Source organism: Sorex fumeus, unplaced genomic scaffold (genome assembly GCF_029834395.1).
Source record: "Sorex fumeus unplaced genomic scaffold, SorFum_2.1 ptg000044l, whole genome shotgun sequence".
Lineage (NCBI taxonomy): Eukaryota > Metazoa > Chordata > Mammalia > Eulipotyphla > Soricidae > Sorex > Sorex fumeus.
Genome location: NW_026606101.1, coordinates 58,070,016 through 58,214,194, shown reverse-complemented (window position 1 = coordinate 58,214,194; position 144,179 = coordinate 58,070,016). Strand labels below are relative to the sequence as shown.

General features: G+C 39.9%; 1 protein-coding gene and 1 non-coding gene across 3 annotated transcripts; both read right to left on the bottom strand.

Annotated features, from left to right (window-relative positions):
• Positions 1–45,195: 45,195 nt before the first annotated feature.
• CCDC50 (coiled-coil domain containing 50) lies at positions 45,196–120,920 on the bottom strand. 2 transcript variants are annotated; one of them, XM_056121533.1, is made up of 12 exons: positions 120,701–120,920; positions 84,474–84,536; positions 83,621–83,747; positions 79,312–79,402; positions 69,534–69,651; positions 63,992–64,519; positions 57,034–57,149; positions 56,472–56,516; positions 56,273–56,377; positions 55,087–55,166; positions 48,105–48,211; positions 45,196–45,625 (listed from the first exon to the last, which is right to left on the bottom strand). In XM_056121533.1, the coding sequence occupies exons 1-12, from the start codon at positions 120,747–120,749 to the stop codon at positions 45,609–45,611; spliced, it is 1,446 nt and encodes a 481-aa protein (XP_055977508.1). In that variant the 5' UTR covers positions 120,750–120,920; the 3' UTR covers positions 45,196–45,608. The 2 variants fall into 2 exon arrangements, with proteins under 2 accessions (XP_055977508.1, XP_055977509.1); XM_056121534.1 differs by lacking the exon at positions 63,992–64,519.
• Positions 120,921–135,233: 14,313 nt separating this feature from the next.
• LOC130030806 (U6 spliceosomal RNA) lies at positions 135,234–135,340 on the bottom strand. The gene has a single exon (XR_008793489.1). It is a non-coding gene; the product is annotated as a U6 spliceosomal RNA (small nuclear RNA).
• Positions 135,341–144,179: the final 8,839 nt, after the last annotated feature.

Sequence of the window (144,179 nt, the reverse complement as noted above, 5' to 3'; positions counted from 1 at the left end):
GTGTGGCCATGTTTACAGTGCACAGAAATCGCCATGCCATTCCCAGTCATACTCACCACAGCAGTGCTGCTTTGTGAGGCCTTCCAGGGCCACACTAGCAGTGCTCAAGACAGGACTTGGAGCATGCAAGGTAGATGCTCCGGACCTGTGGCCTATTCCCCCAACACTTTATTTTTCTTATTCTTACTGCTTCTGCCAAATAAAGGAGTGTTGATAATACTGACAGCCATGTATTAAGTGATAAGAGCTCCTATATACGAATGGGATTAAAGGGCAGAAATAATGCAATGGAAAAGAGGTCGGAGATGCCATTACTTTGCTATAATAGTTTCTTTGCGCCTTGAAATGGCTTAGAGGGATCAAGTCGATGCCTTGCATGTGCTAGGCACTGAATCAAATCCCTAACAATCTCTCACTCCCCCAAACTATGCTAAGGGTTCCTGGAAGCTCCCATCATAACTGGGATCTCTCAAAACTAAGAATACCCTATTAAATTGGAATTTGCCCAATACATAACTCAAAAATGTTCACTGTAAATTATAAATTACTTTAAAAGCTGAAAGGTAACTGCTAACAATAGAGAAAAGTACATAACGAATATGTTAAGATTTTAATGAGCGAGACTTTAAGAGTATAGTTCATAAAAAAGTGACTTTAAATATATTAGTAACTGAAAACATCTAACATTAAAGAGGAAAAATTACCAATATAAATAAATGATGAAGTGTACCATAAATTTCATGAAAATTAAAAGTTAGAAACACACCGTGAGACCAGGAAAAATGGGCCAGGAGTACTGGTCAGTGGCTGGAAATTAGCACAAGGTTGTAGGAGATGGAGAGTAGTTAAAATAGAGGAGGGTCCATTATGACAGTGCTTGTTGGACATGATCACTCTGGACAAGAAACGAATGTTGAATGCAGGTAAAGGAATGTATATGATAAACTTTCAGCACTCGTATTGCAAACCATAATGCTGAAAATGAGAGAGAGAGAGAGAACCTGAGATAGAAGAAAGGTGCCTTTGTGGGGTAGTTGGGGTGGGTGGAAGGAAATTGGACTTTGGTGCTGGGAAATTAGACTACTGGAAGGATGGCTGTTGGAACTTTGTATGACTGAAACACAATCATGGACTGGTGTGTAGTGCTCTATCATGGGGACTAAGTAAAATGAGAATTTTTAAAAAACATATTGCTAATAGGATATTAAGTTGATACAAACTTAATTCAATCAAATATATACTAAGATATAATTTTACCCTTCCAATTCTTTTGATGTTTTTAATACCGAAGAATATAGACTTTACTTATATATCCTCTGGAACTATTTTAAAGCAGTTGAACTTATAAAGTTCTTACTATTTTCACTTCTTTTTTCCTTTAGCCATTATACTTTTACAAGTTATTTACCACCATTCAAATAGAAAAGTAGTCTAAGTTTTAAAGGATTGAAATATCCAAATACTTGGATGGTTGTAATTTTATGATTTTCTGTAATGAATTAGCATCCTTGTTATTATTTGAGGCATTTCTTCAAGATTTCTTATAAGTATAGCCTAGCAGTGATAGATTGCTTGAAACTTTGTTATCTAAAATTCCCCACTGCTCCTCAATTCCGAAGGACACCGTTGATGAGTAAAATATCCATTATTGATTAGAAGTTCTCCCTGACACCTGATCTTGAAATAATTTCTCCTGTTTCTCCTGCTTTGACCTGAAATTTCTAATGAAAATATACTGCCAGTCTTACAGGGAACACTTAATTCATAATGATTTTTGCTACTTTTCAGATTTTCTCCTTTTTCTTTTTGATAGTATAATCATGTCTTTTAATTTGGTACTATATGGATTCCTTTTATTTAGAATTTTTTTGGCTTACTTGATATAGCTATCTATTTAGTATTGCAAACTGGGGAACCTTACAACCATTGATGCTTTGAGAAACAAAGAGACAAGTGTCTCCATGTTCTCCTACTTTCTAGGAATCTATAAGACAAAAGTTTGCCTGCCTGAATACTTCTGAGAAAACTTTTAAGCATCTTTCACTTTATCCCCCCTTCATTTTATTTTCCAATGGTTTCTAGTGCCCTGTTTCAAGTCCATTACGTCTTTTCTATGAGCTTATCTGATGTTAAATTTCTCACAGGAACATTTTAGTTTCCGAGTCATTCTTTATTAACTCCTAAATTGTCCTAGTATATTAATATTGTTGGATGCATCAAGAGAGTACCCAGCACTTTAGGGTTGTCCAGAAAGTCCTGCATTTCTGTACAGCACTTTGGGCCCTTGCAGTGAACTTCTGGTCAACTGCCCTGGCAAAGGCATGATTTGGAGGCTTCTTAAGTAAACACTGATTTGGAGGGTAAATAAAAGACACCGTAATCTAGATTTCTTTTTAAAGAAAGAACAAAAAAGGAGAAGCGCAATAAAAACTCAGTGAGATATCATCTCACACCACAGAGACTGGCACACATCATCGAATCAAACAAGAACAACTGAGGTGGCTCAGGGTGGGGGCGGGGAAGTGAGGATAAAAGGAGTCTCATTCATTGCTGGTGAGAATAACAACTAGTCCAGTTTTATCAAAAACAATATGGAGAGTCCTCAGGAAACAGGAAATTGACTTTCTGTATGATCCAGCAATACCACCTCTGGGAAAATGCTCAAGGGGTCCAAAAGCAAACAGTAAAAACACGGCCCTGCACTTCCATGTTCATTACAGCACTGTTCACAAGAGTCAGAACCTGGAAACAACCTGAGTGCCTGAGAACAGACAACTGGATAAGGAACTCTGGTATATCTACAAATTGGAACATTACACAGCTGTTAGAAAAAATGGAGTCACAAAATCTTCCTATAATGCATTTGGAGAGGATCATGCTGAGTAAAATAAATCCGAAAGACAGGGACAGATATCCAACATACTGTTGTACTCTGAGATTTGCTGAGTTTCCTAGTGACTGAAAGGAGAGAATTCCACAGGCTCACTCTTTTTTTCCCTCACTTTGTTTTCTAGCTTCCGAGAGAGTTAGAAAACAAAGGTGGTGCAGTAAGAGGAAAGGTAAGGACCTCTCAAAAGAGAGACCTTTCTCCCAAAAGCAGGCACCTCTGAGTTGGGCCTTGAGTGGTGCGGGCAGATCTTTGTGACTCTCGGGACAGAGCTGCCCGGTACCTCTCTGAACTCTGGATGGGTAGCTCAGCTGCTGCTTCCCTGATCTCGAGCCCCTCTTGCTTCTCTAGTGGTCACGCCCAGATATGATACCAGAGGGGGGAAGAAATCTCACAGATCTTCATGATGATGAGGTGATTCCTCTTTCCATCTTCCCCGATCCAATTCCAGAGTCCTAGTGATAGCGCCCAGGGACAGGGGTGGGGGAGCCCTGGTAATGGGGTGATAATACGGCCTGGGAGGAAGGCTGGAGGCACCATGTCTACTGTGATAGGGTGAGAAGCCTAGGAAGGAGCAGACTGCACAGGGGCCACCTTACCCTGCCAGCCAGAAGGGCGGCTAGGGTTTCTCCTGGATTGATCCCTGTGCTCTGTGCCCTCTGCAGATGCCAGAATGCCATGTGCTGGCAGGAGACATCAGATATGAAAACCATCAGTGCAGCCCACTGAGGAGGAGATGATGCAAGACGTCAACGTCTCAACCTCCCCAGGGCTGATCGCTTTCCCTTTCAAGACCATTGGTCTACTGTCATGTACATGACTACAGTGTAGTGTCACCTTGGCTCCAGAAAACTGCCTTCTCTGCACTTTCTCTCCCACCACCCTCTCCACCCCTCTTCCCTGTCACCTGCTCCCAAACTCTACAGCCTTTACTTGGCCTCTCTCAGCACCTCCCATAGTTCTGCTCACTTCCCACCCATTTCCCTCAAGGCCTCTTTGTCCCTCTAAGCCCCGCTCGCCCCTCACTCCCATTCCATTTTCCAACACTGGCTCAAACATCTGGTGCCTATTTCTTATTGGACGTTTCTCCAAAGGCTCACCTTGGCACTGAGTGCCCTGAGCCTGGCACTTATGTCAGCGGACAGGTTGGGCACAGAGGGCCCTGATGGGCATGGACAAGAGGTCGCAACACTGGCTCCTATTAATCACGCTTGCCTGACCCTCAGAGTATATTATGGGAAGAGTGCAGTTGCTTTCTATCATCTTCAATTAGGACTAATTGCTGGGAGATAGTTTTGAAATCCTTTTGCCATGCACTCCACTGGAGCAGCCTTCCTTAGCCATATGGTTCTGAGCTGCTCACTGGTGACCTAAACTTTGGGGGCCCGACACCAGGTGAACACGCTATTTTCATTCTGCAGAACGATCTGCCCTGCTCGGGGTCCACTCGTAGCCAGGTTTTAGTTTGCCACAGAGCAACCGTTATAGACACCTCAGGCGAATTTCCCCTCAGTCTTTACTAGTACCACAATTCTCTGGCAGTCACCTTCCTGTCCCAGACCATGTCCCCTCTCATGCTTCCTCTTGCCCTGCCTCTGTCTTTCCCTGGGACCCCCTTCACCCTCACCCATGTGCCCGCCACCTTCTCTGCCTGAGCCACAGCCGTCTTGGCCCCTCTGCCCGCCACGGAGATGAGACCAGCACCACGGCCACAATCCAGGACACCCCGGCTGGGCCTGGGCCCCTGGACTCTGTTAAGCAAAGGACTCCCCGGCACAGAAGCTCGCTGAAGATCAGCAGCCTCTATTTGAGGAGCGTGAGTGGGACCCTCTGACGAGAATTGCCTGTGCTGGGAATTCAGCAGAGAGCCCAGACTCCTCCTGGGAGGGGACTAGCGAGAGAGCTCAAAGTGTCAGGGGGCGCTGGGACCAACAACTCATGAGGCTGCACAGAAGAGTTAGATTCACCCTAGCCCCAATCTCTGCTGAAGGAAAGCCATATCAGAAAGACCCTGCAACAAATTTTCTTTTGCATTTCACCAAGCAGAGATAGTGAATAAATGTGTTTATGCTTCTGATGACTATGGCGGCTTACTGGGACATTCTGTTGTGGGAAACGCCACGAGGGGCCCATTGTCTCGGAGCTTGTGCCAAGGGAGAGACAGGGGATGACGCAGTTCCTAGAGAAGGCCCTTCCAACACTTGCAGTTACTTTGGAAAGAAGTATGTGCCTCCCCCACTACTCTGGGGAAGTTTGGAGCAATCTCAGACTTTCTGAAAATGGACTGTGGCCAACCCTCCCTCTCATTCACGTTCTAGGGCCATTGCAGAAAGAGAATCAACGGTAAGATGCTTACCTCAAGAAGTGTGACCTGACCTCGGTGAAGTTCAGTATTAGAAATAGACTGACCACCTGCATATGGGGTGGGGATCAGCCTGACAGGTGGTGGGGAGGCCTTCTCCATGGAAACACAGGGTCCCGCTGCAAAAGGATCCCTTCAGAAGTGACCTCAACCCACGAGACTCGCCATAGCTTCAGTGCTGAGACACTCAGAAGCACTGTGGGAGAGGGACACTGACCCGGAGTCCACGTTGACCCAAGGGCACCTAAAGCTGAGAGAAGGGAAGTGATGCCTCCTGGCAGAGCAGGGAAATGGGGATGTGAGCAACAATTGTGTAAGAGTTTCTCCTCCTCCTGACTCACCCTGCTCCTTTCCCAACAGTGGGTCCAGGTACTGCACCAGGATGCTGTGGTGAGTGTTTCACATAGCATCCTGTTGCCCATGCAGGGACAGTCCATGATGATGGGTCTGTAGGAATGCTGCCAGGCACGTCTCCCCATCTGGGGATGTTTTCCAGGTTGCTCTTTATCACATATGGGACAATATACAAGACCCTTAGCTCCCTATACATTGGCTTCTGTGAAGGAGGTGCCCCCTATGGTCTTTATGTTTTTGCTTGTGCCAGGGATAATCCCTGGAATTCTCCCAACCGAGGAAGCATTCAGAATTTGGGGTACTTAAGGTATTCATTGCCCGTCCAATAAAAATGTGACTTAATGTAAGATGGTACCAACTCGTGTATTTTGTAATCAGATCTGCAGGGAGGCATCTACAGAGAAATTATATACAGGGTGAAATTCCCTTGCGGGCACCTGATGCCCTGTTGTAGAAATTCCCAGGAAAAAACAGAAAACCAAGTAGCACTGGTTTTCATTAGTACTTTTATCTTAGCAGACTCTTTGGCTTTGTGATTCACAATGGTCCCAAACAAAATGCGAGAACTCAGTTTGATAGGTGCTCTGATTAGGATGGGGAGTTTGAATGCAACTGATTAGGATGGGGATTTTGAATGCAGGAAATAATCAGAGACTCCCAAACACATTTTTTTGCAAAGTAGGGTTGGACCAACTCAAGGACAGGAGTACAGTAGGAGCACATTTTCAGGTTACCAAGGTCACAAAAGCACAACTATGACCACCTCAAAGACATCTCAATTGCACCCCATAGTTTTGTCATTCTACCACTGAACCACCCATGCATCTGGAGAGATAGCACAGTGGGTAGGGCGTTTGCCTTGCACACAGCCAACATGGCCAGCCTGAGTTCGATTCCTTCGCCCCTCTTGGAGAGCCTGGCAAACTACTGAGAGTATCTCGCCTGCACGGAAAAGCCTGGCAAGCTCCCCGTGATGTACTTGATATGCCAACAAAATCTCACAATGGAGACATTACTGGGCCCGCTTGAGCAAAATCGATGAACAATGGGAGGACAGTGACAGTGACAGTTTCGTCATGTCAGACTCAGCCTCCCTCCTGTTCTCTGGTGTAACCTGCTTGAAGTTGGCCTATTTGAAATATGGCATGGGTTGATATTCCTTATTAGTATAAAAATTTATAGCAATCATGGTGGGTGAGAATATGTAGTTGGAAATCTATAGCTGGGAATATATGCTTGCACATATATTTCCTGACTATTAGTTTTTTCATTGTTTTCCCACCTTGTAATGGATAAGATGGTCAGTGCAAGCAACTGAGTGCCTCAGAACAGACGGCTAGATAAATTCTCATATATCTAAACAATGGAACACTATATAGCTGTTAGGAAAAATGGGGTCATGAAATCTGCCTATAAATGGATGTACTTGAAGACAAGCATTCTGAGTGTCATGAATCTGAAGGAGAGAGACAGATATAGAATGTCTGCATTCTATTGGGATTTTAAAAATCAATAAGTATGAAACTTATATCCAAGACCAGGGAAAATGGTCCAGGAATATTGGTCAATAGTTACAAATTACTTAAAGGTTGTGAAGGGTGGAGGGTAGTTAAGATAGTGGATCATCCATTATGACAACTTAAGTTGGAAATGATCACTTTGGACAAGAACAGTGTGGTACTGTTTTAGACTTTTAGACAAATGCTATAGTATTGACAAATGACTTGACACCTGAGTTGTGCAGGAGGAAGAGAGCGGCTTGGAACGCCTTCAAGAGCGTTGAAGAAATAGCTAAGAGGATGAAGATCCTCCAGTTCTGGGTACATCTCTTTGATTCCACTGTTCTGCTTGCATTAACATATGCGTCAGAGACATGGGCCCTACGAAAACAAGATGAGAACGCTATTCAGATCTCCCAAAGAGGAATCGAAAGAGGTATGCTTGGAGTATTACGCTTCACTCCAATGAGATAAAGAATTCGGAGTTTCGACCTCTATCGATGGTCAAGAATCAAGAGCACTGTCTCGCTTGTCAAGGCATAGAAAATCAGATGGGCTGGACATGTAATGAGATGTGGAGACGACCGCTGGACTAGAGCCATTACCAACTGGATTCCGTAGGATGTCAAAAGATTGCGTGGCCGCCCACCTATGAGATGGTCAGACTTCTTTGTCTGGTCAGGCTTTGATGTCAGACTTCTTCTTCTTTGATGGTTTGAGGCTTTTCTTGTTCCTAGAACGAGCAGACGCCATTGGGCTACACTAGCATGTGACAGGGACGAATGGAGACGTTACTGGCACCCATTCAAGTAAATCGAGTAACGGGATGTCATGTTATCAAGTGATATATTTCAAGCTGGATTCCTCCTTTAATTTTGGTTATTATTGGAAATTTGCAAAGCAATAGCACAGCAGTAGGGTGTTTGCCTTGCACACAGCCAACATGGCCGACCCGAGTTCGATTCCGCTGCCCCTCTTGGAGAGCCTGGCAAGCTACCCGTGATGTATTCAATATGCCAAACACAGTAACAACAACGTCTCCAATGGAGACGTTACTAGGCCTGCTCGAGCAAATCGATGAACAACGGGAGGACAGTGACAGTGACAGTGACATCATGCTTAGAGTCTCCTGCCCCCGTGCCTGGCTGTCCTCACCGGGGCCCTTTGGAGGGGAGCGGGTTGAGTTTTCCTCCCCGCCCTGACCAGGGCTCCAGCAGCCGAAGACCTCCAGAACCAGTCACCACCATGCTGCGACCACTCTCCACACGCATGAAGGTACCAGCAGAGGAACAAAGGCATGCAGGTCCCAGGGCTGAGATCTCCAAGCCTGCTCGGATTGGGGCTGAGCATCCTCCACCCAGATCCTCCTCATTCCAGTAGGCAGGGGTCACACCCACCAACTGGCCCCCTGGCGCCATGTAATCCCATCAACGACCAAGACTCAGAGACTATAAAACCCAGCTCCTGGAGAACCTGGCAGGCTACCAACAGTATCCTGTCCACACGGCAGAGTCTGGCAAACTCCCTGTGGCGTAACCAATATGCCAAATACTAGTAACAATGATGGGTCTCATTCTCCTAACCCTGAATGAGCTTTGATATGGCACTTAAAAAAAAAATCTCAGGGCTAGGACGAAGGAGATATTACTGGGGCCTGTTCGAGGCAATCGACGAACAACAGGATGGTCGCTATAGTATTGAGGACCCAGAAGTAAAACCACAGACATATGGACAGTTAATGACAAAGGAGCAAGGAGCATTAAGTGAAGCAAAGGAAAAAAAATTAAGTGGTAGTAAAATATTAGGCACATGCAATAACAAGTTTTCAGTGAGAAACAAATGGAAAAAAATTAAAAAATGAAAACCCCTATCACACTATATACAAAATTTGAAACACTTTAAAGACCTTGCCATTAGACCAAATCCATGCCACCCAATGAGGAAAACTTTAACAGACCTCTCCATGATATTGATCTTAGAAGTAACTTGAATGACTGAATTTTCTTGCTAAAAAATAAACAAATGAGACTACATCAAACTAAATTAGTTTCTGCATTGAGAAATAAATGACAGCTAAAATAAAAACTTATCTTACCAAATAGGAGAAAATACATGTACATTGTAATCTTATCAATGTCTAATACTCAAAATATACTCAAAATTTGTGACAAAAATCTAATATTCCCATCAAAAACTGGGAAGAGAAGGGCTGGAGATGTAGTATAGCAGGTAGGGTGTGTGAGATACCACCTCACACCAAAATGTCCAATATCAAAGGGCCAACACATAACCTTTACTTGTTAGAATGTGTGGAAAGACATCCCTGCCTCACACACCATTGGTATTGTCTTCTGGTTCAGTCTCTATGCTCAACAGTATGGAGATCTCAAAGAAAATGAAAGATAGAGGCATTGTAGCACTGTAGCACTGTCGTGTCTTTGTTTGTCGATTTGCTGGAGCAGGCACCAGCAACGTCTCTATTGTGAGACTTGTTCTTACTGTTTTTGGCATAATGAATACAACACAGGTAGTTCGCCAGGCTTTGCCATGTGGGTGGGATACTCTCTGTAGCTTGCTGGACTCTCCGGCAAGGAGAGGAATTGAACCCTGGTCCGCCACGTGCAAGACAAACACCCTACCCACTGTGCTATCGCTCCAGCCCAGCAGCACTGTATTCCCCAGAAATTCAACAAATTGGTATCTAATCCCTCACCCAAATTGATTTGGAAAGATAGGGCACAGCTATTTTGACTGCATTGCTAGTTACAGTAGCAAAGATTTGAGAACAGTCCAAATGTCCAACAACAGATGAATGGATAAACTATGTTATATATGCACAATGAAATTCTACTCAACTACCAGAAAGATGGAAATCTATGTCTGTTACAACTTGGATGGAACTAGAGGGTATCATCTTAAGGGAAATAAGTCAGAGGCAGAACAATTGCTCTGTGTGTGATAGTCTCTGTGTGTGACATACAAGGAGACCAAAAGATGCGGAATGGCCAATAGGCAACAGAAAAAAAAAACCCTTAGGCTCATTATCAGAAGAAGCAAAGAGAATAATCAAGTTGGAGGGATGGTGCATGGGCAAAGTAATACTCCCGTAAAAAACAGTTTTTAACAGAAAAGTGAGGGAAATAAGTAATTTTATTTTTGTTTCAATTTAATTTTTTAAATGGTTTGGTTTTAAGCCACACCTGAACATGTTCAAGACTTATTACTGCCTCTGTGCTCAGGGAACACTCCTGGCAGGACTTGGGGGATCATGTGTGGTATCATGGATTGAAACTAGTAGTCACATGCAAGGCAAGCACCTTATTCATTATACTATCTCTCCGGTTTGGAAAATAAGTAATTTTAATGCCATCTGGTGAAAAGTTACATATTTAATTATATTCATTTGCTAATACCTCTAAACTCAGTTTATATTCAGATACTGATATTTAACATATAGCAAACCATACTTCCAGATCCCAACAATCACCTATTGACGTGGAGCTCTGCCAATAGCACTCTGAGTGGTACTGGAAAGTGAGAGGAGCAGAGAAAGAACTTTCCTTTCTCTCTTTAGCTTCTACCATATTAATATTTGCCCTACAGCTTCTTTCCACCTTCCCCAAATCTGTCATATTTCTTATTCTTCACTTTTTATTGCTTATACCTGGCTCTTCCAGGAGCTATCGTTATAAATCATCAATGACCCTTTTTGTTCTTTCAAATCTTCAACAACTTTGTAATATCCTGAATAATCCCCAGTGTTCCCTATGACTAATGTGATTTCTCTTTTCCCATCAACGTTCTTCCTGAGCAATAAAGGATTTCCTACTGAAGACCATTAGGAGCTTTACCGCCACCTGAAATCACCATAGAATAAGTATGAGAACATTTTTCAAAACTGAAAAACTGTTTGCAGTGTCCTGACCTTTGGAATCAGAAAACAGTTCAGATACATGCCTTTCCAGAATCGCTGTACAAAAGATATATTCTCCGAAGTTGCCTACAAACAAAACAAAATTCCCTTCACATCAATCACTCAGAAAAGAGGAAATGAAAGGAGAGCAATTCCCTATGCTTTCTTTATAAGAAGAAAAGAATGGAACAATAGTGTTATCTTTGCTTTAAGAAGTTCAACATTACTTTATACTTCAGCTTTAAAAGTTACCTTTATCATGAAAGTTTTATGAGTGATTTAGATGCACTATTTTTGTGAAAAAATAATACAAGGGGGTAAACAATGATTTTTGCATTTGGGGATTTTCTCCATTAGCAACAAATTTCTGATTCCTCTGAAAAAGACAAGCCAGAAATGTTAATCTCTTCTCCCACTTATATTCTCATTTAGCAAAGAATTAAAAACTGAGCACTATCATTTTAATGTAGACGTTGGATAAAGGGAGTACTATTTTAGGTGTTAAATATTTTAGTTCCTGAAAACACCATGACACTTAAATGCCTTAAAAAAAAAAAGGAGGGCCCCATTTTAACTCGCAAGAACATGAAATGAAAATTTTAAATGTCTTTTGGGATGAAGAAAATGAATTTAGCAATCATAGACAATGTATTAAGTATACTTGAGATATCATTTTATGGCTACATACAAATGAAGAGTTTGATATTTGACCATAATAGAACTGTTCTAAGAATTCTAATAAGAATAATTTTATAGAAAACTCACTGAGTTCTGCCAGCAGAAGCAACATATAATATATTAAATCAACCTAAGACCTTTAAGACCTCTAAATAGGAAGACATGAATAGCCAAAGGTGGTAAGAATGAGCTAAGTTTTCCTATTCCTCTGTGAATGTTCAGAAAGAACTGTTATATTGCCATTTCTAGAACAGACTATCCTAGAAAATTGTAGCACCCAGCTTCAGTTTTTTACAAAAAGTGTCATTTCATATGTTTAGAAGAATGCACAAATTATTTTCATGTATCTAATATGATTTACACAGAAGCTTCTTTTTGACTTTGAGAAATAGGGCCCTCACAGTTAATATACACATAAGCTAGGGATCTGGGGCTAAGCAAAGATATGCTCTAAATAAAATTTGATATGATTTTATAAAGGCCCTCCCGTTGATCGTCGATTTGCTCGAGCGGGCCCAGTAACATCTCCATTGGAGACTTTGTTGTTACTGTGTTTGGCATATCAAATACTCTCGGTAGCTTGCCAGGCTCTCCGAGAGGGGTGGAGGAATCGAACTCGGGTCGGTCATGTTGGCCGCTTGTAAGGCAAATGCCCTACCACTGTGCTATCGTTCCAGCCACTATATGATTTTATGATTTTATAAAAGAAAATAATTACTATGTAAGAAATTTGCTAATGAAAAGATTTCATAGGTACCTGCTTGAGCAATTGTTGAGCCATAAAAGTTTAAAAACCTCTGAGTTTACCAAAAGATTCCATGTAGAGAAAACCATTCTGCGAGCAAGTTGGGCATGGATTATGCATGGAGCAAGATCTCAGGCATTATCTATATGGCATCACATCTTTGAAAAGAGTATGTTCAAGATTTTAGGCTATAAATAACATAACTAAATATCACCAGTCTTCTATTAGGGCTAAGATTTTAAATAGTGAAAAAAAAAATCTATGAAGATTTGTTAAAGAAAGACAAGCCCTGTAGCAAAAGCTTTTCTTTAAGGAGAGCCAGGAACACAAGTCAAATGGTAGACATTCTATTGCTAATCTTATCCATGGAAAATAGGGATTATCCTGTTGTCTTTCCCTTGAGTCTGGGATTATCCCATGGCTTTCCTAGGGCCTTGAAATGTCACATGGTACTCCCCATCACTTTCAGATGAGACATTGTCTAGCTTAAAAATCTAAGTCTTCAGAGCTTCTTGTACACAATTCCACTTGACTCCCTCATTCCACAGTCTTGACTTCAACTGGTTCTTCTTAACACTTTGAAAGGGTAAAACATAGATAATCTTCCAGGATTGGGAAACTCTTGGTTTGGGACTCTCAGAAGGTACAACAGCTGAGAGGAGGAGTCTAATTTTTCATTGATTGATTGATTTTCCTTATTATTTAGGTTTTAGGAATGTTTTCTTTTTTAAAAACTTCTTCAAAAAAGTTGTCATACCTCATTCTATCACCAGAGTGATGAAATCTCTCTGCTTTCATCTGCTGAACCCCTTCTAATACACATAAACATCCTCTTTTTATCTTCTATGCCATCCCCTCTGGCAGTTTAGGGATCATTTCTTTGTTTTCTTGTATCTCACATAATAGCCCTATCATCTGATATTTCTCTCTCTCTTTCTGAAATGTTCTGCTTAGCATTTCACCCCCACCCCAATTCCGTTCTTTTTGTCACAAGATTTCATCTTGTCTTAAAGATGGTAAGAGTTTCATGTCGTCTTATTTATCTACTTATTTGTCCTTGAGTACCTGAATTGTTTCTATATCCATTGTAAATAACCCTGCAATGAATATATGAATACTTAGAGCATTTTGAATTAGTGTTTTTATATTCTTCAAAATAAAAGTTATAGAAGTTGAACAGCTGAGGTGGTTGGTAGTGATCTCTTTATTTTCTAGGAAGACAAGAGTGGGTTTCTCATTGATAAACATATTCCATTCATTTGGAACCTCAACCCCTAAAAGTATCCCTTCCTGGCCTTATAAGGACTTAGGGCTGTATATGGATTAAAACCATTGTCTCCCCAAGACGCCAAAATACAGACATATGCTGTCACTCCCAACCCCTGCTTTTGCACGGCTCCCTCTCCTCCCCATCCCCACCCCCCCCCCCCACACACACACACACACACACACACACACACACACACACACACAAACACACACACATTGTCCACTGCCTAAAACAACAGGACTATGAAGACTACTGGGAACATTAGAACTCAATGTCCAAGGACTCCTCTATCTTCTGGGATGAGCAAGAGCTTTCATTTAGCTTCTTGATTTATAGTGAAAGCCACCAACCATTAGGTGGTGTCCCTGATAAATGTTTAGATGAGCCTGCTGAAAACTTAATACAGCTGACTCCAAAGATCTCAAAATTTACACAAGGAGCCAACGGTAAGCTGGTAAGCTTTACTGCCATCCAGAATCCGGCTTATACCTGCAATTACACATCCTGGCCTGCTCTGGCCACATTCACTTGATCACAGTTCTGAGAACTCTTATAATTTTACTCTAAAGTTGGATGATGTATATAACTGGACCAGAGAAATTTGGGACCATCTTCCTGGGGAATGACAACTTGATGTGAAAACCCATGATATGGCTGAGTATCTGTCTCAGTTTCAGGAGCCTGGTGTTCAAGGTTTTTACTATTTCTTTAAAAAGTAAATCAAGTTATAGAGGTTCGACTTCTAGAAAAATTACTGAAAACTTATATTCTCCTTTCAGTAGAATATTCACAGACATTGCTGTGCAGAGTGCCATGGGTTTTAATTTAGCAAGATCATTTACAACATGCCTTCCAAGAACCTGAGAATCACCTGAGGCATCCTGGAGTCAATGGTCATCCCCAGAGGTTATTACTTTTAAATCAGATTTAGCATTAGTTGACTTTGTTATTTCCTTAATAAATTCTCTAAAACCACATATTTTTAACAATACTCGAAACAGTGTATGATTACTAAAACAATACAAAAAATATGTTTTAAAGCTTCTTCCTTGCACTTTATCTGAAATGATCTGGTATATCATAATCTTTTGTATGAAATATAATGGTTTCCCAACAATCGGACAGTGTAGCAGTAACCAAAGAGGACAAAGTGAAAGCTAGATGTCAGAAAGATAGTGAAGGGATTAAGACTATTACCTTGCATGAATATAACCACATAGGATCCTGTGAGCATTGCCAGGAGTGAGCCCCTCAGCATCCCAATACACACACACACACACACACACACACACACACACACACACACACGAAAAAGCAACTACCATTGATTTATATGAAAAAATGTATTGTTCTCCCCAGATGGATAGTAAAAGTTACCAAATCCAATTAAATAGCTTATGAAATCTAAAATACCATGAATAAATAGGAAAAGCAGGAATTTGTGATAACTTCAATAAGTATCCCATGTAGTTGAGTTAGCACTGTGAGTGTGTGTGTGTGTGTGTGTGTGTGCGTGTGCACGTGTGTGTATGAGATGTGTGTATCTTGTGGGGAATGTTTCTAGTCATATTTCCTGTAATGCAGGACCATAAAATAGAAGTCATCACATTTCACATACATAAATGTCAAATAATTCATCTCTAAAATAAGAATGCTGAGCCAAATTTTGTTCCTTCATGTGTGTTTTGTAGAGCAATAACATGGGCCTCCCTTGGAAGATTGTTAGAAATTCCTAACCTAAGCCCTTCCTTCAGAAATGGAATTTAACCAGACTCTCAGGGGATTTATTTGCAGACACCAGTTTGAGAAGTACTGAACTAAGTTCTTGCCTTTAATGGACTGCAAATCTAACATTATAGTATCCAGTATTATTTTAATCCTGCTTTGCTTGATTTTTTTTTAAGATGTCACACGGTATTAAACCTGGGAACACTGGTCAAGGTCGAAGGTCTGTCTAAGGAGTTTAGGAAGGTGGAAGAAAACTGAAGTTGGCAGATTCTTTTAAAAAAACATTTTTTACTCAATGACAAATACAAAAACACAAATTCTTTGTCTCTGCTCACTTAGATAATTACATGTATTTTACTCATTCTTATGATTAGTGTTGTCTCTATGATTTTTGCAACTTTATGTTTTGTTTTTTTTTTTGCTTTTTGAGTCACACCCAGCAATGCACAGGGGTTACTCCTGGCTCTGCACTCAGTAATTACCCCTGGCGGTGCTCAGGGGACCATATGGGAAGCTGGGAATCGAACCTGGGTCGGCTGCAGGCAAGGCAAACGCCCTATCCACTGTGCTATTGTTCCTCCAGCCCCGCAACTTTGTTTGTCTTCATCTGATTTTTATTCTTTTGTCCCCATCAACCTACTCATGAACTCATACAGCTACACTTTATCAGACATATGGTTCTATTATTTTCTTTTATTAAAGTGGTTTAATAGTTCAATTTTTAAAAATGCCAAAGTGTATTCATCCGTGCTATCCCCAAATTTTGTATTTTACTTTTAGAACATATACCTAAGAAAGCTATACACAATAAACATAGAAAATATTTACTCTCTCTAGTAATCAAGGAAAAATGACATAGAGTAAACTGTTTTTTAAGCTATCAACTTGATTGGAATTGAAGACAACATCCAGGGTCATGAATGATAAAGGAGCCTTTCAACATAAGACTATACAACATTGCCTTCTTATAAAAACGAGAATATTCAACATAATTATTTTTTAGTGCACAGCAATCACATTTCCAGGAGTTTGTCTTCTGAAAATATTTAAAGGTCAGAAAAGTGACTTTAACAGGTTGGAGAGCATGTTTTGCGTACAGAAACTCAAGATTCAGTCCCTGGTACCACCTGGTCCATGATAACCACTGGGAATGAACCCTAAAGACTGTAATAGGAGCAGCCTCCCCTTCCAAAAAAAATCTGTCTGACTCTGTCCTCCCGTTGTTCATCGATTTGCTAGAGCGGGTCCAGTAACATCTCCATTGTGAGACTTCTTGTTGCTGTGTTTGGCATATTGAATACTCTCGGTAGCTTGCCAGGCTCTCCGAGAGAGGTGGAGGAACCGAACCCGGCTCAGCCTGGCTGGCTGTGTGCAAGGCAAACGCCCTACCGCTGTGCTATCACTCAAGCTCCAGTGGCGCAATCGGTTAGCATGCGGCCAAAAAAAAAAAATACCCCAAACAAACTGCTGAATATAGTCCCTAGAAGAAAAAGATAAAACGCAGATAACATGGATTAAGTACAGTCATTAAAATGTTTTCTCTACTATAGAAAAAGGGAAAAAATGCCCACCTTGAAATGGAGACTGAAACAGACTGTGGGGTTGGGAGGGCCCTGGCAGTGAGTTCTGGGGAATATAATAAAGTCAAGAAGGCATTTGATGAAGTTAGTCTATCACTAGTCCTGCTGCTAAAAAACATTATGGCCAGATCCACTGAGTGAATACAGGAACTGAGGCCTAATAAGAGTCTAATTGGCACCAGTACAGACCCAGAGAGGGCTGGACCCCTGACCACTCTATCGAGAAGTCCAGCAGGAAGAATACATTGTGATCAGGACATGAAAATGGACCAGAGAGAGTTTCAAGCTCTTGCCCTTGCCGATGCCGATAGAAATGGACTCTTACCTAGGTAGAAAAGGCCCGCGAGGGGGAAGCTTGGGAGAAAATGTGTACAAACCAACACTGAAAAGGCAAATGGGGCTCCTCCACATTATGCTAGGACTCTGCATCTCCTGAGATGAGCACTCTAAGCTCTCAGCTTGCTCTCACATTTCCTTCCTTATAATTTCTAAATAAAAGTGTTTTTCTGCATTTTTGTCACCTCCTGAAATTCTTTACTGCGAGGGAATGGTGATAGACCTGGAAAACCTGGGTAAGATTTGGGACTGACTGACTTTCCTGCAAAGAGCCATTCCTTGCTCCATCCTGTGTCCATGGCTTTTGGAAAAATAGGGCAGAAGGGACAGTCTCCTGCATAGTGTAGAGTAAGTGGAGTTTAGGCATTGGATGAAGGCTACCTCATGGGGACATTAGTGTGTCTGCTCAGCACAGACTTGCATCAGTCCTAGATTCCATCAGGTCCTTTCTCGGGGTAACTGCTGACTGGGATGGAAGTGTTAAGAGTCTCTTAAGAATAGCCGAGATAAGTACCAGGAGGATTACTCCATGGCTTTGAGGACAGCCGCACACGCTAGGGGAAAAGGCAGCTCAGATAGAGAAGGGAGCACCAAATAAAGGGTGTTGGAAGGTTCCTCTCAGGATGGGAAATGCATGATGAGAGTAGACTATAGTCCGAACAAGATTTCCACTCAATGTCTCTTTTGCAAACCACTGCATTCAAAAGGAGAGAGATAACGGAGGGGAATGCCCTGTCACAGTGGTGGTGGTGGCGGGGGGGAATACTGGGACTGGTGGTGGTGGAGAATGGGCACTGGTGGAAGGATGGGTATTCGATCATTGTATAACTGAAACCCAAGCACAAAAATTTGTAAGTCTACAACTGAACCACATGGTGTTTCACTAATAAAAATAAATATATATATATACATATATATATGGTTTATAACATTTGAGGGTAGGGTTGAATAAAATATAAAAATCAAAAAAAAAGTCTCTCCTGGAGACCATCTCTCTTCCCTACACTCTGACTTCACAAAAGTTACCTGCAACAAGACTATCTATCTATCTATCGATCTATGTGACTCAGTTTTAGTTGTTTATAATGGAGCCTGGCAAGCTACATGTGGCATATTCGATATGCCAAAAACAGTAACAATAACGGGTCTCACTCCCCTGACCCTGAAAGAGCCTCCAATACAAGTCATTGGGAAAGATGAGTTAGGAGACGTTGCTACATTCTCAGGGCTGGGATGAATGGAGATGTTACTGGCACCTGCTCAAGTAAATTGATGAACAACAAGATGACAGTGATACAGTGATAACAGAATCACTCTATAGAATATTTGCACAGAAATACACTTAATGGTGCTAGAGCAACAGTGGAGCAAGTAAGAAGCTTGTCTTAGACACAGTGACCAGGTTTGATACCTGGAATCCCATATGGTCCCCCGGTTTCCCAGGAGCATTTCCTGAGCAGAGAACCAGGCAGGAGTAAACCCTGAGTACCAGCAAGGGACGGCAAACAACCAAAAGAAAAAAAATACACTCACAAAATGCAATTTTGAAGGATGTTACAAAATTCTATGAGCCTATTTTAGTAAAATAAATATATGCATGTGCGTGTTTGGCCTGACAACTCATATAAATGAGTTTTCATCTTTTGCTCCAAAATTACAAGGTATTTCCCATTCAGTTTTGTTTTCTAACTTAGCCTTAATATTTATAATAAATTATATATACATCATACATTATATATTATATAGTATATGATTTACATTTTATATATTACATAAGAAGCAATCTATATTCTATAATGGATACTTTATATATCATGTATATTAGAAGTATATATAATGTATAATATGTATTAGGAAGTGTTTATATACTTCTAATTAGAAAGTTATAATGAAAAAACTGTTGATAACGAAGTATTGCCTTCCTTACCTAGATAGACCATCAAGCATAAGGAAAATTCTACTTCCTTTCCCAACTCTCTGCTTTTCATTGCTTTCAGATGAAACATAAAATAGCAAATGTGAATCAGTTTTCTTGCACAATGACTGTCCTACTGTGACTTTATTATCCATTAAATAAATATGTAGCTACCCTTAAATTGAGACAGTACAAAATATGTTTATTTCTTTAGATGTTCTCTCTTTTCTAAAAGACTTTTGTTCTTTCAGTTAGTACCTTCACTGGTGGTATACTTATTAAAACCACTCCATTTGTCCATTTTAGCAGCTACAGTTAAGATGTAAGTTTTACAGAGTAATTACAAAGTCTAAGAATGAGAAGTATTCTTTTCCTAGATTTTTTCCATGTCACCAACTAGGAAACACCAAATACAAGGGAAATGACAGAAATGTTGATTTCAGCGAGGTTAAAATAGATAATAGCACTTTGCAAATGAGGATGCCAAATAATCATGTTATTGGCTTTCTTAATTTTCAAAACATCATGATATCAAATCTAACAAAGAATTTACAGGAAATAATTTTTTTTAAATTTTAACCAATAGCCATTTGGACACATTAAGGTAAAATGCTCAGAAAAAAAGGAAAGCATCTTAAATTTTTCCATAAAAATATAATAATTTCACTGACAGATTGATTATCCTGAACATGTATAAACTTCTAGCTTCAGGGTATTTTTGTTTTCTTTATTTTTCTTTTTACGTAGCTCATTGCTGTAGGCGTGGCCGCTGGGTAGCAGAGCCTGGTGCATGCAGAGCTGCTAACAGCCAGTGTTGTGGGGGGCAATGGGAACCACACCTAAAAATGTTCGGGAATCCTTTGTTTCTGGAATCAAACTCAGGGCTTCATGCATGCAATAAGTGTTCCATCAGCCTACTGTTTAACATTAAATTAGGTGTGTACACATAGCTTATTCAGCTCAAAGCAGAGTGTCCCTATTTTTCTACTAGTCTCCACACAAAAATAAGCCTTCAAGATGGATGCTTTAAAGACTACTGTCTGCCGGGCACCGCTCCTCCCCTGCAGCCGCGCGCCTCTTCCGGCCGATCGCAGGCGCGGAGACCCCCGCGGCCCGTCCAGCTCCGTGGGACCGCCCATCGGCTCATCGGCCCCTCCTCTCCAGGTGGGTAGGGGGAGCCGGCCGGGAGCCGCTCCTCCCCCGCAGCCACGCGCCTCTTCCCGCCCAACCCCAGCGCGGAGACCCCCGGCCCGTCCAGCTCCGTGGTACTGTCCACTACCCTTCCTCCATTCCAGGTTCCTGGGTGGGAGTGGCCTGGGACTTGCTAGGGGCGTGGCTACTAAGAAGGGGGTGTGGCCTCCCAAAGTGGGCGTGGCCGTGCCCACTCGGAGCACTCAGGACTTTCTTCCCACAACTTGTCACCTATTACTGACTAAAAATTTCTCACCATTTCTACTACAACTCAACAACATCCCACTCGCCTACTCCATTTCTAACAAAAGACCTTTTTGAAATGAGCTGTACAAGCTCAGTACTAAATAGCACCTCCTCCAAAGTTTCACTCAATGTCGGTTATAAAACGCCTGATTGAGAAGAAGGTCAGACTCAGAAAGGTAGAAGGGTGGCTACCATCGACCAACCTTATCCAAAATCCTTTCCCACATTCAGAGGGAACAGTATGATCTGCACTGGACGAGAACTGAGGCCCATCTCGCGGCAACACAGCTGAACGGCTTCGGGCACTCTCTCCTCATTCAACCAGAATAGTAACAGTGAAGTGAAGGACTAAACCACACTGATCACAATGGTAAAGCAACGCAAAAGTCCACCGAACTTTCCTATTGAAGAGGCTAGTCCAGAAGACACCAACAGTACTGTAGTGTTAGACAACCTCTCTGACAAGGAATTCAGAAGGGAGCTACTTAGGATGCTTAGGGAACTAAAAGAAACAGTGGAAAGCAATGCCAATAAAAGACAAGAGGATTTGAAGGCAGAAATGAGGAAAATGCAATCAGAAATGTCAGACCTGAAAAACTTGGTAGGCGAATTGAAAAACTCAGTGGAAGGCCTCAGCAGCAGAGTAACACCTGCTGAGAACAGAATCAGTGTGCTCGAAGATGAAGTTCAGAGACTCTCCAGAAAAGAGCAGAAAATGGAAAAGAGACTCACAATTCGGGAACAGATGGCAAGAGAAGATCGTGATGACGTCAAGAGGGGTAACATAAGAATTATAGGAGTCCAAGAGGGACAGGAAGAAAACCCTGATGAAGAAGAAATTGTCAAATACATGATTGCTACAACGTTTCCAGAGCTGAAGAAAACTTGTGACCACATTCAGGAGGCCCGAAGGGTACCAGCTAGAAGAAATCCGAATAAAAATACCCCAAGACACATCCTGATCAAAATGACCAAAACCTTAGACAGAGACAAAATTCTGAAAGCAGCAAGATCGAAGAAAAATCTCTTACAAAGGAGCATCCTTAAAATTCACAGCTGATTTTTCTGATGAAACCCTCAGGGCCCGAAAACAGTGGTGGGACATAGTGAAAAAACTCAATGAAATAAATGCCTCCCCAAAAATACTTTACCCAGCGAGACTCTCATTCATAATAGAAGGAACAACACACAGTTTCACAGACAAACAACAGCTCAGGAACTTCATAGACTCAAAACCATGGTTACAAGAACAACTAAATGGGCGACTTTAAGGCAAGACAGTCCCCTCAAATACACCAAATTTCAACAGAACAATGGGACAAAATCCCATAACAATAATCTCTCTCAATGTCAACGGGCTAAATGCACCAATTAAAAGACATAGAGTGGCAGGATGGATTAGAAAAATTGAACCCAATATTTTGCTGCCTGCAAGAAACACATCTAAATAGTCAAAGCAAACACAGATTCAGAGTCAAAGGCTGGAAAACAATCCTACAGGCAAACAGCTCCCATAAAAAAGCTGGGGTAGCCATCCTAATATCAGACCACATCGATTTCAGAGTGAGGAAGGTCATAAGAGACAGTGAAGGCGATATCTTATTGATCAAAGGATCTGTACAACAGGAAGAAATTACAATAATAAACGTATCTGCACCTAATGAGAGACCAGCAAAGTACTTAAAACAACTACTCATAGATTTGGAAAAAGACTTCAATAGCAACACAATACTAGTGGGAGACTTCAACACCGCTTTGTCACCTCTTGATAGATCAACCAGACTCAAGCTTAACAAGGACATACTTCACCTGAGGGAAACAATAGAAGAAAGGGACTTAGTAGATATATACAGGACACTTCATCCTCAAAAAGCTGAATACACATTCTTCTCAAGCGTACATGGAACATTCTCCAAGATAGACCACATGCTGAGTCACAAAACATACCTCCATAAAATTAAGAAGATAGAGATAGTATCAACAATCTTCTCAGACCACAATGCGCTGAAATTAGAAATAAATCACACACAAAAACAGAAAACTAAATCAAACACCTGGAAATTAAACAGTGCACTATTGAACAACGAGTGGCTTAGAAAGGAAGTCAAAGAGGAAATCAAAAGAGTCCTAGAAACGAATGAAAATGAGGACACAAGTTACCAAAACTTATGGGACACAGCAAAAGCTGTGCTAAGAGGAAAGTTTATAGCTCTACAAGCATTCCTCAGGAAGGAGGAGGGAGCACACATAAATAACCTAACCTCACAGCTTAAGAGCTTGAAGAAGGACCAACAAAAGGAGCACAACCCGAAAAGGAGAAAGGAAATAATAAAACTCAGAGCAGAGATTAACGAGATGGAAACCCAAAAAACAATCCGAAAGATCAATCAAACCAAGAGCTGGTTCTTTGAGAAAATTAACAAGATTGATAAGCCTCTAGCAAAACTCACAAATAAAGGGAGAGAGAAAACCCTGATAAACAGAATCAGAAATGAAAAGGGGGTCATTACAACAGAAACTACAGAAATTCAAAGGATCCTCAGGGAGTACTTTGAAAAGTTTTGTGCCACAGAACATCAAAACCTCGAGGAAATGGATAAATTCCTAGACTCCTACAGACTCCCAAAGCTGAACCAAGAAGACCTGGAATACCTGAACAGACCTATCACCATCAAGGAAATTGAAATGGTAATAAAAAGTCTCCCCAAGCACAAAAGTCCTGGCCCGGATGGATTCACTAGTGAATTCTTCCAAATCTTTAAACAGGACTTACTCCCAATACTCTTTAAGCTTTTTCATGAAATTGAAATATCAAAAACATTTCCGAACAGTTTCTTCGAAGCAAATATCACACTGATACTAAAGGCAGACAGAGATACCACAAAGAAAGAGAATTATAGGCCAATATGCCTGATGAACACAGATGCAAAGATCCTCAACAAACTACTAGCAAATAGAATCCAACTACTCATCAAAAAGATCATACACCATGACCAAGTAGGATTCATCCCAGGGATGCAAGGATGGTTTAACATTCGGAAATCAATCAAGATAATCCATCATATCAACAAAAGAAAAGATAAAAAGCAGATGATCATATCAATAGATGCAGAGAAAGCATTTGACAAGATCCAGCACCCCTTTATGATGAAAACCCTAGCCAAAATGGGTATAGAGGGACTTTCCACAACATAGTTAAAGCCATCTACCACAAGCCTACAGCAAGCATCATCCTCAATGGGGAAAAACTGAGTGCCTTCCCACTAAGATCAGGGACTAGAAAAGGATGCTCACTCTCTCCACTGCTGTTCAATATAGTACTTGAAGTACTTGCAATAGCGATTAGACAAGAAAAAGATATTAAGGGCATTCAGGTAGGAAAGGAAGAAATCAAGCTCTCACTATTCGCAGATGATATGATACTCTACTTAGCGAACCCAATAACCTCCACCAAAAAACTCCTAGAAACAACAGGCTTGTATAGTAAAGTTGCAGGCTATAAAATCAATACCCAAAAGTCCATGGCTTTCCTATACGCAAACAGTGAGAGACAAGAAAGCAACATGAAAAAAACAATCCCGTTCACAATTGTGCCCCAGAAAATCAAGTACCTAGGAATCAGCTTAACTAAGGAAGTAAAGGACCTGTACAAAGAAAACTACAAAATGCTACTTCAGAAAATAAAAGAGGACATGAGGAAATGGAAAGATATCCCCTGCTCATGGGTCGGGAGACTTAACATTGTCAAAATGGCAACACTACCGAAAACATTGTATAAATCCTACAAGGATACTCATGACATTCTTCAAAGAAATGGAGCAAACACTCCTGAAATTTATATGGAATAATAAGCCTCCACGAATAGCTAAAGCAATTCTTGGGAAAAAGAAAATGGGAGGAATCAACCTCCCTAACTTCAAGCTCTACTACAAAGCAGTAATAATTAAAACAGCATGGTACTGGAACAAAGGCAGAACTGCAGACCAATGGAACAGGGTTGAATACACTGACATCTCCCCTCAATCATATGATCATCTAATCTTTGATAAAGGTGCAAGAAATGTGAAGTGGAGTAAGGAAAGCCTCTTTAACAAATTGCGCTGGCATCACTGGATGGCTGCATGCAAAAAAATGGGCTCAGAACTCTGCCTAACACCGTGTACAAAAGTAAGATCAAAATGGATTAAAGACCTCAACATCAGACCAGAAACCATAAGATACATTGAAGACAAAGTTGGCAAATACCTCCATGACATTGAAGCTAATGGTATTTTCAAAGATGCCACGCAACTGGCCGAGCAAGTGAAAACAGAGATAGATAAATGGGACTATCTTAAACTAAGAAGCTTCTGCACCTCAAAAGAAACAGTGACCAAAATACAAAGACAGTCTACAGAATGGGAAAGGACATTCACCAAATACACATCTGACAAGGGGTTGATATCAAGGATATACAAAATACTGGTTAAACTGCACAAGAAGAAAACATCCAACCCCATCAAAAAATGGGGCAATGAAATGAACAGAGACTTTCTCAAATAAGAAATCCGAATGGCAAAAAAGCACATGAGAAAATGCTCTACATCATTAATCATCAGGGAGATGCAGATCAAAACCACAATGAGATACCATCTCACACCTCAGAGACTGGCCCACATCCACAAGAACAAAAGCAACCGATGCTGGTGTGGATGTGGCGAGAAAGGGACACTTCTTCACTGTTGGTGGGAATGCCGACTGGTTCAGCCCTTTTGGAAAACAGTATGGACGATCCTCAAAAAATTAGAAATTGAACTCCCATTTGACCCAGCAATACCACTCCTGGGAATATATCCCAGAGAGGCAAAAATGTATAGTCAAAGTGACATCTGCACTTGTTTGTTCATTGCAGCACTCTTTACAATAGCCAGAAACTGGAAGAAACCTGAGTGCCCAAGAACAGATGACTGGTTAATGAAACTTTGGTACATCTACACAATGGAGTACTATGTAGCTGTTAGAAAAGATGATGTCATGAAATTTACATACAAGTGGTACAACACGGAAAGTATCATGCTCAGTGAAATGAGTCAGAAAGAGAGGGATAGACATAGAAAGATTGCATTCATCTGGAGGTTATAAAGTAAGAAAATATGAGATTAATACCCAAGAATAGCTGAGATCAGCACCAGGAGGATTACTCCATAGCTTAGAGGCCAGCCGGGTGTTCTATGGGAAAGGACACCTCGGATAGAGAGGGGAGCACTAAATAAAGGGTGTCTGGAGGATTCTCCCACGAGGGGAGAGGCATGTTGAAAGTAGACTATGGACTGAACATGTTTGCCACTCAATACCTCTTTTGCAGACCACAACACCCAAAAGGAGAGAGAGAACACAAGGAATTGCCCTGCCACAGAGGCAGGTGGGGTGGGGGGATGGAGGTGGGAGGGATATTATCCATGATGGTGGAAAATGGGCACTGGTGGAGGGATGGGTATTTGATCATTGTATAGTCGAGACCCAAGCACAAAAATTTGTGGATCTACAACTGTACCTCATGGTGTTTCACCAAAAAAAAAAAAAGACTACTGTTCAATAACATGAAGTTAAAATGCAACAGGAAACTGATAATTTTCTTTTATTCTTTAAACTCTGAAACTTTAGACACAGAGTAGTTGCACCAATAGCACAAAGAATTCCAAACCCTGTTGTTCACTTCTACTGGTTTCACTTTGCTCATTATTAAACTATGTTCAAATGTTCCAGTCTTGTGTGCCTGTGTTTGGAGTATTATAGTTCTTTTTTTTTTTTTGGCTTTTGGGTCACACCCAGCGATGCTCGGGGGTTACTTCTGGCTCTGTACTCAGGAACTACTCCTGGCTGTGTTTGGCGGACCATGTGGAATGCTGGGTTTTGAACTTGGGTCGGCCAAATACAAGGCAAATACCTTACCTGCTGTACTATCACTCTGGCCTGTATTATACTTCTACTTATAAACCATTTCAAAGTAATATTATGTCCCTTTACCTCTAAACATGTGAACACAACTTTCTAAAATGAAAGCCACTACCTTACATAAACACAGTCCAAGTTTTAAAAAAAGAAAATAAAGCAATGCAATAATCTTCCTAAAAAAACTTTATTAAAATTTCCTCATTGAAGTGATCACTCCTGAGAAGAACCGAATGCTGAAAGAAGACAAAATGTATGCACAATATCCTTTCAGTAAAGTGCTCAAATATCACAGTGTTCCAAAAAGGGGAGAGAGGAAGGGGAGAGAGAGAGAAAGAGAGAGAGAGAGAGAGAGAGAGAGAGAGAGAGAGAGAGAGATACACTGGTGAAGGGACAGATGTTGGAATATTGTATGACTGAAATCCAATCATGAACAACTTTGCAACTGTGTATCACACAGTGATTCAATAAAAGAAATAAAATTAATTTCTTTTTCTCCAGTGTTCTTACAAATTTTCTCCATAGATTGAGAAATTCTTTTTTCATGTCCAGGACCCCAACCAGAATCACACAGTGAATAAGAGCTGAATCAGTGCAGACATCAAAATGTGTCCTAGTAAGAATGTTTGTACCCAATCTTAGTTCTTTGGGGTTTTTTTTGTTTTATATTTTTCATGGTTTGGGGGGTTTTAGCAGGAGTTGACATTTTCAGATTTTTTTTTAAATATTTAAGTTGACATGATAGAAAATGGTCTTGAAGAAGTCCTAGAATTGTGAGATGGAAGAATATCAGAAAGATCATGTGAATAAAGAGAAGGGAGATAAGAAAGAGCTAGATGACATTTAGTGTGCAGAGGTAGTTCTTGCTTCTACCTTCCACACAAGATAAACGCAAGATTGCCGCTGAAGAGTGAGGGCCTGGGACAGAGCCTGAGACCAGTTTGGATTCTGGCTTCTCCTGCCTGGACTAGTGCAAGAGAAGGATGCATTGCTTTTCTAGGACACAAGTTATTTTATAATGAAAGTGTAACAAAACACAAACCTTGGGAATAAACAATTATTGCTGTCAGTGAAATAAAACTCTATCCTGCTGAGAGTACAATACCACATCATGATCCTTCATTTCATAAAGAAAATGAAAAACTAAATTACCTCTGTGAGGAAGTGACCTTTTCTCTTTAGGACGCCACTGCTAAACTGAAACAGGAAACAAATAAGGGGACCGAGAAACCATGATTCAGGAGACTAACTAGCTCTTCTCATCTAGAAATGGAAACAACACCTCTCTGCCACAGGCATAACGCTGAGCAACGTATACTCCTTTGGAGTTGAAATGAAGTAGGTTTTCATTTCCTCCCAGCATCCGATACTGAGTGAGAGAAGGCATAGGAGAATCTAGACCATATCACCTCTTACTTTCAAAAGTATTCAGTTCGGAGTAGAAACGGGTCGCCAAGAGCAAAGTGAGGTCCAAGCATCATATCCCAAACCCAGAACGATAACTTGTGTACAAAATACAGTTTCTTACTGTAGGATTTTAACCTCTGTAAACACAGCAACCAGTTGTCTTTTATTGGTTTATTTTCTAATATCTCCATTTTCCAGTCCTTTACATTAAAGAAAGCACTATGAAATAAATTAAAGCAAGCACTATGAAATAAATCTGTTATATAACTGCCAAGCAGGCAGACTAGGGGCTGGGAGCTAACCTGGAGGAGGTGTTGAGAGAAGGGAACATTGGGGCAGGGTTGGTGATCGAACATGGTAAGCCTGAAATAACTCTATTATGAACATCTCTGTAAATCACAGTGTCTGAATAAAAGTAAGTGAAAAAATTAAACAAAACAACAAAACACTATTTCTTAATCTGTAAGTGGTAAACTGGAAAGAGTATGAATTTTCAAATAGGGGGGGGGAGAGAATGAACTTGGCATTGTCTGACTTGGAGCACATACACTTGCTTTCTCAATCTTTGGGATCAGCTGTGTTTTTGCAGCAGCTGAGTGTCTAGGGGTCACCTTTCGCCAGCTGCCCGAGTCCCTTGCTTTTGATCGCTTTCTCTGGCAGATGTGATGTGATTCTTTTTGCCAGCTAGCTCCTCCGAGTCTGCTAACTCGGCGCAGGCTGCCCTCATCTCACTAGCAGGGTTGCCAAAGCATTCTCCCCTCCAAAGGGCAGCCCCCCTGGCATCTCCTGCCAGCCCTGATTCATGAGGCAGATGCAACTGCTACTCTGGTCCTGGTGTCAGATTCAGAGGCCTGACCAGTTTCCATCACCAGAAACCCCCTCGTAATTGCGACACATCAGAAAGTGCTGAACGTGTTGATTAGAGTACAAGTGGGCAGAGCAAGTTAGGAATGATCAGGCACTTACCAAGCTGACCCAGTTCCTGCTGTGAGGCTAGCTTTCTTTAGCCTCGTGTTCCTGCTTGAATAATTGACTGGTCAGAGCACCCCCTACCCCAGCTCCATGGACATATAGTGTTCAGACACCATTTCAGTTTAAAATGCTTTGAACTTATGCTCATAGACTTTTCAATTCCCTATAATCTCTTTTCTTCTTTAGCAAAAGGGCTTATCCCTAAAGCTACCTCATCGTACCATTAGAAGAAAAACTATTGCTCCCTCAGAAAACAGTGTGTATGTGTGTGGGAGAGGGAGAGGAGAGAGATAGAGAGAGAGAGAGAGAGAGAGAGAGAGAGAGAGAGAGAGAGAGAGAGAGAGAGACAGAGACAGAGACAGAGAGACAGAGAGAGATAGAGAAGAAGTAGAAGAAGCAGCGTTATTTTTTCAAAACTGCAAAGAGTTTCCATTACATACAGCCTAACAGATGAGTGAACTGAGGTCCAAGAGAGTGAGCCTGACTTGTGAACAGTTGTGTATATGATGAAAGGCATACTACCTTACCCTCTATTGGATATAAACTTATGTTTCAGTTACATTCTTGGCTGGCCACATTTCAAGACACTGATCTAAGTGCCAGAAAGGCAGTCACGAGGAGCACACAAGAGGTTAAAAGCCAAGTCTTTTCTGCCACATTCACCCTGCCATTTTGAGTTTCCTCCATGCAGAGTGGGAATACACACCCACCTCTACTCCCCAGTGTGACTGTGGCAGTATAGTCCTAAGAGTTGGCAAAATTCTCTAGAACAATGAGTTCTAATTTTCTCAAATTAGTATTACAGGCATACGTGTTCAGGATACACCTGAAAATATGGTGCCTCATCATATTGATTATGTTAATCTGAAAGAGTTGGAGGAATTCAAAGTAGGAAGGCCATTGTGACACTCCACATTATCCTTCTTCTCAGAAGTAGGACATAACACCCCCTTCCAGCACCATCTCTATACCAGGTTAAAGAAACACATTATTGTCACCAGAGATAGACAAGAAGTTGAGGGCTGAGGTATGTGTACAAACCAACCCTGCAAACCTAACCTTTGTCTCTCTGGTAACTTCTTCACCCAAATGTCTCTGTCTGATCAATTCTTTGCAAATATATTGCTTCTTGGCCTAAAATATAGAAAAGTTTCCAACTCTGGTCATTTATTCAGATCTTTTCTTTTCTGAAGAGTTCAACACAAAAAAAGTCAATAAAAATTTGAATTTTTTCTGTTGTTACATTTGTATTTGCCAGAATCACACCCCAAGGACCTGAAGAAGGTTGAGGAAAACATATTCCTTCCCTATATACATTAAAATAAGTATTTATTTTGACTTACGTATTTTACCAAGGTAGCCGCCCCCAAATTTGGTCCAAGAGATTGGAATATTTCATTTACTCAAGTACAAAATGTTTGAAAATCCATTTACTGGGAAATCTACTTTGTAAATTAAAGAGTACTTCAATTCATGGGGTCAGGAGCTATAACACAGAGGGCAGGGCATTTTCCTTCGCACTTGGCTGACATGGGGTTGGTCCCCAGCATCCCATATGGGTGCCCCAAGCACTGCTAGAAGTAATTCCTGAGTGTAAGTCAGAAGTAAGCCCTGAGCATCACCAGATGTGGTCCCAAAACCGAAAAGAAAAAAGAAAAAGAGTACTTTAATTCAAAGTAGCAGAAAAGATCCATCTTGAAAGGTAAAAACAATCTTCCTCTAAAAGATAAAAACAATCCTTCTCCAAAAGAAACAATACATTTGCCTCTGATCAGAAAAATGTTGTCTGGACTGGAGTCAGTATAAACACTGGAATTCGCAACACCCTTGTAATCCATCTTCTCAAAGGAAGATGCTCATTGTCAGGGCTGGAGGCAGACTCCTTTCCTCCTAGTTCCGCACCTGGGCCAGGGCCTTAGACTGTGTAGACTTTTCCAAGGTTCTGAAGGAAGCAGCTAGCTATCCTCGAGGCCCAGCCAAATCAGTCCCAAATAATTTTGCCAGAATCGGGATCCAAAAAAAAAAAATGATCACAATTAGACAATGAGCAAATCTCAGAACAAAACATAACCTAGAAAAAAGAGCAAGCACGGTATTTTGTTGCAAAATTAATCTGCACTTCCGTGGGAGTCCTTAAGCTTGGTGCATGAGAGAACAAAGGGAACGCTTACTAAAACATTCCCTTAGGCTTTCACTGCATTAATTGAGTCCAAACTTTGGAAGGTGACAACTCTACTTAGTTCTGTGAAATTGAGACCATACCTGGAGGAAAGGCCTCAATAGCGACAGAGCCAGACTAAAACCAGCAAGGAAGCAATCTGAAAGGTAAAGACCCTGGGTTGTGTCAGGGAAGGACACTGACAAGCCAAGAACGTCTTTGCTTGAGGACGTGGAACATCAGGGGAGACAGTCACTGTCTTCAAGTGTCTGAAGTGCTGTCATGTAGAAAGAAAATAGATCTGCCAGAGGGCATAAGAAGGTCAAATGATTGGATTTCTTCAGAGATTTGTGCTGTCTAAAGGAAACAAAACAAACCTTATGGCTGATAAAAAGAGAATCTGACCCATTATTGTTAGCAGAGATTATTTCTCTGCACTGGGAAATATTCAAAGTCAAGTCAGGTAAAGATTCTTTAGGAAGCTGACACAGGCACCAAAAAGATAAAACAGAAAATTCAACAAAAAGATGATGTTATTCATTGTAGCCAAATTTTAGAAATCCTAAGACCCCTTTGACATGATCTCTTGACTTTCCTCCATATATTTTGTTTCATTTTATTTTATTTTTGCCCACAATTGAGGTTATCGTTTACTTAACTCAGGCTATTTGGTAGTTTGAATCTGTGCAGCCTCTATCAACAAATATATGTTTTTTGCCTATGTTTTAGATTATTAATCTAAAAACTTTATTCTGTATATATTTTCTATAAAAAGGATACTATAGTTTTTAAAGTATGTCTTTATTCCCACTTAGAGAAAACCTAAGTTTCAGGGTTGATACATAATTTCTCTAAGCCCCTCTCTTAAACTGCTAATAGGAGACTTAATAACACATTTTTAACCCAAATCTGTCCCATAATCTTAAATCTCATGGTTCATGGCCTGAAAACAGTGCAATCCTATTATCTTGAAAGTATTCCTATATTGCTCTTGTAGTCGGTTTTCACTGTTTTGCCCAATGCCTCAAAATTGACACAACTTCCTGGTAACCCGAGGCAAGCTTGGAGATAAGTAGCATGAAACTGTCACCCTTTCCCAGATCCTCTTTATTTGATATCAATGCAAGACATCCCTCCAGCAAAATATTCATGAGATTCGGTGCTTCTGTCAATGATCTTTTAGACAGCTTAGAGCTTCCATGTTCCCACCCTACACTACACTCTTCTTTCCTTACACTGCATTTCAATTACCTGCTCCTTTAACTTTCTATTGCAGTTCTAAAATATTCTCTTTCTGACTAACAGAAAAGAAAAAGTCAGTTTTTACTCTCTCCTTTCCTCATCCTACTACTGAACACAATAACCTGTGGGGGGAAATTTCCCTCTTTTCCAAGAATTTGATTTCCCTGACCAGGCTTCATCCCAAGATCTCACTTCCCTACATCCAGTTCTTTTCACTCCTTGCCCCCCCAGTCCCATGGACACCTCAACAATGAACCACTTCCAACCATTCAAATCCCCTGCTTCCACTCAAGGGATGCTGATGCAGCTGCTGAAAAATGAGCCTCCATGGAGATAGATTCGTCCGTAGATGTATGGAATCCAGTCACAGTTGCTGTCTCCAGCCACATCACTCAGCAATTCTGGAGCATCCTCCTCCTTCATTCCCTTCCGTCGCATTTCCAAACTCCCGCTATTCCTCACAAGCTTCTAGACACTGCTTTTCTTGGGGGCAAAATGGAACTTTGTTCTTTTGGTTTTTCAAACACTTCTCCACCCTCCAAGCTTATCCTCTCTTCTCAGCACAGAAAATTCCTCAATTATTTTCTATTTCACAAGCAGAAACTCCATTCATTTCCTGTCACCAAATCTATGTACTAGCACTGCCCTTCCTCTGACGTCATAGCACGGTAACAGCTGTCCTCCTGTTGTTCATCGATTTACTCAAGCGGGCACCAGTAACATCTCCATTGTGAGACTTGTTGTTACTGTTTTTGGCATATCAAATATGCCACCAGTAGCTTGGCAGGCTCTGCCGTGCGGGCGGGATACCCTCAGTACCTTGCTGGGCTCTCTGAGGATAGAGAAATCGAACCCGGATCTGCCATGTGCAAGGCAAATGCCCTACCTGCTGTGCTATCACTCCAGCCCCCTCTGATATCATAAAATGTATAATCTAAAATGCAGCCCATAAGCCCAAATATAACTGTATGGGCTCATCTCTTGCTCCTCTCCTTATCTTAAATTGTATTCTATTAGTGATGATTTTTTTTTTCCATACTCTTCCAGTTTTTTTTTTCTTTCGGTTCTGGGTCTCACCCGCTATGCTTAGGGCTTACTCTTAGCTCTGCACTCAAGGTTAATTTCTGGGCGTAGGGAGACTATGGGGTCCCGGGAATTAAACCTGGGATCAGCAGCATGCAAGGCACGTACCACCCTATGTACTAGTTCTCTCTAGCCCCATATTCTTCAAAATCTGCATTTGCATTTCATTACCTTTAAACACATTTAAATCTCCCAAATTCCACATTACTCTTACTGTGACTATAGTGTACTGGAACTAAATCCTATTCACAGCAATGCGTCTACAACTGAACACAGTAGAAAGTCTGTGATTGTATTTTGGAAGGACTGTAGGTGATACATGAATTGATTTGGTACCCACTCATTAACATTCTAATATTTCCTATAATAAGCATATAATAATTTTAAAGACAAAGTACTGTTTAAGTCAAAGTACGGTTTTTCTTTACCCAGCCAAGTGTTTTCATTTTCATATCTGGCCGATTTAGTTGTAAGAGGCTCACTTTTAACTACAGCAAGGCATAAGCTGTCATACCAGCTCGGAGTGCCCTCTGCTGGCAAAATTCAAAACTACAACAAAGAAAAAAGTTCGCTGGTGAAAGTTAAAAAACATTCATCTGGGGAACATAAAGTAACAAAATAGGAGATTAATACCCAAGAATGGCCGAGATTAGTACCAGGAATTTTACTCCATGGTTTGGATGCCAGCCACACATGCTAGGGGAAAAGGGAGCTCAGATAGAGAAGGGAGCACCAAATAAAGGGTGTTGTGAGGATCCTCCCAGAATGGGAGAAGCATGCTGAAAGTATAGACCAAACATGATTGCCACTCAATGCCTCTTTTGCAAACCACAACACCCAAGAGGAGAGAGAGAACAAAAGGGAATGCCCTGCTACAGAGGCAGGGTTGGACGGGGGTGGGGGGTGGGAGGGATACTTGGGACCCGTGGTGGTGGGAAATGGGCACTGGTGGAGGGATGGGTATTTGATCATTGTATAATTGAAACCCAAGCACAAAAATTTGTAAGTCTACTACTGTACCTCATAGTGTCTCACTAATAAAAATTTTTAAAAATTTTAAAAAACAGGGTAAGGGTAAAGTACAATATCTAAACTACAATAAAAAATAACAAACATCACCTCATAAATAACAATAAATTTACAGCTTATAAAATGTTTTTGCTTTCATTATTGTACAGTAAATGGGGATATTCTCTGAAACAATGTCATTATTTATCAGATTGTACAATAGCCAGTGGCCCATGAGCACTTGAAATACACTTACAGATGCAGACATTGCAAGAGTAAAATACACTCAACATTTAAGGAGTTGTTGTGGGAATTATAATTTAAGTATATATAATCAATAATTATTAAGCAAAGTACTTAAAAGAATCTATGGTGCATTGGCTGAAATATAGTTAAAATTACCACAACCCCTAGGGGTTTTTTATAGATGATTTCTAGAAATTTTAAGTTACAAATATAGCTTGTGTTTCTACTTCACAACATGACAGAGATGCACCTAAAGTTACAGTAGTATGTACGTGTCAGAATCGGTAGCTGAGATGTGTTTATCTAACTCATGCAATCCTCACATATACTGTATGCATAAAAAAAAAAGACTGGGACATTTAAGTCAAGGGAAGGATTTGTGACAAGTCTTATCTATTTTGGAGAGAATCATGATGCCCAGGAGTGGCCAGATCACTTCCTTCAGAATGAAAGTAGGAAACACAACCCATTTGAAGCCTGTTGAAGATTCTCAGTGGTATCACCTAGGGAACTTGCTGAGAGACTGACCGTGGGTTTAGAGAAGCTAGATAAGAAGGTTGTGAGGGGAAGTAACCGAGTTTCTAGGCTTTGTTAGTGAACAGAATGCCTCTTCACGGGCATACAGTGCATGGGCTACATGTGGCATATGTACACACAGAACTGTGTGTTTAAGAGCGTTTCTAAGAGGGGTACCTAGAAAAATGATAGAATGCGAGCAGATAAAAAATGGGGAAGGTGGGGACTGGAGCAATAGCACAGCTGATAGGGTGTTTGCTTTGCATGCGGCCAACCCGGGTTTCATTCCCAGCATCCCATATGGTCCCCAGAGCACTGCCCAGAGTAATTCCTGAGTGCAGAGCCAGGAGTAACCCCTGTGCATTGCTGGGTGTGACCCAAAATTTTTTTAAAAAAATGGAGATGGCTATTGAATTTGAGGAAGTACAAAAGCCCCTGGGAATTCAGTCTGAGGACTACCTGGGACAAAAAAGGGCATGTGAGGAGAGAAGCAGGAAACAAATACTCTTTTGCCCTGTGATCTAGTCACTTCTTTCCATTCTCTACCTGTGCAATCAATACAGAGAAAGCTGGGACCTGCCTCTCTTCCCCTCCTCAATCTCTGAAGCTGAGAATTGTTAAAAGTGCTTATTTCATATTGTCTGCCACGGAGGCAGGGGGAGGGTGGGAAAGGGGGCTATACCGGGGATACTGGTGGTGGGGAATGTGCACTGGTGGAGGGAGGGGTGTTTGATCATTGTGTGATTGTAACCCAAACATGAAAGCTTGTAACTATCTCACGGTGATTCAATAAATTTTTTTTTTAAAGTGCTTATTTCTGCAAACTTAATGTATAAGCAACTGGTAGGTTAAAACCCCTGAGCTATTTTGGGTGGCGGAGTATCTCATCATTATATTAGATGCTCTTGAAGATTCATTACCCTTTAGATCCTAAGCAAGACTATTTTAAAAATAAATATATAAACCAAAAATGAGGTTACTCCGCGTTGAGTGCCATGTCAGCAAAATGAAATGTTGAACTTTCGTGTTCCCAGAAATGTGTCACTTGACAAGAAACACAGTAGATTCAGTTAAGTCTTTATAGTGCACACATTTATTTCCTTGTTCATTTTCACTCCTTGGGTTCAGAGTAGATCCAGTCAACCACATATTTTCTACTTTTCCTATTTATCCAGCAGATATTTCTTGTCATCCACCCCATTCTGCAGACTCAAGAAAACTGTTTCACAAAATGTTAAATAATGCTTCTTTGCCTCAGCTACATTTTCTTCTTTAATCATTTTCCACAGTTATTCCCAACAACGATGAGATCTAGAGTTGAGACATAAACTAAGGCTGAGCTTAAAACCTCTAAGACAGGCAGGCACAATCCAGGAGTCCAACGTACCCTTGAGCCTACTTCTCATGGTTACTGAGTTCCAATCATAGCTAAGTCATACTCAGGTATGGGATTCACTCCCTTGCTTCAAATCCCCCAAACAAGCACTTTGTTTCTAAGGGGGAAAATATATATATAATTTACTATATTAATTATATTATATATATAATTTCTGTCACTGTCCTCCCATTGTTCATTGATTTTTTTTCAAACGGGCACCAGTAACGTCTCCATTGTGAGACTTGTTGTTAACTGTTTTTAGCATATCGAATACATCACGGGTAGCTTGCCAGGCTGAGAGGGTTGGAGGGATCGAACCCGGGTCGGCCGCATGCAAGGCAAATGCCCTACCCACTATGCTATGGCTCCAGCCTGTGTATGTGTGTGTGTGTGTGTGTGTGTGTGTGTGTGTGTGTAAAACAAGACTGTTAACAAATGTAGATAAATATTTCTCAAGTAAAGGTAAAGGTAAAGGCCCTCCCGTTGATCGATTTTGCTCGAGCGGGCCCAGTAACGTCTCCATTGGAGACTTTGTTGTTACTGTGTTTGGCATATCAAATACTCTCGGTAGCTTGCCGGGCTCTCCGAGAGGGGCGAAGGAATCGAACTCGGGTCGGCCATGTTGGCCGCTTGTAAGGCGAACACCCTACCACTGTGCTAATGCTCCAGCTATTTCTCAAGTAAGGTTCTTGAAAATAGCCCTGGATATTTTACTTTGGAAATCCACATTCTATGTACTTTTGGGGCCACATGCAGTGCTCAGGGTAAGCCAAGCTTACTCCTGACTCTGTGTTCTGGGATCACTCCAGGAGATAATCTGGGGACCATATGTGTTGCTTGGAACCAAACGCATCTAGGGCATGTGCAAGTCAAGTGCCTTACTGGCTGTAGTCTTTCTTTCTCTTTCTCTCCAATTCATGTCCTGTATTCCACAGTGTATGGCCTAGATAATAGTTTGAAAGCTGCAGGGGGAGGTTTAAAAGCAGGATCTTCTAGTGAAAAGAGTAACATCTATTATTAACACTGGATCTCAGCTTACAACTGGAGAGCTTCCCCCCAATCCTACCAAAAAATTACATGTACATCTTAGAGATGCAATTTTTAATTGCCAAAAATAAAACAAGAACACCTGGTTGGAATGAGGTCTTCCAGAATGCCAGAAAGCTCTGACTTTCCAGGTCTCTGGACATGAGACAGTTCCTGTGGTGCACCTTGAAAGGAGGAACCTAGATGCTTGAGGGAATGTACCACCTCTTGCAGCAGTACAATCATCATACAATGAGACTGATGCTCTGGGCTCTGAAGTAAGCTCCCAAAGCAGGTTCAAAGGCCCAGATGTTCTTTCTGTCTCTGTCCTTCTTACATTCAGTTTTGATGTTTAAGGATGTAACTCAGATGCAATGGAACAGGAAGAAACAAGTGGTTTCTTGCTCCCTGAAATAATGGGTACGCTAGCTTTTCAATTTGTACACTCTAGCTTGCAGTAATCCAAAGCCCTTGTTTAAAGATTCAGCTTTCACCTAAGTAACTCATGCACCACTCCTATTTCTTAGGTGTGTGGTGTGGTACTAGAGCAACACATCAGACACAATTGCCAGGATTCCCTATATTTGCCTGAAAGAAAACTGAAGTCTACAGAGTCTGCTACTGAAATAAAATAGCAACCTACTTACAAGTCAGTTTTTTTTTTTTTACAAGTCAGTTTAAGGAGGCAGGGGTAATACAAAGTGAGTGCTCTGGGACTACATTCGGTGGTGCTCAGGGCTTACTACGGGCTGAGTTCAGGATCACTCCTGGCAGAGCCCTGGGATCATATGTAGTGCCTGAGATAGAACCTGGGTTGACAGCATGTGAGGAAAATACCTTATCTGCTATACTATTTCTCCGGTCTGCATGGATTTATACTGATACATTATGTGAATATCCACTTGTTTTTCTCCCCAATGCATCAATCCACCAACCACGAAAACCCAAACCTAGTCTCCACCCTTAATCCATTTCACACTTGAAAGTGTTCCTTGAGAATTGAAATGCTCAAGGCATCAATATCATATTAGACATGGTCTCAGAGTTTGAAGGATAAATATTTTGCTGCTACTGTACAAACATACTTTATAAAGAAAAAAAACCTGCATGATTCTCAAGTCCTGGAGATCACTATATCACTGTCATCCCATTGTTCAGTGATTTGCTCAAGCAGGCACCAGTAATGTCTCCATTCGTCCTAGCACCGAGATTTTAGCAGCCTCTCCTTACTCTTCCTTCCCAATGGTGCTAACTGAAGACTCTTTCAGGGTCAGGGGAATGAGACCCATTATACGGTTACTGTTTTTGGCATACATCATGGGGAGTTTGTCAGGCTCTGCTGTAGAGGTAGGATACTCTCGGTAGCTTGCCAGGTTCTCCGAGAGGGACGGAGTATTTATATAAGAAAACACAAGCAAGTATGTTAAAACCAAACACATATGTGCTGCTTTAGGTACATCAGTGGGTTAGACTAGAAGTTGGTTAGACTTGTAAGTCCTGGAGATAGCCAAGAAAATAGGAGAGTGACACCACTGACTTAACAAATGGATGACTTTATTGAGAAGAACAAGATTGTTGTTTGCCTAAAACCATCCAGGAAAACAAGTACACAGACATAATACATACTTTGGTTTAAAAATGATTCATAGTATCAGTGTTAAATCATATGCTTAAAGAACCAAATGGGACACAAGGTGTATAAAACTGACAGAAACACAAGCTTGCATAGATGAATTAATGTCGGTATATAATTGGCATTTAAGGGTAGTTTCAGCACTGCAGAGTGCTAAGTGACATTACCACCTCAACCTCCCGAGATACAAAAGCACCCTTTTTAACTATCCTCAGGCTGTGAACAGGAGCAACCTGTGTTGTACGAAGGTGAAATAAAAAAAACTTTCCATCAGCCTTGTTCAGGTAGGTGCACATATACCCACCAGGACCCACACCAATTTCCTTTAAGGCAACCACAGAGTGTCCCTCAGTTTCACTGAATCTCTACATAGGCATGTGGTTTGAGGTGGACTCTGTTTTTGTCTAGGCAGGTCACCATACTCCGTTCTTCTTTTAAGGTTCTAGTCAATTACACTAAGTAGCTATTCCCATGATTCCTTGCTCTCTGACACCTAGTTACCAACTGATGAGCACCTGGGATGAGTAACTTCCCACTTTACACACATCCACATTCCAGAGTGTGAAATGCCAGGGCACTGTGCAGAATTTCTCTTGAGAGCAACTTTCCAAATGGTTAAGACAAATGACAGCACCACCTCGAATTTCCTGAGCAACTTGATTTATATAAGCAAATCCTTGTACTTTAAAATTCAGCACCATTTTCAAAATATATTACTTTGCTGGGATGTATTCTTCGGGGAAACTCAGATGCAGAGAATTCTCAAGGTGGAGCATCCTTTTCATATGTTATCTTCCCACTATTCTTCTCCATTATTTACAGGATTTCATGAAATACCGAGTTGCCAGTAAGATGCAGGTGAAAAATAGAGCTATTTTCTGGATAGGATATTTGGTTTTCAATTTATAGAAGAGCTAAAGTTTTAGCTCATAAAAATTTCAAAGACAACTCATTTTAAAAAATCTGACATCAAAAAACTTGTAAATTTAACAGCTAAAAACCTGTTAAGAAATTATGGTCAGTCTGAAATTTATACTCTTAGTTGCACTAAAGCAGATGTTGTGTAATTGTGTATTTTCTCAACTGTCTTCTCTTTGCTGTCCTTAATCCTTGCTCTTTTCTAAAGGAAGGAAATGTCACTAGAACCCAATCATTCATACTTTATATAGGAACATCAACAATGAATAATGGAACACTAAGTTATACAATTAATTCTGTCCTTATCTGAAATGTTGAAACCAGTACACAGCTGACTTCCTATGTTAAGTGTTATTCCCAAGGAGAAAAGTATTTTCTAGTTTGCTAAGAACACACAAATGCATATTAAATTCACTATGAACATGGTTGTAGGCAGTATACACAAATATATAAGGAAAGAATGTTTTTTGAGGACCAGATATTTTCACAAATCAACATGTTTACTTACATGATTGCATTATGTTTGTGGCATCCAATACAACCTTTAAAAAGTGAGATATTCTTTATTATGATAGCAAATGTTTCCTGGTTAATTTTCTCTTAAAAGAAATAAAACTGAAACACTTTGTAATAATACATCTTCCATTTCAAGTAAATGTCTCTATTCTATTGTGGATTTCTCCCCCACTTTTCTTGTTAATACTATGGATTTGAGTACACAAGGTAAATGTTTACAGAACTATGAGTGACTTTACTTTTTGAAAAGAACCTTTGGTGACATCTTCTCTACAGTCACTACAGAAAAAGACAGTCAACTCAGAGAGTAATCAGGGAGCAACCATCTGAAGAATTATATGAGAGCAGTCATCTGAAGAATCAGGTCAGACACTCTTAACTCTACAATATCACTTCTTATTCACAGATTGAGGCAAGTTGAAATGAAATGATTTATCAGTATACAGGTCACTGACAGTGGAGTGGAAGGAGGTTTAAAGCTCTTCAAGTTAACACACTGGGGAATCACAAATGATCGTGAAATCCCAATGAAGAACTGTCATTCACATAATAGGAAACACGGTATACTGATCTTGGTCAAAATCAATCTAATTTAAGGCAATACTGTTCCTTATTCTCATGGTTGGCAAAAAGTGTGAGTCTCATCAGAAATAATGACTGTAGAAATGAGATTCTTCAAATTTATCTGATCCTACTCTGTCTTCTCTAGAACTACATTTCAGTATTTTTTGTAATAATAGGTACCTCAAAACCTGGTCTTCCTTAAAATGAGCTTATGTATCATCGAGGATAAAAAGGAAATTCTGATGAAACTGTGCTCCAAGCAAAATAATCAGGACAATCTTCAAATTTGCTTCTCCCTGACCATACTACATTTTTAAAATTAAAAGGGCGGGGGGGGGGAAGGCTCTATTAATAGCTAAACATGCAGTTATGGCTTTAAAACTCATAGGCACTACCAGAAAAGAGGGGAGAGGGGAAGAGAGCATTTAACATAGTTTTTTTTGATTATGAGAAGGAACAGATAAAGTGATTAAAAAATCTGCTTACAAATTTATCAAAAGCCGGTGTTGTCAGAATATAGCACACAATGTAGAGTAAAATCTACCTGCATATTAGTTCTTTTCAGTATCAGCATTCCATATGCAAATATTATTTTCTAAAAAGGGACCCCCAAAAAAGTCCTTGAGTCCAAGTTCTATTTTTTTTTAAAAGTCAGATACAGAGGGGTCTCACTATTCCATCAATATGAGTAACGATCTTAAGAGCCAGTCACTGCAGACATCTTAGAAGAAAAATCACTGAATAAAGGAAAACAATCTTTAAATTCATTTTTATCCAACAAAAACATGCCTTAAAAACCCAAGGCCTAAAATTTTCATCGCTCTTTGTGTTAAGCTGAATGCACCATATTATAGCAGGTTTTTCCAAACAACTGGGCACAAACAAAATCAAAGATAGTAAACTAATTAGTGAGTCACTCATTGTTTCTATACTGAAAAGTTCTGCCACTGCAGGAAGGTACGGATAGTACCAGCGATGAATTCATTCATCACGGAGTTTGTATGGCACAGTACGGCAGAGAAGAAAAGGGAAGGAAGGATCTACTTCTAGAGTGAGTGCAGTGAAACACAGGTCCCAGATTACACATTTTGGAGTTGCCTAATCTGGTTCTAAGTGGCCATGACATTCTCGAAAGGTTTTCCTCCTGCGAGCATCTCTTCATACATTTCTTTTCTACTTAAGCTGGTTCCATGATGCAAAACCATAGGGTCTCTTTTGCAGCTCATTAGTCTGTAGTTTGTTGTAAAGTCAATGGTTTAGAAAGTGTCTTTCTTTCTGAAAATCTCAATTTTTTTCTTTTTTAAAGACTGTGGAACAACTGTCCAACCTCTCAATTAGTAATTATGTTTAACAATGGTTGGACTAAAGTTCATTTTTAAATTTTTTAATTAGAAACATTTAACTTCTACTTTTATTTCCAGGCCATAATCTCAAGGGGGTTTACATATTCTGTAATTTATGACATCTCCACAATACTCTGTGCTCATTTAGCAATACTGATGTTAACTGGGTCTAGTCTCCAGAGAAAAAAGTGATATACACACAAAGACTTTACAAGGCCAAAGTGTTAGTTGAAATCAAAATATTTAGATGCAATATATTGTGGTCTAAAAACTAAATGAAGTATGTAAGCAGTAGGAACAAGAACAAAATAATGCCTCCACATTTTTATAAAAATAACAAAGTGGAGAAAACAGTGGAGAATGTTTGGCAGTTCTTAATATGTAGTTGTTAGTTGTTTCTATAGTCTCAAAGATATTTTTATTTGTATTATTTGAATATGATTAAGAATGGACTGAATCTGAGTTTTGTTTTAAATTTGAGTTTTGATAAGAAAGTATACTAATATTCTTTTAAAAAGTGTTTGCCTTACAATAAAAATAAAACAAAAAACATTTAAAAATTCTCCTATTTTAAAACCTACCAAAAATTACAAGTTTTTAATACAGATGTTGAATTGGGTGCCACAAGGGAAATATCACCTTTGGTCACTAAGACAGCTGAAACACTAACATCCTGATAAAATATTAACTATGGTAGCCTGATGTTTTTTAAATGAAATATCTCCAATAGGTACATTACAACAATAAATAGGACTGGACAAATTACATGAGAGCCCAAGAAAAATACAGAACTGTTAAAGTAAAAATAACCATTGTACAAAATAGAAAAATAAACATTTATAAAATAAAAATATGGCAAATGATGTTGCCCATTTGCCTAATTATCAAATAAAAACTCCACTTTTTTTTAAGCTACCATAAAATCTTTTTAAATCATTAAGCAAAATCACAGGGCAGACAAAGAAAAATAGAGCATTTTAGTAGTTACAAGGCCTAAATGCTGGATATTGAAACCACCCTCTGGAATTTAACTTAAGGCCAGGGTCTCCATTTGGTGCCTATTTAGAAGAAGATTTCTCATCATTCATTTCTAATAGTCATTCAGAAGTACTGCTAATTTACCAGTTTCTTCATTTTTCTGAAATGACTATATCCTTAAGGTTTGTTTCTTTCCAGATTATCATCATTTTCCTAGAACTTAAGTCTTAACAGTTTCTTTATCCAAGTTTCTATATATTTGCATACATAGATGTAGTCAGAAAACTAGTTTCTCTGAGTGAATTTAGTTCTTTCATTTTGAGAGAGATCTGTAGTTTATATGTTTTCTCAAAATGAAAGGTCCAACTGCACCAAGAAAAACTATTCTAAATAATTTTCTGAACACTGCTTAACTCTAAAGACTATTTGGAAAAATAAGGCAAATGGAAGGCAACTCCCAATGTGAATAGATTGAAACTTTTTCACTAATCATATCTTTTTCTATAAACAAATGTACTAAAATATAAAAACCACCAGATTAATATGATAATACGTAACAGTAAAACAAGTTGAGGGGCTAAAAAGCTGGTCATTTACATTAACTAATGAATATGGGATACGGGAGAAATAAGCGTTTGCTTGAAGGCAGAAGCTAAACAAATTCCATTGAATAATAAAGAAGGGTCCATAGGCCTGGCCCGAAGGAGCCAACGCAGATGTAACGAGTGTAGAACCGAGTGTAGAACCGAATACTTGAATACAGAACCACTTAAGTTACTCCAACTTTAGGTCGAATGAATCTGATCACTGTCAGATACATACACAAAATGTTTTTAAGATCCTTCAACAAACAAACTTTGTTTCACAAAACATCATTTTTATAGAGGCAAAAACGGTACCATCACGTCAGCAAACCTGACAACCCCGTTCCCCTTGGCTCTATAGAGTGAATGAAAGACAGGAGGGAGACGCGGTTCTGATTTTCAGTTGGCTCTGCACAGACCTGAGTTAAAATTTCACAGAAATAAATTTCTGTCAATAAATAATAATAAAGATAAAATGAGCAGAGGCTTCAGAAGGCCTTGCTGTGGAGAAAACAACAGAGAGACTTTGAGAAAGACTTCTAGACCAGCTCTTTCAGGAGGGCAATATATAAAAACCCTTATGCCCCAGGTGGGTTGGAGCACTAGCACAGTAGGTAAGGCGTTTGCCTTGCACACGGCCGACATGGCCGACCCGAGTTCGATTCCTCCCCCCTCTCAAAGAGCCCAGCAAGCTACCGAGAGTATCTCGCCCACACAGCAAAGCCTGGAAAGCTCCCCGTGATGTATTCAATATGCCAAACACAGTAACAAGTCTCACAATTTGTTGTGAGATGTTACTGGTGCCCACTTGAGCAAATCAATGAACAACAGGACAGTGCGACAGTGCGACAGTGCTATGCCCCAGGTAGTCCGAAATATATTTCAACTGTTTCAGATGTGTTAACAGTTTTTTTTTTCTTTTTAGTTAGAATTAAATAAAAAGCAAAAGGCCTCTTCCATACATCATACACGAATGCACCCCAAGAGCTCCTTCTTACATATCCTTTTATTCTGTATTACATCCAATTATTAGGTTTTACTTTAATGTTTATCGCCCAAATTTTTAATTGCTCATTAAGATCTAGGCCCTAGAAACCAACACTTCACACCTAGCAAAAATGGCATTTTACAGAGCTCTTAGATACCGTATCCCAGAAAGCATGTGCAGTGTGGAGGTGGGTGGCCAATTATCAGAAACTAGATTTTCTTAAGACTGCCCAAGTGATTATGAATAACCAAAACATTTTAAATAAGCTATCACTGTTCATGGTCAGAGGAACACTTGAGGATAATACATCTCAGGACTATAACCATAGAAGAAAAGTAAGCATGGAATGCGTTCTGAATCCTCCAGTAATACTGGCTACAGTTGAGTCCATTTTCAAAGCAGATTCCTGGTTCTTACTTATAATGGAAACCTGGGAAAGGGAGGAAGAAAAAAATTATTAAAAATAAAAATAAATCTATCTCAGTTCTCTGCACAGGCAAAATAAATCTATTTTCATTTTTTCATGCATTAAGTGGCTTGTATTATCTTCATCTTGGACCATGAAGTTTTAAGAAGACAACAATTTGTTTTTTAAAAAACAAATACTTTGTGTATCAAGTGTTTGACAGGAAAAGGAAGAAATGACCTTGTTAGAGATACGTGTATGTAATTTGAGAAAAAAAATGTGTATGGGTATTTTCGATAAAGGATAACTAAAGGTAGAAAGGTAAAGGCCCTCCCGTTGATCATCGATTTGCTTGAGTGGGCCCAGTAACGTCTCCATTGGAGACTTAGTTGTTACTGTGTCTGGCATATCGAATACATCACGGGTGGCTTGCCAGGCTCTGCCGTGTGGGCGAGATACTTTCGGTAGCTTGCCGGGCTCTCTGAGAGGGGCGGAGGAATCGAACTCGGGTTGGCCATGTTGGCTGCGTGCAAGGTAAACGCCCTACCGCTGTGCTATCGCTCTAGCCCAAAGGATAACTAATCGTGTATTTATTTAAATAGGGAATGAATGGAGGATCTAGCCCCTGACACCACAGGTCCTGCCGAGTGGTGTTAGAGGCCTACTCCTGGCTCTGTGCTGGGGTCCCTCCCGCGGGTGCTCAGAGACAGAATGACCTGCTGGTTTTGTTTGTTTTGGAGCCACAATCAGCAATGCTTAGCACTGACCCTGAATCTCTGCATTCAGGAATTCTCTTGGTGGGGCTCAAACATTATACAGTGCAGGGGATTAAACCCCGGTGGGCAGCATGCAAGGCAAGTGCTCTGCCCTCTGTGCTATCTCTCTGTTTCCCAAACTCAGGACTTGCGCATGCAAAGCATAACTCAGCCCTTTAAGCTTTCTTAAAACTTTTAGCCTTCTGGTTCCCTAATTCCATCATCGCTGTCACTGTCCTCCCGCTGTTCATCGATTTGCTCCAGCAGGCCCAGTAACGTCTCCATTGGAGAATTTGTTGTTACTGTGTCTGGCATATTGAATACGTCACGGGGAGCTTGTCAGGCTCTGCCGTGCGGGCGAGATACTCTCAGTAGATTGCCGGGCTCTCCGAGAGGGGCGGAAGAATCGAACTCGGGTCGGCCATGTTGGCTGCATGCAAGACAAATGCCCTACCGCTGTGCAATGGGGCTGGAGAATTCCATCATATTTTTAAAAAATTGTCTTTCATCTTATTTTCAACATTAGATGAACATAAAATGTTTGAGGATGGGAGAGGAGGAATTGTTTTAAAAATATAAAAGCTGAGCATCCTGCCCTCCCACAAAAGTATGGTGTAACTAGTCCCAAGTGGCATCTGTACACAAATTTTTAATACAGACCACTGAAAAGAAAAGTCAAAGAGGGGCTGGAGCAATAGCACAGCAGGCAGGGTGTTTGCCTTGCATGTGGCCAACCTGGGTTCGATTCCCAGCATCCCCTATGGTCCTCTGAGCACTGCCAGGGATGATTCCTGAATGCAGAGCCAGGAGTAATCCCTGTGCATTGCCAGGTGTGACCCCGCCCGCCCCCCCCCCCCCCAAAAAAAAGGTCAAAGAAGTTTGTGAAGGCTATTACTGAAACTGGAAAAGCATTAATAAAAATGTCACCTAATCTTCAAAAGCCGTAACAAATAAGACCATAATATCTAATGTTTGTAAATTGCTACAATTTGCTCTCATCTATTTTATTTATGTGATGCTGAAAAGGCTGCTATTATTAGCATTGCCTCCATTTGAGGAGGCACTTGAGCAAGGAACTACCTTCTCATGATCTCATTTGATATCTATCATAAAAACTTACATACGTAAAAGCAAATGCTTAGGAGCCCGACAACTCCCAACTCTTATTTTTTAAACTTTAACTTTTGGGTTTCGGACCACACCCCCAAACTTAAAGTACTCAGGGCTTACTCCTGGTTTTTGTGCTCAGGGCTCAGGGAACCAACCATATGGAGTGCCGGGGATTCAACGTGGGTCAATCAAGTACAAGGTAAACATCTTACCCACTGTACCATCTCTCTGGCTCCTCTTCCTTTTAGAGACTTAGTTCAACTTAGTTTTCACATTTTTTCCTTATCTCCTCTGTCTTGTTCTTATTTCGCATAAACATTTTTATGTGTGTTATATCAAATCTAGTTAATAAACCATGGTCATAAGGGGAGAAAGAGTCAGTTCTGTAATTCTAAACTGTAAGAATTTGATGGGCGCTATGGGCTGTCACTGGTAGAAATGTTCCTGAACATCTAAATTCAACTTAGAGGCTATAATTTTGAAACATTATGTTTAATAAATGAAGCCTAGTGCAATGACCCAATGAAAAAGAACTTACGACACTCCAGTGATCTGTAAGACAGGTTAGATTTTTCCACCATAACCTAAGGGTTATTTTAAATGATGCTAAACTTAACCGTATTTATTTTTTTCCTTACCTTTAGGAGAGGACTCCGACTTTGAGAAATAACGTGAGGAATTCTGCTGGTTTGTAAAATGGGTGTAATCCAAATCCTCGGCATCTGTCATGCTAGGTGGTGGTGGTCTGAAGAGAAGTCGGAGAGTTAAAAGATATTCTTTGTGATGACTCAACCCAACATCTCCATGAACCATGTTGTATAAATACTTTTGGCAGAAATGCAAAGTCAGAATGTGTTAGAATTCTTATGTTAGTTCCTGACCATTTAAACTGGTTATGATCCTAGATTAATGACTTTATCTTACAAGTCCTTTTAAAATGAAATTAAGAAGAAAAACCTAGCAACAGAGTAAAACAATTCAGGGAGGGAGGAAGGGTACAAGGGAAGAGGATATTCTATCAGTGTATACAAACTTGAGCAATGTTCCTTCATCCACTAGGTGGCAAAGCAGAGCTTACTAAAGGAGTCTTATGTATGCGACTTTTCATGCCAAGATTGAAAAGTCAAAACAAGGGGAAATTTTTACTAAACTTATAAATGTAACTAAGCAACAGACTCCCTATAAACATTTGACAACGATAAAGAATGAAATGTTTTGTTGTGTCAGATAATGCTCAAACTTTGCAATAAAACATGGAATACGTGAGGGTGAAAAGCTGTCAAATATATAACCGTATTTAATATGTTTTGTATTATTGTACATACAATGTAGATGGTATATGTACTTCAAAGTTTAGAAATTTATGATTAATTTGCTACCCAGGACACTATTATGCATAAAGGCAAGTATTTTCAAATTCCGTATTGAGATCCAAGAAACAGGTCTTCCTAAGTACTCTGGGTCTAGAACAGGTAGAGACGCTAATAAATAAGAATGTATATATTGCTATACACTCTATAGAAATGATCACAATTAAATTTGGGGAAAGTGTGACTGGTAGCTGTAAGTTTGTTTTATACAGGGGAAAAAAAACCTACCACAAGAGATTTTATCTAATGAACGTAACTGTGATGGCTGTTTAAAAGTTGAAAATATTCTACCCATATTTGGAAAATTCTTGTTAACCAAGTCTGTTTTAAAGTTCTTCTGTATGGCCTGATCCCTTTGCCCTGCTGTTGTTGTGATGTGATAAGCATCTTTATGTTATGATATAGCCAAGCACCTTTCGCAATTCACTCAAAGGTCATTTCTTCAAGAAGGATCCCTCTTCACCCAGATAAGTGTCTCAGGTTTTTAAAACACCATAAACTTTTCATTCATGGTATTTAAAAAAATTAGTCATTTTATGTGTAATCATTTGCTTATATTATAATCTTCACGAGAGTCTGAAACTTTTCTTCTTGATTGCCACTTTCTCAAGTCTTATGAAAATTAACGTGTCTAATACCTAACAAATGAGTAAATGATCACAAATATACTCACAAGATGCCACAAGACCTCAGTGATATTAATAAAATCATTTTTTTAAATTTTTAGTTGCCATGAAATGACAAAGTTATTTATAATTGGGTTTTCAGCATACAATATTATAACACCAATCTCTTCAACTGTGTCCACATGCCTCAATCAAATACCACCTCAGGGTGTATGGTGCCGCCAACAGGTCAACCTGTACCTGCGGGGCCAGTGCATCAGCAGCCTGATGTTGCCTTCAGGCTTCCTGATACCCCGAAACTGCTGCTGTGCCTTTGGCCGGATCCCAACAACTTGGGAACAAGTTTACCAAGAAATTAAATGGACAAAAGGTAGGTATATGGGATCATATCCACAAACCACCTCCGGCTCAGCTACACAAGCTCACTCAGAGTTGGGATGGGCTACCTCCCCCACTTCCCAGTACACATGGAAGGACTGGCAGTCACCCCCATGAACCAACTCCAGCACCACCCTGTAAGCTCTACTATTGGCCTTACTGCAGAGATCCCTAAGTATATCTCGAAAGAGATCAAAAGCCAGAGTTAAGCTCAGACCCATACATGGCTGAACAATCTGGAGTAAATTGGAGGGGACTGGTTGGCCTATGCATGCCCAAGCACAGTCCCCAACAGCCACTTGCTTCCACAATCCAAAACTGCGACTATACCCCAATTTTGTAATGTGGATCTTAGCACACCAACACACCTGGCCCGGAGACACAGCAGCAAGTCCCAGAAGGCACCACAGTGCTGGAGATCTCTCTGGGCCCAATGCCAAGCCATTATCACTGGATGGAGCAGGTGCAGTCTCCCTGCCTACTTCAAATGGTATCCTGATGACCAAGAGCTTCCACAAGCAAAGCCCAGGTATGCGGGTTCCAGGACTACATCTCCAGGCTGCATGGCAACAGAGGATCTGGGCTGTCCCTCCCCGGGTCCCCGCCTGCCCAGAATACTGGCTGTCATCTCCACAATTAGCCTCCGGGCACCATCTTAGCACAACAACAGCCCTGGCCCAGAGACACAACAACAAGTCCCAGATGACACCACAGCACTGGATATCTCTCTGGGCCCCATACTGAGTCAGTGTCACCGGGATGGAGCAGGTGCAGTCTCCGCACCTACTGCAGATGGAATTCTGGTGACCAAGAGCTTTCAAAGCAAGGCCAAGGTATGCGGGTTCAAGACTAAATCTCCAGGCCACATGGTGGCAGAGGACCTGGGCTGTCCCTCCCCAGGTCACCACCTGCCCAGAAGACTGGCTGTCACGCCCACAATTTGCCTCCAGATGCCACCTTAGCGCGTCAACATTCCTGGCCCAGAGGCTCCCAATTGAATTAGTGCCATATAGGGATGTCTCTGGAACCCAACCATTTAAAATTTAGAAATTGATGTTTACAATCACGTCCACGTGAGCTCTCGTGATATTTGAAATGAGCTATGGAAAATATATTATCTAGTGTCTACCCCTGTGGGTAGGCTTGAATGGTGGTGGTAAAATTCGAGCAAAATTGTCATTGTCACTGTCCTCCTGTTGTTCATCAATTTGCTTGAGGGGGCCCAGTAATGTCTCCATTGTGAGACTTGTTGTTACTGTGTTTGGCATATCGAATGCATCATGGGGAGCTTGCCGGGATTTGCCATGCAGGCGAGATACTCTTGGCAGTTTGCCAGGCTCTCCGAGAGGGGTGGAAGAATTGGACCCAGGTCAGCCCAGTTGGTCATGTGCAAGGCAAATGCCCTACCCACTGTGCTATCGCTCCAGCCCCGAGCAAAATTAATGTCCCTAATTAGAGAGAGTATTGGGGAAATTGTCTGCCATAGAGGCAGGGTGAGGACTGTTATTTGTATGTATGTGAGGGGGGTGATACTTGGGACAATGGTGGTGGAAAATGTGCACTGGTGGAGGGATGGGTGTTTCATCATGGTATGACTGAATCTCAAACATGAAAGCTTTGTAACTCTATCTCACGGTGATACAATAAAATAAAAAAGTAGTGTGGAGCTGATGCCCAATTCAATCAGCTTAATCAATGGCTGAACAAACAGCAGTACTCTTATATTATTTAAAAAAAAAATGCCACCTCAACCCTACCCCAACCCTTGCCACCCCTTTTGCCTCCCAATTACCAGTCTGCCTTTATAGAAAGTTTTTTTTTATTTTGTTTTGTTTTAGTTTAATAAGTTTTTGCACTTTGGTTTACAGTACTATTACCGATAGGATTTCATGAAGAATACTTTTTCTGAGTGAAAAATGCAAATAGACTAACATAGTATTTATTACCAGCACAAAATTCTATAGTGAGAAAAATGTGAACTTGGTTTAACTTTTCAGTTACAAAGAGTTGCAATAAATTCAGGTTGACAACCAGTTCTTCAATTTCCATAGGAAGAATAAGAAGTCCTACAAAGTTTCCTGTTTTCCAATCCTTGAACAAAAGCCTAACTATATTTTCCCATCATAGTTAGAAGGCATACATTTTCACATCATAGAAATACATACACACATATAAATGTACATATTTATACATGTATATAACTATGAGAAAAGGTTTTGCTTTTTAATTATGAAATGCAGGTTTCAAAAATTCTTACTGTTTCAATAATATAATTTTCTGTAATGGTATTTAAAAGTTGCATGCAGCCAACATGGCCAACCCGAGTTCGATTCTTCCACCCCTCTCAGAGAGCCCAGGAAACTACCGTGAGTATTTCGTCTGCACGGCAAAGCCTGGCAAGCTCCCTGTGATGTATTCAATATGCCAAACGCAGTAACAACAAATGGAGACATTACTGGGCCTGCTTGAGCAAATCGATGAACAACGGGAGCACAATGACAGTGACAGGTATTTAAAAGTAAACGTTCCTCTTAAGATGTAAAAAGACTAGAAAAAGATCTACTCATCACATGTCACTTTTTGTTCAGTAATAATAAAAAGGCCCTCCCGTTGATCATCGATTTGCTCGAGCAGGCCCAGTAACGTCTCCATTGGAGACTTTGTTGTTACTGTGTTTGGCATATCGAATACATCATGGCTGGCTTGCCAGGCTCTGCCGTGCAGGCGAGATACTCTCGGTAGCTTGCCGGGCTCTCCGAGAGGGACGGAGGAATCGAACTCGGGTCGGCCATGTTGGCTGCGTGCAAGGCAAACGCCCTACCGCTGTGCTATCTTTGCTTATTCACTAAATGTAACAAATTTGGGGGCTATACCCAGCAGTGCTCAAGGCTTACTCCTAGCTCTGTAATCAGGGATCACTCAAGATAATGCTTGGGGTACCACCTGTGGTTCTGAGGATTGAACCAAGGTCAGTTCCATGCAAACCTTAGACACTTGTACTTTCTGGTCCCTCAACATGACGGGTATTTTTAGAAATACTTATTATCTTAAAATATACCTATTACATTCTAGAAACCTGCTTTGTTAATATTTTTCATTGCAAGTCTACACTGTTGTATCACATATATTTGCATGTCAAAGTAGGTGTTCTAAGAAGCACAAGAACAGTGAAGACTGCAAGATGCCTGAAGTCAACCTACAGGTGATTTGACTTTATTAGATTCACCTGATTCATAAAGCAATAATAGGGGCTGGAGGATAGTACTACAGGTAAAGTGCTTCCCGTGCACCAACCCGGGTTTGGTGCCCAGTGTCCCATATGGTTCCCTGAGCCAGCTAGGACTGATTCCTGAGTGCAGAGCCAGGACGAAGTCCTGAGCACCACTGATGTGTCCCCAAACTATGTCCCCACCCCACCCCCCACACTAATTCATAAACCACACTAGTTACACACGGGGAACATACTACATACTGCCTATTTCTCGTTTTACTTGGACAATACAGGAAATAACTAAATCTGAATGGAGATTCTTAAATTTGCCTTAAAAAATTGTGTCATGAGCTTAACTAAATAAGTTATAAGAAGAATCAATTTCATAAAATTAGAGAAGGCTATACTACAGCAGTCTCAGTTTTAAGACCTCATATAATTATCCCCTGAAAGTCCGTAAGTGTAAAAACAGCAAATGACACTTGAAGACACTCAATATGCCCACTTTAAGAAAGAAGTCTGGCAGCTTAAATGTGGGTAGTGAATAGCAACAATACTGTGTATTTTTCGGCATGACAAAACTTACATATAAAGAATAATGATACTAATAGTCAGGACCCACACTCAAGGTTTTAATAACTCAAGGCTTTGAAAATACTAGTTTTAGTGTTACTTTTGTCTTTTGTTATTTAAAGATCCCTCCTGCTATATCAATTTGATGTAGCTTGCCTGGAAGTATTCAGGAAGCCTTCATACCATAGCTAGAGCTACTACTTCCAGGACACATAGAACAGGATGCAATGACTTAAATGAATTATTTGCCTTGAGTGTTGAAATTCGTAGTAATCAGGATACATGGGTGTCAATGTCATACACACACACAAGTAATCATGAAAGTCAGTGAAAATTAAAACTTGACATTTTTCTTGGGAGAGTAGATCATTTCCTCCCGTCTCAGTTCAAGGCCTCCTTTGAAACAGACACCTCCCTTTTTTTTTTTTTAATTATACAATGATCAGATACCCATCCCTCCACCAGTGCCCATTTTCCACCACCATGGATAATATCCCTCCCACCCCCATTCCCCCATCCCCCCTGTCTCTGTGGCAGGGCAATCCCCTGTGTTCTCTCTCTCCTTTTGGGTGTTGTGGTCTGCAAAAGAGGCATTGAGTGGCAAACATGTTCAGTCCATAGTCTACTTTCGACATGCATCTCCCCTCCTGGGAGGATCCTCCAAACATCCTTTATTTGGTGCTCCCTTCTCTATCTGAACTGCCCTTTCCTCTAGGATACCCGGCTGGCCTCTAAGTTATGGAGTAATCCTCCTGGTGCTGATCTCAGCTATTCTTGGGTATTAATCTCATACTTTGTTACTTTATATCCCCCAGATGAACGCAATCTTTCTATGTCTATCCCTCTCTTTCTGACTCATTTCGGTTAGCATGATACTTTCCATGTTGTACCACTTGTATGTAAATTTCATGACTTCATCTTTTCTAAGAGCTACATAGTACTCCATTGTGTAGATGTACCAAAGTTTCTTTAACCAGTCATCTGTTCTTGGGCATTCAGGTTTCTTCCAGTTTCTGGCTATTGTAAAGAGTGATGCAATGAACAAACAAGTGCAGATGTCACTTCGACTATACATTTTTGCCTCTCTGGGATATATTCCCAGGAGTGGTATTGCTGGGTCAAATGGGAGCTCAATTTCTAATTTTTTGAGAATCGTCCATAGTGTTTTCCAGAAGGGCTGAACCAGTGGACATTCCCACCAACAGTGAAGGAGCAGACACCTCCCTTCTACACTCTAGCTTTTGTAAAATTCCTGACTTTTCTGCTTTAACTTGTTCAAGCCAAAACAGAAGATTGGAAAGAAAAGAGAAGTTTGAGAACAATCCTGTAAGACTTGCACAGCAACAGACTTCTGGATCTCCCTCTTCAATAAAAAAATTCTCTTCTTGGGTAAAGCAACATCTCTAAGCTCACACTCAACTCAAGTCAAGTTCCTCCTTCTGATTTTCCGGTGTTATCTTACCGTGCTGGCCTGTCATTCTTAGAACGCTGTGGTTCATCACTCTCCTTTGACTTTGAGTGTGTAGATTTAGTTGTTTTTGGCTAAAAAAAAGAAAAAAAAAAGAACAAATAATCATACAGAAACAACAGAGAAAAAGATCGGACTAAAACAATAATGCCAAACTCCTCAGGTTATTTACATTCATCGAAGCAATATAAATTATTTAAAGAGATGGCCATTCAAGAGATTTTTAAGAAGACTGTTCTCACAAAGGTACGTGGAAAACTATTGGTGCAACCATATATATGCACAGCCATGCTCCATCACAAAGCAGTACTCAGACATCCATCATTCACAAAATAGCTGCACAGCAGCTGACAGGGAAGTGGACTTCCAAGGTCCATGGAACACTACCTTGTCAAGGAGCATGATACAGTCAAATCATTTTTTCTAGATTAAAACAAACACACCCACTAAAACTATAATGGCATCATCATAAAGCTGAAGATGTGCAGAAGTCCTGGCCCATTTTAGAAGTGTGGTATTCTCTTTATGTTTCAAATAGTTCATCCCTAAAAACACCCACTCCAGCAGAGTTAAGAATTTGCATCATTCCTTGGTGATTTGTGGCTTAATTTAGTGCAACACAAGCATTTAGAATCTGTTCTACTAGAATGAAATACATATGTTTGTTAGGGAACTAAAAATTCTGAATTATCAAGAGAGTCAAAGAGGGAGATAAATATATATTTAATTAACCTGGAAATAATAACTGCAGCTTTTTTTTTTCTTTTTGGGTCATACCTGGTGATGCTCAGGGGTTACTCCTGGCTCTGCACTCAGGAATTACTCCTGGTGGTGCTCAGGGGATGATATGGGATGCTAGGAATCGAACACGGGTTGGCCACATGCAAGGCAAATGCCCTACCTGCTGTGCTATCGTTCCAGCCCCCTGCAGGGGTTTTAAAACCAACACTGAAGTCAATGAGAAACAGGAAACAGTAGAATGATACTGTTATGATTGCTGTATCCTTTTCCTCACAACCAATGCTGAGACCATGAGAAAATCAGAGAACCAAGGGAGGAATCTGTTCAAGTGAGAACAACACTTAAATAACAATTCCACCATGAATATGAACTCAGTTTCAGTGGCCTCTTTTCATTCAAAATTTTATTCCTAGTTAAAAACAAAAAAATGAGCTCCTACCTTCCAATCAGTGTCATGCTTTCTTTTGTCCAAAGATGATTTCTCGCGCTCCTTGGCTTTCTTATAAGCTTTCTTTTCTTCAGCCATTAGTAGTCTAGCAATTTCCTACACAAAATTGAGTCCACATCATTAATTGCAGAGCTGCTGGCTCTTTCAAAGAAATCTGGCAAAAGAAATTCACTGACAAATATGAGCTCACCTCATCCTGCGCTACTTGAGCTGCTCTCATGTCGACCTGGGTAGCCTGTGATACAGAAAATACAAAAGGAAGAGCTAGCACATCATTGAAATTCACAATGTACATTTAAAATAATCTGACACAAAATTACACTGACATTTGAAAAGTTGGTGATGAAAATCCCTGAGCTTGACAATGAATTAAGAGCTGGCATATTTTTATAGATGACCAGTTTAGCAGAGCCTGTTTTGCAATCCTATAGCAAGTTCTTAGCGAACTAGCAGAATGCAATGATAAATAGATATACTGAGCTCTGTTCCTAGCGCTTACTCAATATATAAAACTGGGCAATATTCCTGTTATCTTAATTCTCTCTCTCTCTCTCTCTCTCTCTTTCTCTCTCTCTCTCTCTCTCTCTCTCTCTCTCTCACACACACACACACATACACGCATGCACACGCACACTTATCCATTTTCCAAATGACTGAGGACTATAATATACATTTACTATAAAATGTCAAGAATGATTCAATTCACAAAACCTACTGATTTACCTGAACGTTTGCAATAAAAATTTGCTCACCAAAATTTCTTCTTCTTGCAGTTTTCTGGCAATTTCAGCATCATACCATTCCTGTTCTCTATGGGCCACTCGGGATGAAGTAGAGACCGCGTCTTTCATCACTCTTGGTTTCACTCCTTAAAAATAACAATAAACCTCAGCGTAATAAGGCAACTGAGCTGTTTTCTGAAAAATTGCAAAATTTATGATAGAGGAACCTTTCTTTTGTATTGAACACTAACAATACTGCCTCCATTCAAAATTCAGTACAGGGTGCAACTGAAATTAAGTTTTTGTTTTCTTAATGTAACTTGCGATGTACATAATCTAGACAATTAAACATGGTTACCCACCCAAACTTGCCTGGTAGAAACTCCCCTCTCACAGAGTTTCTTCAACTGCAGAAAATCGAGCAAGGAACTGTTAAGTGAGGCCTTTGCAAAGTAGGAAGTGGAAAAGAGAAAGAAAAAGATGTAGTCACTGATATAAAAAGAATTTAGAGAAAAGAAAGTTACAGACTTAGAGTTCTAAAGAGGCTAAGCTTTGAAGGCTGAAGGAAAAGGCTGTTTCCTTCTATCTGCCTGGGTCTGGAAGACCTGAGTTCAGAGGGGAGGAAACAACTGGAGTAAGTGACAGCACCTGGTTCAAAACTAATGGTCAATAAACTCACCTGCTTGAGACCTCTTCAGTTAGGAACGGTTGCTAAATCGGAAGGAAATACAACATAAAGGAAATAGCAGAGCACAACAACCTTCACGTGCTCTTCCCCTGAAGAGAAAGAAACATGGGGGAACTAGGGCCTTTCATATTGGAATTCTGTAAGCAGAATATAACTCCATGTTTTAACTTTTGATTCAATAGTGTTCAAAACTATATTATCCCCTTTTTGCCCTTTATAAATTACAATTATTCAACAATGTGAACATGCAATATTCAGATACATATATTTTTAATATAATGAACAAGACTGCCACCTAAAATGGTCACTTCCAGTAACTACATCACTCACTGACAGGAGAGGGACATGTATTCCAACTGCCTATTTCTTGAACACCAATGGTTCTCAACCATGGGTATACTTTTGAATACTTTGGAAATGCTTAAAATAATATAAACAAATCATTGCTTTAAACACCAGAGATTCTAATTTAAGTTCACTGGATGAGATCAGGCCTTTGTTTTTTTGAGTCTTACTAGTTATCTGCAGGTAGCTTTGGAACAATATCAGCTAAGTGATTTATAACTATCAAAATAGCCACACAACAAAACATTTTTTTATCAAAATGCCTCGCTGTACATAATTCACTTATTTTCAAAATACAAAAAAAATGCCACTTCATTTCTAGACAAAAATAAAGTTATCGTGTGAAGTCACTTTTTCTAATCAAGTCAAGCAAAACAGTTTCATTGAAAGAAATCTGGAGAAATGTGAGGGTAGAGAAAAAAAGAGAGATACATATTCAAAAGAGAACACAGGCTTCTCTGGAGGGGAGAAAGCCAAATTCCAAGAATAATGGAATATTTCAGTGTAAAGCCTTGAAAGCATCTCTTTGTAGATTTCCAAGACTAGTTTTATGGTAAAACCCTAGGTCACTTGCTTATCAGTCTTTCCCACAAATGGTAAAAAGGAAAACCCTAACATTCTAAGCTTTAGGTCTATTAATCAGATACATAATCCTCTTCCTACTTCATATCACCTTTGAATTAACGAGTTTTTTTCTTTTCGTTTTTTCGTTTTGTGGGCCACACCCAGCGATGCTCAGAGGTTATTCCTGGCTCTGTGTTATGAGGGGCTTTTGGGAACATATGAGATACTGGGGATCAAAACCAGGTCTTCCACGTGCAAAGCAAGCACCCTACCCACCATACTATCTCTCTGGCCCTAGAACTCACAATCCTTTTGCTGTTCTGCACTCGTTATAATGCAGTTTTTGAAGTGATTTAGAACAGCAGAGTAATTGTAATGCACTCTCAAGAATGGACCATATTAAAATGGAATATGAACCTTCCTTAAGTTATGATTAAATTACTATAATATGAATCTAAAAAGAAGATTTTCTGAGAAATGAATGAAATTAGAGAGAAAGCTTATAAAGAGAAACACTGGTAAAATGATTGCCATAAATAATGGAATATTTCAGTGTAAAGCCTTGTTGAGGATTTCAGGAAAAACCAATGATGCCTGGTTCCTTCTGTTCTGTCATCCAGCAATAAATAAATAAGTAACAGTGCAATATGCCAAATTTTGGTGGGTAAGTGTGTAATGGGGGGGGGGGGGGTGAGTCACACCCAGTAAAGCTCAGGGCTCAGTACTGGTTCTGTTGTCCAGAATCACCCCTAGAAGTGTTCAGTGGACCATACGTGGTACCATGGTTTGAACTAGAGAGTTGACCACGTGCAAGGAAAGCACTTTATCCCTGTATAATGTCTCTGGCCACAGATGTGTTAGAATTTTAAGACACTAACCCTTCTCCACTGTTATGCCTTCAAGTCTGTAGTATAGAATTTTAACAGAAAAATTCTTTGTTTAAAATTCTGCCAAAGACTTTAGGATGACATTAAATAGTCAAATGAACAGTGTTCTGTAGTTGGATGGTTTCATAGTGTGATCTCTTGATAATAAAATGAGGGAAATCCCACTAAGTAAGTCAGAATTTAAGGCAGTATCTCTCTAGGCCTTAAATACCTAGAGGGAAACGTTTATTAGAAATTGATATATCAGCAACACCACAGATACCATTTAATATCAGAAAACCTCCACAGTTCACAATATTAGATTTCTGGACTGGCAGGACCAACTACTTAGTATAATGGTCTCTGTACCAGAGGTAAAAATATTTTCTAAGAATGTGTAAGAAGAAATATCAGATTAGGGTAGAATTATCATTACAGAAAACATATGCTTTAAAATGTCTCTAAACATTCAATACATTACAGAAGAAAATGAATGGAAAGCTAGAGTTCTCATCTTGGTTTCTTAAGCATAATATGGAAACTCACTTACAAAAGACAATGTGAGTCATATTTTCAGCAGTTCCAGGTTCACTGCTTAAACTCCTGCTCAATCTCTCTGTTCATCATCCTTCAGACTGAACAAGTAAACTTCCCCCCAACAAGCAAAATATCTCTAAATTAAATTCTGATAGACTAAGATGAAATTCCCTTAAGTAAAGTATTCCACATAAATTTATTCCATGCAAGGACTGAGGCAAAAAAACCATAAATGATTGATAAATTATTTGATATTATGTAAAATATTTTTGTAAAAAAAACTGTGATACTTGGGGAATATCACAGCAGAAACGTGTAGATATCTTATAGCTCTAAGAAGCTGAATGTTAGTCTGCAGGAAATAAGCTACTACAATTTGGTAGCTCAAGAGAAAGTTACCCTCAATGATGATACAGTTCTTCTGCCCTTCGGAGAGTCAGCCAATTTTGTGTTCTACTCTCCGTTTTCAAATGCCTCTGTAAGATACTCTCCTGAAAAAGTCTTTAACTTATTGTATTTTCCTGTTTTCAGGGAAACACCATGATTCACAATGTGGCAAATGCCTTTAACATTAGCTCTTTGTTTCCCGGAGAGTCTGTTCACTATTAACTTAAACAGAATACTGGATTAGGCGAGCAAATGTTAAGAAATGTGGAAGAGAATGAAACTGAACTACTATCTCACTCCATTTACAAATTAACTCAAAGTGGATTAAGAACAGCATTACATTAGACCCAAATCCATAAAGCCACTGAAGAAAACATCGCCAAATCCTTTCACTATATTTGCTTTACTAGTGTCTTCAAGTGACTGGACTCCACTGGCAAGGAAAAAAAATAAAATATATGGTATTATAGCTAACACAAAAGCTTTTGCAAGGTGAAAGAAAGCCATACTTAAAAATAAAAAGACACCCTACCGAAAGGGAATAAATATTCACACAACATATGACTGACCAAACGACCAAGAGCAAGATATACAAAATACTCACTCACTCAACAACTACAAAAATACAAAACAGTAAAGAATGGGGAAAAGAGTTGAACAGACACATATAAAAAGAAAGCTGCAAATCAAAATCACTTCTAACCTATAAGAATGGCCCTTTTTCTTAATTAAAAAAAAAGGGGCTTGCAGATAGAAATAATAAGCTGTTGGTAGGAATATAAATTGCTTCAACTTCAATGGAAAACAGTTTAGAAATTTCACAAGAACACTGAAAATAATTACCAGACGACAAGACAATCTCACTCCTAAACATCGATCCAAAGAACAGAAAGGAATCTGAGAGGAATACACATTTATGTTCATTCTCATGCTATTTACAAGAGCCAAGATCTAAAAACAACCCAAATGCTCAAAGACATAGGAGTGGAGGAAGGAGATATGGTATCTAATCAGAATGAAATATAACTGAGCTATAAGGAAAGATAAAACTCTACCTTTTGTTATAACCTGGATGAAAGTGGAGAGGGGGTTGTGCTAAGTAAAGCTAAGTCAGAAGGAAAGAGACAAATACTGTATAATTTCACTCATACGTAAGCTAAAAAGAAAGCTGTGGAGAAAGTTGTGGAGAGGCAGAGGAGGCAGAGAGATAGTTTCAGGGGTTAAAGGCACGTGCCTTGCATGTGGACAATCCTGGTACAATTTCTACCACTACATGAGCTTTGCTGGATGTGGTTTTGTAGCCCAAAATATCACCTCAGGGGCCTGGGTAACCTCCTCACCTCAGACCTGGGCAACACGTCATCCTTGGAGCCTTCTCACTGAACCAGGCCAGTTAGCTGAGAAGCCCTGGAACAGTCCCGGAGCCCCAGCTTGTACCACTTGGGTGGAACAATTAAAAAAATAATAAATAAAGAGTATTTACCAAGAGGTGAAGAAATGAGCTGAAAAGTTCCAATGGACTATAGTGGAAGAATACTGGCACTGTGGCGGTGGCTTTGGAATGGTAGCACTGTATCTCTAAAACAAACACTTACACTATTATAAACCAATGTTACTTCATAAAAGTAAAAGTCAACAAAAACATTCAGTGACATCAACAGATAGTAATTATGTACTACGTAAGATAGAAGAGACAAGAAAGGAAAAATTTATAAAACGAACACAAAAAATTATATATCAGCAGCTACACTGTCTAACTGTTTTGATACGTGCCGCACAGTTTTTTTTTTAAAGGGCTGTACCTGTCTTGGCAAAACAAATACACTTGTTTACAAACCCAACAGTAGTGTCTACAAATCAATGTTTAGTCATAGTAGTTTCAAACTTCCTAAGATATTCTCAGGAATCACCAAAAGCAGTAAAGGTTAGTATCCTCTCAGAACACAATTCTGAGGTCAGGCTCCTAGAGTCAGAAACGTGGAAGTCAGTGTAATCACCATCCCATCCCACACTTTTACAACTCCAATGAGATTTTGAAAACCCAGACACTGCATGTGTGAAGTATATATCGCTTATCAAGTCTACTCTCTTCCTCCTTTATGCCTCTACAGCTCTCCGTTCAAAGTGCATCTGCAACTCACTTCTCAATTTGGGGTGTCAGTTTATTTATTAACACTCTAACAGTCTGATCCCAAGACAAGAATGTTTGGTGAGAGTTCCTCAGGATGGTTTGCCGAACTGTTTTTTCTTTTTTTCCAAATGACTAAACCCTTAACGGAAAATGACATAACAGGAAGAACCAGCTGAATCAACCGGAGTCAACAACCTAGTGATCAGCTTCCAGAACAGAAGCAGAGTTTGGCAGGGCAGCAACAAGAAAGAATTTAAGGACAGATGCCTCCTTTTTTTCCCCAATAACTCTTCCACTTTGTAAAATGTTAATGAGCAAAATGAACCTGCAAAATGAATACGGTCTAATTAAAACGCCAGACAGAGCTAAGTAAGCCTTTAGGTGGTACAGGCAAAAAGCAAGTTTCCAAACAAGAACAGAAAGAACCGTGCCAATGGTGACTTCAGAAGTAACTCTCACAGATGACAAAAATTTGTGGTTTAAGTTTTTGTGTTTGTTTTGTCTTGTTTTGGGGCCATACTCATGAGGGCTTACTCCTGACTCTGCACTCAGGAATTATTCCTGGCAGTGCTTGGGGGTCCATATGGGAAGCCAGTAATAGAACCCGGGCTGGCTGTGTGCAAGGCAAGTGCCCAGCCTGCTGTACTCTCTCTGGCTCGCCATGCAGCTAGTCTCATTACACTCATTCATCTCATTCTTGTACAAATGTCAATAATTTGCCTGCTATTGGAACTTTAAAATGCCAATTCAATTAAAGAATCAGAGTTGAGTTAGTTGAGAACATGGAAAGTAAATTAGGGTAATGGTTTTTAAACCTATTAAGAACTAACAGTCACCTCCAATCCTAGAATAAGCATAAACAGGCTACACTCCAGAGAGGATGACATATGCAGAACCCCTAAAACTGCATTATTTGAAAAATAACTCTATTGATTCTCAAAAAACTAAATAAATAATAAATGCCCACTCTGAAAAGAGGTTTTCTTAGGAGGTTTATGTAACATCTCACTTTACAGATGAGAAAGATGGATGAAGAAAATCTAGTGCTTCTGGATCTGTTTGTTTTCTAATTATGCAAATACTTCAAAGGCAATGTCACAAGATCTTCAGGGTTCGCTAAACTGAAACCAGAAATTGGAAAGCTTTGCTTCATATTAAAAATTCCAACAGCGACAGAGTAAGGGCACATGAAGAACAGGACGTGTGAACGGCGAAGCCAGCAGTGTACTGGAAGAATCTTCTAAATAATCAACACGTTCTTTTAGAAGACAGATGGGGAAAGATACAAGTATCTCCCGCCTTTCTACACATGAGAGAAAAATAAATACCTTTTGTAATATTTGGCTCCAGGATTTATTTCCAAGCCATGGGCACAAACTGGTGAGAAAGAACAGGGTGCTTAAATGCTTATTCAATATGTCTGTATGTATCTAAGATACCAGTTCCTCCAACAAGATTGTCCTTTATTACCTGTGCCAGGAGGTCGAAGCCATTTTTCACTCTCTGAAAAGGGAGGAGTCCTGGGCCTGTGTTTCCTCTCTTTTTGCTCACCTTGCCCGCGGTCTCTCCCACACACATCCTCCGTGTAAGGAAGCCCTACTTTCTGTAAGGACTTGGGCGAAAGACGAGCTGGGTGTCCGGACTGTTTGTCCCTATTCCAGATTCGAGAGCCACTGTTCGCTTCACAGTCATCAGACTCAGTACTGAGAAACACCTCCCCGTGGATCTTGGGCAGGGGTGGTCTCCGTGGCCGTTCAAGATCAGGCCGTTTCCTTTCATGATGCTCAGTATCCATTCGAGAATGTTCTCTGACTCTCCCCCTACTAGGGGATGACAGAGGTTTCTCTGCTGAAGAGTGTTCTTCTGGCACATCCAAGTTCTCCGGCCGATGTTTTAATTTCTCCTTCCTCCGTTTCCCAGTTTTTTCATCACTTTCAAGTCTACAAGACCTTGGGAATCCAGACCCCAATTCCCTTGCCCTCCTTGACTGAGGCTGGTCTGAGTTGAGGTGGAGGAATGTGGAAAATAAAAATGCAAGTTAACTTAGTGAGAGAATGAACTCACTACACAGGGGATAAACAGGGCCCACATTTACTATTTTTCAATGGAAACTACTATTTTTCAACTTAACACACTAAAGGGGTTTGGCGTTTACTGAACTGTACCATGGATATCTGAAGAATTACTCTTACGAATACACAGATAAGAAGGTGAACAATTAAAATAAAACTATGTGAAATAAATCTAAAAGAAGACCTTGATTGTGATTAGGGAAAGTTTTTAGTAAATATTTGCCAATAACAAAAACTACATCAATAAATGTTAAATTCTATCTATAAAATTAATTTGGAACTAGAGGGGGAAATGGAGTTTCAAGGAATCTTATTAAAACCGAACCCTAACCTTTGTAAATACAGCCTGAGGCTTTCAAATATTTTCATTTGAAATGACAAGCATCTATGTTAAAACGTTAAATTCGGAAAAACGATCCACTGCTTTAGCATTTCTCAATCTTCTACCCTTAGGTGGAAGAAATTTTTTTTAGTGTTATAGCAAATATGAGGAAGATTATGAAGTAAAGAAAATTTTAAGTGAGTAAATGGCCACTGTTGTTATATGACCTGTGTTCAAAATTATTCTTGGCAGAAGAAAAAAAATTGAAAATTAAATGCCATAATGGAATACACTGGGCTAGAGCAATAGCACAGTGCACAGGGCGTCTGCCTTGCATGCAGCTGACCTGGCCAACCCAGGTTCGATTCCTCCGTCCCTCTCGGAGAGCCGGGCAAGCTACCGAGAGTATCTCGCCTGTTAGGAAAAGCCTGGCAAGCTACCCGTGACGTATTCGATATGCCAAACACAGTAACAAGTGTCTCAATGGAGACGTTACTGGGCCCGCTTGAGCAAATCGATGAACAAGGGGAGTGCCAGTGACAGTGACAATGGAAAACATTAAAACATCACATCCTAAATACATTAAAACATTTTGTATGATGTGCTTTTCATTAAAAAATAGCAAGTACTAAATATATAAGCCCCCAAGTTAATACTTGGGGGTTTTAAAATCAACATATAAATGGGTGCTTCTGTCACAGCTCAATTAAGTGGCAAAAAAAAATACTGGCAAAACAAAGTAAATTCATATGCAATCTGCAAGAGAATATGGATTTGAACATTTCCTAAGAATGCATTTTGGCAATAATAAAAGAAAAAATGTTAAAACATGAGAATATATTATATGTTCTCTGCTGGGAGTAGTGATTTGCTGAAATGCACATAAAAGATTTACCTAAGTTAATATGATACAGGGAAATATAAGTCTACACATTCTCTAACTTGTAGCTATTGCTGTTGCTTTGCTCTGTTGTGAATTTGGTATGTTGATGCTTTGGTATGCTGAACTAATAATACAACAGAAGCTGAGCAAAGTATGTGCTAAGTACATCTTTGATGCCATAAGATTCCATCAAAATCTTCTAATCGTTTCTCTTAAACTTCCCAGAAAAGAAAAACAAATTTGAGTCAAAATTTAAATATGTCCTTGAAGGTTTCTGTAAACAAATTTGTATTATTTATGGTTAACTTAATTTTTACAGAAAGAGCAAAAAAAATTAAAATATTACTCTGTGCCAAAAAGAGACATAAAAATGTCATCTACTGTTTTTGTTATCTACTCTTTTAGCCAAACTACTAAGCATAAGTTTACAACTGGGAAAAAATTAAATTACTACTGTGAATTAATATAACCTGTAATACTGACTAGGTACTTAAATAATCATACCAAGGAAAATGATTTACAGTGTCAACACCACTATTCCACATGGGTGAAGTCTGCCATTAAGTCCCAAAGGAAGGTTCTGTTTTTGATATGAACTTGTGAGGTTATGAGTGTTTTGTTGCTGTTTTGATTATTTAAAAAAGTTAACTCATATCATCTTTTCTAGTTTTAATGGCAGGCTACCGAATGTAGCCTGCCCACACGGCAGAGTCTGGCAAACTCCCCGTGGCGTACCCAATATGCCAAATACCAGTAACAATGATGGGTCTCATTCTCCTAAAGAGCCTTGAATATAATCTCAGGGCTAGGATGAAGGAGACGTTACTGGGGCCTGCTCGAGGCAATCGACGAATAACAGGATGATTTGTGATTTTTGTGAACTCGTATCAGTAGTTTTACTTCAGGGAGTTAAAGTAATGCATTGCAAAAATAAGAACAGAAGCTGTCACTCATTAAATTAAACATATAGGAGTTTAAAAGGAGGGAAAAGGGAGGGAAAAACCTAGGAATGAGTATCTATAAATTCCTAAACATCCGATCCAGTTAAGAGTTGAGACTTGTATATTTCTTGTGGTCAGTCAGTTATTTGGCAAATATAATTAATTTCTTCATGGTCAATACACATAAGCATGTGTGCATATATATATATACATATATATATGCATACATTTTATTTGTGAGCTTCCATGTTTGTCTTTCAAAATAAGATTTTAGGTATAATTTATAATAATCTAAAAAAATTAAGATTTTTCAGATGTAATTAATACTCAGAGTGATCATAGTAGCTAACATCCTTAAAATTATCCTTAAATGAAAGGGATAAAAATTAAACCAAAGTTATACGACTCCAAAGACCACAACTGGAAAAGTCGCTTATAGGCCTGTAAGTCTTTGCAAGAGAAACATGGGCTCTTTAAAGAGTAAGACAGATCCTTTCAGTAATCCTGAGGTATTTTGAATAATTAAAAAAATTATTGAAATCTATAAAATGATGATTCGAGAAAGATAATTTATTAAAGCTTAAGTAAAATCAGAGCTAAAAAGATCACTTTGTAATGCTATATGGTGATTCTTAATGAAAGGCAAAATCAGTATTGCACATAGAATGAGAAACAGCATCAAAATATACCCCTTATGTGTTGGGAAAGAATCACTGCAAAGAATGTAAACGCTGCAATGAGGTTCCAATGGAACCTCATTCAACTTGGTCTCACTCAAAAGGTATCTATATTAGAACCACATATCAACAACATATAATCTCCCGACAGGACACTAAAATAGAAGAAATTCCAATGTTTACATGTAAATGGGCAGGAAGACACTATTTCAATGTCTCCTAAACTTCCCCCCAAAACAAACAAATACGCTATTTCTACTCATTCATATAAAAGCAGTTTAAAAAAGACTATTTTCGGTATTCCTAAAATAACTTGGGGGGGGGGGAGTGTTGTTTTTTGAGCCATACCCAGCTGTGCTCAGGGCTTACTCCTGGCTCTGTACTGATCCAAGGGATCACAGGCCTGGTGGGCTCTGGGAGATGAACCCAGATCAGCCTCTTGCAAGGCAAGCACCTGACCAACTATGTTATCATTCCAACCCCAACCACTTCATTCTTAAACATCTCCTATGCTGGAGATATGAATTTTGAATGCTGATACCCTGGTCCACATTATCAGGTTAACAGTCCCAATACAAGAAAATATAAGGCTTTAAAGAGGCAGTCTAAAGTTATAGTTCAATATAATTCATGACTTGTCTCTCTAATGCTTTCACAGACTTGAAAGTCTTCAATGATGACTTCCATGTGTAGCTAACATGCCTCCAGGACAGAATTAAAAATAAAAATAAATGAAAAACACCAGGCTCCATTTCTAACATAACAAAACTGAAGAGTAACTCTTGACTTTCTGGTCTCTAGAACAATAAAATAAAATCTTATAGACAACACACTACATGATTTCATTTGAAAACACAGAATATGGAAACTGATTATCAAGAAAGGGCTGAACAGTTCTGTAAATGGAAGAAGAGTCCCCGAGTAACAGTCAATCTACTTACTAATTACGCCAAAGATCTGAGCTCTACTGATTATTATACACTTAGAGCAACAATGTGACTGGGCAAGACAGGACTCAATTGTATTAATCTCATCTACATATACCCTTTAGTCTCATCAAAGACAACGACCTACCTACCTTGGTAGGTAATGAGATTACAGAGAAGCAAGTAACATTTAAGTAGCAAAATAACCTTTAAGAATCACTGACTTGAAAATCTTTGTTTTCTGCAGAAATGGGTATTGTTTGGTCTGTGGGTTGTATAAGGCTGGCAAAATCATGTGGTCTGGCCAAGGCACATGATTAGACAGATACCTAAATTTATGAGTTGCCTGTGGCCTGTATACCTAAACTGTATGGCCCGATGATGATGTAAATATCCAAAATGGACCAGGGCAGAAAAAAGTTTCCCCACTTCTGCTATAGGCTGTCTTTAGCTTTCATATACCAATTATTCTATGATCTCCAAGCAAAACTTCAATAAATACTGACACTAGAAACTAAAGGAAATAGCATGACTATGATATTTCAAAAGAAAAAAGTAATGCTTGCAAATACTCATTTCCCAACACACTTTCAGACAACAAATGACCACCACCACAATTGTCAACATGGCACCATCACCATCATCACGCTGCAAAAGCAGGCTGAGAGAAACCCATCTTCGAAGAGAAATGCCTCTTCCTCAGAAATGTTTCTATATGGGATTCAAACAGCAAAGAAAGCATCAGAGAAAAAGATGAGCAAAGAATCTTAAAATAGCATTTTGTCATTAGCAGGCTAAATTCATTGGTCAAGATATGAAAGCCAACATAGAAGTAAAAGCTCTGTCGCCAATTCATAGTGCAACTGATAGACAGTGTGCCTTCTTCCCTACCCACTCCACTCTGCTCTTTCGAACAGCACTGTCCTGATTTCCTCGAGAAAGTCCAGAGACTTATCTGTCACTTCCCCACCCAACTGAAGGTAGCATTCTAAATAGCTACAGTGTAAATTTTAAAAGCCCCATCCTGTCTTACAACCACCACTTTCAAGCTTTAATAGACATACAAATGGCTGTGGTGAATTCAGCAGGTTCATAGAGAATCCCACCCCTAATTGGAAAGGTGTCTGGGAGAAACTGCAAAGGGTATCTTCGGTTGACTCTAAGAGAAGGTCATGATTTGGACTTCGTTACCTCCATCTTCGTAATAGTAACTATCTCCATAAGCACTGACTCCAGAGGACTCCGGAAAGTGTTTCTTTCGTTTTTTCTCCTCCTGTAACTCCTTCTCTTGCAATAGGCGAGCTATGTCCTGTAAATAAAAATATGGGATGCAATTAACAGACCTGTAACCCTACAGATAGTTCTCTCCACATTTCCCTGCCAGTGGCAGTCTGTACTTTCTGTCTGGTATTAATCTCTGCCATCCAAGTGCCACACAGTGGGGCACAAAAAATGTGGGGTAGACTTTACTTCTTTTTTAAATTTAAATCAGCATTATTGAAGAACATTCAAACATAGAACTTCTAAAGCTGGTAATACAACAAAACCTGATAAATACACCTGGGCTTTTTTTTTTTTCCAAGACATTGATTGATAAGGCTGGTTAGGCAAGAAGAAATTTTATTTTTAAACTAATTTTGAAACTTAATTTTTTTTCAAGTTGAAGAACGACAGTCATAACTGAATAAGAGAAAAGAATCTTTCTACTGTTCCCTCAATGCTTCATCTCCAGGAAAGTTCTAACAGTTTCTGAGCAAGGAATAACATTCTTCCTCTGTCATGCCAGGGACCAATTGCCACCTATAAACAAAGATTTACACAAAAAACTACAATACCCTTAAGTAAATTTTATGTTAAATTTAACATTAGCACAAAGTTTTACCAATTCATTCAGATAGACATAACATTTTCTTATAAACAGTCTTACCTCTTCTTTTGAGACACTTAAGTGTACTGTAGTTTTGTGGTACTGGATTCCAACAGACAAAATAGATAAGGGCGGGGGGAATCAAGAAATGTGTAAATGTTATAATGATTATCAATCTAAGGAATAATCAATAGTCCAATTAGAATACTGTATGCAGAACACTTCTGAGAAAATTAAGGCTAGAAAGACAATTGAGGCTAGACCATAAAGCATTCTTTTATTGACTAAAAAGCTGATGTCTAAAAAGACATAAAGAGTTAGCAAAAATTGAGGGCTGAAGAATGTTTGAAAATGATTATTTTTATGGAAACTCCATAAAATAGCACATGACTTTATTCATGAAAAGCTTTCTGGAGAAGATTGGGGGGGTTCTCACCTTATTAATTTTTTTTAACAAATACTGCATGATGTTATTTATATGTGGAATCTAAAAGAGCCAAACTTATAGAAACAAGGAGTAGAATGATGGTTACCAGGGACTGCTAGATAGTAAAATGTAAAGATACTGGTCAAAGGACACAAACTACATTTAGAAGGTAATCCTATTTAAAATATAGATTTGAAATCTCCAAAGTGAAAATCTTTCAAAAATTATCTTTGATGAAGCTTATCTGCTTTATGAATACTTAGTCTTGTTACTCATTTGCTGCGTATCAACACAATTGTTACTTCTCAAAGCACTGATTTGTAAGATAGATTTTTATAAATGAATGGTGAACTTTGTATAATCATATAAGCACAGTCTTAGTAGGAGACCACTCTTGGTATAGTTAGTGTCTCACTTTCTTTGGTGTAGGAGGAAAGACCTTGTATCACCTTATTCTTAACAGTCATGGAAAATATGACAATACTCACTGGTGTCAATGATAAAATCACAAGGGATATTTAACTACTTCTTTATAGTATAATAAGGAATAAAGTGTATTGCTATTACTGATGATTTTTATTTATTTTTATTTTTCATTAAATCACCATGAGATAGAGCATTACAAAATGCTTGTAATCATGAACATGAACAAAAATCATGAACAGAAGTTCATGATTGAGTTTCAGTCATACAATGTTTCAACACCCATCCCTGCACCAGTGTAATTTCCCAGCTTTAGTGTCCTGTTTCCCTTCGATATGATTTTTAAATCTAGTATTATTATAGGTTAGGAAGTTATAACGGTCCTAAAATTTATGGTACTGATATATAAACTATGCCCACCACCACTACCATTGTCTTCATCTCTTCTAGTCTGCTCATTGTCCCCACAGTCCCTCCTCTGCCTGGTGACTTGTGCTATATTCCAATGTCAAGCATTTGTTCAGTACTGTATATGTCCTTATTTTGACTTTCTATATTCCAACAGGTGAGTGAAATAATCTATATTTGTCCTTCTCCCTCAGACTTCACTTATTATATCTTCCAATTCCATTCATATTGTAGCAAATGCATTTTATCTTTTCTTATAGCTGCCCACCCACCACCTGGCCCCCTGGCGCCATGTAATCCCATCAGCGGCCAAGACTCAGAGACTATAAAATCCAGCTCCCGGACGAGACCAGTACAGTCTCCTGCCCCCGCGCCTGGCTGTTCCTCGCTGCGGTCCCTTGGAGGGGAGCGGGTTGAGCTTTTCTCCCCACCCCGACCAGGGCTCTGGCAGCCGAAGACCTCCAGGACCAGCCACCACCATGCTGAGACCACTCTCCGCACACATGAAGGTACTGGCAGAGGGACAAATCCACGCGGGTTCCGGGGCTGAGATCTCCAAGCCTACTCGGATTGGAGTCGAGCATCCTCCACCCAGATCCTCCAAATTCCAGTAGGCGGAGGTCACACCCATCACTTGGCCCCCTGGCGCCGTGTAATCCCATCAACAACCAAGACTCAGAGACTATAAAATCCAGCTCCCTCATTCCTACTTTGGACAACTTGCAGGCTATCGAATGTAGCCTGCCCACAGGGCAGAGTCTGGCAAACTCCCTGTGGCGTACCAAATATGCCAAATACCAGTAACAATGATGGGTCTCATTCTCCTAAATAGCCTTGAAGATAATCTCAGGGCTAGGATGAAAGAGACGTTACTGGGGCCTGCTCGTGGCAATCGACGAATAACAGGATGATGAAATGAAATGAAATGAAATAGCTGCATAATATTCCATTATATATACATATATATGTTTACATATATGTGTGTGTGTGTGTGTGTGTCTAAAAACTTCTTTTTTGAGCCATTCATCTGTAGCTGAACTACTGGAACGTTTCCATAGCCCAGCTATTAAGTGCCACAAAGAACACAGGTATGCATTTATATTCTTTCAAATTAATATTTTCAAGATGCCAAAAAGTGTAATCACTGGATTGTATGAGAGTTCTATTGTTACATGTTTCAGAAATCTCCATCATGTTTTCCATTAAGATTGAAACAGATGACATTCCAACTAACAGTGAAAGATGGATGGCCAATAGCAACATAAAAGAGCGATCATCATCTCTTACTATGAGGGGAAATACAAATCAAATCCACAAAGAGATATTACTTCACACCAGTGAAAATGGCACGTATCAAAAGAAATAGAAACCATCTGTGTTGGCAGGGATGTAGCTAAAGAGAAAACTCTCACCCACTGCTGATTGGAATGCTGCCTGGTATGACCGCTATGGAAAACAATATGGAAGTTTCTCAGAAAAGTCAGAATAGAAGTGCCAATAAGACCCAGCAATTCCAAATCTTGGTATCTACCCCCAGAACACCAAAGTTTTCATTCAAAAACACACATGCACACCACTATGCATTGCAGCACTCAGCATAATTGCTAGGACAGGGAATCAACCTAGGTGCCCAACAAAAGATGAAACAGATGAGTGCAAAATAAAGGTGTGGAATGTGTTTCTCTCTCTCTCTCTCTCTCACTCTCTCCCTCTCTCTCTCTCTCTCTCACACACACACACACACACACCCCACAATGTAGCTACAAGGAATGATAAACTCATGCAATCTGCTGTAACTTGGATGGAACTGGAGTTCAGATACAATGTTAAGTGAGGTGAGTCAAAAGAAAGACAAAAACCAGTTGATCTCAGTTATCTGTGGTATATATATATAATAGAAGGGGCTGGAGCGATAGCACAGCGGTAGGGCGTTTGCCTTGCACGCAGCCAACATGGCCGACCCGAGTTCGATTCCTCCGCCCCTCTCGGAGAGCCCGGCAAGCTACCGAGAGTATCTCGCCCGCACGGCAGAGCCTGGCAAGCTCCCTGTGACGTATTCGATATGCCAGACACAGTAACAACAAAGTCTCCAATGGAGACGTTACTGGGCCCGCTCGAGCAAATCGATGATCAACGGGAGGGCCTTATTATTATTATTATTTAATAATAGAAGGGAATGCTAAGTTCTTTAAGGGGGGATACCTAGATCACTCTTAACCCCAGATTATAGAAATGAGTAGGACAGGGAAGAGGAAAAGTGGTGGGATTAGAGGGGCATAGAGAAAGAAGAGCTGGATGGGAAACAACAGGGCAGGATCAGGGGCGCTGGGTATATCAGTGGGGTAGAGGTGTGGTATATGTATATATCAAAACTGTAAGGAGCAGATCCTAAACTACAACAACCAAACTTAACAGTACGTCTCAAGGAGGCAGGTTGGGGGATGGGGGGGCACCGGGGACATTAACAGACGGATACAGATACTGGTGGTGGGATTAGTGATTGAAAATTATATATCTGAAACTCAACTGTGCATAACTATGAAAATCATTATGCCTTAATAAGAAAATTTTAAGGTATAAAAAAAGAAACAGGCATTAAAATTAAAAATAAATTGCTTGTTCACTTGCCAAAAAAAGAAAAATAGTATGAATTACAGTAGATTAATTTTTAATGTAAATTGGTTGCTAAGTATATCACTGAATAGTTCATATTATAAATGGTTTCAAATTACTGGATTCAGGCCACAGACTTTCCTAACAGCCGTGTTTACGTTTACTTATCCAAAATTAAAAGGCTTCCCTTAAAATAGTTGCACATTCAGGTATATCTGGAATTAGGTTTAACTTGTACTATAATTACAGTTGTCCACTGTCCTCTCTCTGGCCCCAAAAGGTAGGAAGTGTTTTTCTTTTCTTTTCTTTTCTTTTTGGTGTGGGGGTTGCGCCCAGGGTGCTCAGGAGCTATTCCTATAGGCTCTGCTTACTGGTGATCCCCAGCGAGGCTTGGGGAGTCTTATGTAGGGTCAGGGATTCAAAGCAGAGTTGGCCACAGCAAGCCAAGCACCTTACTCCTATACTTTTTCTGGTCAAATTATTTATTTAGGCTCTTTGGGTCACACCCAGTGATGCTCAGAAGTTACTCCTGGCTTTCTACTCAGAAATTACTCCTGCTTGGGGCACCATATGGGATGTTCAGGGTGCTGTGTGTAAGGCGAACGTCCTCCCCGTTTTACTGTTGCTCTGGCCCCATCTGGGCTGAATTATCTTTAAAAACATTAGCATTTTATTCCTCCTTCTCTTCCCTGTTGTGATGTTTGATTTGGTAGTTATGATTGTTGGGGCTGCACACATGCCTGTTTGTGATGCCTGCATGGTTCTTATGGTTCTTGCTGGCCCTTGCACACTCATCCCTGTGCTAACCAGGGTCTGTGCTTCCTGACTCTTGTGTTCACACATCCACTTAGTTGAGGGGCTCTGGGTGTTGAACGGAGCTGGCCACATCCCTTTTAGTGGGGCTTAAACACATCTGACTGTAGCATGGTTGCAAATTGCTTGTGGCATCAGGGATGACAGACACAGCTGCATCCTCCTCAACTTGGTGGCTCACAAATGCTGTTCATTTACTGCGGAAGGAAAGTGGGAATTGGGGCTTGGCCCACGTGGGCTATCAGAGATTGGAGTTTATGCGTGGAAGTTTTCAGCGCAGGGGCTTAAAACCCTTGTACTATTCCTCCAGGCCCCGAGAGTTTAAATTCTTTCTAGAAATGTGTCCAAAGTCAAGAATAAATTGTCTAGATAAGGGATGTAGCTAGGCAGTAGAGCACTTGTCCTGCAAGTGTGAGACCCTGGGTTTGATCCCCGGCTCTTTTCAGAAGAAAAAAACAACAGATGTTCAGAGACCAGAGATTCCAAAACGTACTTGGCCCATCAGCCCCTTTTCAGAACAAAATTACTGAGCCTCCCCCTCCCTCGCCCCAAATCTCACTTCTTAGAGGAAACAAATAGTAGGCACCCCTCTCCCTTTCCCCCCAGCACCACCGCCCTCCCTTGCCCCCCCCCCCCCCAACGCAGTTTGGCACCTTCCCAAATTAGGAGGCTACTGTTTACAACCAGAGGATTCCAGGCCCTACTTTGGGAAACAGATCTAGCCTGAAGTACCTTGGGGATCTTAGTATCAGGAAGTGTGCCAAGGGATGCAAACAGACAAAAATAACCTGGAACTTATGGAAGGGCTCACCAGAAGTGTTAAGCAGGCGTGTGCTGTATTGGCAAGATGATGAACAATGGTAACGGCAAGAATTATTTTTGTGACTTCTCTGTAACTTCTCGCTACAAAGTGTTGTTGTTGTTAGTTAGTTTTGGGTCTCAGTGATCAGGACTCCTAACTGTGCACCTAGGGATCACTCTGCCCATTGTACTACTGCCCCAGCCTCTAGGAGCAGTTTTTGAGGAACACTTGGAAGGCTTATTCCAATATTCATTACAGTGTATAGGGCAGTTTTACAGTTCAGGACAGTAGTCTAAGTGTCTTAGACATGATGAATGTTTAGAAATAATTATCTGGGGCAGGGATGAAGTGATAGCACAGCGGTAAGGCATTTGCCTTGCACGCAACCAGCCTGGCTGAGCCAGATTCGATTTCTCTGCCGCTCTTGGAGAGCCTGGCAAGCTACCGAGAGTATCTCTCCCGCACGGCAAAGCCTGGCAAGTTACCCATGACATATTCAATATGCCAAACACAATAACAACAAGTCTCACCGTGGAGACGTTACTGGGCCCGCTCGAGCAACTTGATGAACAATGGGAGGACAGTGACAGGTTTAAAGATGAAGCAGGGGAGAGAGAGATGGGAGGGAAGAGAGAGAGTGAGAGAGAGAGAGAGACAAAGATTGATTCATACATACTTAGAGAGTTTTATTTAAAAGTGGCTATACTAAATCAACTGAACACATATGCTATGGCTTTTCAAAACAGTACTTGATAAATGTGTATGCTGCGACCAAATAAAATGATACCAAAAAAAATTAATATACTCTTGTCAATCACAAAAATGATTTTCAATATTTCCAAAGGCTAGGTCCCCTCAACTGGGTACCCAGAGAGAAATACAACTACTGTCTTCAAGATGCCAGGTATAGAGACTTTAAGAGAAACAGGAGATAGTAAGAGAACAGACACCAGAGAAGGAGGGAGGCACAGGGAGGAGGAAAGAAGAGGCTCCAACTCCCAAGAACAAAAAACAACTTTTCCCTCCCTTTGTTTTTCAACTTTTCTACATCTGCAGCCCTGCATGGGACTGCTCCTTTCCTAACATCTGTGATCCGTTATGAAAAAACAATAAAATTATACCATAACAAAGAAGAAATGCTAATTTTTATAAACAAAAAGCAGCTTAAATACTTTTCGTGCATTTTCGTCAAAAAATTCTCTCCCAAGAGAACAGCGGCCTTTGAGTATTTAATTTTTGCTTTTTTTTTTTTTTGGAGAGTTATAAATTACCCAAGGGGCAGTGACTCCCAGAATCTTCAGAATCTTGTATAGATATGGGAGAAATACAGAGAGGAATTTTCCACTGTCCTGATGTTGAGTAGGAACCTACTAAGATTCCACAAGGAAGCAGAAAATCAAAAAAGTGGGGAATTAGGACAACTTGGGGTAACATAAAGTTTTTTTTTTTTTTAAAGAGCTGGCTAGAAGAAACTAGTGGAACTGGTCCTACCACAGTCTCCTATGAGGCAGCAGGACAAAAATAAACAAAGAAGCATTATCAACATCTGTCAATGATAAATTTTATTCAATGCAGATCTCGTTTGTTTAGTATTCAAGAATCATCTCACCATCTCATCTGCTGGGACTTACATTTTTCTAGTCTCAAAGAATCTGGCAATACAATAGCATTCTTATCTAAAGTAAAGACTTTAAAAGTCTGAACCAAGATTTTAAAGGATATTCTCACTCCTCACTGGATGTGCACAATCCCATGTCCCAGCCCTCCCCAATGTACTGGGGGTAGCAGAGGAGGGTAAGAGAACAGAAGACCAGTAAAGGCAAACATGTCCTAGGAGATCCCTCAAGCAGCACCATTTGGGGACATATTTAAGCTTGTCTTTACCCTTTCAAATTAATCAAGTGTCTATCTAAAGGAGAAATTAGACTGGCCAGTCAATCTACCATAAGGGCAGAATGACTGGAACACCTGGTAGGAAAGCAAAAAAGGACAGAGTGTTTATCGCAATATATAGCAAAGGCTTAAAAGCACACTCTGTCGCAAGCATCCCTTAGGGCACAATACAAAATTACCCTGATTTGTCCAATTTTAAATCTAAAGTTCTATGTGGTTAGGATGGTAAAAGTCACAGTTCAAGGTGAAAAGCTAGGATCCAATCGCAGACCTGTGTAACTCGTCTCTGTGCTTTAGGATGTGTCACAGTATATCTGGAAGCGGTCAAAAGACCTGATTTCTATGTTCTATGGCCAACTATCATAATTTGAAACCATTCACGTCTCCAACACCTAATTTACTCATCTGCACAACGCTTAGTTAAAATAGTATTGCCATAGATTAGTTGCTGTGATTGTGATTTAGGTTCTATATGCCTAAAAATAGTGGTTGGGTTTTTCTTTCTATCCCGTTTTTTTCCCGTTGAAAGGGGGTTAAAAAGAAAAAAAAAGTCACAGGACACCAGTAGCATTTATAAGGAGCCAACTTCATTACTCTGTTATTTTTAAAATAGAAGCTTTCCTGTCTACAAAATATAATCCCTTCTTTCAAGTCCCAGTTTCGTCCCCAAAGCAAAGTCCTGACTAAAGAGAGGCAATGCATCCTGCAGTAAGAAGGGCCCCTGTGTTGGTAACGGAAGGATCAAAAATAACCTTCAACCCTTACTTGCAGCTCTGATCATCACATAACCATGGGGTTTTTGTTTGGCTTTGTTTTGCGTGGCTACATCTGGCGATACATATATACACATATATATATTTTGTATTTATATATATATGTATACAGACACACACATAGAATCAGACTAGTTCTCTATGGCAGCAAATCAAAGGAAAGTAAAAATATGAACAGAAAGTGTTAATATTTTATATTAATAACATTGTGAGAGAAATGATCTCACAATGACTTCTTCCTAACTCATTTTGAGACTGCACTCAGGGTATACTGACTAAAGTTACATGAATAACTTATATACAGACACCAATGAGTTGAAAAGTAGCCCCATGAAATTTATTTCTGCCAGAACTACAAAAGCTTATTTTGGAATGGGTTTTTGCACATGTAATTAATTATGAAGCGGTGTTACTGAATTAAGGATGGTATTATTCTTATATAAAGCAGAGAACACAAAGATATAGGAAACATGGACACTTGATAATAAGAGTGAAAAGATTCAGTTACATGCCAAAAAATGTCAACAGCTCTCGGTAGGCACCAGAAGCTAGACAAAGGCAACAAAGGATCATTACTAATTGGCGGAGTGGCTTTGTCAACATCCTGAGTTCAGATTTTAATCTCTAGAACTGTCATGAATTTCTATTGTTTTAAGCTACTCAATTTGTGGTAATCTGTTATAGTACTCTGAGGAAACTAACTCACTTTATCTGTCAAGTCATCCACCCTCATATTTAAGGCTAATTATGGTATAAACAAGAAAATGTTTATGGATGAGGAACAATAAACAGTCTACATAGAAGACAATGCCTAGACCATGCACCCCCATAGGAGAAGCATTCTTCTGCCAACCCATCAACCTTCAATGAGCCCAAGTACACAGGAGTAATTGCTCATGAGCTGAATTATACTTCCTTCATTGGCTGAAAGGGCATTAAATAAAGGGTACCTCATCCTTTTTCTCCTGAATGCGCCGTCTCTCTGCCTCAATTGTCAGCTTCTCCTGGATTTCCTGGGCAATTTCACAATCTTGTTGCTCACTAAAACATCAAAATTGAAAATAACACAGTAAGTAAAATACAAAATGTTTTTCCCTAAAATTGACACATTTGCTAAATGTTCACTCTGAGCCATGATAATAACATACAAAGTGAGTCCTCATAACATACAAAGAAGTTGACATTGTCCTATTTTATAGATTAAAAGGAGAAAGAGACCCAGAGCAGTAAATTATTTTCTTAAGATTACAAAGGAAATGAGCAGCAAAAGCAAATTATCCCAAAATATTACAATCGAAAGCTCTGTGCTTTTCTTACTCTATTACCTCACCCTACAGAACCCTCTCAGAGATAGGCAGGCATGTCTTCTCAAGATTCTGAAAAGGAGATACAGTCTATCTGATTCATGTGCGCAAATGAATGTCCCTGTATTTATCTATACAAATGTATAGAATGTATACAGAAAAAAATGTGGCATGAACTCACTAAAATGCTGGCCACCTAAAGATGGCAATAACATTTTAAAATGATTTTTTTAATGAATCTCTTACGTACATGCACATTATTTTCAGTTTCAATAATATTTTTAAAATGGATTTAAAAGGGGAAGTGAATGGAGAGACAGCACAAGGGGCTAAGGTGTGCCTTGCTGAGACTCGATTTCCAGCACCATAGGATTGCGGGAGAATTGCTGAGAGTGACTCCAGTGACTCTGGAGACCAGAGCTGGGAGCAGTCCTGACCATCATCCCCCCAGTAAAAAATAAACATAAAAGGTGGAAGAACCAATGTATGTCTTATCTTTTGTTCCCAGTATAAATCTCTTTGGCCGCCCCCGTTCTAAAATCATAAAACCCAAATACTATACTGCTACCGTTACCACAGCTTTGGTTTTAGCATTCAGGCATTGAACAAGGTTCAACATCTGCTATGATTCCGGCACTCTGCCCAACAGAAGATACAGAAATGATTAAATTTCTGTTCTGTGCTCAGATGCTCACAATACTTATTTTTAAATCCCCAACCCCTCCCTCATTTGCTGTGAGAAACTGACCCTTCTATATGGTATCCCTACAAGATCAGTTCTAACAGAATTTGATCGCTCAGGGATGGATAGCAAATATGTCTTGAGCTGCTCACAAGCTTCTGATATTGGGTTTCAAAAACAGCAAAAGGAAGTTTAAGATTTTAGAATACATCTGCCAGAGCAATAGTACTGAGGGTAAGGTGCTTGCCTTGTACAGAGACATCCCATGTTTGATCCCCAGCACCCCATATGGTCCCTGAGCCTGCCAGCAGTGATCCCTGAGCAGTGTCACGAGTCAGCTCTGAGCACCACCAGGTGTGGTCCCAAACCAACAAACAAAAAGCCAGGAGCCAGAGTGATAGGACAGCTGTTATTGCGTTTGCCTTGCAATGCAGCAGATCCGGATTTGGTCCCTGGCACCCTATATGGCCCCAGAGCCCAGGTGGGAATGATTTCTGATGCTGGTGATGGAGTTGAGGTCGGGGAAATTGTATACAAGAAATTTGATCACAGCTGACTGTAAAGTTGGGTGCTATGAATAATTTTGTAAATTACAGTTCTGTCCTCCCATTGTTCATCGATTTGCTTAATCAAGCGGGCCCAGTAACATCTCCATTTTGAGACTTCTTGTTACTGTGGTTGGCACTGCCACGCAGGCGAGATACTCTCAGTAGCTTGCCAGGCTCTCCGAGAGGGGTGGAGGAATCAAACCTGGCTCGGCAAGGCTGGCTGTGCACAAGGCAAACGCCCTACCGCTGTGCTAATTACAGTAACTCAATAAAAAAATATTTAAAAAAAATTTAGACTGTACTACTAGTGTAGAATGCACCTTTATACAGTAGCATACAAATGATGGAGTTGCCTATAAATTAAAAAAAAAATGAAGTGAAGTTCAAGCTGAGCTTAACTAGTTTTAAATATATTTCCAAAAGGGCTGGTTTGGAGTCAGAGAGCAAAGGCACAAGCTTTGCATGCAGCTGATACTGCATGAATCCCCAGGATCCAAGGATACCCCCAGCAAAGCTATGTAGAGCCCTACAACCTCTGAGGAACACCCTGGTGACAAGCTGGACCCCACATTGAGCTACTGATCTGCTGGGTCCAGAGTCACCAGAAGGGCCACAGGCCTTTTGAGCACCTCCTGGGGGAAAAAGAATAATAATAAGAATCAGTTCCAGTATCTGAGATAATTATATGTAACTGAGGAAGCACGCTCAACTATGAAAGAAGTAGTTGGCAAGTATCATGCTTAACCGGGGCAGAGGCCCCAGAATTCAGATGGAGTGAAAAGTTCTTTCAAATCTGATATTTCAACCCTCCAATGATGTTCAGTGGACAAGCATGCCTGGGTGTGAAAATGTAAAAAATTTGTAATTTAATTATTTCATCCAGGGAAACCCCTCAAATAATGAAGATCTAGGCAAAACCAATATGATACCTGACTTTTTGCTCAGTAAGGACTTAGAATCCACTACTTTGCAGACCCTGATTTATATTCTGCTGGGTTCTAGTTTAATAATCCCTCCTTGACTCATAAAGTGACCATTATCCTAATACAACTCTTGGCTGATACTCTGTAGGGGAAGGGTGTCTTCCGATCTGGGGGACCAGGTGACATTCCTGGTGAAACTAGCTCAGACAGTTCAATGCTGAAGGCCAGTTCAGGAAGACATGCTGTGTTAGGAATAGAACTTGGGTCCTCATGAGTGCAAGGCATGTGACCTGAAGCCCTGAGGTACCCTAGCCCTCAATGGCTACATGAACTTCTGCCAATTTAGAACTGGCCTTCAACTCAGAGCACTGAGCATCAGAAAAGGCAATCATTTAAAATGGGAATGTTTTGGAACATTTTGGTTTCATCTCTGTGACTCTAGGCTTCCACACCTCTCCAATCTCCACCTTCCAATCAGGCCTCTGTGTCCACTTTCTCTCTTCCGCTCCATCTCTCTGACTCAGTGTCCTCAACTCAAATCAAATCTTGTCTTAAACTGATTATTGCTCAGTCTTACCCTCTCCAATCTTTAAACTTATCCACCCCCAACAGTAGGACCAACAAGAAAACATTTCTTCGGTGGTCCTGTCAATTGTTTCTTATATAAAATCTATTCAGACTGATATTCCTTCATATATGATTTTTATATGTGGCTTTTGACTATTTCTCTTTATCTCTCGTCTTTGTCCTTGCTACTGAATGTCTTCACTTTAGCAATATGCAAGACATCTTAAGGTTACATGCCAGGCCGGTTCACTGCATTTACATTGCTGCCTCTCACAGGAACAGAGAATTTCCCCTAATTATCACTGTAAATACCACATTAACCATCAAGGTTGAGACTAAATGCATCACTGGTGTTTGAACTGACTTCCCAGGATTGTTTCTCTTCATGAGCAAGAAATGCACTGTTCATTTCTATGTGCCTTGTGGATTGTCTTGAGATACACAGGCTCAGACTAATTTCCTGAGGCTCTTATGAGCAATTACTGTTTCAGCCATACTCGTGAGTGGTCTCCAAAGCCTTTCAAACAGTGTCTTTATCTCACGTCTCCCTTTACCCCTTCCTCTTCAAAATGGGACTCCATGGTTAGTACCATTATCAGAGTTTTAAGTAAATAAAATACTCTCAAAGAAACACTGTGTGAAGCTATAACATTTGAAAGAGTAAAATGGCACTGTTCTAAAAAAGACCTGAGATGGTCTTTCATTTATGTAACTATGACAGGAGGAAACTGATAAAAACTTTTGCCAAACACGGAATTCAAAGTTTAAAAAAGAAATTAATTAAATAAATAAAATTTAAAATAATAAAAGAGAATTGTTCAATTCAGAACTCTGGTGAAGATTCGACCTCTACTAAAAAGCAAGAGTCTCAAGCAAAACACCAGCAAACAACATGAGGAAACAGAAGAGCCTGAAACAACTCATTAAACTCCGATATCCACTATTTAAGCTGCTCCCCCCAAATAACCCAGGAGGAACACAGAAAAGTTGTCTCCCCCATGTTACACCAAAGGAAAACATAGTCATATGGCGCAACGTCATACAGTTAATGCTGTTCGAGTTCACATTAGAATATACCTATCCCCTAAATCAATAAATAGTTCCAACAACTACAGAATTTGTAATAGGCCACTAAATCGCAGGGACAGAAGGGCAGTCTCCCGGCTCTCTGCCTTGGTCACTAGCTCCACAGAGAAATTCAGGCCTGTAAGATGCCTCCCAGCCCACATCCTCACAGGTCTCTGTAGCGCTTCTGGAGCTGGGCCTGAGCCTTCAGATCTTCCTCTTGGAGCTGCTTTGCCACCTGGAGATCATGCTGAACCAAACGGCTCCTCTGAATGTTCGATGCCAAATGATGCTCAACTGTGACAGAAGCAGGGAACAGAGACATTACAGATGCCATGGCTCAACAAGAATAACCTGCAGAAATAACTTAAGAGCACTGAAATAAGAAAGAGCTCCACATCACCATTTCATTGTCTGCTCTTGGCAACGCTGAATAACAGGCAGCAGGGGAATGATTCTACCCATTTTCTTTTGTGTAGGAAATGGATCAGAAAAGTGAAGTGATCTGCCTTTGGTCACGGGGCAAACAGTGGTGGTGTCAGGCCTTCGAGCCACATAATTCTAAACCCGAGGCCAATGCTGCCTCCGTGCCACAAGTTGCCACTTTACTTACAAACTACATTTTCAATCCTCAATGATTTATCTAGACATATGAATAATGATTCATGTATTACACATCCACAAATAGGTAGCTTTTCTGAAGTGTTTGTTTTGGGGCCACACCCAGTGGTGCTCGGGGGTTACTCCCGGCTCTGCCCCCTCCAGGTCGATGTGTAAGCAGTGCCTCCTTTCAATAGCACTAGAGCAAAGGAGAAGTTTTGAGCCCCATTTTCCCTCCCAGCCGTTTTCTAAGTGCTTGCAGCTATTCAAATTATGTAAATCTTCATTCTTCACTCAGGGTCCTATGCTTAGACAGATCCCTCCATACAGAGGGATGGCGTAAGTGGGACCTGATGACTAGGAATCTGTCTCCAGCTAAGAAAAGCCACCTAAGGCGTGGGGCTAAGGGCATTCATTACTCACTCTCTTGTTCCTGCAGGCTGTGGGCGAGGGTGTGGTCCTCCAGGACAGCAAAATCTCGGCACACTGCAGAGAGCGAGAAGAAAGATAGGAAGGCTTACAGGAGTCAGAGCTCAACACAGGAAGGAAACTTCAAAAATCAATTCTAGTATCTTAAGATGATCAATTCTACATCCCTCACATAAACAAAACAGCAACAAATTCGTAGGAAGTTGTGACTCACAAAAATCCCTAATATATCTTCTCAGTGTCCAACACGGTATTACAAATAATGGTTAGGATACAAACAACAGAATCAGAACCCAGGGGCTGGAGCAATAGTACAGCGGGTAGGCATTTGCCTTGCACATGGCCAACCCGGGGTCGATTCCCAGCATCCCATATGGTCGCCTGAGCACTGCCAGGAGTAACTCCTGAGTGTAAAGCCAGGAGTAACCCCTGTACATTGCTGGGTGTGACCCAAAAAGCCAAAAAAAAAAAAATCAGAACCCAGCAATCAGGAATTTCAAAGGAAGTACTGTTGAAACAATGAAAAAAAAAAAAGCATGACTAATTTACATCTCACAACTGAGAAAGTGAGTTAATGGTGAAAGGAATTAAAATAAATCCAATTTATGTCTTAGCTTCCAAAGGCCTGGTGAATCCTTTCCCAAAAATTTGCATCTACCTGATGTCTTTATACTGCAGATACTCGAAGAAATGCCATATTCTTCACTGGGTTAACAGCCTCTTGCATCAATTAAAATGGGTTCTCTAGATGTCTCTAAACATCCAAAGAGAGCTACTTAAAGAGAACTGGCAACCAAAAGAAAAACAGAACCCTGAAGTATACCAGAACTCTGCCTTCAAGTTGACTTGCATCTGGAGATCTAAGAAGAGCATTCACTGGTCTATTCTCTGGCATTTGGAGCAAGATGCAAATAGAAAAAGATGGCATCTTGGGGCCTAGTCTACCCAATTCCAACTTACACTGCTTCTTCTTAAGATATATACACAAATAACACACAAAGGATGACTGTCACAAAAAGTGCTCTAAATTCTCATCCAGCACTCAATGTTCTATAGCCTCCTCCATCAGATTTAAACATTTTCCCAAAGTTAGGACTGGTGTCTAAGTCTCATTTAAACACTAATAACTATGCATCTCTACCTCCTTGAGTGGAAGATCAACTAGAAGAACCACACTTCATGCTTCAACTAGAACTTCCCCTTTCAGTTACAAACTCTTCAGAACAAAGACCAGGTGGGACTTACTTATTTCAGCAACTTCCATAGAATATGTATTGGATGTGGTGGCATGTTAGGGCTGGAGCAATAGCACAGCGGGTTTTACAAGCGGCCAACCCAGGTTAGATTCCTCTCTCCCTCTTGGAGAGCCCAGCAAGCTACAAGAGTATCCTGCCCGCAAGGCAGAGCCTGGCAAGCTCCCCATGTTGTATTTGATATGCAAAAAAAACAGTAGTGACAGCACAGCGGGTAGCGCGTTTGCCTTGCACGTGGCCAACCCAGGTGTGGCCAACCCAGGTTCTATTCCCAGCATACCATCCCCAGCACCGCCAGGAATGATTTCTGACTGCATAGGCCAGGAATAACCCCTGTGCATCGCTGGGTGTGACCTGAAAAAAAAGAAAAAAAGAAAAAAAAACAGTAACAAGTCTCACAATGAAGACGTTACTGGTGCCTGCTTGAGCAAATCGATGAACAATGGACGGACAGTGTGACAGACAGTGGTGGCATATGTTAAGATTTCAAAAAATGCCATGGAGGGGACCATGCTGAGTGAAATGATCAGACAGGGAGGGACAGGTAGAGAATGAGATTACACTCATGTGGGATATAAAAACCATAGTATGAGACTAATATCCAAGGCCCAGGAAAATAGGGGCCAGGAGAACAGGTTAAAGGGTTGGAAATTACCACAAGTGTGTGTGTGGGGGTGGGGGGTGGGGGGTGGGAACAGAGGTAGTTAAGATAGAACAGAGTCCAGAATGACAACAATAGTAGGAAGTGATCACTCTGGACAAGAACTGAGTGTTGAAAATAGGTAAAGAGATATACATGATAACTTTTCAGTATCTGTATTGCAAACCATAATGCCCAAAATGAGAGAGCAAGAGCAAGGGGGTGGGGTAGAGGCAGACTGGGATGGGGGGGATTGGGAATAGGGAATGGGTGGGAGGAAAACTGGGGACATTGGTGCTGGGAAATTACACTGGTGGAGGGCTGGGTGTGAGAACATTGTATGTCTGAAACCCAATCATGAACAGCTTTGTAATACTCTCTCAGTGATTCAATAAAAAAAAATAATAATAATAAAGGACGTCAGGAAATGCTCATTAACATAAAAATGAATAAAAACTCATCCATAAGGTGAAAACAGCAAGTTTCACACACAAAAAAAAAAATAACCAAACTGCTGTGAAGATTAGAACACTATAGTTATTAGTATCAGAGACTTGCAAAATTTTTTAAAAATTTAAATGAAAACCAGAAATCTCCTAGCCCCAGTGTTTCTTTTAAAATCTTCCATGTAAAACAAAGTAGTTCACATTAAGTCAAGCAAATTTTAGAAACAGAAAACAAAACAAAAAAAAAATAAATGCCAAACACAGTAACAACAAGTCTCATGATAGAGACGTTACTGGGCCCACTCGAGCAAATCGATGAACAACGGGAGGACCGTGACCATGATATATATGCCTCATATGTCTATTTACATAAAGATAATTTAAATAGAACCACCAAACACCTATTTTACTTGGAAGGGCAGATGATTTCCATTCATCTGTGAAATGGCCTAAATAAACAAATGGTACTGTCAGCACCTAGTAAACATTTTTTTTCTTCCTGGTAAACATTTTTAATCAACAAACATCTGCTGAAAGTTGCTATTTTAAGTAAATTATTTCAAATCACCAAGGATGCTGAGATGATCAAAAGGTATATAAACATAATCTGAGAAATGTTAATAAAACCCTACAGAAAATGTTTCTCCAAAAATTTGATAAAGCCTGTGTCTGTATTGCCTATTATGTTCTAAGTTCATAATTGTTCTATTTTTCTGTAAACACTATTCATAGAGATGGGATACATATCCACTGCTTTAAGAGCAGGGATGATATTTAATTTCCTCTGTTCTGTACATTGAAAATACCTTCTCTGAACAAGGAAAATGATACAGACCTTTTGTCTTGCTCAGTTTGATAATGATAATTTCTCCAAAAATGTACAATAGAGGAGTTCAGTTTAAAGGGAGTTATAGAAATGGGGTAATTTGGGCAAACATACCAGGAAATTTGAAGTAACATGCAAAACAATTCGTATAGGTTAAAAGATTTTTTCTATGAGCAAAAGGGATAGGCCAAGGCCAACAAACTCAACAAAGCATGAAGAGAAATGAGGTTACTTCCCTTCTACTATTCTTTTATTCACACCCACACCCCAACCCCCTAGATTTCTGTGAGGCAATCAATAAGCTTCTCCTGCAAAAAAAAAAAACAAAAGAAAGTCATGGATCCATAATAGATTCTAACAGATCACTAGAATACTAAACTGTGTCTGTATTGCCTGTTATGTTCTAAGTTCATAATTGTTCTATTTTTCTGTAAACACTATTTATAGAGATGGGATACATATCCACTGCTTTAAGAGCAGGGATGATATTTAATTTCCTTTGTTCTGTACATATGAAAATACATTCTCTGAACAAGGAAAATAATCCAGACCTTTTGTCTTGCTCAGTCTGATAATGACAATCACAACTCACACCATAGATGACAACAAAATTTCATACTTACTCCGTCTAGCTACCTGAAGAGGAAGGCTTTATCAATGTCCTCATTCTATTTATAGAGAAACTAACACTCAGAAATAAACTGTTTTGACTGAATAACCCATTAAACAAATGAACTGGAGACCAAACAGAGCTCTTGTGGCCCCAAAATATTTCTGTTCACTGATCTCTGAACAAAACTGGGCATATCTGTCAGCAGACCAGAAAAGAGTAATGTAAAAAAATTCTAGGGGGAAAAAAAGACAAATCTTCATTCAGTTCTTTGAAATCGAGTGAAATTTCAGAACATCTTGAAAATGTGCTTGAAAGGTGGCTGCAGGTCCCAAAGTAGAGCCCAAAAAATGGGACATAGTTGTTCCATGTGTTGCTATCACAATGATCCTAGCTGAGAAAGTTGTTAAGGGAACTGATCTTCATTGGTTGACAAGGGTGGCAACAGAGACATATAGGCACGAAGTTTTATATTAAAAAACTGTTGGGGCTGGAGCAATAACACAGCAGGTGGGGTGTTTGCCTTGCACGCAGCCGACCCGGGTTAGATTCCCAGCATCCCATATGGTCCCCTGAGCACCACCAGGGGTAATTCTTGGGCACAGAGCCAGGAGTAACCTCTGTGCATTGCTGGGTGTAACCCCAAAAAAAGCAAAAAACAAACCCAACTGTTTACGAAGACACTGATAAACATCCACAAAAGACAAGAAGAACAAAACCTAGCTGTGTCCAGAAGACATAGTGAAATTAAAATTAACATATGGATCTTTGCATATGTGTTCATCAGGCATATCGATCTGTAGTTCTCTTTTTTTGTGTGATATCTCTGTCCACTTTTGGTATCAGGGTGCTATCTGCCACAGAATGGGAAAAATTATTTACCCAATACCCATCAGATAAGGGGGTTAATAACCAAGATACATAAGGCACGTGTAGAACTTTACAAGAAAAAAAAAATCAACGTGTGTGTGTGTGTGTGTGTGTGTGTGTGTGTGTGTGTGTGTGTTGCCTGCCATAGAGGCAGGCTGCGGCACAGGATACTGGGGATACTGGTGGTAGGATAGATTTTGGAACACTGTATGACTGAAATCCAATCATGAAAGCTTGGTAACTGTATCTCATGGTGATTCAATTTAATAAATAAAATTTACAGGTGATCCTGAGAATATACATTTGAAATATGCTATAAGTATAAGCACCAAATTAAGTGAATTTGTGACACCTCTGTAAGCAGAGCATTCAAGTCCTGCAGCAGAGGTCCTAGAATATTTTTTCAGGTTTTGTGGAACTGGGTTCCTTCTCCCCTTGATGAGTGAAGGGACACCTGCTGGGCATTGTCTCTTCAGAGCATCCACTGACTAGCCAACCAGTCTCCCGGGTCTTCTCTTAAAGCTAGCTGCATACCCACCCCACCTCATTCCTGCTAACTGCACTGCATCTGTACACTACAGTTGTGTGAATTCTCTCCCCAAAAACCTCTGTTATTTTATGTGATTGATCAGTTAAGTGAACCCTTTCCAAACAGGTTAGTGTCATCAGTTTAAGATCCTAACTTTTTATTACAATAATTATTTTGTTACTGGTGAATGAGACCAGTTGTAGTTACTGGTCTCATTTGAATAGATGTGGCTCACTGCCTGCAGTTTCTATCTTCGTTGTCTACGCACCAACATCTCATTATGATGAAAGAGAAATCGAGAAGTTCTACATGGAGCTAGAGAAGTTCTATAAAGAAGACCACACCTTCTACAAGATCATTGTGGGTGATTTTAATGCCAAGATAGGACCGAGAAGATCAGCTGAAGAACTTCACATCGGAACCCATGGCCTAGAATGGAACGAACAGGGTGAGAGACTGTCTGAGTTCATCATGTCGACCAAGACCATTCATGGTAACTCACAGTTCCAGAAGGCAGAATCTAAACGATGGACATGGGAGTCTCCCGGTGGACGATTCCACAACGAAATAGACCACATCATATTCAATCGACGGTTTTGCCTGACTGATGTCGCTGTTGTCCCAAAATTTCGAACGGGATCGGACCACCGTCTCCTTTGTGGAAAATTCTACTTCACAGAGCGGGGAGAAAGGGCTGCAAAGTTCAAAAAGAGAACTCCCAGAACAACCACCAACTGGGAACTCTTTGGTACTATTGCGGCAACATGGGAAGATGCCATTGTTGACAACATTGACGAGGAATACGATCGACTGGTTCAGCACCTCCATGAATGTGCGAGGAACGCCAAGAGAGAGATAGCCACAAAAAGTCGCCTATCTTCGAAAACTCTTGAGCTAATTCACCAGCGTGGTTTGGCGCATGCCTCAGGCAACCGCAAGCTAACGTCCGAGCTTGCAAAGCAGTGCAGAGATGCGATCAAGGAAGACCTCAAAGAGAGAAGAGCAGAAGTACTGGTAGATGCGGCAGAAGCCCGGAAAAGTATTCGTAACGCCCGCCTGTCCTTCGCCAACTATAAGACCAAGATGACTGCCCTCCGACGTCCTGATGGATCCATCACATCCTCCAGAACGGCAATGGAGAAGATTATCCATGACTTCTACTCAAATCTCTTCGATAGCCATGTCCACTTGCCGACATACCAAATTCCACAGGATGGGTATGTCATTCCCAACGTTCTCCCTTCCGAAATCCGACACGCCATTTCGTCAGTAAAGAAGCAAACAGCACCCGGCCCAGACAAGGTCAGACCTGAACACCTGAAGAACCTGCCGTCAGTACTCATCAATACACTGGCTCGGCTCTTCACTCGCTACCTGTCTGAATGCAAGGTTCCATCTCAATGGAAAACCAGCAGGACCGTACTACTGTTCAAGAAGGGAGACATCCATGACATTGGCAACTATCGCCCGATCTGCCTATTGTCTGTCATCTACAAGTTGTTCACTCGAGTCATCCTGAATAGGATTGGCAGAACACTAGATGAAGGACAACCATGTGAGCAAGCAGGGTTCCGCAAAGGATTCAGCACCATCGACCATATCCACACGATAACCAAACTCATTGAGGTTTCTCGGGAGTTCAAGATGCCGCTCTGCTTAACGTTCATTGATTTAAAGAAGGCCTTTGATTCTGTTGAGACGGAAGCGGTCATTGAAGCCCTAGCCAATCAGGGCATTCAAGCCCAATACATCAGGATCCTCCGTGAGCTGTATTGTGGATTCACTACCAGGATCTCACCATTCTACAAAGAAGTGATCGTTGATGTCAAGAGAGGGGTGCGGCAGGGTGATACCATTTCACCAAAACTCTTCAGTGCCACCCTTGAGAACATCATGCGACGACTGGAATGGGAAGGAATGGGAGTGAAGATAGATGGTCGGCAACTACACCACCTCCGCTTTGCTGATGACATTGTTTTAATAACACCAAACATCAGCCAAGCGGCACAAATGCTGGCCGACTTTGACCGTGAGTGTGGAAAGGTAGGACTACAGCTGAATCTTACGAAGACAATGTTTATGAGAAACAGCCTTGTTCCTGACGCCCCATTCGCTCTCAATGGAACGACCATCTCCGAATGCAACAGCTATGTGTACCTAGGTCGAGAGGTCAACATGACAAATGACCTGGCACCCGAGCTGCGCAGGAGGAAGAGAGCGGCTTGGAACGCCTTCAAGAACGTCGAAGAAATAGCTAAGAGGACGAAGAACTCTGGCTCCGGGCACATCTCTTTGATTCTACTGTTCTTCCTGCATTAACATATGCCTCAGAGACCTGGGCCCTACGCAAACAAGATGAGAACGCCATTCAGGTCTCCCAAAGAAGAATAGAAAGAGCTATGCTTGGAATATCACGTTTCACTCAAATGAGAGAACGAATCCGGAGTTCTGACATCCATCGACGATCAAGGATCAGGGACGCTGTCTCATTTGCCAAGGTGTCGAAAATCAGATGGGCTGGTCACGTAATGAGATTTAAAGACGACCGTTGGACTAGAGCTGTTACTGATTGGATTCCACAGGATGTCAAGAGACCGCGTGGCCGCCCACCTACCAGATGGTCAGACTTCTTTGTCAAGGTCATGAACGATCGGTTTGAGGCCCTCCATGTTCCCGGAGCGAAGAGATGCCATTGGGCTACACTAGCACGCGACAGGGACAAATGGAGACGTTACTGGCGCCCGCTTGAGCAAATCGACGACTAACGGGAAGTTAAGTGAATTATTTTGTTTCTATTACAAGATCGTCTGATTGCAGTGGGCCTATTTTCCTCCAGAAAGATAAAGAGAATATGCAGTTTTGCTCACTTGTACAATGTCTCATAGACAACTTACAAGAAAAATCAAAGCTAGTAACTGGAGTGGGATAATGTAAGGAAAATTCCCCCTTGGGAATACAATCATCTCCCCCTGCCTCCTCTACTCTTGACCCTATGCCAATGAGTTCGCCTCCCTTTGGAAAGAGATTATCAATGAATTTTGATCTCTTCTACAATTCAAAACACAATCTGAACTAAGATTACATGAAAGTCCCTACAGACTTCCTTGCCTGCACTGGAAAAGAAACATTTCTCAGTCAGGTAAAAGGGCTCTTTTATTAACACTCTAATAGAACTGCCTAAGTAGAAATGAGATGCAAGAAAACCAAGAACAGATCTCATCCCAGTGCTAAATCTTCCACACTTTATACACAAAGAAATACTTCTTGATTTACAATGGGTCTACGTACTGATAAACATAGTAAATTGAAAACTGCATAAGCTGAAAATGCATTTAATAGTGCCAATATAGTAAGCTGGCCTAACTTATCTTACATGTGCTCAGAAAACTTACATTTGCCTAATGTGCTGCCTACCTTATAATAAACATATTGAATATCTCAAGCATTTTACCAACTACCTGCTGGAGCCCTTCCTGACACAGCTCCTTGACCATTTGGGCTGCAGGCCTTAGGAGAAATCCCCAAGTTCTGGCCTTGATAAGGGTGAGCTGGCACCAGGGAACCTGGCATTCCCCAGAGACTAGTATCGCTTGATGACTGCAATTACCAGTGGTCGGAGCTTGAAACATGGGAAGCTGACACAAGTAGTGTCTGGATGATTTACTTCTTCACCTATGCATTAGATCACAGAGATCCTGTACCACTCCATAAATCTGACCTGCTTCCTTTACCTTATCTCATGCCCGTCTCTCATATACACTGTTCGCCCTAAATAAACTTTATCATTGGACCAGCAGTCGATGACTCCCATTGGTGGCTTCTCCCAGCCAAGCCTTTGCTTATGTACTTTGAGCCACTAACCCTAGACTGATAACAGTTTCTGTGTTCCCAGGTCTCCATGGTTGCCAGACAGATACGAAATATCCTCTGAAAACAATACACTTAATGACTACATATTGGTTCTCATCATTAATAAAGCTGAAAGCAACAGGGATGGGTATAAAGACTGTCTAGGGGATGAGAGATATTATACCAAAAAGGTCACACATTATATTAGAGTAACAGCATTTGGGGGGGGAGGGTTGGTCTGGATGCCTGATCAAGCAGTGTCTGCTCCCAGAGCAGATGCTCTAGGACCACACAGTGCCCGGGACTGAACCTAGGCCTCCTGCACGCAAGGCACGTGCTCAGCCTTTGAAACTCTTGGTCACCCCAAATAGCAGGGTTTTTTAACTGGACAACACATGTGGGGAGGTGGCGAATTTTGGGTTGCTTTAGAATTAAAATTAAACACACCATTTGGTATATGAAGAAATAATGGTTGAGAGTTGGGTCACAAAGATTAAAAAGTGAAAGACAAAGAGAAGTGCCTGCCATGGAAGCAGGCTGAGGGTCTGGGGGTGTGGTTGGCGGGGTGGAAAGATATGGGGATGTTAGTGCTGGGAAATGTACACTGGTGGGAGGTTGAGTGTTGGAACACTGTACGAATGAAACCTGATCACAAAAGTTTTATGACTGTATCTCCTGATGATTCAATTAAAAAAAAATTTTAAAAAAAGTTGCATTGACACTGCCAAGATAGGAGACTAGGACTCGGAGAAGTATATGGATACTAAAAGGATATAGGAGACTAGGACTAGGAGAAGTATATGGATACAAGAAGACATGGTCTTCCCACTAGAGTGCACAAGGCACATGTGGCATTTTGAAGCAGAGAATCCAGGATATGTTGCAGTGCTGCCAGAAATTTTTAGAGTCTGAATCTTCTCTCGAGTCATGTGTTTGCAAAAACTGCCTCTCATCCTGATAGCCTTGACAGTTACAAGTTGGTAAATAGTTCTGAAAAATTCTGAACTAAATGTATGATGAATGAGAAACAAATAGAGGTTAACAAAACAAAAAATAAAGTGTTTTGGGGGGGAGAACAGAAAAATCTTGAGAAATTTAAGAAATTGAAGGACATAGTTAGGGTTAATTATCTTGCAAAACAAATTACAGGAAAAAAAATACAGCTTGCATAACAATCTCTTCAAAGACCAGACTAGTATAATTCAGAATATTATGCAAAATTCTACTACATATCTGATCTAAAGATACCATTTTAGATAGAACACCAAACATTTAGGAGTGTCAAGAATCTTGAATCCCAAGAACCTTAAGGGTGCAGGATGTTAGATTGACTCCTAAAGCTATTCAAGTATTTTTAGACACTTGTCAAGATTCATAAAGCAAGATATTGACTGATTTGGCACTTAAAATTACAGAAACTGATTCAGAAAGGATTCTAGTCACTAGCCAATCTTTTTTTTTAATCACAAGTAAAACTGTCTTATCCTGTCCAATTATCTATGCTATTCTTAAATACTTCAGCAACAGGAAGCCCAACTCAGCCTTCTTTCAGATAACTATTGATATAACGAAATTCAGAAAGATAAAGCCTCCTAATCTATAGAAACTGGTAGACCAAATGGGTCCTCCTTTCATCCTTTGAGTATCCACACTCCCTAACATCTGTGTGGGTGTTTTGCATAAACCACTGACATTCTAACGTCTGCTAATTTAGACAAATGGAAATTTATTTGGTACAGCAAAGGGGCTATAACAGGCAAAGAGCTCAAGCTAATACTCCAGGATATAGAACCTAACCGAGAACTGATCGTACAAGCCTCTCTTTAGTGAACTCTACTAGAGAGTAACAAAAATGTTTCTAAACTTAAGCATTATAGAGAAAATGTTCTAAAGAATAAACACCAAAACCCTAATAATGGTTATGTTATATGGGATTACAATGAAGTTCATCTTCCTCTTTGAAGGTTTCACCAGTTTTATCCAGCATAAGGGGCATATCTGCATTCCTTCTCAAACTTTGTAAGAAAGAAGCATTATTTATATATTTATTTATTTTATTTCTGGGCCACATCTGGTGGTGCTGAGAGCTTACTCCTGGCTCTGCACTCCAGAATCATTTGGGTGGAGCATGGTGACCATATGGGGGTAACAGGATTGAACCCAGACTGGCAGCATACAAGGCAAGGATCATACCTGCTATACTCTGTCTGGTCCCCAAAAAGCATCTTTTTAAGCTAATTTAAAGGCAACTTTTAATCATTTTTTAACCTAATATGGCAGCTACATAGTGGCACAACAAATTATTTACTACAGTAAAAACAAAGTGCATGAGCAATATCTTACTGGTTCATTTAAAATATATCGGTCTCCACAACACCCAAACGGGGAGAGAGAATACAGGGGATTGCCCTGCCACAGAGGCAGGGGGGGATGGGGGGATGGGGGTGGGAGGGATATTATCCATGGTGGTGAAAAACGGGCACTGGTGGAGGGATGGGTATCTGATCATTGTATAATTGAAACCCAAGCACAAAAAAAATTGTAAATCTACAACTGTAAAAAAATAAATAAATAAAAATTAAAAAAAATATCGGTCTCTTAAGGTTCAGAATGAAAGTTTTCTTCAGAAAAAAATGTTAATAAAAATAAAATCTATATAAAGACTCCAAATTGCATCGAATCTTCTATCACCCAAAGCAAGCTGAGAATAACAAAAGCTAATAAGCTCTATTATTGTTCTGTTTTGTTTTGAGGGCCACACATGGCATAGGTTTACTCTTGGCTCTACACTCAGGGATCACTCCTGGCAGGGCTCAGGGGACCATATGAGGTGCTGGGGATCGAAACTGAGTTGGCTTATGCAAGACAAAAGCCCTATATACTGTACTATCACTCTGGCCCATCTTGTAAAAGAAAGATAACACTAATTCTTTACTGGAGAGAAGTATTATTAATTCTAAGCTTCAAAGTCAGGGGCCACAGCAATGATACAGAAGGTATGGCATTTGCTTATATGTAGCCCATGCCAGTTCCATCCCTGGCACATATGATAGCCAAGCACAGCCAGGAGTGATCCTTGAGTACAGGACTAAGCTTTAGCACAGCTGGACGTGTCCCACCCCCCAAAAAAGAAAATCAAAAGTCAATTCACAATTCACCTACCATGCTGAAACTTAAATAAGTGTGTGTGTGTGTGTGTGTGTGTGTGTGTGTGTGTGTGTGCAGGGAGGTATACCCAGCAGTGCTCAGAGACCATAGAAGGTGCTTGGGATCTAACCCAGATTGGCAGTGTGCAAGGCATCACTGTACTATCACTCCAGTTCCAATACACACACACACACACACACACACACACACACACACACATTCATGTGCGCACACACACACACAATTATGGACACATGTCTTCAATAAAATGACAAGACCAAGCACTGTAAACAGACTTTTTTTAAAGAAAACAATTTAATCCCAACATTTTACTCTGATGCAATTTATCAAAATAGGTTCTTGAGTTATTTTTCTTTCTAATCCCTCAAAGTCAAAGTTAAATGAATACCCCAGTAACCCAAACCACTTGTTTGGCAAGTAAATATATTATAACTAACCACAATCACACTGAATTGCAGACGAGTGGGTTTTGAAAATGCTGAGATGATATAACTCTTCAAATCAGAAGTACTACTTTAATATCACAGACCATCTACATTATTATCAAAGACCACAGAGTAATTGGGTAACTTAGTGGATAAGTGAAAATGGCTGAGTCAGAAATTTCCATCAGACAGGGTGAAATATTGAGGACGGTGAGTAGGAAAGTAGCAGGGTGAAATGAGCATTTTTTTAACTCGTTCAGCTAGAATAGTCAGACAGAGAAAAGATATGTCTACAGGGAATGTCTAACTCAAATCATCATCAAGGATGAAAATACCAACAAATAAAACCAACCTCCCAAGTTTCCTGTGCTACAGGCATCAACTTCAGAGACAGAACTAAAAAATCTAACCATTCTGTGCTGGCAATAACAATACAATAAGCTAAGAAAAACTAATTCAGATCTTGCATGTCTTCAGAAAACTGAGACACAAATATGAATATTTTTCTGTCAAATTACTCTTCCTTTCTTCCCAAGAATGTCATACAAGTTCACAAAGAACTGAAGATCATTTAATGTTAAAATGAACCTGAAGATCATTTGGTCAAGCATCATACGGCTGGTGATTGAATTCTGACTTTGGATACCAAGAAAGTCACTAAGACGCTCTTCAAAATCCCAATGGATCTAGTTCAATCTTGGGTAGGACACACATTAGGAAAGATATCCAGGGGCTAAGGAGATAGTACAGAAGGTAAGGCATTTATCTTGCTCATGGCCAACTTGGGTTTGATCCCTTGGCACCACATACGGTACCCAGAGCAATGTCAGGAATGATCCAAAGTAAGTCCTGAGCACAGCTGGGCGTGCCTCCCTCCACCAAATAAATAAATAAATAAATAAAAACCCCCAAAAGCACAAGAAGATATTCATGAACTGGAACACACCTGTATGTTCTAATGATCATTAGTCTAACATTCGTCTCATAACTATTTTATTAACCTGTGTAGAGTAGCTGCTATTCAATGTAGCTAATTCCTTAAATTAGTCAAAGTTAAAATTTAAAATTAGTCCCATAGACTCATTAGAAGTACTTCCAGGGCTAAGTGGCTACTGAAGTTACTATTATGAATGATACGAAATATATAAAAGTTACATCATCAGTTATTCTACTGCTCAGCACTGCTCCGAAATATAATCATAGTAAGACAGGTAAAGGAATGGGAAATGGGAACAGGCAAGAGTGCTGGGGGGAGGGGGGGGGGGCAAGAGGAGGGGGGAGGGAGTGCTTCCATTTTAACCAACTGATATGACTTACTGTGCAGTAATGGACAAGTGAGTCTTAAATCTATTACTGGTCTGTGTTTAGCCACTGGTTTAGCCACTCAAAAATACCTGTGTCTTACTTGTCCTATGTTTTTTTTTTTTTTTCACTCAGCCCTGTGACAGTACTTTTGCAAACTTCAACAGGGTGAAAATACCAAGAGCTGTTCTCCATTTATCAAACAAGAAGCACACAGATGTAGAACAAAGTAACTAGCCATCACTAGTGGGAAAGAAATTTGATTTTATTACTGAACACACCCTCTTGATTGATACCTTATCAATCAAATACTTAAGGAAGAAATGGATTCTGACTAGTAAAATGTATTAATAAAAGGTAAAGGTAAAGGTAAAGGCCCTCCCGTTGATCGTCGATTTGCTCGAGCGGGCCCAGTAACGTTTTCATTTTCCTATGAAAGTTAAACTGGTCGCAATTTAAAAAAATTCTCAACTGCCTTTAATATTTTCTTTAAAAATAGTGACATTTTGAGTCAGAAAGAGAGGGATAGACATAGAAAGATTGCATTCATCTGGGGAATATAAAGAAACAAAATATGAGATTAATACGCAAGAATAGCTGAGATCAACACCAGGATTACTCCATAGCTTAGAGGCCAGCCGGGCATTCTAGGGGAAAGGGCAACTCAGATAGAGAAGGGAGCACCAAATCAAGGGTGTTTGGAGGATCCTCCCAGGAGGGGAGATGCTTGTTGAAAGAAGACTATGGACTGAACATGTTTGCCACTCAAAGCCTCTTTTGCAAACCACAACACCCAAAAGGAGAGAGAAAACACAGGGGATTGCCCTGCCACAGAGGCAGGGTGAGATGGGAGGGATAGGGATGGGAGGGATATTATCCATGGTGGTGGAAAATGGGCACTGGTGGAGGGATGGGTATTTGATCATTGTATAATCGAAACCCAAGCACAAAAAATTGTAAATCTACAACTGTACCTCATGGTGTTTCACTAAAAATAATTTTTAAAAATTATGAAAAAAAGTTAATAAATTTAATCAATTTGTGATGATTGATTGCTAAAAAAAAGTGACATTTTATGAATGTTCCATATGAGAATAACTCAGCAGAGCATGAGTTTATGAAAGAGCTAAATAATTACCCTTGATGTGATCAAATGCTCACAAAAGAAAACACCCTCACTATAAAATTATCTATTTTAGTAACTTGATTTTTAAATCTTCATAATGAAATGTAAACAACAGATTAAAGTACTCTAATTGTTGCTAGTCAGTACTTTTCTGTAATACACTGTACAGAGTATAGACAACATATGGTATTCAGTGAAAAGTTACTGCACAAAGATGCGTTGAATGTAACCAGGAATATTCTTACTTTGATTCCAATTCTGGTCTGAGAATCACTACATAGTAATGAATAAACTAATACCACTTATGTTTGCTTACCTGTAAGTAATAACTATCCATTGTTAGGAAATCTAATAATTGAGAACTACAGAAAACATGAATTTAAAAAAATAATCCGCAATTCGACTGATATGAAGTCAGACCTTCTTCGGTGACAACAGGCCTCTGAAAACCACAAGGAAGCCTCAAGAGTACCATTAAATAAACAGTCAACAAAACTGGTTTCAAAGAATTTTTCTGCTGAAAATATCCAGATAGCAAGAATTAATTTCAACTATTTTGATTTCTTGTATCCCTAAAGAAATCCCAAGCTTCTGATTTCCAATGGTTGAATGGCACTTTTCCTGGCACTTCAACAAGCCCTCACATGGGTTTGGCAGCTCTCAGATGGTTTGGTGTGTCTGTTTGCCTTAGCCTAGAAAGAAAAGCCAGCCAGCCCCTTCAAGCTCCATAGGATAAATGCAGGCATGCGCATTAAAACCCCAAAGATCACATCTAACCTAATTTAAGTACAAATTTACACCAAGGGAAGAAAACCCATTTTGGCTTATTGGTTTCATATGACAAGAGAGTTTTCTTAAGTACTGGCTACTGTAAGTTCTATTTACCCTAAGTCAAATAGTAGCATTTTCAACTTCTCTTCTGCAATTTCTTTCTGGTAATTTCTTTCTCATTAGGATGAGTAAATTCATTTCAATTTCAAAGAATTGAGATTGAGATTCAAAATCACCTCCCCCCACACACAAAATAATCCCCACTTATTTTAGATAGTGAACACAGGACACAGTAGTACTCTTTCAGAAATATTGCTCCCAAAAAACATATTGTAACAGAATTCTAATAACTATCTACCAGAACTCTACACAATTCCAGTAATCACTCATAATGCAGGTCTAAAAGTACAAAGGGAGGAGGAAAGGAAGGGGGAGGAAATATTGAGATTTCTGGAATTCTGCTCTAATATGCTGCCATATTCTCACTGACCAGAGTTGTTTTTTTTTTCTATTTTCTAAACGATACCTTGAGATATCTTTTAGGTACAATTCCTATAATTAATATCCTTATTTTCAATGTCAACAGGAAATGCCTCCTAGAAGATCAGATTTAGCACCTGAACAACACAAACAAGCTTTTCTTTCGTTACATAGTAAGATTTTCTTTCCCAGCAAAGTCTACACAGAATGAACAAGCAAAGAAGGCCCAGGTGTGTTTCAAAGTACACCCAGAAAATTCTTTTAATAAGGAATTGTGCATAGATTAATTTGAAGAAATCCTGTCATAAATCTTTGTATCCCTATGTACTTCATCAGTGGGAGATTGTTTTTCTTCTTGAAAAAGAAATCTGTATTCACCTAAGTGGTATTTAAAAGAAAGAAATTTGTGTTCAGCTTTGTGGTATTGGTATTTAAGTTAGATGTAAACTCTTCCTCCCCTCCAACCCCCCAAACCTGGAGACTCAGTGCCATGGAGGAGAGAATCAAAAACTAAAGGTTAGCATTAAATACCATTATAGAAGAAGCTGAGAAATCTTTCATATAGAGATAGAGAGACTTTATAGAAAGGTAACGTGGTTCTATTGGGGACATTACTTAGTGTTTGTAGCATAGTGGGGGGGAGAGGAGGCATTTTTGGAGTTACAGAGCTCAAGATTTAAATGCTGTCTATTTATAGGTTGAAAAACTTTGGGCAAAGTTATTTAATCTCTTTGAGCATCAGCTGTGAAATGACAATATACATTATGGGATTTAAAGAAGATAAAAGGCCAAAGAAACATCTGTCACTTAAAGGAATTTCAAGAAATAGCTCAACAAATAGAACCTATTATTAGCATCATTAGTGTTGGTGAATCTTAGAGTTGTTTTCTATTAAGTATTAAATATTTGTTCTAGTCAGGGCACACTAAGTCACTAGCTAACAAGAAACAGTGATTTCTATTACTGAGCCTATAACGGAATATGCAATCACTATGCCTCTTATGAATGCATACAAATGTTCCCTGGCAAGAAATAAAACAATCAGTGGTTTACTGCATTTTCATAGTTTGAACCTTCTATGTCCAAATGAGGAAGATAGTTCCTATATACATAGTGGGTATGAGCACAAGAAAAATCAATGTGGAGAGAATGCTTGATAAACTCCCCAAGTCTGTCTGGTTTTTTTTTTTTCAGTGTCTAGAATTACAAAACAAAGTGGAATTCTCTAAGTCACGTAATTATTCTATAAGGAGATCTACAGGTCAGTCATGCAACTAAAGTAAAAGTCAATTCGTTCTGACTCAGTCATGTAACCAAAGAAAGAATCATCAAACTAACATTAAAAACAACTACGGGCCTTTGACAAGGCACTTTGCAAATCAGAATTTCCATGTCCTAACCTCTAAGAAAAGTTTAAATTACCTTTTAAGATCTTCTTCAATTTAGATACAGGGCTGCATGAAATGTAGTTGGTTCAGTCCAAGTGATAAACATTTTTCTCTTGGGTTAGCAAATCATCAAAAATGTGCTCATTGGAGTCTTTATAAAAGACTACCCAAAAGGGATGCATACTGCACTTTCTCCTGCATTAAATTTTGATTTATTCACTGCTGTTCTTGGTTTAACCAACTTTTTACCATACAGAATGATAAGCTGATGACAAACTCCTGCTTTTATTTACCCATACAGTATTTTTCACCACTGATAAATCATAAAATCCTTTTACTCAATCTGGTATCTTGGGCTGGAGATAGTGCAGTGGATAGGGCTTTTGCCTTGCATGTGGCTGACTTGGATTTGATCCCTGATAATCTATGTGGTCCTCTGAGCAGGGCCAGGAATGATCTCTGAGCTGAGTGCTGAATGCTGAGCCAGGTAAGCCTTGAGCACCACCAAATGTGTCCCCATTTTTTTTTAAATCTGCTGTCTTACAAAAAGATATAATTGTTCAGATTCAATTAGTGATTCTCAGAGCTTTAGTATCAGGGTAAAACCCATCCAATGTTATCAGTTACTTACTGCCCAATAAAAACAAATGTGAACTACACTTACTTTTCATAAGATTTATTTTCTGAGGTCAGATATCAGTGTACAATGTAAGGAAGTAAACGCCATGCATTGTTTCTGAACATCACCATTTATTTTTTAATTGAAATAATACTGTATGAGAACATTACATAAGTTTTGGGGTATTTGTGCACTAAAAGTGAACACGTGTGTATATACAGCAAGCTGACAAAGGTACCTGAAAGTTTTAGCTCCCCTGGACTGTTCTAAATCACTAGGCTTTCCTTACACTGCTTTTGAAACTAGCTTCTGTGCATCCTACAGTATACCTGGTCACCATTCCATTATTTCACTTGCTGAGGAAGTAAGGAAGATTAGAATAGCATGTCATCCAAATACCTTTCTGCTCTAAAGGACTCAAGTGTCTCACTTGTTTAAGGAGCCAAAATTCTTATGATCAGATATAATTTGACAGTTACAATAATTTTAAATACAAATATAAGTCTGTTTTTCATAGCATTAAACGTTCTTAAAGCAGTGTTAGCTTCTAATATACCGTACGATGAAGACACTGAGGCAGAAAAGCTTGTGGGAAGGCCCTTACCAGGCTAGCAGCTAACCTGAATTTCATCCCCAGCATCACATAAGATCTCCAAACCCCTCCAAGAGAGATCTCTAAGCAAAGAGGCAGGGGTAAGCGTTGAGCACAGTTGGATGTGGCCAAAATCTGGGAGAAAAAAATGTAAAAGCTGAAACCAAAGTATGTTCTAATTTATAAAATCATTCTTACATTTAAAAATATGGGTTAAGCACCTCCATCCCCAAAGCAAAAAAATCTTATGTTCATTTTTCTATCATCTTTTAATAAAGTACTTCAATTTGGCAATATAATATCATCTTTCATATTTTCAAATAAAGACTTTCAGATTCTTCATAATTATGTTCTCTTAAGAAACAAGAACTTTGCATGTCATCTTGAAACTATTTAAATATTTTAAGAACCATGCCCCCTTATCTAAGACTAAAATCTAAATTATAAAATAATAAAAATTCTGAATGAAACCATACTACCTACAAAACTAAATGGATCTTCCCACAATGACAAAAATGATACCGTTATCACATTCTTAAAAAAATGTGCACACATTCACACATTCACTTAGCCCTGGTCAATCTGCTCAATAAGCACAAGCTGTCAGCCTTACTTACAAGTTTTCTGGAACGTCTCCCATTAGTAAGGATTCCCCAAAAATGCCCACCACTCAGAGAGAAGGCCAACATTATAAAAAAAATGCAATCTGTTGCTTAAGGTTTTAAGTATTTCATAGTAAGCTGAAGAGACACACAGGAAAGAAGAAGAGCAGACCTAAGAAGAAAAGTGAATTCAAACTAAGTTTGGGAATGGGGATTTGGAAAGGCTGTATTTACATAACATGGACGGAAATTCCAGGCTGAGAGGGTCATGGCTCAATGGACAATAATCTGAGAGGACGACATCAGAGTATTTACTTACAAGGCAACCTAATCAGTACCATCATCAAAAATTCAATGCATACCACCACTGCATTTTCTGGGGCCAGAGAGATAACACCAGGGTTAAGTCACTTGGCCTTCCACACAGCAGAACCCAGTTCAGTTGGTCCCTGACAGTGAACTGCATATGGTCCCAAAGCACTGCCAAGAGACATCCCCGAGGACAGAGCCAGAAATCAGCCCTATGCACAGGAGTCCTCCAAGCCCCAACCCCAAATAAACACAAGATTTTTATGTTTTGTATTCCCAGGTATTTTTTTTCTTTTTAAAAATTGATGTAGCAGATCACAAGGCTGCTTCTCCCGGAAGGGAGCATAACATGAGGCCCCCATAGTCATGCCACTGGACTCCACAACAGGCTGCTTCACTCGGGGCACCCCAGCCCTGGCAGCCGACCTCCACAACCCACCCACCGCACACTCAAGGCCACTCCCTACACGCTCGGGCTGAGCCTCACGTATTAGTGAACATATTCCTGGACCGAACGGTCACTTTCGCGGCCTCCCGATACATCATAAGACACTCCCTACCCATTCTCCATAATTACCACACCATATTTGATGGGGTTCAGAGAGTAGGCAACAAATCATAGAGGTAAATATATATATGCATATATACATATTTTCAGACATATATATATACATATATACACCAAAGCACATATCACTCAAATTTTAACATGTTAGTGATATCCTATAGAATGTCTTAATGGCTCGTGCGAAAATAGGACAATCTTCACACTGTTTCCTATATGAACAATTTTTTGTAAGGATGTTCAACAGTTCTTCATAACAGACAATACAAAATATATTCCTTCGGTTGTGTTTTGGGACAGGATTGGGGTCTTGGGATGGAAACATCCCGAATTTGGTGGTGGGAAAGTGTAATGGTGGTGAGATTGGTGTTTGAATATTAAATGCAATCAAATATTGTGAACTAACTCATAAAATAAAAAAATTTTAAATTGATGTAACATTGGCTTAGAAAATTATGTTTCAGGAGAGCTTTTTCATGCCTCTACAAAATAAACTGACATATTACCCCCTACTACCAAATAAAAATACCTCCACACATTATCTACTGGGACTCCTTTACCTTAAATGACCATCTATATCCCACCCTTTCTGCGAGCCTCATTTCTATGATTCGACTCCAATGGCTAGATTTGGGTTGGCTTTGTCTTCTCTTGCTGTGTGTGTGTGTGCGCGCGCGCGTGTGTGTGTGTGTGTGTGTGTGTGTGTGTGTGTGTGTGTAAGAGAGAGAGAGAGAGAGAGAGAATCATCCAAGATTTGTTAGGTTCCATCCCGGTGTCACATAAGAAATGATTTCATCTTTTCTTATAATTAGTAGTATCCCACTGTATAGGTATGGTTTCTCTCACTCCATCTCTCTCTCTCCCTCCCTCCCTCCCTCTTTTACACACACACACACACACACACATATTTTCTATATCCATTCTTCTGTTGGGAACTTGTGCCACTCCTTAGCTTAGCACTATAAGGACTGCTGGGATGGACAGTATGCATCCATTTTTATGAATCACTGTTTTTGTACTCTATGGATAGGTACTAAAGAAGAATTGCTGAATCAAATGTTAATTTTCTTTTCAATTTTTGGAGAAATAGACTGTTTTCTAGAGAAGCTAGATCAATTTACATTCCCATCTACAGTATATGAGATTACCTTTTTTCTCACAGTCTCATGAGAATTTTTTTTTCAAACAGGCTAGTGTTGCGGGTGAGGTGATAATTCTGTTTTGATTTTCACTAAACAGATAATGAAGAGGATTATTTCACAAACCTGTAATGTTTATGTCTTTTTTTTTCTTTAAATAAAGTGGCCATTCAATTTTCCCTGTTTTCAGATGTGGCTGTCTGTTTTCTTGCTTTTTCAGTTCTTTAATATGTGGGATAGTAGCCCTTTGTCAAAAGAATAGCATGGGTATTATCTCCTATTGGCTACTGAATAAAATAGCTTTTCAATAGTAGGATACTTAAGCTCTTGAGCCTGATGTAATCACATTTATTTTGCTTTTGTCATACTTGTCATGGGAATAAAATCTCAAGAGTCACTGAAGTAATTATGTTGAGTCTATGTCTTCTTCAACATACTTCATGGTTTGGGTTCTAACGAAGAAGTCCTCAATTCATTCTGAGTTAACTTTTGGGGCACATAATCGAGGCTCGTGAACAGGCTGGTCACGGTCACGGTCCTCCCGTTTTTCATCAATTTGCTCGAGCGGGCCCAGTAACATCTCCATTGGAGACTTTGTTGTTACTATGTCTGGCATATCGAATATATCACGGGTAGCTTGCCAGGCTCTGCCGTGCGGGCAAGATACTCTCGGTATCTTGCCGGGCTCTCTGAGAGGGGCGGAGGAATCGAACTCGGGTCGACCATGTGGGCTGTGCGCAAGGCAAACGCCCTACTGCTGTGGTGTGGGTTTTACTTCTTTTAACAAGGTCTAACAGTCTTATACAGGCTGTTTCCTTCTTCTGGCAAATTAATTCTGGGGTACCATTTTTGAAGCAATTATAAATTGCCTAGTTCTTTGATTTCTCTTATATTCATTGTTTGGAATGATGAAAGTAATAACAGATTTTTGTAAACTGATTTTGTAGCCTACAATCTTATTACACTGGTCTGTTGTTTCTAATAGATCTTCATGACATGGTTAGGGTATACTAACATGTCATCTGCAAATAGTGATTTCTACTTCATTTTAAATTCAGATTGTATTTTCTTACTCGATTACTCCAATGAGAATACCTAATACTATGCAAAATAGTGGTAAAACTGAGAATGCTCGTCTTGTATTGAACTTAAGAGGAAAGGTTTTTAGCCCTCTGCTAAATGTTCATGATGTCCAGCTGTGAGTGTCATACATAAATGATGTCCAGCTGTGAGTGTCATACATAAAAGTTATCTTCCTTATAGTTAAGAATAGCCCTGACTTACTGGGCATTATCATAAGAAAACTGAAGCTCTAAATATGAGTATGTTTTGGGTTCTTAGACTAAATCCATTGGAGGAAAATATGGCTAAGCTTGCATACACATCCAAGCATCTTAGACACCAGCCATTTCCCCAGAATTCAATTCAGCTCTAATTTGAGCCTACCTACCCAGAAATCACATTAGATTTCACAGGGTAAGAGCACAATCTCCCAAGATTGTTCTTCACTACAGACACTGGCCCCATGTCTAAGCAGTTAGTTACAAATTCTTCTAACCAACAAACTACATATGGAAAAGAGGTACTACAATCTCCTCCTCAGGTCCAGATTATAGCCTATAATCTGACCAACTGGCTGTAAAACAGAGTTCTCAAGACACCTTCCCTACTTTCTATTAGTCGGTGCCAACTACAGAAAGAACATATGCAGTCTGTTTATTCACTAGGACATGACTCAAGAGCCAAATGGAAAAAACCCACAAGGAATGTGATGGGGAAAAGGCCCATCTTCCATGTCCCTTCCAGGCAAGCTATTCTCCAAAAATCTTCACATGTACAACAACCACAAGTTCATGAAGCCCCTCCATTAATTAAAACATTGGCCAGAAGCAACTCAACCTAGACCATTCCTTGTCCTAATCCAACAGAGCAGGATTGAAAGTTCCAATTCTCCTAGCAGAGTTCTTTCCCTGGCAATCGACCCAGAGGCTTTACAGATATTGGTTTCATTCACATCATAAGAGATACCTTTATCACTCAAAACCCTTTACAAGGATTTGATGAGATGACAGCCAGAAACTATAGGTGAAGGCCATGAATACATTAAATGAACAAAATAAGTATTTCCTATAATAAACCACAATGTCATAGACTTTTCTGAGTCCTTACACCTGAGAGTAAAAAAAGAGGATGTGTCACAGATCTTACAAATTTAGGTTCAAGGTATTTAATTTTACAAATAAGTTAAGCCTGTTGAAATTAATTTTTAAACAAATTTCATTTCACCTATACAAATTAATATAACGCTAAATAGAAACAAAGACTGTAAAATCATTCTAGGAGGTGGACAATTACTGAGAAGATGTCTAGATAATGCAAAGAGCTAGATAATACAAAACTAGCCTCCTAGTCTATAAATATATACCATATTCCAACAAATATAAATAAGAATTAGAAATTCACTTCTCGCCCTTAAATTGTACATTATCTTTTCATCTTTTTGTTCACATTTGGGGTTATATGAGGAGAACCTAGAAATAGGAACTGAAAGAAAACTAAACAACAGAATTTTGATAAACCCCCATATGAAACACTCTTTAATGATTCCTACTATGTTTTACAGAACAAGGTTAATATTTCACTTACTAATCAATTACAAAATTGAAACAACTTCATGATAATCCAAGGAACACAGGTGCCCTTGTAAATTAAATTACGAAAAAAAAAAGGTTTTGTAAGGAGGACCTCACTCAGTTATATATAGAATGTCAGCATTATCTCCTTCTACCTGTATAGCCACCGGTAAATATATAGGTGAGATCATTAAAATCACCGTTTTCACTGATAGAATATCCTGGTTTGTCCTCTAAACCATCTCCATGTCTTTAAGCCTCAGTAGTTATTTGGTTTAGGCAGCCTGTGTGCCACTGTACCAAGTTTCTGGAAATCAGGGTTATTAACAGCCCAGTAAACTGGAGACTATTAACAGCTCCCTCACCATTTTCTAATCCCCCAGTCCATCCCACCCAACATACACAAATAACCAAAAACGATCTTTCAATGATCAGTTCTATCAAGTTTAACCAGGTGGGTGTTTAACTGGGTGGATATAAAAAGAAAAGAGAAATGCTTTGAGGATATAAGTCCAATCTGAAATAATGTCTGACCAATAGAAGCAGCCATGTCAATTTAGAGGCCAGCAATCATGGACAGGATAGGAAACCATCCCTATGCACGGCCAGAAGGTGATTTTAAGTGCCAACATGAAGAGTGAACAGTCATTACCAAAAACAGTTGCTGGCCCAGACTTCAGGGAAAATTCAAGATATGCAGAAAAGGGAACAGGAACCTAAACTGAGTCCCCTACTTTTGCTCTATTTCAGGTTTCCCAACAAGAACATTTTGACAATGTTTGCTAATCCTCGGATATTATTTTTATAGAGCTTCACATTATGAAGAAAAAGATATTTTAAAACATTTGGTGGGAAGTTGCTTCGTACAAATGAGAGGGCGTAATACTTGGAGCAAATCCTGGGCTTCTCTATTAGTCTTTTTTTGTTATTGATGGGAAGGCAATGAAGAGGGAAAAATATCCTTATATGTCGTCTGCACTTTTGCTACAAACACTTAAAAGTCCTGGAGTAAAGTTAATGGAAAGTGACTCAGCCTTTCTGACTCATTACAAAAATAAAAGCCAGAAAAGTACAGCAGAGACTGCTCTGCTTTTTCATCACTCAGGAGCTGCACCAGGCCTGGAAATACACACTATGCTATCTTTAAAAAGTTTAGTGGCAAACCAGCCTAGTTATCAATGCTATGAATTCCAAAAAGTCAATGATACTTCATTCATGTAAATGTCAGTCTGTAGTATATTGTGATCAGAGCAGTAATAAGAAATAAGCTATTAGAGAGACTTTAAACTTTTTTTAATTAAAAATATTGGGTGGTGCAGGGGGTTGGGCCACAGCTAGCTGTGTTCAGAGATGACTCCTGACAGGGCTCAGGGGACCATACAGGACACAGGGGATTGAAGGATCAAACCCAGGCTGGCCACATATAAGACAACCATCCTAGCCCTATACTATCACTGACCCCCAAGAAACTATTTTTTTATTTTAAAAAAAGATAACTGTTTACTTATGCACTTCACTTATGAATACCCCTTACCCGAAACGGGCACATGAAATATTCCTACTTTATGTAAACTTTCTATTTACCTTAACTGTTTTTGAAATTGCTAGAAATTTGTAATATTCTACAAAAGTACATTAGCACTGTAGTTATATATACATATACATATACATACATACATACACACACATATATATGGATATAAATATACATATACATATATACACACATATATAAGTAAAGGCCCTAAAATATATATGGATATAAATATACAGCTTATTTACTTTGGTTTTGGGGCCACCCACGTTGTGCCCAGGGCTTACTCCTGGCTCTGTGCTCAGCAATCATTCCTGGTAGGGAATGGGTATTATATGGGGTGGTAGGGATCAAACTCTTGTCAGCTGCATGCAAGGCAAATACCCTACCTGCTGTACTATCCCTCAGGCCCTACCGAAACAGTTTAAATGCTTCTATGAAAATAAAATACGTGACCTAAGAGCTCAGTCACAATGCTGCCAACAGCTCCACTACAGGGACGTTATAATAACGAATTTGGTAACAAGTCCAAACACTGTCCTCCCGTTGTTCATCGATTTGCTCGAGTGGGTCCAGTAATGTCTCCATTTTGAGACTTCTTGTTACTGTGTTTGGCATACTGAATACTCTCGGTAGCTTGCCAGGCTCTCCGAGAGGAGTGGAGGAATCAAACCCTGCTCGGCCGGGCTGGTTGCGCGCTAGGCAAACGCCCTATTGCTGTGCTATCACTCCAGCCCCTTGGTAACAAGTAAAATAATGTATTTTTTAAGTGTTTTTAATATTTTACCTAAAAAGTCTGAATTTTTTTTTATTTCTATAAAGCACCAGGTAGCAATTTTAAGCTTTTCTGGTCTCTGCCACAAGTCTTCACTTCACCCTTTGGAGCACAAACCGGAAAATGTCAACAAGTGAATCTGGTTATGATCCAAACTTTATACACTATATGTTAATCCCACTTAATTTTCACATGTCATAAATTATCCATCTTTTCTTTTTAGTTCCAATTATTTAAGACGTATTAAAAATGCCACAAAGACAGCTTAAAAGTTCTGTGGGCCCTCAATTTAACCCCAGCATCACGTCCCACCATCCTTCCCCACCACCCCAGCACTAAGGAAGAGGAGTAGGAAAGGAAAGTGGGAAAGTCTCAAAACTACTCTCAGTTCATCTGCTTTGGAAAAACAAGTCCTAGGTGGGTCAGAGTGGTGGTCTATTGACTATCATTTTCAAATCCTTGTGTTGGAGGAACAAACTTCAATTATTAGAGAGGAAATGAAATGCTGCTCTTCACAACAACAGAGAAATGAATTGCCTCTGCAAAACCTCAAACTGGAAGAGGGGAGGATTGTTGCATTCGGGAGGCCACAGTATTCTTAATACATTTTAAATGTCCTTTGTGGGGGCCAGAGACATTTTCAGGTACAGCGGTCAGGGTGTTTGCCTTGCACAGAGTCGATCCGGGTTCAATCCCCGATATCCCATATGGTCCCCCAAGCACCCACGGGCAGGAGTAATTCCTGAGTGCAAATCCAGGAGTAACGCCTGGGTGTGGCCCAAAAAGAAAACAAAAAGTCCTTTGTGTAAACATGAATATAATTTCAGTATAAAAAGTACAGAATCCTGGAGCAGCCTTGAAAAGATACAGCTATCAGGTAGGCTTAGAAATGTTTTTATAGTCAGGTCCCCCCTTATCATTCTAATGTGGTACCAAGGTTCAAAAAAAACCATTGCTATGTGCAAGGTTAAATCCAGAATATGTAAAGATCTGGCAAAAAATCAGGGAAAAAAGTCTGATTTTTAAAAAGAAAAACAAAACCTTAGAATACGCATTTCAACAAGTGATAGATGAATAGCAAGTAAGCACAGAAAGAATGACTGAACTTTATCAGTCATTACAGAAATGCAAATTTAAGCCATGTGGAATAACTATAAAATTGCTGAAATTAATATATTCATCAAAGTAGCACTGTAGCACTGTCCTCCTGTTGTTCATCGATTTGCTCGGGCGGGTCCAGTAATATCTCCACCGTGAAACTTATTACTGTTTTTGATATGCCGTCAAAGTAAAGGTAAAGGTAAAGGCCCTCCCGTTGATCGTCGATTTGCTCGAGCGGGCCCAGTAACGTCTCCATTGGAGACTTTGTTGTTACTGTGTTTGGCATATCGAATACTCTCAGTAGCTTGCCGGGCTCTCCGAGAGGGGCGGAGGAATCGAACTCGGGTCGGCCATGTTGGCCGCGTGTAAGGCGAACGCCCTACCCGCTGTGCTATCGCTCCAGCCCTGCCGTCAAAGTACTTAAAAAAAAGACGGCTGGATGCCGTCAAAGTACTTAAAAAAAATATATGACAATTCAAAGTTTGTGTAAGGATGCAGAGCAACTGAAGTTTATATATTTAATGGTGAAAATGCCACTTTGGGGCGGGGCGGGGGGATGAGTTTAGTAGTTTCTCACAAAATTATACACACCAAACTAATCCAGCAATACCAGCAAAGGATCTTTTTGGTGGGAGGTGAGGGATTGGGCTTGGGGGGTTGTTGCTTTGTTTTGTTTTTTGAGGCTATACCCAGCAGTGCTCAGGTCTTATTTCTCTCTCTGCTCTCAGGGATCACTTCTGGTGGTCTGGGGGACCACACATGGTGCTGGTGATCAAACCCAGGTTGGACATTCGGAGACAAGTGTCCTACAAGCTAACCCAGCTCTCCAGCCCTGCATGTACACACCACACACACCTTAAGCAAATGCTTATGGACACTTTACTTGAAATTACCAAAAGTGTGTGGGGGGGGGGGGAGAACTACAAATATTTTAATTAGTGACCTGATCATCAAACTGCTATGAGACAGCCAAATACTAGAACTGAACAAAGAGATAGATAGATGGATGGATATTTACACACATTATAATCTCATATAGAAATGAGAAAAGATAAATTCAAACAGCTACTTATTGTAAAGTATCATTTTACATGACAGATAATATAAAGGCTATGGGCAGAAAAGGCTTGTGGACAGAAAACAAAAGGCTAGAGGGAACAGGTAAAAAGAAGACAAGTTTGGGCAGGTTATGTAATTGTTCCTTAGCTTCATAATTGTGGGAGTTTTAAGACTAACAGTTATCAAAACAGAACTGCATACTAAAATTTCTACTGAATGTAAGTTATGCCTCAATATATGACTTAAAAAACCTCACTGATATATAAATAAAAGTAGTTATATACTGGTTCTGATTCATTAGAAAGTTTTTACTGTGTTTTTATTTCAATGAATGTTTATCAAATACATGCATACATATATTGATGTACTAATGAAACGATTGCAAAATGTTTCTTTTTAAACCTTCGGAAAGGTATATACAAATGTTTGTGCACTGGTTTTCAAATTCAAAATCTCTGAATAAATGATGTTAATAAGTAATTCCAGGATCCTTCTGAATATAAAAACCTTTGTAGGTCTTACCTAATAGTAGGATATCCTAATTTCATAGAATTATAAGGAATAAAGCATCGGGCACTTTTAAATAGGTCACATTTAGAAATATTAATGGTTTTTCCACTGGCTACTTTTAAACTGCAAATGGACTTATGGTAAATTTGTTTCCCCAACACCTCCACCCCCCCCGACACACATACCCCAAACCTCCACTAAAGGGATAATTCATTTAGCTTATTTAAGCTTTAATATCTATAACTGCTTTCTTCATAATCATTAAAATATATTGCTTTTTGTGAAGAATGCAAAATTCGCTTGTTGCAAAAACCCAATACTCCGGGTAAGAACAGAGGAAAGTTAACAACTTATTTTAATGACTAACTTTGAGTCTATTTTCATAATCGGTTTAATGTTAGTGTCTATGCTTTAAATTATACTCTTCAGGCTGAGTACAGCATAGAAAAGATGCAATTTTAGACAGAAAAAAAACACTAGCGCAAGAGTGTGACCTCCAGTCCTTTGCCCAACAATTCAGTGTGCTGAATGAAAAATATATAAGTTACAGTTTTAATTAAAAAATAAACTTCTTTATTAACTAACATCCATATCCAACATTATACCTTACCAAAAATCTAAAATTACTGTCATTTATAATTTTCAGTAAAAAAGAAATACATAAGGAATGAGTATTATAAATCTCTGGAACAATTCTGAAGAAAGAAAAGGGCCAGAGAAATAGTTCAGAAATAATCAGGGTAACTGCATTACTGAGATCAATGTTGGTTCTATCACAGGTACCACGTGATCTCCAGGGCAAAGAGTCAGGAGTAGTAGCCCCTACTGAATATTGCCAGGCATGGCACAACCACCCCACAAATAAAGAAAAGTAAAGATAAAAGTACTAACAGAAAACAAAAAGAGAAATGGGAATAGGGAGAATGGGGAAAACTGAAGCTCAGGAATACTCTTATTTTTAAACCTTGGACCCTAACGCTAGGCCCTAAGACATCAATGTCCTTCTACTTAGCCCCACTGGTTTGGTACAACTCCCGCCCGCATTCTGCCACTGAGATTTTTTTTTCTACTGAAAATGAAGACATCGGTGGTATTCAATTACCTCTAGTCTAATCCCTTTTTCAAATTATCAATTAATCTGACATTTTCCCACATGGGAGTACCTGTTTAAAAAAATAAGCACTTAATAATGATGAATGTTAAGTATACAAATAATGGCTCCATCTTCTCTGGAAAACATCCTTTAGATATCAGGATTAAAGAAATAGCTGAACTGTATCTTCCCTGAGGTTGGAGGCCTTTTGGGTGCAAATAAGAGTTGGTGGACACAGCAATTCTCATACTCCACATTACTGCCTTTTAAGCACACTGAGCAGCACATCCAGGCCACACAACATTTTTTTTTAAGTGGGGAACCACCTTTTGTAATTGGTGGCACACAGCAAATAAGCAATTTTTTAAAAATATGTATCTAAGATTTCTTCTGGCTTCCAAATACTATAATACTACTTTTTTACTGGATGAAAAGAAAATTATTATTCAAATAAAAAATCAACACCAGAACACAGAATTTCAGAAATGTTTTAACTAAATGTTTTAACTAAATTTTAATGACTAACATAAGACAGACGGATGTGATTTTTTTAAATTGTTTTATGCAGATGTATTTATCTATATTAACTTATACATCCCTATCATATAGGTATATATAAATAACATGCAGTTTATACATTTTTATTATATATGTATACGTTGATTGACTTCCATTTAAAAAGTGAAAAAATGAACACAAGGAAAAAGATTAAAAATAGTTAAAGCTTTAATGTCAACATTGTTTCTGATGCTTCTAGTCAAAGTATTTTCCCTGTCCTTTAAGCACTTGTGCATGGATAGATATAAAATGATACTGAAAACAGACTGCCAAACAGAGACTATCTAAAAAGTATATTCATTTATTCACTCATTCATTATTCCAATTGATGCATATTCTACATCCGTTTGATTCGATCACTCATATACTTGGTGCTTATTTGTGGGTTACGTGGAAGACACGAAGCCAGATGAGAGAAAGAAAGATAAAACACAAGCTTCTCAGCTGATGGAAATCCAGACATGATCTCATTAAACAACAAAACTGCTATAGTAATTTGAAAACACAAGAAAGTAAGTTTGCTCGCTTGCCAGATATACAATTCGCAGATGCTGCCATGTTAACTTGCTACATCAGACACACATTTATGATTCTGAATTGATGTCATTAATTTACTTTGCCACGGGAGTGTCCAGGGCCTAAAATAAATCAATACTTTCTAGCATGTACTTGCAAATGTACAAATCTTTCACCAAAGAAAAAGGATCTGCTTTCAAAATACCTATCTTTACTTCAAGAAATCAGGCACTCCAAGGCACACTGATAAATATGTACACATACATAATTAACCAACTCTGGAGATGGTGACATTTCTCATTTAAAAAACACAATATACAACACCAAGTAAACGTACTTACTACTGGGGCGCGGGGCGGGGGGAGGGGACAGGTAGTTACAGGAGGAGATGGGAGAGTTGAAATATAAGGATTAACTGGCTAATAGTGGGAAACCAATGCCTTAAATATTGGAAGGGGGTCTGGAGTGATAGTACAGCAGGTAGGGCATTTGCCTTTCATGCAAAAAACCACAGTATGATCCCCGGCATCCTATATGGTTCCCCGAACACTGCCAGGAGTAATTTCTGAATGTAGAGCCAGGAGGAACCCTGAGCATTGGAGGGTGTGACCACCCTCCCCACTCAAAAAAAAAAAAAGAAAAAATTGTAAAGGATTGATATATAGTTGGGGATGGGGGGCAGGGAAGAGTTTTGATGTCTAGGTTAATGTGCAGTGACCAAAACCTTATGACAATATGAAACCTTTATTACATGTTAGGAAAGAACAGAAATGACTGAGCAATTTAACTAAGTGATGGTAAGGTATCATAACTAGAGACTGAAAAGAAAAAGGAGGAAGTCTGGCCTTTCAAATATAGATTTGTCAAGTGACTAAAATTACTTGTTCAGGGGACAAGAGAAAGTACAGTGGGTTAGGTATTTGCCTCGCATACAGTTGATCTGACCCCTGGCACCGTCACAATTTATTCCTGAGCACAGAGTCAGGAGTAGGCCTGAGCAGAGACAGGTATGACGCACCTCCTGTTTCCACTAAAAACTGCTCGCCACCTCTGATATAAACTTTCTGAATGACTATTCCTTTGGCTACTATTTGCAAACTGCATATAGTGCAGTTGAGTTATATATCGACTAATTTCTTAAAAGGCTCTGGGAACAATTTCAAATCTGTTTGCACAGAACCTCTAGTTTCAAATAAATAAAGTATTGTTCCTAAACACTGGCAAGAGTATTTCCACTACAAAGATAATATGCAATGTTCCAAATATGCTTTTAAAGCCAAAATAAGGATGTGTGTTGACATCTAGTTCAACTTTAATTCCTTTCACCTACCCATGCACCTACCCATACTTAAATTCCATCCTTTGTTCCCTATTTTAGGCGAGGCATGCCAAAGCAAAAGTATTACCATATTTTCTACAGAAAGATCTATCCAAAAGATGAATCTCTTTGACTGCCATGAAGCCGAGTAAGCATTGAATTTTAATCCAGAAAATAAATTTTTCAAATATTTCCCTCACTCAAATGTCAGCTGTTACTCATGACCTCTCCAGAAATGCGCCCAGCAAAGGCCACAGTGTTCACTACCAGTTCCTAAAAGAAAAACTATGAAAAGGGGCACTCATCAGCTCAATTATTATTCTCAATATCTACTGGGTTTTACCACCAGAAACCCTAACTGCAATTATCTATAAACCTACCGAAGGTACAGACTGAAAAGAAAAGAAAAAAAAAGAGAAAAGGAAGATTTTTATAGAGTGGAATTAAAAAGATCTGTGCCAAACTCTAAAGCAAATTACTAGCAAACTCCCGTTTCAAATTGGAGTATCAATGTTTGTGTGTTTGTAAGTAGTCTCAATGTTTGTGTGTATATTACTCAACTGCAGGTAAGAGCATTCTACTCTTTAATTAGGGTCCAAAGAGGGTCATAATTAAGTGTTATATTAGAGAGAGAAACACTTCATTAATCTTGAATGTTGCCCAGATCAAAATTAACACCACTGTTGGGATGTTCCTGATACAGCATTTACTTTGAGAGTCTTGGATCTATAAAAGTCAGATACTTACAAAGATAATATAATAGTTACAAAGAATTTCTGATCACCTTCAAAATTAATAAACATCTAATTCCAACTTCATTAAAAAGTCACATTAAATTTCCAGTCATATGTAAATACATCAATTGTGAAAAGTGAAACTATTAAACTCCAGAGATCAGGAAAGAAAATTCTTGCTTTTTTAGATGGAAAGTATTTGCTTAATCCTTAAGAGTATGCTAGAAGGCCTAGATATTACAGCAGGTAAGATACCTACGGGCTGGAGCGATAGCACAGCAGTAGGGCATTTGCCTTGCGCACAGCCAGCCCGGTCGAGCGGGGTTCGATTCTTCCGCCCCTCTCAGAGAGCCTGGCAAGCTACCGAGAGTATCTTGCCCACACAGCAAAACCTGGCAAGCTACCGTGATGTATTCAATATGCCAAACACAGTAACAAGAAGTCTCGAAAAAAATGGAGACGTTACTGGGCCCGCTTAAGCAAATCGATGAACAACCGGAGGACAGTAGGATACTTACAGGCTATATAGCCCTATATAGCCCCAGGACTGATCCCTGAGCATAGAGCCAGGAGTAAGCTCTGAGCATAGTCAGGCATGGACCAGAATGTAATTCCCCCCGCCCCTCAAAAAAATATATTCTAGGGGCTGGAGTGATAGCACAGCGGGTAGGGCATTTGCCTTGCATACAGCCAACTTGGGTTCAAGTCCCAGTATCCAATATTGACCCCCAGCACCACTAGAAGTAATTCCTGAGTGCCTGAGTGCATGAGTGCATGAGCCAGGAGCAACCCCTGTGTGCATCGCCAGGTGTGACCCAAAAAGCAAAAAAAAAAAAAAAAAAAAAAAAAAAATATATATATATATATATATATATATATATAGCACTGTACCACTGTCATCCGGTTGTTCATCGATTTGCTCCAGCGGGCCCAGTAACATCTCCATTGTGAGACTTTTTGTTACTGTGTTTGGCGGCATATCAAATATGTTAAGGGTAGCTTGCCAGGCTTTGCCATGCCGAAGAGATACTCTCGTAGCTTGCCAGGCTCTCTGAGAGGGGCGGAAGAATTGAACCTGGGCCGACCGGGCCTGCCGTGGGTAAGGCAAATGCCCTACCCGCTGTGCTAATGCTCCAACCGAAAAAAAAATATATATATGTGTGTGTGTGTGTGTGTGTATATATATATATATATGTGTGTGTGTGTATATATATATATATATATATATATATATTCTAGAACACTAATGTCTTGGTCAGAAACCAGAACAGCAAAAAACGAATTTCAAACACGTCTAGAAAAAATGAACTTCAAGTTTATTCCAGGTCACTAGCAGATATAGGGCACTGGGTAACATGGTGGTGCTATATGATTAATGCTTTGCAGGGTAAGGTTTTGTTTAAACTGTGATTCTCCTCCTACTAATTACCCACCCTCTGGAGCAAACTAGACAACACCTAAGGATCCCTTTGGCCCTGGACACATACATGCCATACTCACAAGGCCAAGGGCAACCAATCCCAAAGACAAGAACTTTAAAAGTGTAGCTCTGCCCTTCCTGTTATTGCCCGGGTCCCCCAGACAGTGCTTGTGCAATCTACGTTTGCACGGGGGAATGCCAGAATCATCACCAAAGTCAGACCTGGGACTGAAGGGTCGAAAAATAACAGTGCCATTAAAAAAAAAAAAAACACCTCAAGTCGAGGTTCTAAAATACCCTTCCCGAGCAACTGAACAGGCCTGGCACCTTTACTAAGAACTGAGGTCTGTCTTGTAGCCTTGGAACTCTGGAAAGGCAGCTTTCTGCAGATTGTTGGTGGGGTAATGCCTGAGCACTCACAAAGACCACTGGAGTCTAATCAAACTGGTGATGAAACAAGGCGTTCTACGAAAGCAAAGATCCGTATATTCAATTCCACATTCCCAAGACAGTTGAGACCACAAAGGCCAGCTCCAAACAAATGACACCCCGCCGCCGCCGCCACCACACACACCGAGCCAGCCGCTGCAAGCACTGGACAGCACTTGAGAGACCAAGGAACCACCAAAGATCACCATAAAGGTTACAGCGGGGAAACCAGCATCCAGCTCACAAATCACGGCTAGACCCCTGGGGGTGCCGGGAAGGGGGAGATTAGCCAAACCTGGCAGGGCAGGGGAAGTCAAGGGCTCCTGGCTTTATTTGCAAACCACGCCAGTCCCAACCTATCCTTACTTCCCTGGCCATGCAATCCGGGGAACCCTTTTAGCTCAAGGTCGCTGGTCAGTCCCTGTCTGCTTTTCTTTTTAAATTTTATTTCCATTTTATTTTTGGTTTAAAGAAAGGCAAAAAAAAAAAAAAAAAAGGCTTCCAGCTGTGGCCCGAAGCCGCGCCAGGCAATGCCAGGACTTAACTTTCAAGCCTTCAAGGAGGAGGGGAAAAAAAGTCAGCCCCAGCCAGCCAGAGGCAGGACAAGGAAAAGTCCAGAGGGGATGGGGGAGGGTGGGGGGCGGGAGAGTCAAGTTTCAAAACAACCGGGAACCGGGGGGTCAACCCCTCCCCCAGCCCCAGCTCCTCGGGTCAGCGCGGCCCGGGCCCGGGTTTTCTAAGGGCACAGCTGCACGGCTGCACCCTGGGCCCCGCGTTCCGGGGGCTGCGGCGGCGGGTGCTGCCCCAGGACCCCCGTCTCCTTCCAGAGGCGGCAAGGGAGGGGGGATGAAAAATGCAAAGCCCCGAGCTCCAACCTGCGGGGGGGCTCGCCCCAGCCCCCAGCTTCCTCGAGCGCCCTTCCAGCCCCGGCCCCCCTCCTCACCTCCCCAAGCCTGGACGCGGGCCCGGGGCCGAGGGGTGTCCCCAGCCGGCTCTCACGCCCACCCCACCCCACCCCCGCGACCCTCTTACCTTCCTTGACGCCGGGCAGCTTGGACTGATCGATGCCGACTTCTGCCATGTCGGCCGGGGATCCGGGCTGCCGCCCCCCACCCACCTCGCCGCGGGAGCGCGGCCCCGCACGCAGCGGCAGGTCCCGGACGCGGCGCCCGGCGACAAAGGCCGCGGGGCCACCTGCTCCCCGACGCCCCCCGGGCCGGCGCGAGAGCGGAGCGGCGGAGGCCGGAAATGGCCCCGGGCCGGCCGCTACGGAGGGAGAGAGGAGCCAGAAAGCGGGCGGGGACGCCCGGGGGAGGGGAGGGGAGGGGAGTGGTGGGGAGGGGAGGGGAGCGCCGGGGCTGCGGCCGCCGCGGCGAGTGGCTGGCTCGCCGCTCCTTTGTGCCGAGTGACGCGCCCCGGAGCTACCCCCGCACCCACCCCAGCCCACCCCCGAGCCCGGTTTCCCTCCCGGGCGAAGGATCGGGGCTCTCCTCTCCGTGCGGGGCTGCGTGGGAAGGGGCTTTGCCTCCAGAACCTCGCCACGCCACCGGCCACCGCGGGTCGTCTTTGGAGTCCCCGGGGTGGTCAAGGGTGGCCTGACGTTCCGGGGTGCTGGGCTTGAGCTGTGCCGCACCCCCCCCTATGCTGCCCCCAGGAGCCTGGCTGGCTCAGACACTCATTGCCTTGGGGGATAGAAGAAAGATAATAGGGGTATTCCCACCCCCCAGTACACCCCCTGCCCGCCCTGTCCCTCCCGGGGAAAAAAAAATGATTTTCTGAAGAGCAATCGATACAAATCCGTGCGGAGAACAGGCTTCCTTCCCCCCACCCCCCACCCCCCTTCGCTGGGGGAAGCGATTCATTCATCAGTATCGGGGATGCCTACACCACGTGGGCATGTCACACCATGGCTGGGCGAGTGACAGTCTGCTCCGAAATGCGACGTGCAGCGGCTGGCAAGAGAACTCGGCCTCCCTTTGGGAGATCTTCCTAGGGAGTCGGGGTCCTCTCCCAGGCCTGGGCAATCAAAGCAGCTCCCCCGCCCCCCCAGCACACACACACACTCCCTCCTCCACCCTCCCTGCCACCCACAAATGGTGGGAGTGCCCCAGAGAGGTCAAGCAGAATGCTTCCCTGAGATTATTTCAGAAAGAGGAACAGATAACGTTTTCTGTTTCCTGCGGCGAAGAGCTGCCCTCACTGGAGACTGAAGCCCAACTACCGAGCAGAGATGAGAAAGAAAGGAAGACTGGAGGAAGCTCGCAAGAGTCCACTGTGCTACACCTCAAACAATGCTCCGCTAGAAGTCACAGACAGAAGGTTTTCTTTGAACCTGACATAGAGAAAAAAAAAATTGTCTTTACCTTAAAAAACTTGAGATTTTCTAGGACCCACAGCTTGGTCAACTATGACCTACAGATCAAATCTAAGTCACTGTGTTTGCATAAGCTGCCTTATGAATGTGTTTTCAAATGACTCCATGCAGGGTGATGGTATAAAAAAATATGTCATTTGGGGATTATAGTTCTCAAATTTTTTAATATTTATAATTGGATCCTTTCATAAAACATTGCTGGGGGTCGCGGTAGAAAGTCCCTAGTATTTCTGGGAGTGACCCCTGAGCACAGAGCCAAGAGTAACCCCTGAATGTATAGCCCAACAACAACACCCTCCCACACACATGCCAAACACACACACACACACGCCAAACACACACACACACACACACACACACACACACACACACACACCCTGTGCTGATTCCTATACTAGGCAGAAAATTGCCTAGTAAGTTAAACCTGGGAAGAAGAAGTTGGTATTTAGTAGTTTTATGGGGATTTTCAACTTTCTTGACAGGTAGTTTTATTTATGAAATTCATTTTATTTTATTTTTTTCTGTTTCCCTCTCCAAATTTATTGGCACCATCTTTCTGCCATGCTCTGCCCTGGGATGCTGACATTTGTGAGTGTGTAGCCAAGGCCTTCTTAACCTTGAGCTTTTGACTTTTTTGAGCTAGGCCAAAATGTTCGCTATTCTGTGTCCCACTGTAGCTACACTGGCTCCTTCCTTCCTGGGCCTCTAATTTCTTTGGGTGTCCCTTTTATCCAAGCTTGGTAACCGCTTTCCCACTGTGGCAGCTTCCTTAACTCTAAATAGCCCCTGCATTGTATTCTTTTCAGTTAAACCATTTTTAATGTTGCTTCTGTTTCCTTCCCAGGCTCTGACAAGGTAGCTATACTGTAGGATCGCTATTCAGTTTTTCTAAAAAAAAAGAGAGAGACACATTTCTGCCTTAGAAAAACATGAAAATATTTATACAAGGACATGTCTATTGTTTAGGAAATCAGCAGCCTTCCCCAGAAAAAATAGAAGATGAAAAATAAGCAGGCACCCTTCCCAGTTGCTGAAAGAGGTGATCTGGATTTTCCCCAGAAAAGCTGAACTTTCTTTCCCAAACTCTTTCCCTGCCCCCATTCTGAGCAAACAATTACTCTTGGTTGCAAAAATCAGAAACATTCTAGCAAAAGACTGAAAGCAACAGAGGATTTCATTAGCTAAGACACTTGTGAGTACTTATTTAGTAGAAAAGGAATGTATGGTGAACTCCTATGATTAGTTTGTCTTTTGGTGTCTTGAAATATCAAACTTACAGTAAAATTAACACTTGATTCTCCAGAGGGGATTATAGATCCCTGCTTTTGAGCAGACCTTCAATAAGTAATTTAAAACTAACCAGAATTTGGGTTATGGTGAGGTAAACGCTTCATGAAGAATTTTTGAGAAAGAGATATGGAACCACTAGTTGATTTGTTTTAAAAGGGAGAATTATGGGCCAGATAAATAGTACAAGTAGATGGGGCATTTGCCTTACATTTGGCCTACTCAGTTTTGATCCCAGGAGTCCCAAATGATCCCCAAAGCACTGCTACAAGTAATTCCTGGGTGCCCAGCCAGGAGTAAACCCTGAGTATCTCTGGATATAGTCTAAAGATCATAAATACGTAAATAAGTAAAACAGAGAATTATATTACAACCTCTTCCATTTGAACAGAATAATTGGGGAATAATGTTTTTAAAAAAGTGAATTGGAGTAGAAAGATCCATAAGAGCTCATAAGAGCTGCAGATGTAAAACTATAAAATTCAATAGCAAAAGTATCAAACATTACTAGAAGCTAAGTTCCAGAAAGGCAGGGATTTTTGTTTCATTTATTTTTATCAAAAGAATGTTGTAAGTATTTTAAAATATCTAAAACGGTGTTTGGCTCATGATAGCCATTCCTTAAATATTTGATGGATATATGGTTAATGTTCTAAACCAGTGTTAAGAATATCAACTTAAGGAAACCCTGCAGCAAGAGGTTGACAAGAAAAGGGACCCTCAGAGTTTATATGTACCAGGAAAGACTCTGTTTTCTTCTCCTCTTGACACATGTGCCTTAGCTCAGGTCAATTATCAAAAAAGTTTCAAAACAAAGGGTACAGTTAGCACTGACTATCCAACTCACCATATTCCTCAAGGAAGGCTGTCATAGCATAAGGCCCTAGAGTGGCTAGTTTACACATAGAAATTTATTTTCATTCAGAGTTCTGAAAGAAGAAGTGCAAGATCAAAATGTTGGCAGTTTTTGATCTTCTGACTTATGGCTTCTTGATTTAGTTATGGTCTCTTGTATCACATGGAATTTTCCATGTCTATGCACATCCAGTGTCCCTCTGCCCGAACTTCCTTCGCCTATGAAGGATGGTATCAGTTAGATGAGATTAGAACCTGATCTAAACAGCCTCCTCTAGAAATAATTACTTCTCAGACTGGAAAGACTTTACAGCAGGTAAGATGCTTGCCTTGCATGCAGCCAACCTGGGTTTGAGCTCCCATACATCACAAATGGAGTCTCTTACCAGCCAGGAGTGATCACACAGTTCAGAGTCAGGAGTAAGTCCTGATTACTGCTAGGTGGAACCCAAAAGCACAATAAATATAAAGAAATAAATAAAATAATTACTCCCGAATGTCCCATCTCCTAATATAAGCATGTTATGAGGTACTGAGACTAGCCCTTCAAAATATCAGTTTGGGAGAAAGACACAATTCAGCACATAAAGAAGATAATTGGCACGTTTATCTTTCCAAACTACATGTTTACCCCAAGTGTGAAAGCACTGTCACCTGGTCTCTCCTACCATAAAAGTATTTTATAATCGTACTCAGGCTAGGTAACCCTAGGTACCCAGATCCTTTCACTCTACCCTGAGAATCCAAGATCACAATATCCCCTATATCCCGTGTTTGAATAATCTTTTTTCTTCTTCCATGCCGAAACCCGATTATCACTTGAGGATTTATTTTCCAACATATCTCTGGTTAGTTTCTTGTATACCCTGCATCCCACTGAATCTGGAGCTGCCATTATTATTGTATTTGTATCTTACTGCTGCTTTTTAAACATATGTTCACCTATTCTTATGTATTTTTAGCTTCTTTGAATACATTCAAGACTGCCACTCATTGTGTCAAATGCTTGTGTCATTTCTGAAAATTAGAACCATTCTTCCAGCTCAACACCCCAATCTATATCAACTACTTCTAATCACTTCTCTTTCCCTGGTATCTCCACTTCAACAATTCTTAACCATATCAGAATCTACCATTTGTTTGCACTGCCATCTTATTACTGACTGTCACTTGCCCAATTATTAGTTTGGCCAATGGCTTGTTTTTATAATCATTCCTACTAAGCACCTTAAACCCTTTAGCTTCTGTCTTCCTCTTTTATATTTTCAGGGCAATATCTTAAGCATGATTGATCTACTGAGTTCTACATACCTCCCTTACCAATCCATTTGCTATTCTGCCAGATTAAGACTCACATTTTCTCTCATACCTACAAGGCTCCTGCCCATTTTTACGCAGCCTTTTTATCTTACAGAAAAACAAAAAGCACTAAAAAGAGGGTTTGCACACCTCACATTTTTAGATGTCCAAATATCCACCTGACTTTTTCTCCTGGGACACAGTCGTGCACTGAATCCATGGGCAATATTCCAAACATTTAACAGCCAGAATGACAGGAACAAACATGGCAACAGAAAAAGTGCAACTCTCCTTGTTCCATAAGTTACCCTTTCACTTCTGGGTGATGGAGATATTCAGGAAATCCTTAGGGAAATCACATGTGGTCTAGGTGGAATGCTGAGGAAACTCAGGAGGACAGCATCTATTTACAAATGGATCTAAAATTATTACTTCTTTGCCAATCATTATGGCTATGGTTATGCATATCTGCTGAACAGAGGCCTGGGTTTAGAACCCCAACCTTTCACTTTCTGAAGGCTATAATTACTCCAAAAGCTATCCTCTCTCTACTGCACTTATTTCTGTTTAATGCTCTACAACATCCACATGCTATAATTTCTTCACCGTAACAAAAATTCCCTATGACCTAAACTCCCCCTTTGGAAATTACTAAAAATTTCTGCTCCCATTTACAACAATCCTTTTGAAAATAGAAATATATTTTAAGACCACCAGTTCCTCCTCTTTCATTCTGTCTTAAACACATTTCAATCAAACTTTTTAGCAAGCATGTTTAAAAAAATATTTTCATGAACATTAACCAAAGACCTTCTTGTTGTCAAAAGACAACAAGACAATTGTCAAAATGCAAGACATTTCTCAGTACTCCTTTGCACAATTTGTTACCATTTAGATACCATATTACACTAGTTCTTGGGGAAAAAATTGTTTTTTATGATTCTGCTGATCTTCCAAGACTGTTTGATATCTGTAGATACATTGTTGAAAGGTGACATAAATCAATGCAAGCTCAGTTTGGTGTTATCTCAGATAGTGCACCTGTTAATTATTATATAGAGATATAGACTAGTTATTAGACATATTTCTATTCACAATATCCTAGGTTACAAAAGAAGTAAGTCTGAAACCATATTTATATGTGTATATTAGTACTTGGATACAAAGAAGTCATAAAACCTCTATAGAAAATTTCAATTTCTTTTCATGAAATCTGCTTAGAAGTGATATACATGGAGAGTATCATTCTAAATAAAATGAGTCAGAAGGAGAGGGACAGACATAGAAGGACTGCACTCATTTGTGGAATACAAAATAACATAACACAAGACTGATACCCAAGGACAGTAGCCCCAAGGCCAGGAAGATTGCTCCATAGAGGAAGACTGCCTCATAAGCTGGGGGAGAAGGAAGCTGGAATAGAGAAGGGATCACTAAGAAAATGATGGTTGGAGGGATTGGTTGAGAAGGGAGATGTGTGCTGAAAGTAGATAAAGGACCAAACATGATGGCCTCTCAGTATCTGTATTGCAAACCCTAATGCCCAAAAGTAGAGAGCGAGTATGGGGAAAATTGTCTGCCAGGGAGGCAGGGGGAGAATGGGAAAGAGGGGGGGGTATAGTGGGGAGATTGGTGGTGGGAAATGTGCACTGGTAGAGGGATGGGTGTTTAAACATTGCATGATTGTAACTCAAACATGAAAGCTTGTAAGTGATTCAATAAAAAAAATTTTTAATAAAAAATTTTAAAAAAGAAAGTTCCCTCCCAGGGTGGGAGAAGCATGTTAAAAGTAGTCTATAGACCAAACATGATTGCCACTCAATGCCTCTCTTGCAAAACACAGTACCCAAATGAAGAGAGAGAGAACAAGGGGGAATGCCCTGCCACAGAGGCAGGGTGGGATGGGGGGAAGGGGGGTGGGGGGGATGTTGGGACCCGTGGTGGTGGAGGATGGGCACTGGTGGAGGGATGGGTACTTGATCATTGTATAACTGAAACCCAAGCACAAAAATTTATAAGTCTAAAAAAAATAATAAAGTGATTTAAAATAAAAAAAGAAAGTTTCAATTTTTTTATTTTATGAAATTTCTATTAACTCACTATCCAGAGAAAAACTTCTTATTATCCAGAGAGTACTTTGGACACCATTGCAAAAGTGAAAACTGAAAGTCACCCTTGGTTATTACATTCAGTTTAGAGGGAATGTTTACTTTTTATTATTAATTTTAGAGGGTTTTTTTTATTAATTTTTAGCTTTCTAGAAAAAGTTTAGGTTACACTACCTACTTTATTATATCATAAGGCAACTGACAACCTTTAAAATTACACCAAAAATGCAGATATTTACCAATATATGTACACATATAACATGCTTTCATACTTGTAACATGCACACACTCCTGTATAACGTTTTTCCTATTTTTGGTCCGCGTATGGGGGTATCTTGACTCAGTGATCAGAGAGTGCACCTAGCAGGGCTCAGTAGACCATATTTGACACCAAGGGTAGAAATGGGGTGCACCGCATGCAGAGAAAAAACTTTATCTCTGTACCATTTGTCCAGCCCTATATACATTAATTATGAATTCCTTCTACTTATCTAGACCTTTCAATATCGGCTTGTTCCAAATGGCATTTCAATCTCAATATTTCCATTCTGAATGTTCTATTCCTTTGAGTAATTATACAATATTTTTGTTTAATGGCCAACTCTTAAGGTAAATAAAATCTTTAATATGCCAACACTTCAATTGAAAAGACAAGTCATAGCATTCAGCCTATATTTCCAGCAACTGCAAAATTTATCATTTCAAAGCAAACTCTTTCATGTATTCCATACTCAGGTATTCAGTTGCCCACTATTTTTTTCATTTGAGCATCTAATTAACTATAATGGACTGAATTTTATGCACACCCCCAACCCCTACCCAAGATTCATATATTGAAGTTCCTACCCCTAAAAGTGGTGGTATTTGGAAGTGGCTTGCTTGGGAATGGATTATGTTTAAATGAGGCCTGAAAATAGAATTGTTCATTGGGTTTATTGTCTTTATGGAACGAAGGAAGTCCAGAGCACTTTCTCATATGTCAGATAGAGGCACATCCAGCACTTATAAAGAAAGCTTTCACCAGAAATTGCATCTGTTGGCAACTTCATCAGGACTTTCTAGCCTCTACAGCTGTGAGAAATAAATACTTGTCTTATGAGTTATTCAGTTCATGTTATTTTGTTATGTAGCAGCTGAGCACACTAACTGGCATTCAGGCATGAATGACTACAGTTGATCTCATTTACTCACCACTTCATGCTCTTCTGGTGTGCCTGTCTTTAGAGAAAACCACTGTTCACAGTTGCTCGGGTCTGAAATTTCAGTCTTCTATTAGCTGCTCTCCTTTACTTCCCTAATCCATCCATGAGCTGAGGTAGTCAATTTAAGCTTCATGCTACACTTGTTAACTGTTACTACCATGGTGTGAGTGGTAAAATTCCATTTTACTTGAGTTTTTAGATCAGTGTTTTTGGTCCAAGGTTTTGTTTTTTAACCTCCCTACCCCAACCACAGCCAGAGCTTCATATATGTTAAAATATAGGTCACAGTACAGAATTCCTTTGTACATAGGCAAAGTTATAGTGGTATCTCATCTTCCTCAGAATATAATCTTAAGGGCTTGTCACCATCTATTTGGTAGAATATCTAGGCTTACCCTTACCACATCCTCCCGAGTTTTCACTCTCTGCTCTCTTAACACACTGACCTTTTTTTGATGTCTTCTTAAGAAATCACACATATACTTTCCTCAGAACTTTTTCTCACATCACTGGGGCATTTTTCCTGGAAAACCCTCAGCCTTATGCCAAATAACTGCGTGATAAGCAGGTCTGTTTTGTTTGACTGTTGACTCAAGTTCCACTTACTAAGAGAAAACTTTCCTAAATGTATCCAAATTAGAAATATAATATGTCAGTTTATATTTCGTTCAATTGTTCCTTATCTCTCTCTCCAAATCTGTTATCCCTCTTGAGAGGTGTTTCTATGTTTATTTGTGATACCTGTCAAACCTACCAAAAATACTGGACTTTGCCTGTCATGATCACTCACTGCTCTTCTCTCAGAGGGCATAGATTAGTGTTGGCATGAAATGACTACTCAAAAAACTGCATTAAGTAAGTTGTTTGCTAAAAGTATTTTGTAAAAAATTATTAAATTATAGCATGACTGACTGACCCAAACTATAATTTTCAAAGATATGTGTTTTGAGGGGAGATGGTCCTAAGTGATGTTCTAGAAGTCAGAGAATCCCTACCACAAGTCTCTGCCAAATGTGACTTTGGGTGAGCAAAGGACTTGAGGATGCAGTGCCATTGATACCTCTGCCATCCTGGTGCTACTGGGAATGCTATGGTCACACCTTAGTGATGCTCATGCCCACACGTATGTATTATGGCCCAGCCCCAAGAAAGATGCTCTTTAAGAAAAAGAAAGTTGTCAGAAATTAGTTGAAGAAAGAATCTAGTCTTTAGGGGTCAGGGAAAGTACAGGGTTAAGGAGTTTGTCTTGCATGTGCCCTACTCTGGTTCCATCTCTGACACCTCATAGTGCTCCTGACACCCACCAGGCATGATCCCTGATCACAAAGCCAGGAGTAAGCCCTGAGCACTAATAAATGTATGTCAGGGTCCTGGCCAGTCAACCCCAGCAAACTGGAGTATGATCTCCCAAGCCACTGGACTTACTCCCTATAGGAGGGGGAGTGGGAAGGAGAGAAGCCTCTGCCCTACCTCTCTGCGCATCATGGGCCCCCAGCTGCCACCGAGAAAGAACCACGCAGGGGGCTTGGGGAGCTGGAGGTTAAGCAGCTCTCTATGTATTAGCTCTCATACAGAGGGTTTTTTTTTCTTTTTGGGTCACACCTGGCAATGCACAGGGGTTACTCCTGGTTCTGCACTCAGGAGTTACTCCTAGTGGTGCTCAGGGGACCATACGGGATGCTGAGAATTGAAACCCGGTTGGCCATGTGCAAGGCAAACACCCTACCCACTGTACAATCTCTCCAGCCCCTCACACAGGGATATTTATACATATATCTCTGAGGGCAAACCACACGCATATCATGTAAACCACCCAGAGTACCTTTCTGGGTGGAGTGCTGGCACAAGGCCCTGGGCACATGTGAACAGAGCCAGCTCATGTTTCCAGGGACAGGGAATTTGGCTAGAGTCTCAGGCTGGATTCTGAGACCCCAACAAGTGTAACCTCAAAACCTCCACTAAAAACGAGAGAAATTTTATTTTCACAAAAGAATACAAATAACCATGGTCCTGAAAACTAATTTTTATGGGTATTTTTGGTTACAAATAAATAAAATTTCAATATTAAAAAATGAATTAAATGGGGCTGGAGAGATACTACAGATGGTAGGATGCTTGCCTTGCATGGGGTCGACCTGAGTTCAATCCCCAACACTATTACTGCATATAGTACCCCAAGCCCTGCTAAGAGAGAGGAATGATCTTTAAGTGCAGTCAGAACTAATTCTGAGCATCACTGGGTAGGTTCAAAAACACCGTATCCCCCAAGGAAAAAAGTCATAGTGTAAGGCATTTCAATTCTTTAGGTTATTTTTCCATGGTTATTGTAATGCAGACAAAGACAACCATGAAGAAAGTGAGTTTGTATAGAACAATGAGATATCACTCAAGAGTTAATAAGAACTGAGGTAGTTTATCAAGTCCAGAAATATCAAACATACTGGCACAGTTACTGATTTATGTAAAGAATATAAACATAACATAAGGATTCATATTTTATCTTTATCTGACATAAACCTAATTTTTAATATCATTAGATTACTCAGCCAGAGCAATATCAGAAAAGTGAGAAGTGTGAAAAGATTTTTGTAATTTGTTGGCTAAGAAAATTTTGAATGTTGGATTGATTGTATATGTTATTTATATTTGATCAGTAACTGCCCAAAAGATAGTTCTGTGGTCAGTATCCTCACTGACTTAATGTTAATTCCTTGACACAACAGGATCCCCCAGAATTGCTGTGTATAGCCCTGGAGACTCCTGAATACTGCTACATACTGAACCAGAGGCCAGGTCCTGAGCACTGATAGAGTAAGTCTTATAATCTTGAGCACGGCAGGATCAAAACAGATTTTCATCCCTAGCATTGAAACAGTTGCCCTGGTTCATTGAGTATCCCAGCCATGCTGTGCATACCTTGAGAAATCAAGACAAAAAGAATTGTCTGCAGACTGTAAAAATTACAACCTATAGGATAACGTTCATTTGCCCTTCCTCCCCAGCCTCTGGGAGCTTGTGTTTGTTGATTGCTCCCTAACCTGTCAATTACCTTTGTCATCAGATTTTGACTTGTAAATATTTTCTTTCTCTTCTCCTTACTGTCCTTTGCATGGTTATTATTTCAGAGCAGTTGCTTTTTGTATGGATACAGGAAGACAGTTAAAAAGATAAGCCTGTGGCTTGGGAGTTGATTGACTCCAGATAATATTACCTCCTGGATATCTGCTCTCTTGACTTAAGCCTCAGTTGCCCTTACTCCCTAAATCCCCCAAAGCAGGATTCTGAGGAAGGACTGGATGGACCCAGGGCTGGCAGTGAGTTATGAGTTACCCTGGCATCGAAATGGGTCTGGCCAAAATGCCCTACTGCTTCATTATAAGTTAAAGCTTGGTCCTGGGCAAATTCTGTCATGATTCAAAAGTAATAACTAGATTTGGGCCCTGCTGGGGTTAGGAATGATTGATTCGGCCTGAGCATTCTAGTAAGATTCTGTGGTAAGATGTCCACAGGAGAGTCACCCTAAAAGTATAAAAGTGTCTATTACTGTGTCCATACAGAATGGTAAATATTAGGAAGGAGAATTAAAGATGTTAATTAAGTTGCAGGTCTAAGGAAAGGAGAAACACACCTTAAGGGCTGTTTTGCCCTTGTGGGCTGCAGGTTATTGGGAAAATTGGAAAAACATTTTTGACCATGCTCCCCACGGGGAGCCATGGTGGGGAGGCATGGTGAGAGGATAAAATGAGCGGCTGTGGGGAGAAAAGGGAAATTGTTGGTTGAAGAAAGGGATTGATGGTTGGATTGTTGATTGGGTTGTTGGTTGGATTGTTGGTTGGATTGATTAAAGGAGAGACAGCAGAGAGAGAGAGGAGGCAGATACAGCAGGAGGAAAGAATTACGCGTGGGGGGGAAAGAGAGAGAGAGAGACAGAGAGAGACAGAGAGAGAGAGAGACAGAGAGACAGAGAGACAGAGAGAGAGTTGAGGAGAGCTACGAGAGATGAGACATTGAATAAATGATAACTAATCAGCAACCAGCTTGGCCCTCATTCTTCTTTCATCCATCCAGGGCAAAGCCTATCTAGGTGGAGAAGCGGCTCGAGAGCACCAAACACAGGCAGCAAGAGATAGCTGCTGGAGAGTCAATTCACATTCTTTCACGTGTAATCCCCGAGAGCGTGAGGAGCTTACGTAGCCTGAAAGGGGGTTGTACACTGCTCTGTACGTGTGTGGGAATTTATACAACAAACCTCTCTTAAATCTCACTTTCATTTTTAAATAAATGCAATTAATAGCCACAAACTTATTTTCAAGCATTCTAAAAACTGATGTAGGGTGTAATCTAAGAACAAGACAAAACAAGATAAAAGAAAACAAATGAGGAAGTGACTCATATGGGCTTATTAGATATTCAGAGATCTCCACTACACACACATACACACTTAAACACATAAATACACAGAAATGCTGAATCTGAATTTATAACTTTCACAAATGCACTTAGAGTATTTTCTAGACTAGACCACAATTTAAGACATAGTGTCAATACTTTCATATATTATTCATAGTATATGTTATATATTGAATGCATGTTATTCACATGAATAAATTCAGAAGGCCAACAGGCAAATGCTCATCATCACTTATTATCAGGGAAATGCTACAGTTCTTATGTAATTATTTATAATTATTATTTATAATGCTACAGTTATTCTTTTATTCCTCCCATTGTTATCGAGACATTGTGATTTACAATACAGTTAATGATAGAACTTCATAGGTACAATGTTCCAACATCATGACCACTGTCAGAGTGACCACTTCCCTTGACCAATGACTCAAGCTCCCCTTTTGTGTGACCCAAGTTCACCTCCTGGTGCCCACCACTTCCACCTTAGTAAGCCTGTTATTTCTATGGTGATAATGGTCCAACACACAAAACAGAGCCCATTCATAATTTAATGACTGTTAAAAGATATATTGATTGGAATAAATTCGAGGAGATCCTGACTCGTTTAAAAGATGTTTGCAAGAATATGAAGTGGAATAACATAGCCTGAAAGTTCAGTAGAACTTTCAAGGGTACATTAGGATTTCTTAGGTACATCAACAAGACACAAGAATAGATGAAAGCAATAAAGAATTATTTGTCAATTCAATATACTATGGACTGTTCTAAGATATAGAGGTTGTAGATATTAATCAAGATTTATCTTTAAGGACTCAACAATTGACTACCTTTCACATGAGACTGCAACCAACACAGTAACACATCATCTGGTATTTCTTTTTCATTTAATGCTATTTCATGCCCGAGCAGAGCCCCAGCAGCTGAGGACCTCCAGAGCCAGCCACCGCCATTCTGGGACCACTCTCCACACGTCCAGACAAGCCTCATGCATGAAAGAACTGGCAGAGGAACCCAGGCATGTGGGTCCCAGGGCTGAGATCTCCAAGCCTGCTGGGATTGGGACTGGGCCTTCTCCACCCAGACCTCCCATCTTCCAGTAGGTAGGTGTCACAACCACCAGCTGCTGCCAGCACTAGGTGGTCCTATCAATGGCCAAGATGCAGAGACTATAATGCAGAGATGCATTTGTGGCCGTGCAACATCTTAATATCTCATTTTTCCTTTGGAGAACCTGGCAGGCTACCAGAAGTATCCTGCCTTCACGGCAGAGTCTGGCAAACTTCCTGTGTCGTACTCAATATGCCAAATACCAGTAAAAATGATGGGTCTCATTTTCCTAACCCTGAAAGAGCACTGAAATGACTCTTTAAAAATCTCAGGGCTAGGAGGAAGGAGACGTTACTAGTGCCTGCTTGAGGCAATCGATGAACAACAGGATGATCGTGATCGTGATTGTGATCACTATTTTATACTTTAGAGGAAGTAATCTTTAACCTGAGCCTGTAAGGTTTAAAGCTAACAGAACTAAGTTAGAGAACTTTACATAAGAAATATTAGCAAGAGAAAAGTGTAAAAATTCATTTTTTATCACAGAGAATTATAGTAAGGAAATGGAGATATTTGGTTTTATGATCATGGAAATTGAAAGTGGACATAAGTTATATCACAATTAGGATAATAATAACCCTCTGTGGCAAACATTTTTGTTTCACATTAGCTAAGAGAAATATTTTCTGTATAAATGCATAGGTCTAAAAGTGTAAATGATATAGGTGGATATATATACAAGCATATAAGCCAATTGTCAAATAGAGAAAACTAGAATGTGTATGGAAAATACACATACATTTTAAAATATAATAACCTTAACATTCACTACCCCCCCATATTTCTGTTGCCATGCTAGTTTGAACTATATCTTTTTTATTTATTTTTATTTTTTATTTATATATATTTTATATTTTTATTAGTGAGACATCATGAGGTACAGTTGTAGACTTACAAATTTTTGTGCTTGGGTTTCAATTATAAAAAATATGGAACTCTTCATGAATTTGCATGTCATCCTTGCGCAGGGGCCATGATAATCTTCTCTGCATCGTTCCAATTTTAGTATACGTGCTGCCGAAGCGAGCATTGAACTATATCTTTTACTTATTTATATCTTTATTTATTTATTTATAAATAAGTAACACATCATAAGACACTCCCTACCCATTTTCCATAATTACCACAGCATATTTGATGGGGTTCACACAGTAGGCAACACATCATACAGGGAAATATATATATATATATATATCTATATATATATCTTGGAGAGCCTGGCAAGCTACTTAGAGTGTCCTAACTGCATGTCAGAGCCTGGCAAGCTATCCGTGGTGTATTTGATATGCCAAAAACATAATAATAACATGTCTCATTCCTCTGACCCTGAAAGAGCCTCTAATATGGCAGCGCTGGGAAGGACGAGTAAGGAGAGGCTGCTAAAAATCTCAGGGTTGGGATGAATGGAGACATTACTGGCATCTGCTTAAGTAATTGACGAATAACAGGATGACAGTGATACAGTAATATGATTTATTTATTTATTGGAAAAAATCCAGTTGAATACATTTATGAAAACGTTTAGAAGTTACAGGAATGTTCTTTATTAGAAGCCAGAAGAGATATTAACCCACAATTGCTCCAAGCAAAATATCAAATTTGTAAAAATCTAAGTGGACAAAGACATAGAATAAAAATCCATTCTGAGTTCATTTGTTTGGTGATTGCTCCACATTAATTTGACGAATTCAAGTTGCACCTATAAGAGGAAGAAAACTTGTGACTATTCTTGATACAGAATAGGGATGTTCCAATGAAAGCGAAAAATGAGTGTCTCCAAACTATGCAGGGTTTGTTTTTTCAAGTGCCCAAAGACAAAGAGGTCAGGATAAAGTAAAATCTGTCACAGATTTTTCTAAAAAATGTGTGCTTTTTTCTTAAGCAAAGAAAACGCATTGAGCAAGTAGGTTAGGAGGAACGGATTAATAGGCAAGTTAATCATGTGTGAATACTTTAATGTGTGTATAGGTCAAGCAATAAATTGTAATTATACTTGCTATGCTTGAGAAAGTGTCATTATCTGGAGAGAGAACTGTGTTGTAGCCAAGAGAAGTAAAAAGATTGGTAGGGACCTACCAGCTTCATTTAGGGTAAGTTCCTGATAAGTTCCTTTCAGAGGAAGAGTTCAGGTACAAAAGATATTTCTTTTCTTTTCTCTTTCCTTTTTTTTCTCTTTTCTTTTCTTCTCTTTTCATTTTCTTTTTCTTTCCTTTCCTTTCCTTTTCTTTTTTTTTTCTTTGTCTTTTTTTTCTTTTTCTTTGCAGGCATCTATTCAAATAAAGAGACTCCTTGTAATTTCTGGCTTCTAGTAGATACTCATGAAAAATAAGTATAAACCACAACACAATGACGCAGATAGAACAGTGGAGAGAAGTGTGCCTTCCTGCAGATGTGGAATCTTTGTGGGAGAAAGTACTTTGATGATTTTGAAGAACTAAAAGGAGTTCATTGTGGCTAAATTGTGGTAAGGGGGAAAAAATGGCTCTGGAGGGGGTGGGAGGTAAAGGCAGATCAAAATCAGACTTTAACGACCATATTATGACTTCTAACCTTAAGTCTAAAGGGAAAAAAAATGGAAGGAGTTTTAATAGGAGTATTGCAGACAAGTTCTTTGAGTTTTCAAAAAACTTAAAGAGCTTTTGAGTTTCCACAAAAGGTTTTGTGGAAAATAAATTGTGGAAGAATAACAGTGGATGTGAGAATACTTGAAGGTGATAAGGCAATTTCAGTAATGCAGGTGTGCAGTAATAGCTTCTAATTCAAGGGAGGTTAGAAAAAAGAGAAGAGGAAAGATCTGGGAAATATTCAGGAGATACTGACAGAATGTTGGAATTGCTTGGTAAAGATGATGAGTGAGAGGTAGAGGATTTGTCAAATGATTAACTGGATAAATGGCCATTCTGCTTATGCAGGGAGTAAATTTTGGATGAGAAGTGAAATATTAGAGTGAAAGCAGGTGGTTCACATGTAAGACAGCTGTGAGAAGGTTGTACGAAATTCAGCAATGATATTTAAATGGAGGATAAAGAGAGAAGAATAAATTTTGTAATCATTTACGTGTAAATAAAGATAAAATCATGAATTCACTAGAACACATTGAAGCATGACAAGAAAAAGGAATCTAGGATTTCCCCTTGAGAAAACTCATCTTTTAAAGGTCAGAAGGGGAGAAAATGGGAGAAGAAACTGACACATAATGATGAAGAATATAGGAGAAAACCAGGGGATTTTTCAGTGAGAATTATATGGTCAACCATGGCGATTTTTTATTCAAAGATAGCTACGAAAATGAGGAACACAATATGTTTGTTGGATTTAGCAACTTAAACTATTTGACAAGGCTATTTTAGTGGCATTGGGAAAGGGAAGGTTTAGTGGCATGAAGCAAATATGTGAGAAAGATTCTGCATCAGAAAAATCATTTCAGGAAGTTTGGACTTGATGGGTTGATGAAACTAGGAATGGCATGGTATGGTATGGCCCTCCCATTGTTCATCGATTTGCTCGAGCGGGCCCAGTAACATCTCCATTGGAGACTTTGTTGTTACTGTGTCTGGCATATCGAATACGTCACGGGGAGCTTGCCAGGCTCTGCTGTGCGGGCGAGATACTTTCAGTAGCTTGCCGGGCTCTCTGAGAGGGGTGGAGGAATCGAACTCGGGTAGGCCATGTTATGTTGGCTGCGTGTAAGGCAAACACCCTACCGCTGTGCTATCGCTCCAGCCCTAGTAAATGGAAATCTCTAGTCTAATAAAATACATATTATTTGTGTAAAGATGAGGGTTTAGAAAAGCTGTTTAGTGATAAAGGGGAAATCTTAAGGGAAAGAGGGAGAGCAAGAGAGAGGACCTGTCTTTTCAACCACGACTGTCATTGTAGACAAGAGAAGGTGAATTTGAGACCTTTATCATAACCAAGGGTTCCTCTAGGCTAAGGAGTTTGCCTTTAAACTAAGCCCCAAGCTCTTTCCTCTTTCTTCCTTTTGTTTTTTATTTTCTTTTTGGGTCACACCCGGTGATGCACAGGAATACTCCTGGCTCTTCACTCAGAAATTACTCCTGGTGGTGCTCCTTGGGGGACCATATGGGATGCTGAGGATCGAACCGGAGGTGGGCCACATGCAAGGCAAAAGTACTACATGCTATACTATAGCTCCAGCCTCTCTTTCTTTTCTCTCTTTTCTTTCTTTCTTTCTTTCTTTCTTTCTTTCTTTCTTTCTTTCTTTCTTTCTTGCTTTCTTGCTTTCTTGCTTTCTTGCTTTCTTGCTTTCTTGCTTTCTTGCTTTCTTTCCTCCCTCCCTCCCTCCCTCCTTCCTTCCTTCCTTCCTTCCTTCCTTCCTTCCTTCCTTCCTTCCTTCCTTCCTTCTTTCCCCCTCCCTCCCTTCCTTCCTTTTCTCTTTTTCTTGTTCTTGACAGTCTTTATCAAAATTTATTTAGAAAGATATGAGAGGATAAAAAGAAGTACATGTTTGATATAGAACACTGGCTTCTCCAGAGTGAAAATAAGCAAGCAAAACAAGAGACAAACAAGCAAGATGCCTGTTCCAGGGAGAACACGGGCTTGAAGAGCAAGCCCCAAACTATTTTCCCGACAATAACTTCTTGTGTTCTCAATTACCGAGTCAGATTTCAAACTGCTTACAAACAACAAAAAGAAATCATATATGGGTATAGATATTTATATTATTTTTAATGATATTGTAACATCTTCTAATAACTTCTGAACTTTAAATACAACTCTCTTTTTCCTGTTTCTATCAATTATAGCACAGATTACATTTTTCTCAGTGGTTTTACCTGGTTGTGAAAGACGTTTGTTTTGTATCATGTTCTGTAAGTGAAGAACCAAATATTTGATCTTTGAGTCAAAATTCTCAATCCAGTCAGAACCTCAGCCCATACTCACTTTTAGTGAAGCATCTTCTATTCTGTAAAACAATATAAAATATTCTACCTGAAATGGTACTAAACAACCTTTGACAGTGTCTTCCTCGAAACCCCTTTTTCATCATGTACATTCATTGGAATATATGTTCTTCTGCATATTTGTTTTTGCTGGTGTCCACTATATAAGATATATGTTATACTTTGTATAATTCTTCCTTGAATTCTCCATATCATATAGCTTCTCCTAACAAATATATGAGAAAACATTTTAGTCTTTTTTGATTTTAAAAAATTAACCAAATCCCACAAGTTGGAGACATCAAAACTAACCTTACAAAAATAAAAAGACATACAGAGAAGATAATTGAATGCCAATTATTAGCTATTCTAGATAATATGAGCAAATTCCAGAGAGATACAAACTGCCAAAACCAAATTCATAAATAAAATAAATATATAAGATACTCAATAACAAACTCTATCAAAACTCCCCAAATTTTTCTCTTTTATAAAAATAGACAAGCTGATTATAAAATTAAAGTGGAAATGCAGGAGATATAGAAAATCAAAAATAATCTTGAAAAGTGGAAAATTTGGAACTTCCAAATTTCATGTTGGCATAAGAATTCAAATTGATCAATGGGAGAGACTGGAAGTTCAATAATACTCCTGATCAATTTGAATCCTATGTCACTCATTATGAGAAATACTTTAGATGTGAGTGCATCCTAGATTTATTGGTAAATTATATTGTACCTTGACAATAGCTTCATTGACAAAATGAATGCTTTCCTTGTATTCAGCTTGCCTAGGTTTGATCTCTAGCACCACAGTTGGTTCCCTGAGCACAGAATAATCCTTGAACACAGGGCAAGGAATCAGCCCTGAGCACTGTTGAGAGTGGCTCCAAGTGGGAAAGGTAATAAAACACTCTGAATTTAGTTTTTTAAATTGGGAAGTTTAATTAGAATCATCAAACACTGTCCACCTCTTTTTCACTATTCACCACTGTTTCATAGGGATGAGAAAATCTAGGTTAAGAGTGAGATTCTCCCCTGCTCATGGGTCGGGAGACTTAACATTGTCAAAATGGCAATACTACCGAAAGCATTGTATAAATTCAATGCAATCCCTATAAGGATACCCATGACATTCTTCAAAGAAATGGAGCAAACACTCCTGAAATTTATATGGAACAATAAACCCCCACGAATAGCTAAAGCAATTCTTGGGAAAAAGAAAATGGGAGGAATCAACCTCCCGAACTTCAAACTGTACTACAAAGCGGTAATAATTAAAACAGCATGGTACTGGAACAAAGGCAGAACTGCAGACCAATGGAACAGGGTTGAATACACTGACATCTCCCCTCAATCATATGCTCATCTAATCTTTGATAAAGGTGCAAGTAATGTGAAGTGGAGTAAGGAAAGCCTCTTTAATAAATTGTGTTGGCATCACTGGACGGCTACATGCAAAAAAATAGGCTCAGAACTCTGCCTAACACCATGTACAAAAGTAAGATCAAAATGGATTAAAGACCTCAACATCAGACCAGAAACCATAAGGTACATTGAAGATAAAGTTGGCAAAACCCTCCATGACATTGAAGCTAATGGAATCTTCAAAGATGCCATGCCACTGGCCGAGCAAGTGAAAACAGAGATAGATAAATGGGACTATCTTAAACTAAGAAGCTTCTGCACCTCCAAAGAAACAGTGACCAAAATACAAAGACAGTCTACAGAATGGGAAAGGATATTCACCGAATACACATCTGACAAGGGGTTGATATCCAGGATATACAAAATACTGGTTAAACTCCACAAGAAGAAAACATCCAACCCCATCCAAAAATGGGGTGAGGAAATGAACAGAAACTTTCTCAAAGAAGAAATCCGAATGGCAAAAAAGCACATGAGAAAATGCTCTACATCATTAATCATCAGGGAGATGCAGATCAAAACCACAATGAGATACCATCTCACACCTCAGAGACTGGCCCACATTCAAAAGAACAAAAGCAACCGATGCTGGCGTGGATGTGGCGAGAAAGGGACACTCCTTAAGTCCACTGGTTCAGCCCTTCTGGAAAACAGTATGGACGATTCTCAAAAAATTAGAAATTGAGCTCCCATTTGACCCAGCAATACCACTCCTGGGAATATATCCCAGAGAGGCAAAAATGTATAGTCGAAGTGACATCTGCACTTGTTTGTTCATTGCAGCACTCTTTACAATAGCCAGAAACTGGAAGAAACCTGAATGCCCAAGAACAGATGACTGGTTAAAGAAACTTTGGTACATCTACACAATGGAGTACTATGTAGCTGTTAGAAAAGATGAAGTCATGAAATTTACATACAAGTGGTACAATATGGAAAGTATCATGCTAAGCGAAATGAGTCAGAAAGAGAGGGATAGACATAGAAAGATTGCGTTCATCTGGGGGATATAAAGTAACAAAGTATGAGATTAATACCCAAGAATAGCTGAGATCAGCACCAGGATGATTACTCCATAACTTAGAGGCCAGCCGGGTATCCTAGAGGAAAGGGCAGTTCAGATAGAGAAGGGAGCACTAAATAAAGGATGTTTGGAGGATCCTCCCAGGAGGGGAGATGCATGTCGAAAGTAGACTATGGACTGAACATGTTTGCCACTCAATGCCTCTTTTGCAGACCACAACACCCAAAAGGAGAGAGAGAACACAGGGGATTGCCCTGCCACAGAGACAGGGGGGATGGGGGGATGGGGGTGGGAGGGATATTATCCATGGTGGTGGAAAATGGGCACTGGTGGAGGGATGGGTATCTGATCATTGTATAATTGAAACCAAAGCACAAAAAATTGCAAATCTACAACTGTAATAAAATAAAATAAAATAAAATAAAGGGGAAAAAAAAAGAGTGAGATTCTGCATTTGGATCGGTCAACTTTCTACTCTTGGCCCCACAACTTTCTTCCTTTGCTATCAAAGGTGAAACATTACTGTAATTTTATAATTGTTTAAGGATTGCTGTAGTAATTAAATAAGACCCTATATGCAATGCACTTGGAACTGGGCTTGGCATGGAATAATAATTCTATAAATTATAACAATGATTTTGTTATGTATTTTTATTGTGTATACTAAGGGCTTGAAATATTTCAACTTACTTTATATACTTAATATAATCAATAATGAGAAAGTTATTTCATTCAAGCAATTAATTTTGCTATACCTTCATGAGAATTTAGTGAAATACATCAATTATTAAAAAGAGGAAAGGTATAACGAGAGAAATTTGCATGCTTTTCCCCAAAATTAATGAAATAGCCACAGGATAAGGAACTTAGTTTCATCACTTTGCCAACATCAACTGAAATAAGGCAGAAGAAAAATTCAGGAGATTACATCACATTTCCTGAAGCAAATGTTTGTGGAACAAAACTTATACTTGTTATTTTGTTTAGAAATGAGTCATCAGTATGCAACCTTATCAGAAAAGTCAGTTAAATTATTTTTCCTCTTTAAAGAACACATCCATGAAAAATCGTGTTCTTTGTGTAGTTTAACTTTAAATTTTGAAAGAGATCAAAACATACTTATTTATTTTTAAAGAAAAGAAACCAGGAGCATAAGCTGAAAATGCTAATATTGACTCGTTTGTAACTTTTAAAACTTTATTGATTAATTAATTTTTAGGTTTTAATCTTTGTTCATTAGATTCCTTGTCAGTGTGTCTTATTTTCTCTTGGCTTTATTGTCAGCACATTTTGCATATTATTTTTAACATTTTCTTTATTAATTTCTGTGTTTTGTGTTTTGTTGTATTTGTGTCATTTTATAGTACCTTTACTCTCTGTTAAGTGATACTGATTTTCTATTTTCTGTATAGACTTTTTGATCACAGAGTTTAAATGTTAAGCAAGATAGATTAATGTACATAAGTATTACGATACAACTTAAAGGCAGAAGCTTGACACACCATATTTAATGATAAACTTTATGAAAATAACGCCTGAAAGGAGTTGTTTATTCTTGAATATTTAAGAATAATATAATAATATAATAATAATAATACTTAAAAAAATCATTCTTTTCTCTCATTTAGTTCTTTAAGTAAGCATAAAGTTTAAAAGATTATCCCATTATTTCCCTTAAGCTAGCAGTTTCAGTTTTTATTCACACATCAAATAGACACATAAAAGGCAAGAAAAAAAACTCTTCTCAAGGTATGTGCAAGTGGCATTGAACACACAAACATGCAACTGTCAAAAGTAAGAATGGATTGACAGTTGTCATAGACGAAGTGCTGTGGCAGTCCAAAGAGGGGAAAAAATTAAGTCCAAAACAAGAAAGCAGTAAATAGAGCATGGGGACTTCTCTTTGATCAGAGGTCTGAGTAGTGGTGAAATAAAGGAGTTTAGGTACGGTGAAATAAGTCAGGAAAGTCTAAACATATTTAGGAATTGCAAGACGGAAGTGGATAATGCATTTACACACACCATTAAGAACAAGTCTGTGAAGGAAAGTTTGAATGTCAAAAAAAGTCATTTAGACTTCACTTAAGGAATGTATTTAAGCAACAGGTTAGTTAAAAGCTTGGTAACTGCTCTTTTTAGCATCATGGCAAGTTGCACTGTATGCATTTAGAAATGAGTCCTTTTTAGAGCATTTGGAGAAGAAAATAGCAGGGCTAGAGGTCATTATTGCATCTTTGAAGCCATAAAAATGGAAGTAGAGATATATTTAAAAAGTTTGGCATGAAAAAGAATGTCATCACAATAAAGGCAAATATTAAAGAAAGTAACTGATGGACTATTTGGCAACTCTGAATTACCTTTAGCTTTAAATTTATTTGGCAACTTTGAATCAATTAGCTTTAGCTCTAAAGTGCTGTTTGTAGCAAACTGAAACCTTTCCTCTCAATACAGTGAGATGTTAACATTTCCATATTTATTCATTTCAGATTTAAACTCTTTCCAACTGAGAATAAT

Excerpts from the sequence above, each read along its gene's own strand:
- CCDC50 (XM_056121533.1), bottom strand. The coding sequence starts at position 120,749 with ATGGCAGAAGTCGGCATCGATCAGTCCAAGCTGCCCGGCGTCAAGGAA. Across the intron at positions 64,520-69,533 it reads TTACTATTACGAAGATGGAG|ACCAGCCTCAGTCAAGGAGG; the intron begins GTAACGAAGTCC and ends ACCTCAACTCAG. Across the intron at positions 57,150-63,991 it reads GCTTCGACCTCCTGGCACAG|GAGTGAAACCAAGAGTGATG; the intron begins GTAATAAAGGAC and ends GTTATTTTTAAG.